We start from the raw sequence: 144,179 nt of genomic DNA, 5'->3' as shown, positions 1-144,179 counted from the left end.
TCCGCCCGACCATGTAATTCCCAAAATGGAATCACCCCACCGTGCTAGGAGATAGCTGAGGACCCTCAAGCAAGCAAAAGCATGACATGGTTGACAAAACAATATGACTCCATGATAGCACAAAGAGACTCCACAATAATCCAGGTGACTCAACATCACAAATACACAAATGACTCGATATCACAAAACACAAGTGAACTGACATCACACACACAAGTGAACCTAAAGAGAGAGTGTCATCGCATAGCTTAAGATGGATACCATGGTACAACCTCCATAGGTCCCGACTCACTGTCTTGGTAACCTCTCTCGAACCTCCGGTTCCAACTAAGTCTCATGCGGACCCTACCAGCCTTTCGTGAAGACAAGGTGATCGATTTGCCATTCCAGGGCTTCTCGCTACATTGTGAGCCTCAATACAAGCGCTCGCCTATGCGCAAGGTACAATATCTTTATTAATATTTGAGAACTACCCACCTAATCAATTAATTAGATTGTCAGTTATTATCTGACTTTCAATGGGTTATCCTGCCATCCACTTAGGGCGCGGCCCCCACTCGAAAGCCACTCTCTCAAAGGACACTTAACAAACATGGTCACTCCCCGAGGACCCTATGGCGAAATAGACAACCATAACACCATTATCAGAAACAAAGTGGTCAAACAAGGACATACTGACTCTTGGCTAACCATAAGGCAAAGACACTACATGGTTAAGACAACAAAGCCAACATATATCACTTGGTCAAAGGTACCAAATACGCCACCACAGGACGACTGAACCACAGACCAAACATAACACAATATAACTCTTGCAAGGAAAACTAATTTCACTAATTCCATACTCAAACAATCTTTGAGAAAATCAACATCATAAGCACTTGCAACATCATTGATTGAAATCCTTGCTCAATCAGGACCGAAGCTATACAAGGCAACGTGGTACTTTTAATCATTATTTCTAATGACCTTTCCGCCTTTTTTGATGTAGGGATTGCTTGAAGATAATGAGCTTTTAAATAGGTGTCTTATCATTATTATTTGGCACGGATTCTGGGTGCTCTTACATAATAACCACATAAACCAGAGGAGAAGTTATCAAAACGAGAGTGTTGGTGTAAATAAATATTCATTTTGGATATTATTACACTTACTTAAGTTAACTTAGGATAATGCATCTCTTTGTAGTTTGGATTTGAGACACTTAGGGAAGTGTGCACATAGGGATAGAGCTTGTAGGAGAAATTCCACCTTTTTTGGTCTTATTTTGCTGTTACACTCCACATTCGGTGGGTCATCCACCTCTTGTGGAATATTATATTATTTCTCCTACCTACCCTTAGTATTTCTTACCTACCCTTGTTTCTCATTGAGCCACATGTCATATTTGTGTGCTCATACATCCATATGCCCTTGCCTATATATGCAAGCCTCTATTCATTGTATTGGTTAATTCAGTTGATCATTTTGCATATTGATGAGAATACAGTTTGTTCTTGTCATTCTAGCTTAGCCTCTCTACCTCCTCCACCTTCCTCCATTGTGGATAGTGATGTTAGTGATTAAGATGATGAGACTCCCTCAACTCCGACTCGTAGGGTTACACCTCTGTAGGGTCCACTTGTAGTTGAGGAGCCTCGTTCTCCACCTCCACCTAGACCTCGTTGGGCTCGACAAACACTTGAGTCCGCGGGTTCTCTTGTTGGGGATCCTTCAGATACACGGAGAACTCGCTCACAACATCAGGATCTTCCACATGCATTCATTGCTACCGCTTCCGATCCACAGACATTTAGGGAAGCATCAGGGGTTCCTAAGTGGGACCAAGCTATGGAGGAAGAGTATAGTTCCTTGATGAGGAACAACACATGGGATTTAGTCCATCTTCCTAAGGGGAGAAAGATGGTTCGATGTAAGTGGATCTATCGGACCAAGTTTGCAGCAGATGGTAGTGTGGATAAGTATAAGGCTCGACTTGTTGCAAAAGGTTTTTCTCAGGTTGCAGGTGTTGACTATACTGAGACCTTTGCACCCGTAGCCAAGATGAACTCCATTCGTTTGACACTTGCTATTGCTGCAACTCATGGTTGGGCTATACATCAGATGGATGTGAAGAGTGCTTTTCTTCATGGTGATCTTGATGAGGAGATTTATATGGAGCAGCCACAGGGTTTCATCCAGGATACTTCCTTGGTTTGCAGACTAAGGAAATCTCTCTATGGCCTTAAGCAGGCCCCCAGGGCTTGGTATGCCAAGATGGATTCCTTTCTTCTCTCCGCAGGGTTCACCAGGTATCATTCTGATCCGAATGTCTACATTTTGAGACAGGATGACTCTCACTTGATACTTGTGCTCTATGTTGATGACTTGATCATTACAGGGAGTACTTCATCCATCATTAGCAGGGTCAAATCTGCTTTGCATGACAGATTTGCTATGACTGACTTGGGTCTTTTGCACTACTTTCTCGGGATAGAGATTTCAGAGTCCCCTTCCAGGATTACACTATCATAGCCCAAGTATGCTCTTGATCTACTTGCACGCTTTCATATGGCTGATTGTAAGCCTGCTCCGACTCCCTTTCTTTCAGGAGTCAAGCTTGAGGCTCAGTGTTCTTCTCCACTAGTTGATGCCACTTTGTATCGTCAGCTTGTGGGTAGTCTCATCTACTTGACTCATACACGCCCTGATATTTCATTTGCAGTTGGCATGGTTTCCCGCTTCATGCAGGAACCACATGAGCTTCATTAGAAAGCCACCAAATGCATCCTTCATTACATCCAAGGTACACATCACTATGGGATTCACTATGCAGCAGGCACAGGACTTCGCTTGGTTGGTTACATAGACTCCGATTGCGCTGGCGATCTAGTTGATCGTAAGTCTACTTCTGGTTACAGTTTTCACCTTGGTTCGGGCCCCATTTGTTGGCAGAGCAAGAAGCAACATGCTATTGCTCTCTCTTCGACTGAGCCTGAGTATCAAGGCGCTGTTAACATAGCAACTGAGACCATTTGGCTCCAGCAGATTCTCACAGAGTTTGGATTCACCACTCCACGGCCGACAGTTCTACATTGCGACAATCAGAGTGCTATTGCAATCTCGAAGAACCCGGTCCAGCACCAGCGGACCAAACACATCGAGATTCATATGCACTATATCTGAGAGCTCATCCAGGAGCAGGTCATTGATTTGCAGTATTGTCCTACAGCAGAGTAGGTTGCTGACATATTCACCAAACCTTTCACCGAGAGTAACTTCCAGCAGATGCGAGCTCTCTTGGGGGTGCGGGATGTGTCATTAGGGGGGGTCAGCTGACTTCTCCTTCCTCTCTTATGGGGGGGACATTTTCCTCCTTGAGGTTTTGTCATTCTTCTTTGAGAGTCTTTTGTACATTCATCTCTCTTTTGGGGGGGAGTTTTTTCCCACTGGGTTTTCTCCCTTTCTCCATTTGTGAGAGATTGCATTGCATAGTTTTGCTTGCATTTGCATATTGTACATGGGTACCTATCATGGCCTAGTAGCCGGGACCCATCTTGCATTGTTGACTTGAGTCTTCATTCCCCTAAGTTGCACTTAAGGGGGGGTGTTGGTGTAAATAAATATTCATTTTGGATATTATTACACTTACTTAAGTTAACTTAGGATAATGCATCTCTTCGTAGTTTGGATTTGAGACACTTAGGGAAGTGTGCACATAGGCATAGAGCTTGTAGGAGAAATTCCACCTTTTTTGGTCTTATTTTGCTGTTACACTCCACATTCGGTGGGTCATCCACCTCTTGTGGAATATTATATTATTTCTCCTACCTACCCTTAGTATTTCTTACCTACCCTTGTTTCTCATTGAGCCACATGTCATATTTGTGTGCTCATACATCCATATGGCCTTGCCTATATATGCAGGCCTCTATTCATTGTATTAGTTAATCCAGTTGATCATTTTGCATATTGATGAGAATACAATTTGTTCTTGTCATTCTATTGTCTCTTTTATGCTTTTCATTGTGCCCTTGATCTTGGCAAAATCCTACAGAGAGAAGGCATTGCAAGGAAGGTGTTGGAAAAATGGGGGGTAGCAAGAAAAGATTTGAACCCACTTCTTGCTCTGACTGGAGAAAGAATGAAGAAGTTTGGGATATCCTTCAACAGGGGGGTCTGAATGTTTTCATGAAATGACTAAGTGGGAAAGACCCCACAATCACTAGCTATTTCATCAAGAACTGGAAAAATGGAAAAATTCTTATTGGATCACAGATGATGAATGTCGACGAAGAGGTTATCACTGAGGCCACGGGGATGACTACCGAGGGTATGAAATTTTACAGGGACAAAGGAATATCAAATAAGCAGCAGACAAGTTTCCTGTTACGGATGGAGAGAGGAGAAAGATGATCAAAATTGACAACTCCTACCACCCCCCAAAGAGAATTTGCAGGCCATGGAGGTTTGTTCTATTCACTTCTATTAAATACATTACCTTAGATGGTAGGTTTACCAGAGCCTACGAGCATCACTTCATCCTACTCAACCACTTTCGTCATGGTGAAAGGGTTAGCCTTCCCTATTACCTCGCCTGTTCTATGGATCATACTATTAAGGAGATCCAGAAGGATCCTAAAGGTGATCATGCCCTCCACCAAGGGCTTATGGTCCTGGTTTATAAAATGCTAAAGGGGAAGTGCATTGAAAAGCCTAATAAAGGAAAAAATGCAAGAGATGAGACTACGGAAAGTAAGGATAGTGGTTTTAACTTTGATTCGGAGACTGAGGGAGAGTCGAAAGAAACTAGCAAAAAAGGGAGGAATAGGGCCAAGAAGAGGAGGATTATTGTGGAATCTAAAATGTCGGATTCTGAAACTGAATCCCTTGAGGAAAAATTTGTTAAAAAGAGGAAAGGGAAAGCCACTGGAAAGAAGGCTCAGAAAAAGAATACTAAAAAGGGTAGCAATTCTGATTTCAATTATGTTCTGGTTGAATCTGAGGAGGAGGCTGAAGAAAACAAGAGGGTCGATAGTCAGGACAAAGAAGGGGAGGGTAACCCGGTTAAGGACAATTTGGAGGCCATGAATACCACAAGTCTGCATAAGGAGGAAAAAGGGGATAAAAGTGACAATGGTGACAAAGATATTGTTAAGGCCTTCTGTGAGACCATCGCTACTATGGTGAAGGATATTAATAGTTTGAAAACCGATACACAGGTCATTGCAAGAATTACAGTTGGTGACAAGCCCTTGGCGGATCATGTTAAAGAGTTAGTGGCCATTTTGCATAATGCGGAAGCTATTGAATGTATGGTTGGAAAAATCATAGCAACAGAAGAAAGGTCAATGAGATGGGAGATAGAAAGGAAATGGAAAACAAAATGAAAGATTTTGGTAGCAAAATTGACAGGCTGGAGCTCAACATCAAGAAGATTGCTGATCAAAATTTCCAAATCCTTAAATCTTCGGTGGACAACATGAACATCCTTATCAACAGGTCCGAGAATAATGCAAAGAAGGATGGTGATAAAGAGCAGTTGAACAAGAAGGGTCATGAAAGGAGGACCAGAGCTAACACAAAGAATATGGGCGACATCAAAGGTCGTGAGCTGGAGGATCTGAAGACCTTAGCGAACAACATGAAACAAATGGTTGTTCACGCTGAGGAAATTATGAATAGTATTTAGTTTCAGTTGTTGTCCTTGGTTTTGTCTCTTTGTTGTCTTTGTGCTTTCCTTTTGCTGTTTGTTCCGAGTTTTAATGTAATGTTGTGTTAAGTTGATCCCTTTCGGTGGGTTCATTTTGTCTTTTTGAAGTGATCAGGCACTTTTTTGGCAGTTCTGTTTTCCTGGCTTGTAAAAGGTTCGGGTACCTTTCAAATACCTACTTTTACTTAATCAAAACATCATTGATTGAAAATTAAATAAAACACCCTTTTACCATTCAATTTCCAAATCAATATTCCATCGAGGATAAAATTCACATCAAATACTCAACCGAATAAAAACATGAATTCTCAACAGGCATTTAATTTATTTCTAGAATATATCCAAATTAACCAATTTGAATTCCTAATTCATGCCTTGATTTCCATAGATAAATTTATTAAACCACATAATAAAAATCACATGAAAAATCACCATTTTCATTTAACACTAAAACCACTTTAAAATATATTTCATTTATAAAATTTAAGTTCATAGCATAAACCGGTTTGTACCGATAAGGGTACAAGGTCAAGCAGTGGCCAAGGCCAACCCGTAGTAGTGCTGCTGCCGAGGCAACAGACACTACCTGCTGGTAGTACTGCTACCGCTGGTAGTAGGCCTACCAACCGATAGTGCTACTAACGCCGATAGCAGCCGCTACTGACCTGTAGCACTGCTACCAACCGGTAGCGGTACTGCCGACCGACAGTACTACTACCACTGGTAGCAGCCGCTACCGACCAGTAGCACTGCTACCAACTGGTAGTATTGCTACCTACGGGTAGCAGACACTACCAACCCGCGTGGTGGGACTAGCCCGCCACGAGGTAAGGTAAGGTCAACGATAAGCAAATAAAATACATGCCATCCAAAGCATTAAAAATCCATACGCCCAAAATTGTTTAAACATGAAAACGATTCATTCTCAGATCATTTCACGGGCACACACATACACAATGCCAAATCCAAATTTTAAATGGATATTTACCAATAAGGCAAATGGTGAAATAAAACCCCACAAGAACTCCAAATCTTGGGCGACTAGATACTAGAAATCACACAACAAGCTAAATCTAGTTCATTCTTTCCAAATAGAAGAGGTATTTCCAGAAGTTGATTTTCAAGAACACAACATACAACAAATAGAGAAATGAACCATTTCTTTCCTAAAAGCAAACATAGGATATAAGATTCACAAAATCAACATCCACAGGCATTCCTTCTTCCATTCCAATCATTCCACAAGAATTTACAAGGAAATTTGCATATTTTCAACACACAGGAAGCAACTGAAAAATTCAAAATCAAATATAAAACAAGAATAGATTATCCAACCTGGAAGCAAACTAGCAAGCACAATGAAGGAAGAATCCCAATCCTTGCAAACCAATTTGAATTCCAACTCCTCCTTCCATAATAGTTTTCCAAATTTCTCTCCAGAAACTCTCCCCTTCTTCCCATGAATCTCCAGACATATATGGAAAAATAATTTTTAACCTAAACTTTCTAGGTTGAAAGTTTTTCCATCCAATCAGATTTAAATATTTTTTTAAAAATTAAAAAGGCAATCAGATTTACTTTTTTCCAAAAACAATTATTTTTCAACAAATAAAAAGCAAGGGTCAAATGGAAAAGTAAAAAGACAAGCTTTTATTAATTTCTATTTCCAAAAATACTTTCTTTCAACATAAGCCTTTAACATTAAAATGGCTAGGCAATTATTTATTTCCACAAAATATATCAATGCCACTCTACACAATAAAATAAGCCATTTAACCATTTAATCTAGCAAATCATTAATTAATAAATCAATAATCACAGCATAATAATTAACCAATTACGCCAACATAAGATAGCATCATCCATTTAATTAAATAACCATTTAAATAAATGGAAATACGCAAAACAAAGAATGATCAAATGACGACTCTCAGATGACCAAACCAAAGCACCATGACTCGCATACCAGCCAGACGGGAAAGACAACCGACTAGCAACACTCACACGGGTGTAACTGCGGTCAAGCTAGGGTACAACAACTATCTCCTCCACTCCCATCGGACATATAAGGCATGCTCAGACCTGTGAAACCGAGTGGAGTCGATATCCCGTACCTACCGGTACTAGTACCTGCAATGTCCTACACCAAAAGAATCCATACATGCATATAGACAATATATATATATATATATATATATATATATATATATATATATATATATATATATATATATATATATATATATATATATATATATATATATATATATACAGACACGACATGCACACCAATGAAGGAGAATCGTGATGTTCCTTGTCTCACTGGAGTGATTGAAGGAAAATCATCTCATCGCATCCCATACACATGCAAACACACAACACCTAAATACACATCACACATATAAGGTAAGAGTGTCAGTCCATGATAATGATCCATAAAATAACATTAATCATAAGCACTAAGATACTGCACAAAATCATACACCATAAATCTAGATAAAGCATGAAATGACATCACATAACATATGAGTCAATATACAATAATGTTCCACCGAAGTCAATCAAAACATACAAAAATAGTCTGATCGAGGAGGGGTACTATATAGATCATCTGTATCAATATATACATCCATATACATATATGCAGAATTCTGAGTATACATCCAATTCAGAGAAAACTTGCAGTTAAACTCGAGATGGAGGAACAAAAATACTAAGAATTTAAACAAACTAACCAAAACAACTAAGTGTCAGAGATAATTTATCATAAACAACCCATCAATCTACATTGCCTTCAACAGAACTTAAAGCAGAACCTGACATTTGGTGTCAAACTAGCCCTAGTAGAGCCAAAAGAGACGATATAGTTTAGAGTATATCAAAAGAGAATCAAAATCTACCCTGAAGATAGAAAGCAAGGCCTAGGATTCAGGAGAAACCAAATTCCTTTTCATTCGAGCCTTGCTTATCGGCAGTCCTGGATTACCAGAGGATTCTCCTGGGCTAGGTGCAGAAGCAAGGGGGAGCTCTACGTCATCAAGAACTACTTTAATGCCTTCCGCCTCCAAATAGTTAGTTAGCCATCTTTTACAAGTCGATTTTTTAACATGCAAGAGCCATGTAAGAAAGTAGAAATTATGCTACCTTATCGGATTATAGGCCGCAAAGACTAACTCATCTTCGATTTCCAAAATTGGAAATCTTGGCACAGGTTTGTTCTTCCACATGAACCTGTCATAGTGTTTAGGCTTAGGGACAGTTAAATCATCAACCACATTAATGACAACCCTATCCAATTCACCCAACAAGTCAATCCATAAATATTTATGTGTATACATTTAAGGTAAAGGGACAACTTAACCAATCCCTACATTTTCTTCCCAAACACCATCAACACCTTGGTTTGCTAAGGAATTCACAACCATATCTCCTTTCCTGTAAATATGATTGATTGTAGTGTTTTTGAAGTATTTGAGCAACTCTGTGGCTCTAGACACCAGATTGTTTAATTTCCAGTTTGGAGTTTTGCTTGAACTAATTGCATTAATGGTGATAGTTGAATCTCCTTCTATCTCCAATCTTCTAATGTTTAAATCCTTGCATAAGAGGAGGCCTGAGATAAGAGATTATAGTTCTACCTCATTATTTGTAGCCAAGCATATGGGTTTGGAAAATTGTGCCACTATTGATCCATCCCAGAGGTAGATCACTCCTCCTATTCCTGCAATGTCAGGATTGCCTCTAGAGGCACCATCAAAATTTAATTTAAACCAACCTTTACTTGGCCTGGACCATTTACATTCTTTCCTTAAACTCGAGGATCTAGCTCACCCAGGGCCATAGAAGAGGGGAATTGTAAGTCCATTCCAAGACTTTCTAAGTTGTTCATCCCTTGTTGTAAAAGGAAGGTTATTGAAATGACCATTTTTTAACTTGTTGTTAGCTAATTCTATGATAGATGCTTCTATTTTATTCCATAGTCGATCTTGGGATAGGGCCTTGTCTTTAAAGATCCTTCTATTCCTTTCCTTCCATATTTCCCATAAGAGGATCGATGGGGAAATAATCCAGAGTAGTCCACAAAGACTAGATTTTAGATGGGATGGCCAGCATAGCAAAAGATCCAACAAATGGTTGGGGAGGGTAGTAACCCAATTTAATTTATTAATTAACGGCCTCCAACATATATTAGAATAATGGCATCTAAGGAGCAGATGATCCACATATTCTTCATTGCTGAGACATAAGGGACATCTACTAGGCCCTGCATAACCTAGCTTCTTAAACTAGTCTGATGTCAATATCCTCTTTTGTATTGTTGTCCATAAGAAAAGACCTGCTTTTGGGAGACACTATTTGTCCCAACAAAGTGTAATAGGTAGTTATGTTTTAGAGGGGTAAAGCTTATTGCAGAGGGAATTATACCCCTCCTTGACTCTATATTTTCCAGTAGGAGATTTGGACCATATAAGACAATCATCTTTATTGGTAATTTTTAACTTTCTTTATGCCAAAATCTCTGCAAGCATTTTACCCTCCTCAAGAGATAAGCCCAAGTCCTTAGATGATTTTCATCTCCATCCTAGGGTTGGGTCGATTGGATGGCTAACAATATAATCAGCCACAGTATTACCAATTCTATCTACCAACCTATTTTTAAAAATTTGATCATTAAGGATTGCATGAATTGGTGGATATCCCCCCATGAATCTTCCCAAAATAGTGCTTTGTTCCCAGAACTTATATTCCATGATAGATCATGAGTGAGAACATCCCTATAGTTAAGCAGAAAATTCTATATTCTAGAACCATGTGGGGGGTTGATTGTTCTAAAGATGCTAGTGGGGTTAGAAGAGTCTAAATATTTGCTAGCTAGAAATTTCACCCATCTTTTGAATGGTTCCTGGTAAATTTTTAATACTAGCTTGGCCCCTAGAGCCTTATTTTGTAGCTTGTGGTCTCTTAGTCCTATTCCACCCCGATCCTTGGGTCTGCAGAGTTTCTCCCAAGCTATAAGTGCAAATTTTTTCTTTTCTACTATTCCTTGCCAAAGAAAGGTTCTAAGCTTTTGGTCCAGGTTCTTTTTCACTCCTTTTGGCAAAGGAAAATAGGTCATTTGATATTGAGGAAGAGCAGAGAGAACAAAACGAAGCATTATTACTCTACCAGTTGCTAACAACCATTTACCTTTCCAACTTTGGAGTTTTTGGTCAAGCTTGGTCAGAATATGCCCCCACAGATTGGATGACCTAAGCCCTTTGTCCATGGATAGGCCTAGATATTTACAAGGGAGCATACAGATCTGGAAGCCTAAAATACTGACAATATCTTTGGATAGTTTCTCCTTCGTAATGAAGAAGTGTAGGTTTGACTTATCTTTGTTTGCCTTTTGACCTAAGGCTCTGGAAAACCAATCTAGGATAATGTTAAAGTTTCTAGCTTCTACCAGGATACTCTTCCCAAAGATAAGGCCATCATCAACAAATTGTTGATGAGTGATGGGAGGAATACTATAGGATATTTTGATTCTATTAATACTGCTCAATTCTTAAAATTTCTGAATGGTCCTACCTAAAGCTTCAGCCATTATAATGTAGAGGAAAGGTGATAACGGATCTCCTTGTCTCAACCCTCTTGACATATCAAAGAAGCCTTTTGGTTGTCCATTGACCAGGACTAAGATCTTGGGTGTTGAGATGCATTCAAAGATTAAGTTGATCCACACATTGCTAAAACCAAAAGCTTCTAGGCATTTACAAAGAAACCTCCAATTTACCATATTGTATGCTTTCTTAATGTCTAATTTGATGAACATACTAGCTTGATGGTTATTTTGAACATAGTGCATTTCCTCTTGTGCAACGATGACTCCATAAAAAATAGACCTAGCACAAAACCTGTTTGTTCTTTAGAGATGATGCTTAAAAGTATCGTTTTTAGTCGGTTGGCTAAAACTTTCGAAAATATTTTATAAATGGTGTTGTTGGTCCTCACAACTGGAATTGCAACTAGGTAATAAAAACACAATTTAGGGATTGGACATCCTTACTAAACAACTAGATTTCTTGTAGCAAAGCCTCATTTACTTTATCAACCAAGGATGTAAACTTGAAACAGGCTAGCACTGTATGTGCACTAAGTTCATATCACAACTATTCTATCATATTGCAAGAAAGGAAATTCTCTGAAATAAATGTGCAAAAACATAATGAACTAATACTTAATCAGAATTCACAATTGAAAATAATTTAAGCAACTTCTACCAAATGATAATGTTCTGGCAAGCGGGTAGAAACTACTTTGTTGCTGTGGCTGCAAGAATAGACACAGGAACTGTTTCCAGTGGTTGCAGGAACAGTCAAATGTTGAAACAACAACTATTGTAAGATAGAAATTAATTGAAAAACACAAAGGACTACTCACCAAGTGGCCCCCCTTGAGTGAGTATATCAATAACTTCTTAGATTTGAACTATTAAGCTCAAAATAACATTGATTTCTTTATTCCAAATTGACTGTGAAAATACATAAGTCTAAAAGCTGTGTATTACAAATTCTATGGTTGTTCTCCTCCTAGCGAGAGGAGATAGAGACCTTTTATTTAAATGGAAACTTATAACAGATTCCTAACTGATCAAGCCACATTCCAACGGAATAGGCGAACAGGTTTTATTATACTAAAGAAGAAGTCAGCATAGGAAAACAGAACAACATCTGTCCTGCAGTTGAGAAGATATAGCATGACTTGCTTCCTAGATCTAAGCTCCACTAAGAACAGTTATAAATGTCTCATAAACCATTATGTTGAAGAAACGGTCAAGTGGCTTCGATCTTCTTCAATGTTGCTTTTCTTTGATTGGGTCTGCATCATGGCGGCATGCTTGGTGTTCCTCTAAACTGCCAGCTTAGTCGTTCCTTCTTATTAGCTGACCCTGCATCATGATGTTAACATGCACAACAAGCATGTGTATATACTAATGTTAACATGACATAAATTAAACCATACTTAAGAAGATTGATTTAGATATTTTGCATAGATAAACCATTTAGAAACCATTATATGACAACCTTAAGTATCAGACAAATCAGTTCCAGAAACACTTAAAAGGCATTATCTAAGAGAGTATCCTGATCCAAATATCATCTAAACACAAGACCTAGGTAGGAATACTATGATAAAAATCTATCAAAACAGAGCCATTATTTAGGCTCAACATCTCCCCCTATCCTAACTTCTTGTTGATCCTCCAACAAAAGAAAAATTCCAAATTCTGGCATTGATTCTAAAATTACCAAGGGTAACCTGCCCAGAACCTCCTGCAGACAAACTCCAGTAGAATCCTTTCATCTTTTCCAATCGCATCCACCTGGTGCATTCTACTGCTTCACTATATGATGGATCACTATCTTTGCATGCCATTAGTGGCCATAGGAGGATTGGAGGCTAAAAACTGAGAGGCAACGAATGTCTTCCTTTCGTTCTTCCCAAGTGTATATATTTGGGTGCTCTCTTCAGTTTTGCATGATAGTTTTGTAAGGAATGTGGCTCAGATTGCTTCAACTCATCTAGCAGGCTATTCTAACGTTGGACCAAATGTCTTATTGCTACCCATCCTTCTCTTGTAGCCATTTGCTCATATTACTTATATACTTCCTCTCTTAAGGGTATAATGTCTTTCCCAAAATCTGGCTGATATACAATATTTTGCCAGTCAAAATAAAGCCTTCTTGGCTCTCTTGATTCAACCCTTAATGGCAATGAAAGGTCAAGTTCTTCCTTTCTATGTATCTGGAACTGCTCTCCTCTTGCAATTTCGGTTTGCACCCATGACATGAGAGCTCTTAGCTGGATGTCTCCAATGTAGAGGAGAGGGTTCCAATCAACATCATCAGGAACAGCGTAATTATGTAAAAAAAATTCATAGAGCAGATTCTTGATGGCTGTAGGAGATGTTTGATAAACATGATAGAATTCCTCGGGTGTCTGCAATGAGGGACTTAGATCCCTGACAATTCTCATCATCTGGAAACAAATATGTTGTTCCTTTAAATACAAAGAGTAAACCCGAGGAGGTGCTCGACATTGCATTAGCTGCGGTACCATAGTGGCTACCGTTTCCACCTTAGTTTTAAGCTGAGCAATCTCCTCATCTTTTTGTTCAATGATCTTCTTCTGCTGGTTAATTATCCTTTGTATTTTTGCTTTTTCCAATTCCCATTCCTGGTAAAGGGTAAGTGCCACTGCATGACTGGTTCCTACTTCAATAACCTGCTCTGTGGCGGATGCTAAACTATCAAGCCCATCAAAACCTACTTCTTCCTGCAACTGCTCATGAAGGTTTTGCAGCTCTTCTTCTTCATCTTTTTCTTCTTCCCTTTGGAGTTCCTTAGGTGGAGAAGAAGGAACATCACTCTGGGGTGGACTGTGTGATTCTTGTTCTGGAGAATCAACCAGAACGGTGACATTTGGCTCCACTAATTGTTCCCGATCTTTAAGCTTTTTCCGGAGCCTACCACTGCTTCTCCAAGACTTTCCTTTAGTGGCTGCAGGACTGCTTCCCGTAGCTAATTCCTCAGCTACTTTAGTGGTTACAGGAGAAACCATTTTTGTGACTTTCCTTTTCTTGGAAACAGGAGAGCGTAAATCCCCACTTTTACTTTTCTCCTCCTTCTTTTCTATGTCAATTTGTTTCCCTTTGCCTTTTTCCCTTTGTGTAGCAGCCCTAGTTTTCATTAGGATTTGAGAAGGAACCCCTGCTAAAGCTTCTTCTTGTAAGGGTTCCTCTACTTCAGGATTATTTTGCTCTGGCGATATCCTGGAGGATGAGGGTTCAATGGGAGAACCAAGTTTTTCAAGATTTTCAAAATTTTCCCGCTCTTGAGATGGAAGTGGTTCCACTGGACCCACATTATCTACCCTAAATCTTCTAATTTCAACAAATTCATTCCAAGACATCAGAGAGACATCTCTTAAAGATATTTCAACCAACAACTTAATCAAACACTGATGAGAAACAGAGTGAGGCCTACCTTTCTGGGTTTCTGTTACGCTTGTGGAAAGAGGATTGTACAATATGTTTGGAACATTCATCCTTCTCCCGTGGCGTAGATGACTCAGAAGCTTGAAATGATGGGAATGTAAACATGAGAATCTTCCTTCACGTGTTAAATACTTCAAGACATACAATGCTACTTCTCTCCATTCGGGTAGAAGAGATTCTCGTTTAACTCCCTGTCTATCTATTACCAAAGGTGGGTCTCCCTGTCGTGTAAACTCTTCTCTCGCACTACGTGCATCCTTAGATTCGGGGTATTTTTCTCCATCTGTTGGCAACCTAGTTACTTCCATAATTCGTTCCTCTATCACCACAACTCTCAAACCTTTTACTTGGGATTCTCCATCTAAAAACGTGTGGGTAAATTTTCTTGCAATTTCCTCATTAATCTCAATCAGCTTCAAAAAATAATCTAGCCACCCACTATTGCAAAACACTAGCTCACAATCTTGGTCTTGAAGAAGAATTTCACGAACTGTCGGTTCATGATGAATAGGTGGACCACCCATTGCAACAATAATACTCTCAACTCACCAATGGCGTAAATTTGCCCAATTTTGTAACTAAAATATACTCAATATGCTCTTATTTAGTCGAAACCCAATTGCAATTCTAAAATAACTCAAGGCAGACAAAATGACAGAGTACAAAATATCACCTCAAACCAAAAATTTGAAAAATTTAAACTCAATATGTGATGACATAAGAATTATCTGTTAGAATAATTCACATCGTACTTCCCCTCCCAACCTAAGGTTTAACAGGTGTCCACACATGCGGAGGAGGACTAAAAAGGACACTATGCAAATATCATAATGATAGGTAATATGGTTTAATTATATACATGTAACAAAAATAAATACACACGAGCATACCTGACACTGTGCGATAATGACTACAACTGAAGAAATTTATTATATAGGACATTGAGCCACCATGCACGAAAAGTAAGATGGAAATGAATGAAGGAAGTGGAAGGAAATGAGTGAATGTGGAAATGGAATATTTATTGCGCAGAAATATACTTCCACCAGATATGGAAGTATTTATTATGAGCATGCAACAAAGATTTAGGATGAAGAAGTATCGACAAAGTCGTCGCTTGTTGCTGTAGGAATCTCAAGATTTTTTGGTGTGGAGAACTATTGTAGGAATTCATCCTTGTTAAGAGGCTTGTGGTAGAGGTGCAGACGATGACCATTTACTAACAATTTGAATTTGAGAGGATCAATTGTGGATAATCGTACGACACCATTAGATAATGTTTCAGTTATCTCCTAAGGCCCTAACCAACGCGTTTGCAATTTTCCCAAGTTGTCTTTATACATTGAAACATAGAGAAGGGCCCAATCTCTTGGCTTGAATGTTTTGTCTTTTATATAACAATCATGCCACTTCATGCATTGATTTTGAATCGTTTCTATGTGCTGCAGGGCTGACTTTCCGATTTCATCTAAAGTATTAAGCTACAGGAGCCTTTCCTGTTGTGTTGCAGAAAGAGTCATATCCAAGGCAATGGTTGTTCTCAAGGTTTTATGCTCAAATTCTACAGGCATCATAGCTTTTGTCCCATACACCATTTCAAAGGGTGTAAACCCTGTTGTGGTTTTCCAAGTGGTTCAATAAGCCCGTACTGCTTCAAATAACCCGCTAGACCAATCCTTACAGTTAAGAGCTACTATCTTGGTCAATATAGAATCAAATTCCCTATTAGTTATTTCTGTTTGACCATTCGCTTGAGGATGGTAGGGAGTGGACTTTCTATGCCTTATATTATATTCATTAACCAGGGCGATGATCAAAGTGGAAGTGAATTGTGCCCCTTGATCTGTCACAATCTCTCTGGGAACTTCATACCGAGTAAAGATCTCTTCATATAAAAATTATGCTACCTTATTATCCCTGGCATGCTTGAATGCTTTGACCTCAACCCACTTTGTGACATAGTCGGTACATACAATAATGTATGATCGACCATTTGATGATGGATCAATTGGCCCAACAAAGTCTAAGCCCCATTTGTTAAATGGTGTAACAACCACTTGTGGATGTAAAGGCATTCATTAGACTGAGTTGGTCTTCCCATTCACTAACATCTGTCACATTTCCTAGTATATTTGACTGCATCCTTATGCAAAGTTGGCCAATAATACCCCGTGGTCAGTATCTTGAGAGCTGTTCTCGTGGAAGCAAAGTGACCTCCACAAGGCTCATCACGATAGGCATGAAGGATATCATAAGTTTCATCTTTTCTAACACATCGCCTCATAACTTGATCTAGCCTTGTATAGAATAAACAATATGTTATTCATGAAAAGTCGAAACTCTTTTCTACTAGCAATCTTCTTTCTTTTGGCGAGAAATGAGGAGGAATCTTGTTAGCTGCTAAGTAGTTAGCTATGTCAGCATACCATGGAATGTTCACATTAATTGAAAACAAATGCTCATCTAGAAAAGAATTATCAATGGCTTCAGGACTATCCGGTATTTGAATTTTGGATAGAAAATCTGCCACTACATTTGCTTTACCTGGCTTGTCCGTGCTAGTGATGTCAAATTCCTGCATTAACAACAACTATCTTGCCAACCTACCTGTAATGAAACTTTTATTCATAAGGTACTTGATGGCTCCATGATCAGTATGCACAAAAATTTGATAACCAGTGATATAGTGTCTGAACTTATTGAGGGCATAGATAATAGCTAACATTTCCTTTTCAATGATAGTATAATTTAGCTCTGGTCCTTGCAAATTTTTGTTGATATAGTAAATTGCATTCTCCAAAACTTCTTGCTTTTGCCCCAAAACTACTCCTATTGCAGAATCTGATGCATTAGTATGAATGTGAAAAGGACAAGACCAATCAGGTCCTTTAAGCATAGGGGCTTGGGTTAAGGCTCCTTTAAGTTTAGAAAATGCTTCTTCACATGTTGTTGTCCATTCAAACTCAACATCTTTTGTTAAGAGAGAATGCATAGGTCTTGCCATCTTACTGAAGTCCTTGATAAATCTCCTATAGTACCCTGCATGGCCTAAATTTTTTTTTACATCCTTCTGTTTTGCGGGGGCAGGAAGATCAAGTATTACCTCAATTTTGGCTGGATCAACTTGAATACCTGATTGAGAAATATGATGCCCTAACACTATTCCTTCCTGCATCATCATGAAGCATTTTTCACTGTTTAGGGACAAATTACGATCCTCACACTGCTGCAACACTTTGGCAAGATTTTGCATTGCTTCCTTAAAGGTGGCTCCATAAGCAGTAAAATCATCCATGTAAATTTCCATACAATCATAAGATATATCTAAGAATATGCAGAGGACAACCCTTTGAAAGGTTGCAGGAGCATTGCATAGACCAAAAGGGAGAACTAAATAGGCATATCTTCCCCAAGGGCAAGTGAAGGTGGTTTTTTCCTGGTCTTCAGGAACTATTATGATTTGATTATAACCACTAAACCCATCCAAAAATGAAAAGTATTGCTTACCTGCTAGAGAATCTAATACTTGATCTATGAATGGAAGTGGAAAGTGATCCCTTTTGGTAGCAGTGTTGAGCTCCCTATAGTCCACACAAACTCTCCATTTTCTTCCTTTCTTTGGAACTATAACCAGTGGAGAAACCCATTGACTGTCTAAAATCGGGTAAATGAATCTTGCATTAAGCAACTTTTTTAGTTCCTCCTTAACTATTTCCCTTAGTGCAAGATTAATCCGTCGCTGAGGTTGTTTGGTTTACAATCCTCTCTGATATAAATTCTATGGGTACACAATGTAGGATTTAATCCCTTCATGTCATGATAATCCCATGCGAAGGCTTGTTTTTGGGCTTTGAGTAATCTTATTAATGACAACCTTTGGTCTATTGTAAGTTGACTATTAACATTCAGATTCCTTCCTTAAGCAACCTCTACTTGAGTGACTAACTCAACATTATATATTTTAGATAAACAAGAGGTTTGGATTTCCTGCGGTAATAAGGTATGAAATATGTCTGTGGCTGCAGGAAATCCTAAAGAAACTGCAGACGAAAGAAGAATATGCAAAGGACTTGCTGGTATACTAGATGACTATTGAGCTGCTCCATAATGATTTCCTATGATGTTAGAGAGTACTGTATCATCTTCTTGAAGTTCTATGAATGGTTCCCTGGTTAACATCATTAGTTGCTGAACAAAATTAATTTCCTCTGCTTATTCTCCTATATATGGCCATACTACTTGCTCTTTATCAAGTTGCGGTTGTGCTGGAGAATAAAGTGCAAGAGTTTTAGTAGTGATACCATCTGAAATGGTCATGCCCCCTGATCTGCAACCTATGTATGCATCAAATGTAGCAAGCCAAGGTCTTCCCAAAATGATTGGATATCCACCCAATGTTGCCTTAGGAGAGAGTATTATAAAATCAACTGGATATTCCCAAGAATCTAGTGTGACAATAATATCCTCAACCATTCCTTCAAGTTGGCCAATAGAGCTATCAGCAAGCTGTAGGACCGTTGGGGTAGATCTAAGACTAGTAATACTAAGTTATTGCATGATATCCTTGGTCATCACATTTATGGCTGCTCCTACGTCTATCAAGGCATTTTTAATTTGAGTTCCATTAATAACTACCTTCACAATCGAACTACCTAGGTCAGAATATTCAGGGACAACAACTTTTCCTAACATAATATCAACCAATTGCCCTACTACATGTACTGTTTTGGGGTCCTTTTTCTTGCATATAGGTTTTTTTAGACATGCCTCTTTAATAGCTTTTCCATATATGGGAATATCCTTAATAGCTCAAAACATTGGAATCTTTACACATATATGTTTTAATTGATCAATAAGATCAAAAGCTATGTCATCTTGCTGCCTAGACACTTCTACCTGTAATCTTTAAGGAAATGGGGGACTTCTAACAGGTGTGCCTGGAGTCTCAGATTGATGTACCTACTCAGGGTTTCCAGGTTGATCAGGTGTGGTATCTTGAGCAACCTCCTCAGATGGTAATTGTTATAACTAGAGGAGATGGGGTAGGCAGAGTTGTTCCTGACCGTAAGTGGATATCACTTATATCAAGAGAATATGCAAGATACTAATTAGGATCAGTTGAAAAAACTTGTTGTTGTTGCTGAGGTTTGTTATTTGGATTTGGCAGAGGTTGTGTTGGCAGTTGAGTTGGCTTGGGTGGAGTAGCATTAGAAGTTGGCAGCACTAAAGCCAGTTGTTGGGACTGTTGTTGTGGCTACAGGAAACTTGATGATCGGTTTGCCCATTGCTAACCTCCCCTCCATTACGGTGACTGTTGCCAATTACCTTGAGGTGGTGACCAATTCCCTTGTGGTTGCTGCCATTGAGAGGAAGGACTCTGATAATTGGGCTAAGGGTTTTGAGAGTTATTCCAAGACTGAGGAGTATAATTTCCAAAATTTTGGGGGTATGGAGGTTGCCACTGATTATATTATGCATTGAAGTTCATATAAGGATTAGGAAAAGATAATGGATCTTGTGGCATACCTTGTCTTGGAGGCCAAGGCCTTCATTGTGCAACATAAAAGAGTTGTTCATCATCTCCATAGACTAGCTTGAAATCTGGGGAAGCCTGCTAGCTGTCAATTTTAGCTAGGAGTTTACATTTGCAGTCCCTCTTCTTTTACCGACAGTGAGGACAAAACTCAGCAAGCATGGCCTTTGCTTCCTCATCCTTCTTTCTTTCTTGAAGTGTATCCAACTGAGTATCCATATTGTTAATAATATCCTCTTTAAAGTCTTTTAACAAATGAGTTATCTCCATCCTTTAAACTGTTGTAGATGTCTTTGCAATTGAAGAACCATGCTTATAGTGTCTTCCCTTCTTGGTTGAGGCTCTGAAATATTTTTGACAGATTTCTTGATGTCATCCCATTGAACTTGAGCAATGTCTCCTCCTCCCATGAGGTCTAATGAGTCAACACAATCTTCATCAATTCCCCTTACAAAAATCAACTTCATGGATTCTTCACTCAAGGTGCTATGCTTGGAATTTCTGACACTAAACAAAAACCTCTCCAGATAATCTTCCAGACTCTCATCTTCTTTTTATGCCATCTAGAAGATATCATCACCATGTCGGTCCATTCCCCTACAATAATATTTGTACTTATCCAAGAAGTTTGTCTTCATTTCATCCCAGGTAGTGATTACATCTCTACCTAGACTCATAAACCATTTCAGAGCAACTTCTTTCAAAGTAGCAGGGAATAACTTGAGTTTATGGGCGTCAGTGGTATAGTCATAACTTCTATAGAGGATGTCAAATTCAAACAGAAAGGTATCTGGATCTTCTGTCACCAAGCCATGAAATTTTGGAAGAGAAGAGGCTGGTATATTCTTTAAATTTGCATTATCATGCTAGTAAGGAATAGGAAACTCAAATGTTGGGTTTGCAGGCAGAGGTGGAGGATTTGTTGCCATTGTTCCCTGATAAAGAACCAAAAGTCAGATGTTTTGCTCAGGGGGTTCGTTTAAGAAGTCTAGGTCTCCTTCCGACAAATAAAAAACACCTCTATTTCGCACAAAAGTTTCTGCAAAAGGGTTTACTTCTGGTGCTTGATTTGATCTTATGTCTCGAGTGGAATGCGAGGGAAAAAATCTTCCTAATGCATCTCTTCTCCTTCTATGCATACAGATTTAATGAAGAAATTCAAATAACTAACTAAGAAAACTTAAAACTAATGGTTACAACAGGTTCTTAGTTTGGCACCATCCCCGACGACAATGCCAAAAATGTTGGTCCTCACAACTGGAATGGCAACTAGGTAATAAAAACATAATTCAGGGATTGGACATCCTTACTGAACAACTAGCTTTCCTGTAGCAAAGACATTTACTTTATCAACCAGGGATGTAAACTTGAAACGGGCCAACATTGTATGTGCACTAAGTTCATATTGCAACCATTCTATCCTACTGCAGGAAAGGGAATTTTCTGAAATAAATGCGCAAAAACATAATGAACTAATACTTAATCAGAACTCACAACTGAAAATAACTTAAGCAACTTCTACCAAATGATAATGTTCTAGCAAGCGGGTAGAAACTACTCTGCCGCTATGGCTGTAGGAACTATTTCCAGTGGTTGGAGGAACAGTCAAATGCCAAAACAACAACTATTGCAAGATGAAAATTAACTGAAAAACACAAAGGACTACTCACCAAGTGGGCCCCCTTGAGTGAGTATATCCAAAACTTCTTAGATTGCAACTGTTAAGTTTAAAATAACATTGATTTTTTTAATTCCAAATTGACTGTGAAAATACATAAGTCTAAAAGTTGTGTATTGCAAATTCTATGGTCGTTCTCCTCTTGGTGAGAGGAGATAAAGACCTTTTATTTATATGGAAACTTATAACAGATTCCTAACTAATCAAGCCACGAATAGGCGAACATGTTTTATTATACTAAAGAAGAAGTCAACGCAGGAAAACAAAACAACATCTGCCCTGTAACTAAGAAGATATATCATGACTTGCTTCCTAGATCTAAGCTCCACTAATAACAATTATAAATGTCTCATAAACCATTTTGCTGAAGAAATGGTCAAGTGGCTTCGATCTTCTTCAACGCTGCTTTTCTTTGACTGGGTTTGCATCGTGGCGGGATGCTTGGTGTTCCTCTAAACTGCCAGCTTAGTCTTTCCTTCTTATCCGACCATGCATCATGATGTTAACATGCACAATAAGCATGTGTATACACTAATGTTAACTTGACATAAATTAAACCATACTTAAGATTGATTTAGATATTTTGCATAGATGAACCATTTAGAAACCAGTATATGACAACCTTAAGTATCAGACAAATCAGTTCCAGAAACACTTAAAAGGCATTATCTAGGAGAGTATCCTGATCCAAATATCATCTAAACACAAGACCTAGGAAGGAATACTATGACAAAAATCTATCAAAACAGAGCCATTATTTAGGCTCATCAGGTGTTACAGAGTGAAATAGGTCTAAAATTGCCCATACTATCCACTGTCTCCTTTTTGGGGATAAGAGCTAAGAAAGTGTGGTTTATCTCTTTAAGAATTCTACCAATCCACCTTGCACCTTCCAAAGCTTCCATTGATTCATCACCTATAATATGCCAACACTTTTGGAAGAAACAAGCCAAGAAACTGTCTGGGCCAGGCGCCTTGTCAAGGTGGAATTGGAACAGGGCCTCTTCTATCTCTAACTTGGTAAACTCTCGGTTAAGAAGTAAGTTTTGATTATCATTGATGATTTTGGGAATATTGTTGATCAGACTGGTCTAAGTTGTCAAATCTGAGATAAGTTCCTTGCTTAGTAAGTTCTGAAAAAAGGAGACCGCCTCAAATGCTATACTTTAAGGGTCATCTAATAAAACCCCACCCTCACTTCTAATATTGGTTAATTTATTAACTTTGTTCATACTTTTTGCGGTAGCATGAAAAAACTTGGTATTTTGATCTCCTTCCAAAATCCAAGTCACCCTAGACTTTTGTCTCCAATAACATTCTTCCTTTGACAAAATTTCTTCCTGTCTGCGAAGAAGTTCTTTTTCAAGCAAAAAATTATTTTGATCCATGCCTTCCCTAATAACTTTGTTAAGTTGTGCTAAAGTTGTTTCTGTATCCCTTTTAATGACAAAGATATCTCCAAACTTGTCCTTATTCCAATTAATAAGTTTGCTCTTAACGTATTTAATTTTGGTAACAAAACAGTATAATTTCGATCCCAATACTTCTACTTCTTTCCACCAAGTTCCAATGTTTTCCATAAAAGACTCATCCTTTATCCATATTTTTTCAAATTTGAAAGGACACCTCTTAGGCTTAACATTTTCCTCAATGGTTAATTGAACTGGGAAGTGATCAGAGCCCGAGATGGGTAGAATTAAGGCCTTAAAGATATAATTGAAGGTTAAAATATCACCTCTGAATAGAAACCTATCTAATCGTTCTGCTATGTTACTAAAACCTTGCCTTCTATTATTCCAAGTAAATATGCCATTATCTATTTTTATGTCTAGCATATTGTGATTATTGATCCAACGTCTGAAATCTACTAAAATTTGGTGTTCTCTTCTTATACCAACTTTTTTTTGGAGATATCAGAGATAGCATTAAAATATCCTCCTAAAAAGCAATTCTACTCCAGATGAGAAGTTAGTACTGATCCAATTTCATTCCACAATATTGCTTTCTCAAGTGTCAAAACAAGCCCGTATACATTAAAAATAATAAAGCTTAAATTGCAGCTCAAAAGTCTGATAGCGACAACCATCCAATTCTTGTTACTGGCTATCAAATTGTTTATGATCTGCCTAGGATCCCATATAATTCCCAAGCCCCCAGAGGCTCCCAACGCAGGTATTGCATCCAATTCTAGAAGACCCAATTTCTTCCTGAAGATTCCGATTTTCAATTGACTAAGTTTCATTTCCTAGATTAAGGCTATATCTATTTTTGAAGAAAAAATGCAACGCTTTAGAATGCATTGCTTGTTAGGGGCATTTAGGCCCCTAAAATTCCATGTTAGGACCTTCATGTCTGTGTGGGAAGGAACTTCCCCTTCCCTGCATTCATGATTGATGTTATTTTTGCTTTCCTGAAGGCTTCCCCTGCCATATTTTTGAGTTCAACTATGGATTTCCTTCCTTTTTTCTTTGGAATTAAACCACAATCAGATTTAGTTTTATTTCCCAAACAAGGACCTAACCCTAACTTGACCTCACTTAAGGCGTTGCCCTCAACTCCAGGGGACTGGCATCCAAGGGGAGTAGCCTCATCTTCATTTATGTTAGTGAATTGGTTGAAAGGACAACCCATCCCAAATGTAGGGTCCAGATCATTCATCACCTGGTCATTATCCATACTCTTACTAAATTCCATTTGTTGATCAAGTAAGTTCAACTGCTCTTGCACATCCACTTTGAATTCTTCTGCACCTATTAACAAACTTTGAAGTTTTGCTTTACTATTGAGGTGGTTAATCTTAACGTCATCATTCCTATTAAGGCTTTGAGCTTCTTCACCTGAGAATCCTAAAGGAATATCTTGATTGATGCCTTCACCCAGATTTTGTGCTTGAGCCTCAGAAATGTCCAACCCTAGTTGAGGAGAAGGCAAGGGATTAACTCCTTCCCACTTAGGTTTGTCCAATTCTTGACTCATTTCCAACCCCAACAAAACTGTTTCATTTAAAGGATTTTCCTTGAATACCCTGTTGTCGAACTGGGGAAGATGACTCTTTCCTGATTTCTGAGATAAGGATACTACGGGCACCGAAAGGATATCATCATGGGATTCCAGATAGAAACCACCTTTGTTTTCCATGAAATTAACGATGATTCCAGGGAATATTTGTGGTTCCGTTTTGACCTGATTGGACTCTTCAATCCCAGATTCTTTAATTATAATATCTGATATATCAATGGCCCCATTATAAAGCGATGGATTAATAGTCCAAGATCCTCGACTTGATAAAATGTTTGCCAGATCAAAAGATTTAACATTTGATTTTAATTCTATAAGCAATTTTATATGTTTGAATTGGTCTTCCCTATCAAGACCTTCACATCCAATGTAGGTGCCCAATTTTTTCCCTATAATTTCTAAAATTTGGGGGAAATGATATTCTACAAGGAGAGGGCCCAAATCCACCCATCTCCGGATCTTACTAGGCCTAAAAGCATTCAGATCAAAATTCGGATACCATTCCATAAAAGAAAAGCAATGCCCCTGAAATAATCTAACTTTGCTCGAAAGAATATCTTTTTAGTGTTTGAATTCTTACACAAAATGATTAAAACATCATTGTCAAGATGAGAAATACTTACCTCTTGGGGGAACCACGAATACCACCAATCAATTGCCTCCCGGGCCTAGAAATCCTTACCGTTCCATTTAACCAGAAGCCCTAGCTTGTAATATAGATTCCCCATTGGATTAAGCATTCTTGAGGGTAATTTGACTGTATTATTGGCTTTTGGTTGAGAAACTGGTTCCTTGTTATTAGCAATTTTGGAAGGAAAAACCCTTTTTTTCCCCAGATGGACTACATTCGAGCTTGAAACCGGAGGATACCCCAGATTCTAGCCTTTGTTTGGCCCAGTTTTCTTATTAATTTTACTAGCTTTGTTGTTAAAGGGTTTAACGACCTCAACATTGGATTTTAGGTGGTTAATCAGATGAGACGAGGCACATTTATCCACCCAAACCCCATTTTCAAACACCTATTGAGGGCGATGAATGATATTAGGGCTAGATTTTGGGAGATTCACAGTTGAGGATATTTTGAACTTGCTTCGTTATGTTACTGAATCATACCATGAATTTCTAGGGTAGACAAAATGCCCTTTAATTGAGAAATTTCGACAGGGATCGAAATGACCTTGTAGAGCCTAGATGTTATTCCTTCTTTTCTGTTTCTTGCTAACCACAGTCGACCAATCCCCACAGGTGTCGCTCCAGGAGGGAGCTGCTTTGTGAAAATGGTATTGCGTTATTCGCACATTTTCGCATCGAATTAGGTTATGTGGTTTTTTTATTTCATCAATGATTCAATTGTGTATCTTAGAAACAAAAATCATAATATTTATTAACACTTAATAAATTTGACAAAATAAATATTTTACACTCTCTTAAATAAATTGAAAATAGATTGTGTAGACTCCATAACAACACACAATATCCCTTAATCTCAAAAACACGTGAATACAAATAGATTATTGGCCAATATTAAAAATGTGGGAGAACATGATAACTATTATAAAAAAATACTCTCCTATATAATTAACTATATGTATAATACAATATGAGACCAGCTAAATGTAAAAAAAAAATAAATTTTGAATTTTTTTAAATAGCCCCTCAATGGATCATAGATTTGCTAAATTACAAACTTTGTGGTTGACATCATTACTTTGACATCTTAACAAAAGTTCAAGTTTGCAAAATATTAAAGAAATTAAAATAATATTACTATATTTGTTAAAGTAAAATTAATATTAAAACCAAAGCATAAAATGTCTCCACATGCACAGCGAGGGCGGCCCGTGAGGGCATCGGCTTGGTGGGGCCCAAACACATTACACTAAAAATATGCCGTTCAATTAAAACATACAAATGCTATTCTGGATGTATACTCAATGTATATCCATCCATCACGTATAAATGAATTTGTTAGCACCCCATGTGAGTTTGCCTTCTTTTGCTCGGCGTGGTTAAGGAAAACCCTTATTTTATACATACAAGAGCGACGACTTGTTGCAGGGAGCAACAGAGTGAGGGGATACTTGTGTATATATATTTACTCAGAGATATACTGTGTGTATATCACCGACCTATGTGTTTGGCTTTTATGAAGCATTAATAAGCGCTTGAAAAGTGTCTGGGAAAAGGTCTTCAGGCTCTGAAATATGTGTGCAGGAATTCCAAGGGTTTGGGAGTGAATATATAAAAATTTATCGTCTGTGGACGGAAAAAAGGTACGTGCTATATTAGATTTTTGAATTTATCTTTTTGTCTTTTGGTTTTTGAACTTATGTAATCTGGACTTTTGTATGGGATTTGAACTAGAAGTCATAAATTCATAACAGTTGATGTTTTCCCTAGGGTTCCAGTATGTATTGTACTGTTAGAACTAAAAAATAATTCTGTAAAAATGATGTCCTTCGAGCCTAAATTGACATACGGAATTTTCACTTTGATTCATATTTTTCCCTCAAATTTCACACAATTATGGGGAGTAGTGAGGACAAAAGGTTTATAATGTTTTAGCCAGGGATAGAGCGTGCACTTTACTGCGAACAAGAAAGCAAATCCGTTAGTTATTGAAAGAATTTGCCTTCCGAGATTAATATTAAAAGTGTTTCAAGAATCTGTTAGTTGTGGAAAGAATTGGTCTTTCAAAAAAGTGTTAGTTGTGGAAAGAAATGGTCTTTCAGAAACACGTAAAGTTGTAGAAAGAATTGGCCTTACAAGAATCTGTCAGCATTGAAAGGAATTAGGCTTTTGAAATTAAGTTGACCACGGTGCTGTAGGTATTCTTTTTATTCGAAGTTATTTCAAGAATCTCGTTGTTGTGGAAAAAATTGGCACTTTCTAAATCTGTTAGTCGTGGTAAGAAATTGCCTTTTGAGATTAATCTGACTTTCAACGTTATGTGGAAATAATTGGTATTTTGAGATTGATTTAACCTTCGTGTTGTATTTCAAAAGCTTCTGTTTACTTTTTGTGATGATGTCCACTGTTAACTGCATAGAAATTAAAGGATGTCATGTGGAATTATAAGTAAATTTTTTTAACTAGGGTTTCAGTGTGCACTGTACGTGAAAGAAGAGAACTTTTTTAACTATTGTAGAACAAATTGACCTTTTATGTGTCAACTTGACTGATTTTAATTTTTTTTGAGGTTCTTTCCTTCTGTTGTAAACTGAACAGAACTCAAGGGTGTAATGATATTCTATATAATTTAAGTAGGGTTTCAATCTGCATTGTTCTTGGAACAAGAGAAAAATTGTGAGTTATGGATCAAAGTGGTATGTTGAATTTAATTTGATTTTGTGTCGAATATAAATATTGCAGTTCAATTTTTTTGGTGTTTTTTATTTTTTCCTTATGTTGTAAAGTTTATAGAATTAAATGGGTGTAAATATAATTATATGTTTTGAAAAAGGTTTTAGTCTGCAGCGTGCACAATGTGGGGAACGAGAAAAATTAGTGTTTAGTCTGGGAGAAAATGCCTTGTTGATTTCAAATTTGTAAATTACAGTTCATTGTTTTGGCTGTGTCTTTGGTAAGTTGTTGTAAACTATATACAAAATTCAAGAATAGTGATAAATTAATTATTAGATGTTTTACCTAGGGATTCTGTCTGCACTGTATTTGAGATGTTAAAAATCTTTTTGATGCCGAAAAATTGGCCTGATGAGTTTAATTTGACCTTTTTTCTGTAATTTATATGTTGTAGCTCAATATTTTTTTTTTCAAGGTTTTATACTATACAGAAGTGAATTGGAATTGTGATAAATTGTAATGTTATGTGTTTTAGCTAGGGTTTCAATCTGCAATTTACTTGGTATGAGGAGAAAATATGTCAGTGCTGGGAAAAATGGCTTTTTTGAGTTGAATTTGATGTCCCTGTTGTATAATGATACAGTTCAATTTGTTTGTTAGTTTTATGTTTTGTTAAACTGTACAAAACCCAACAGGCATAATTATAGAATCTAACATTAGGTTTTCACCTTGTGCTTTTGATGGGATTTTACTGTGGACCAGAAAAAACCTGATAGTGTTGAAAAAATGACTTTTTTGATTTTAATTTTGGAAGATCCCCATTCAATTTTTCCTGAATATTTTTTACTCAATATTAAATCTTACTAATTGTGCTTAAATTCTGTACTGCTGTCAGTAGGGTTTCAGTTTGTAGGTTTATCATAGTTTGCTGTTTGTGTTTGTCATATAATTTGCATATGCATAGGTACAACAGAAATAGAGCAGAAGTTTGGCACATATTAGACACAGTAAAAGCATACAAGAAACTCACTCTAATGGAGAATGTTATACAATATGGAGATGCCAAAACTTTATCATCCTAATCCACGCCAAGCAAGAAGGCATTCACACTTACATAAAACAAGAAGCAGCCAGCACTTTGTTCATTATTTCCACACTCCAGCAACTCATAAATGGAGTCAAACTGTTACTTGCAGATATTCTGTAGCTGATTGCAGGGTATGGCAGCATTAGCACTCTTCCAACTCATCATTCCAGAAAGTCACCTTCTCAGCTATTGCAACAAATGTATAATCATCCAAACTCACCCAGCACTGATATAATGCCAAATGATCAACTGCTGCAGGACTGGTAAACGGATCTTAGCATTGACAAGTCTGAGTATGAACTGTTCAGTCCCAAACAAAATGTGTGGCTCTTGGTATTAGCCTCTAATCATGGAATAAACTTCACCACTTAACTCATAATAGTGAAGAATTGACTCAGAAGTCTTCAAACAGTGTTAAAGAGCCAAAGAATGGACTGGAACAGGTCTGTAATAGAGCACTGGTTACACAGAAGCAGCAAAGGTATAAGCCAAGACCTCCAAATGCTCTCTCAGAAGTAATTATTGTTCCCTCACGCCACAAATAAGACTATCAACGATAACCAATGATGTTCCATGAGTATTATGCCAGAGAGAGTAGGTGCGGCAAAACAATAAAATGACCTCCACGCATCAATTATTCTATATTACTTGACTTCAAACCTTTCATGCTGCTACAGGAAGTCTGCGCTCAACTTCATGGCAAGCTCACATAAAACCATGCACAGCACAGAGCGGGAATAGCCACAGTTGGAATCAAATCGTCCAGCAAAGACCAAGCGATGCAAGAAATACTAAGCATCAACCCTTTGAAAGCTAGCCCTCAATTCAACCACATTGCTTGAAGAACAACTCACACCTCCAACAAATGACCTTGTTCAGTCGTCATATGCTATCTTTCCCCATAGGTGACCCAATGTAAGGGCAGAATGCATTAAAACAACCTCCTTGCAGGCCACGAACTCACTCAGGGAATTCATGCAGAGCTGAAGAGGGACGTCCATGACATACATCTAACACATAATCCCCATGCTTCAGAAATATGGAATCTCAAATCAACTTTGACTTCCCAAAGACTTGGGCGGCATCCCATAAATCCCACAAATTATTCAATAAATCTTTTGGTGTATTCAATAAATTCATTCCATGCCAAAAAGTAAATACTTGAGCCAAGAAATAATTTCCGCCATTTAAGCCTATAAGCTGAAAGCTCATAATGGATCGACCAACATTATTGTTTCTTCTAATATTGTTCCCTTTAAACAATTTTTCTTTTAATTACTATTGCCAAATAAAGATTGAAGCGGGTAAACTCCTCTCTAAATGCCTATCTTAAAAGAATCACCAAACTCCATAAAGGCGTCCCAAAGCAAAAAGAGATAATATTTGTTCTGAAAATCAAACCTCTTTTACCATACTTCTCTGAGAAATAAATCTTTATTTTTGAAGTACCTTAATACTGAAGATGTGCTCAATATTTTTGAAATTTGTCTTCGAAGAAGACTTAACCAATTTTGCTGTTGAAGTTCAAGTGTGAATCCTGGAATAAATCCACCCAAAAGATGGAATTAGGTTTTCGTCCAATCCATGAAAACCCAAGGGTTTCCGTTCTAGGGCTTATTGAACTAAAATCTAAAGCTCTCCAGCTCTCCAAGAGAAATTAATAAAACCAAGGATAGCAAATGACTTACTCAATTCTCCTTTTTTAACCTTCCCCGGAACTTTCCAGAAAGAATATAATTTTAATTTTTAATCCATTTTAATAATAAAACGACCTTTAGTAAATATCTATAATATAAATTCACTTAATAAAATAGTTGAGAAGTATTTAATTAATTTAATGATTCTTTTAAATAATTAAAATTAGTCGTCTTATAATTTATTAATTATTCAACGACTTAATTTTAAGTATTTAATTATTTTCGAAGGTCAACAGAAGGGGACAATCCAAATTTGACCCGTGTCATTTTCATACAGTTTATCTGGGAAATTTCTACGTTGGGAAGAACTGGGTTTGAGTCATCAATCATTTTGAATGGAATGATTCATAGATTTGGGAGAACCATTCAGTGACACACAATATCCTTTGGTTGGCAGAAATGTTGTTAGATTGTATTAGATGTTTGAGCTAAACTTTGATTCTTCACTGCACAAGGAACATGATACAAGTTTCAGTTGTGGAAAAGCTGGTCTTTCGAGTTTAATTTTACATTTCTTCTCATCTTTATATATTGTAGATCAAAATTTTGCGAGCTTTTCCTTATATAGTGAGTTATGATATAATATATTATATATTTGATGCTTTAGCTACGATTTTATGCTGCATTGTACTGTGAACAAGAGAGAAACCTGTTAATAGTGGATAATTGAAATTTTAGAAGATGAACTTTTGAGTTTTTAATATGGTTTTCCTTTTGCATTTGTGTGATGCAGTTTAATATTTATTGCTGTTTTTTCACTTTAGGTTGTAAACTGTATAGAATTCAAGGGGAGTAAGGTTATAGTTATTAGTGTTACATGTATTACCAAGGGGTTTCAGTCTGCACTTTACTGGAACTAAAATTATGGAAAGAATGATTGTTTAATTTATTTACTCTTAATGTTGTATGCATGTGTTGCATTTTATCGTTTTTTGCGGGTTTTCTTTGAGTTGTAAACTGTACAGAGATGAAGGGGAGTAATGACAATCTAATGTTAGGGAGGGTTTCAGTCTGGTTTGAAACTCTGAAAAACATCTGTCAGTTGTTGAAAAAATGTTCATTTTAATATTTGTTGCAGTTATTTTTTTTGCACTCATTTTCTTTTAGGTTGTAAAATTTAATAACAGAATTCAAGTGGAGAGGTACAAAATAATAACATCAGATGTTTTAGCTATGTTTCAGTGTATACTGTACTGTGAATGAGAAAGAAATCTAGTTGTAGAAAAGACAGGTCCTCCTCTGTGTTCTATTGTTTTGTGGCTTCTAATGTTGCTAGCTGTACAGAATTCAAAGGTAGTAAAGATAATGTGTAGTGTCAGATGTTTTAGCTAGCGTTTGTCTTTGCTGTACTGTGAATGAGAGAGTAACCTGTCTGTTTTAGGAAAACTGGTAGTTTAAGTCCGATTTGACTTCTGTCTCATATTTACAGTATATACCTTCTAAATCAGTATTTCATTGTTTTGTGGTGGCCGTGTTATTTTTATTTTATAAACTATACAGGATTCAAGGGGAGTAATGGTTAATTATAATAGTAAAATTTTAGAAGGGTTTCTGTCTGCACTGTACATTGAATGAGAACAATATCTCAGCTGTGAAAAAAATGGTCCTTCTAGTTTATTATCCTTTATATCATATTTATACATTTTAACTTAGTTTTGTTTAATTTTGTTTCTTAGTTTGGAAATTTTTTATAAATTTATATTTTTTCTTCAGTTATATTCATGGGGTTCCATTAAGAGGCCCCCAGCCCAACTACAACTTAACACTGTACATATAACAGTATCAATAGCTTAACATCACGACAGAAATGTCACCATCAAGCAATTGCTCTGCAAACTTGACATACACTACCTTACACTTACATAAGCCATATACTGAAACCAAAACATAGACATCTAGAACAGGGCAGAGAATAACACTACAATTAAACACACAAACTTCCATTTACAAGGGCCTATATAACTAGCAGTAACAGAGAATACCCTACCTAGCACATAACAAGAAGAACCTATTGACCATGGCTGCCTGGAGGTTCTGTCTTCCATCACTGAGCAACTCACCCATAAACTCCATTCCCTGACATAGGCCCCACCTCTAACAAGGGTTCAAAAGCTCCTGTTGATGGGATTGCACCATGCACTTTATACCATTTATCACTGACATTCTGTGTGCGGCTTGCCAACAGATCATTTTCCAACAAGGGCATGGTAAAGCTACTTGTCAACTCCAGTGTTCCATTATGAAATGCGATAACCATATGCTGCATTGCCACATCGAGGTCTTGATAGAATTTTTCCAAAATTTTACCATCCACCCTTAATTCATGCACTTCTTCATGCAGCTCAGAATGGATGCTTTGAGTTTTATGCCCTTGGATTGATGCTGCCTTTTGCCTGTTACATGGTATCAGAGCCTTGGGTCACGGGTTCGAGTCTACCTTCAGTGGGTGCTGAAGGCTCAATTGGTGCTGAGGGGGAGATTGTTAACTTGGTGGTCACCACCTCCTTGGAGACCGTGACAAGGCTTAACCGCTTAACGTGGATCGGGTTAAATCTGGTATTTGTATCGAGCATTGATAGTTTGAGTTTTTAGCGCAATGGAAAATGATTCCAACATTACATACCTTGGCTCATCTAAGAATGGGTCATCTTCCACTTTGCCTTCTTCCTTCTTAACCCTAACCAGAAGAGCCATGAGAGAATGACTAATATTTGGATCCACTACTGCTTTTGCTAACATTTGTTTGAATTCTTCCGAAATTATTACATGGGAATAAAAACACCCTGTAGCCGCTAATCCTTCCTTGCCTAAAATAGCCTTTACCAGCTGTATATTGGTTTCATCTTCATGATGAATAATCCTCTTTAAATGCTGATCTGAAACTGGCCCATGCCTGAGCAGGTCCTTAGACTTCTCCCTGTTTGCCATATAGCAGAAATATATCTATCTTCCTTGCAATTGCAAGGTCAACATTGCACAGATCACACAGGAAACACTAGCTACACAATCCACAGATAAGTGACCAGAAACACCATTATACTAATATGAAACCTCCCACTACTAAAACCAAGTGCTTTACACGACGTCTTCCCATACCGAAGCATGTGAGATGCCTGTCCTCATAATATTCCACCTCAAGCCTTGCAACATCTTAACTAATCATAATGACTGTAAGTCACTATATTATATCCTTTTTCTTTAAGAAGGCTAAGAGAGTGCAATCTTTAACATCCCTAATATCTAATAAGGAGAAGTCTTGAAGTAAAGTCCCTTGATTAACTAAGAAGTCGGCCACCTGATTTGAATTCTGCGACAATGAAAGATCTTGAAAAAGGAAAATTTCAAATTCCAATCTCTGAATTTTTCAAAATCGGCTTTAATTTCCAATTCGTGTTGTGTGCTTTTAACACTGCATTGAGCATGACCTGTGAGTCCACTTCAACTTCCATGCTACAATAGACAGCCACATAAATATCCTTGAGGCCCATTAGCAAATCTATCAATTCCACATAGTTGTTCATTCGCTTCCCTATATAAATGGAGGCACCTATCACAAAGCCTCATGCGTTATCTCGCAGCACAGACAAAACTACCAAAATTCAACTTCACCTTTTCACGAGGACCCTGCTATTTCACTTCCTTTCTACACTTGACTTTGACTTTACTCCCTTGAATGGGATATGGTGATAAAACTAAGGGGTAGATTTTGGAAAGAGTTTAAAGTCAATTTATGGTCAGTGGACATCATGAATTATTCATGGCACTGCAATGTGGAGGCCCTAAATTTTTAGATGTCATGTGTTACTCAAATATACTGTAAGAAGGACTAAATGTGTAGATTTTTTTTATCTCCTGCTGGAAAAGCTGTTGGACTAGATACCCTCAAACTGTGACTACCTCATATTTGACCTGCTCTTTAATTTGACTTGGCTCTGAACAATGTACAGGTGTTAGACAATTCGGAGGACTTGATTTCTTGTAGTGAGGTTTTACTTGAATTTACTGTATAAAATTAGAAAATATGTATTAAGGCAAAATTTGTGATGAGTTGGTGTTTTGGTAAGGTCTTATTTTCTTGAAACATACTATACATGGCAGGAAATTCATTCAGTGTTTTGGGCATAATTGGACTAAACGCAAACAAATTATTTTGCAGATAAGAACAAATTGGTTTTCTTTTGCATGTGCTAAGGTTCAGTCAAATGCATGAATGTGGGCAGGTTTGGCAATAGGATTATGAGATTATCCATGTTTTGTGGTGAGCAGCCATGAATTGGAGGGTAGCTCCAGGTTGAATAGAGCCTGGATTTCAGTGTGGCATATATAAAGTGTGGGCATGGCAGAACTGGGTGGACTTTCTGGTTGTATTTCAGTTTCTCAACGTGCTACATTAGAAGAGTACTGGCTCACAAAGATCAAAATTTGAAGTTGCTCCTTTTTGGCAAATGGCTTTAGCTTTTGGCTGCTGGTTTAATGTACTACCATAACTACTGGGTTTTGATGCTTCAAATTTATTTAAGCGGAATTCCTCTATTGTATATTTAACTACTGTGATCCTGTGAGATACTGAGTAATTATCTGATTTTCCAGCAGATAGATCCATCAGATATAGTTGAATGTATTTCGTATCACCCTGGGGTGCGAATACATGCATCCGTATGCTTCTTTTTCTGTTGATGAGTACTCTTGGCAGACAGAAATGTGCAACTGAGAATTTTAAGAGAGACTATTGTCAACGAATTGTCTCATGTGGTTTCTTGCAATGAATACTCTTGATGATTCTTGTAGTATTCTACAGCTCAGAACCAGGTTAAAGCATTGCTTGAAACCGATTGTAATATGTTGGTAATGTAGATATTGAGCAAAGGGTTCTTCTGTTCAATGTGTTTATGAAGGATTGCTTTTAAATATGAGTACTGAGATGGTCGGCACGTCACAAATGGAAGGTGTTCCACGGAGAATTTATCCTTATCTAGGATCAGCATTTTTAATTTCAATGGGGTATATTGATCCTGCAAAGTGGGCAACAGTGATTGAAGGAGGGTCACGTTTTGGGTTTGAGCTTGTTTGGTTGCTGATTCTCTCCAATGTAGTTTCAATTTTATGCCAATCCCTTGCAGCTCGAATTGGGCTGGTAACTGGGAAACATCTTGCTCAGGTATAAATTTCATGCTCTTGGCCATAATCTTCTTTTGAGTTTTATATTATTATTTCATGAGACTGATGTTCATTTTTTCTAGTATTAAGCTGACACTAAGAAACCTGAAATATTCATCTTAAAAATGTTGTGTGATAATGAAATGTGTTTCTCCCTCTTTTTACTATTGTGTTATCACACATATTTTAAGATACAGAACTTTATTGCTTAATGGCCACATCTTCTGTTAAAAGATGAACCTGGAAAATATTTAGAAATCTTGTTTTCATAATTTGATGTGTATTTGTTGTCTTTTTGTAAGACACACTTGTTTTGAATCATTGTTAAGGTGCATACCATTATGACCAAAACAATGTGCATAAAATGACTAAATTTTATTTTGTATTTTATTCCAGCAAAGTTTTGACAGGTTCTTTACCTCTTTACAGAGGCATTCTCTTTTCACATTATTGCATGTGTGTTCCCTAGCTTACACAGTTGTGTTGTGAGTACATTACCGTAAGGCATATGCCTTATCCCTTTTGCATTTTGATGTCATTCCATAATCTGGATATTTAAGTGTACTTTAATTTGTAATGCAACCCGTGAATATTTGAGTCTGACAGGATCTGCAAAGGGTCAACCATTGTTTTTTTGGTCTGGAACACATTTGTTTTTTGATGAATTCATTGAGTAGATACCTTCTATTAAAAACAGAGTGATGCTGCAAAGTTCTTAGTTTTAATGAGTGTTCTCTGCTCACTGACTCACTTCTTGTGTTATCCCACACTAATCTGGCTTCTTAATTACAATTCTGCCAAATTGAAGCTATTCTGCTTTTACTAGAACAAAGACAGGTAAACATTTTCTCTGCCACAAAAAATGTAGCAAAGAAATAGAAAAGCCTAAATACTAAATAGTAAGTTTTCCTTGCTACATGCAAGTTCTGTTTTACCAGGTACCCAATCAAATTTTATCTTTGGTCTTTGTGATCAATCTAGCAAATCCCATCCGAGAGTTAAATATTAATCTTACGAAACTGTTATTGATTATTTTTCAAGTACCATCAAAATTAAGTTGTAGCCTTGTTGGATTTTAACATGAACTGCAAGCTGCAACATGGGTTTTGTATAAATGTTACAATGGCTACAAAGCTGTGAAACATAAGACCTGTGGATAAACTCTTGTATACAAAGAGAATTTAATGCTAATATGTTGGCATCCATGGCTAATCTGTTTAGCCAAGGAGAAATAGGCCATCTGGCAGTCAATTATAATCATTTCAGTTTGAATAAATATTTAAAGATAATATAGATATTGGTAATAAGTGTGCTTCTCAGGAATATTGAGGAATATATTTAATAAGCAAGTTGACAGTTTGGAAATTATTCTATTGATGAGCCAATTTGAGGTTGGACCAGTTTTATTCTATGTTACACCTACATTTTAGGGTGGAAATGGCAGGGGATGTATTTCTGGGACAGATTTTTTCGGGGGCCATTTTTTAGAAGATAGTAAGGGCCGGCTATTTAAAAAAAGGGTAAAATAAAAAAGTATAGGGAATTTAAAATATTCATATGATAATACTGATAATGCTTTCATCATATACATCATAGAAAATTTAATTGCTGACAAATTAACAATATAAAATTACTTTCATTGTCAATGTGCATATATATTATACGGAAATTAAAACAAAATGCTCTAAATCTGCAAGTTTCATCTAAAAAGTGATAAAAACATAGAAATTCTGTGTGCCCTTAACAACATTGCATCAAAATAGAACTTTGAATTTGAGTCAGTATACAAGTGGCTGCTTCATCTAGTGGAACGCAACCTATCCCTCTTGTGCCTCAGCTACTTATGTGGCATCTTTGGAATCAACAAGTCAACTTGTAGATACTCAAGAGTTCGTCAGTTGCAAGGCACTATGCATGGCCACTAACTTCTTGCTTGTTGAGAGGTAATCCTATTGCGCTTGATTGATTGGATAAAGCTAAATGTGGATCACTTCCTCTTTACAACAAAGGAACTAACAACCTATGAATGTAAGCAACTGGCAAGTATCTTCAACTTTGGTGCATTCTTGCCGTGCCACATTCACCATCCAATAGGGTTAGTTTGAGATAATGTAGCTCTATTTGCTAAATGTTGGATTGGAGAGATTGAAAAAGTTTTGCCATTGTTTTCATAGTGAATTAGACTCCTCTTTAGTATATATCTTTTGAAGAGCTTTCATGAGCCCTTTTTCACATCTTCATTATAAGATGAAGATGCTCTCCCAATCCTTGTTACATACCATTTGGGTTTTAGAACCTAGGCTGCCATATGAAGCACAATTGCATCACAATGGGCCTAATATGATCCTTATAAAATCTTAAATGAAGATCCTTGTTATGAATGGTATGCTTCATTTGCCTAAGCATGCTATCAAATGTATTGTATATCTCTTGAAGGCTAGGAGAGTTTGTATCAATATATCTTAGAACTTGCATAACAGGTGACATGAAGGAGCAAACATATGTAGAAATTGTTTCCAAAAATTAAAATTTCCAAAAAGATTAAAAATTAAATGACACAGTGAATGCTTTTACAAAGAATGAAAATAATTTACAATTTAGAAACTTCAATAAATTAACAATTAATAATAATATTAGCAATTTCTTACTTCATTGTGGACCACCAATTATTGTCAAGGATCTCTTGTTTCACATTTTTTCCTTTAGTTGTGCTTGCCTTTGGCCATCTACTCCACTCTAGATTAGCCACTATAAGGGCTCTTGCACCTTAAGCATCCTCTCTATCAAAATAATGTAGCTAGGATATCTAGTATCTCTGAGAGCTTGAGGAATTCCTTTGAAGAACTTCTGAAAAGAGGGAGGTGTGATGGTTGCAAATGAACATTTATATGTTTTGAACTTGTCATTATTGCCTTCATTTAATCTATCTTTCTAGTGTGTTCAATGTGTGAACACAACATGGGGTGTAGAAAATGTGCTTGTAATCACCCTCCACAATAAAGCCAACTAACTTATGTACACGAGCTGAATTGGTTACCACTTTTATAGCATCCACCCGCTTCATACATTAGAGGGTCCAACTTTTTCTATGACATCCTTTAACAAGTGTTATGCTAACGCATGGGCATAAGGGCACTAATCACACATGGGTAGACTCTCTAGGCCAAGAGGTGCAACTTTTATATACAAGTTTCCTCGAGAAACAGTCAAAAGACCAAACCAAACAACAAAATGATGAACTTAGTGCTGTAGTCCTTCATAGGATTGTAGTCCTGATTCTAGTGCTAGTGCTTAGGTGTCCAAGTTTGGTGTTGTAGTCCTTTATAGCATTCTAGTCCTGGTTCTAGCGCTAGTGTGCTAACTGACAGGCACAACCCTCATAGACTACAAGGAAGGAGCCTTGATGAAAAACAAACTTCGAAACGAAGGAAACAAACTAGGAAATGAGAAGGTCCTAGACACCAATCTCATCTCACACTAGCCCATGAAGCAGATCACTCCCAATAATTGGGGATATTACAAGAGGCTTCAATACAAGGCCAACATAACCAAGGGTGAAGGGTAAATGTGTCCAACATCTCCTGACCCTATGAAGGCCACTCGAAGAATCCTAAATGACTCCTTAAGGAGGTGGTTCTCAGCGACACATTTCACACACAAAGAGAGCTAAAGGCTCCAAAACAACATGCTTAATATCTTAGGCTTCATTTTATATCTCAAATTGAAGCGTTTTCTACATTCATCTTTAACTAACATTGCAATGAATTTAAAGGGCATAAAAGATTGTTGAAGTATTGACTTCACTTTAGGACCACAAACAACAATATAACCTTCACACGAAGGGAATAAATTATTTCAGCAAAAATGTAACTGAAATTGAGATGAATAACAATGTACATAAGCCTTGCATAAATAGGGAAGACCGAAGACGAGAGCACCAATGAGATGTGAGGGTAAGTACAACCACCCGACACAATTACTAAATGCAGGTAAAAATAAAATAATAATAAAGTTTACCTACTGCCTAGAATTATGATATGCCTAAGTTATAACTTAAGCTACAAGTAAATTATATTTATTCCAACATCCCACCTTAATGCAACTTGGGGAGAAGATTATTGTGCAATATGAAAGCAAGATGCAATATGGGTCCCGACAACTTGGCCATTTTAGGTACCCATGTACAATGCAAATGCAAAGAAAAGAAATCTCTCACAAATAGAGAAAAAGAGAAAACCTCATGGGACAAAACTCTCTCCAAAAGAGAGAAACAAACAAGATGCATGGATGGAGGACACAATCACACCCCCCAAGGACTACATACATCATGCATATACAAGCAATGATCCCCTCATAGGAAGGAAAGGAGACTACATAGCCCCTCCATAATGGATATTGCCCTACAAAAATGGTTAGTGCTTGACGACAAAGCATAGTTTAATACCTACAAACAACATTTCTCCCCTTGGGAAGAAGATAAACCAAGTACAAATGCTTCCCATTTTGGATAGTAATTGGTAGGAAATAGAATCCAAATATAGGATGATGACGTCTCAAAAATCTACTCATGTGTTGCCAAGTCCCTGGATGATGAAGATGCCACAATCCAGTCAAGTACATACCCAATCACAATAGAAGCTGACAAACAAGGAAGCACTAGATATTGAATGGGAACAAGCTCCAAAGACAAAGAAGATGGTACAATAGTTGTACCACAACTATCATTGAATAGGAGACTCCAAATTTGAAAGACAATGATAATCCTATTGATCAGGGATGATGGAAGTCTCAAATGACTTTGGATAAGGAGTTAGTGAAAGTGAAGGCTGATCAACTATCTCTGACGAAGAATCAGGAACCTCTGAAGCAATTGCAACCTCATCTAAAGTTTCAAAAGCCTTCAAAGGATCACAAACATGGTTTATCTTCTCTGAACATTGAAGAGGCACATTAAAATCGGATTTAGGATCATCAAGGAATGGCTGAGTATCATGATCACCATATACCTCTCAAATGTGAGTCAAAAGAGCATGAGGACACTCAAAATGAATAAGTGACTCCAAAATGCCATCATCTATATGATTAAAAATAACTCTAAAGACTTTAGTGCTATTGCCTTTCCAAATAAGATTCTCATAAGGTGTGCCAGGAAAAGGAACAAGATTATACAAATATGGCAATAAATGAAGCTCACTAAGATGAGTGATTATGAAATCGCTTCATTACCTATAGTTCCCCCGCAAAGAAAAACCCATTTTCAACTACAGTGTCAACCCGCTAGGAAAGAAATATGATCTGCAATTAATTCGGGGCAATGAAGAATGCCTCAACTGCAAATCGATTTTCTTGGAATCTGATCTCAAATTGACTGATGAAGATTCTCAGATGTTGTGGAAGGAGACGTTGAATGGAGGATTTGATACCATGTTGAAGTATTGACTTCACTCCAGGGCCACAAACAACAATGTAACCTTCACACGAAGAGAATAAAATATTTCACTAGAAATGTAACTTGTATTGAGATGAATAACAATGTACATAAAGCTTTGCATAAATAGACAATGGTGGAAATGAGAGACCCAATGAGATGCAAGGATTGGTACAACCACCCAACATAAATTACTAAATTCAGTTAAACATAAAATAATAATAAAGTTTACCTACTACCTAGAAATATGATATGCATAAGTTAAACTTAAGCTACGGGTAAATAATATTTACTCCAACAAAGATAATGAGCATGTTTGGATTTCAACGTCAAAACACAGAAAGGCATCCAAACCACCAAATCATTTTATCCACTTAAGGAGGTTCAATTAACATATTACAATTACATCCTCAAATGTCCTTAAAATTACATCTTTACAACATTGCAATAATTAAATAAATTAAAGAAAAAATCTTTACCAACTTGATCACGATCTAGGAATTCTTCCCAAGATCCTCAAACCCCAACAATGGCTTCCATACCACCCAACCTCGCGGAACCCTTAGGTCCACTCTTGTCGTGCTAGGAGATAGTCGCATGGGCCATAAACATACACATGCCAAAAACATTGGGAGATGGCTTACACACATGCTATATGTGGAGTAAACTATCAAAGTAATATTGTTATATTTAGCTTATAATGGTCATTTAAGTTGTTTAGTTAGTTTTTAGTAACTTTCTTTGATTCTTTTAGTGTAGGTTGCTTTGCTGAGTTGTTGATTGTTTTCATTATAGAAACATTGTTTGTAATCTCTTATTTAAGTAGCCTTTTGCTTCGTTGTAAAATATATCGATTATTGTTTCATGTCATTAGAGCAAAGGTTTCTCTAAAGGTATTTTGGCAAATTTTTTTAATAAAATTTCGTGGCTCATGAAATTTTTAGAAGTTTTTTGAACAATTTTTTTTATAAAAATTGTGGGATTTATATATGCTAAAAATTGCAGATTTTTACAAAGCAAAATTGTGGATTTTTACACAGCAAAATAGCGGATTTTTACAAAGCAAATTTGTTTTGAAAATCTCTTGGGTGCCTTTCTGCTAAATCGTGGCTCCATTTCTCTCGAAAATTGCACATTTTTTCAATAAAAAAATCGCGGTGGTATTGTTCTTCACTTTGGATGATTTTTAAAAATAATTGTGACGATTTTGTGCGTTTTTTTGCCTGCGCTTGGTGTTTTCTTTTGCCTATGACGCTGTGAGTAGGGTTTGTTTCGTAGGGTGTAGGTCTTTTTTTTTTGCCTCGTGATAGGTTTTTTTGCAAGGATGTGCGAGGGTTTTTTGGCCAACGTGATGTGGGCATTTCTTTCTTGCTTGCCTAGGATTTTGTTTGTTTCTACTCAGATAAGGTTTCTTCAAGCCATGTTAAGCTTTCTGCAAAGTTTTCTTGATGAGGGTTTTTTGTTCATCTAGGGTGTCTAAAGTTTATGCAGATTTTTTTTTTACAATTTTTGGATAAAATCGAGGTTTCATTATATAAATTTTTGACGAGTGTTTGGGTTTTCAAATTTTTTTCCTAAAATTTTTCATTAAAGCTGCAATTTACCTCATTTTCCGTGACTTTAGATAGCGGGAGGGATGGCTTCATTGACCAACATCATGTTGGAAGGGAGTCAAAGGTTCAACATAAAAAAATATTACACTTGGAAACAGTGGATGCTCACAATTTTCGAGTATTAGTGCTGTGACCAGATTTTCCTTTGTACATACACGTCCAACAGCTGTAGGTAAAGACTAGACAAGTTTGATGAGCATAATTGTGAACCTATTATGCTCCTCAAGTTATCTGTCACAAATGAGATGCTTCCCAAAGTGTCGTTTGGCAAGACTTTTGTAGAAATAAGGACTCATTTGAAATCTCTGCACAAAACATCAGATAAAGACAAAGCCTTCTTCCTTAAAAATATGTTGTTTTCAATAATGCTGGATGAGAAAATGTCTTTGTAGGATCATTTGATAAAAATCGAAGACATTTGCGATCAATTGGAGGCTATTGGACATAAGATTGAAGAAGATATGGTAATCATAACGCTAAAAAGCCTACCATGGTCATATGAGCATTTCATAGAAACTCTGAACATCACCTCTACAAATGTTGACTTGAAGTTCGAATAGTTGTGCATCAAACTCTTGCAACAAGACATATGGAAGAAATAGTTTGATAGAAGCAGTTATTCATCAAGTATAGAATGGGATTTTACTGCAAAGGACAAAGGCAAAGGTAACTCCTCTTAGTAGAAAGGACAAGGCAAATTTGATGATACTTCCAAGAATTTGAAGAATATCACATGTCATTATTGTGGTAAACTTGGTCATATGAAGAAGCCTGCAGAAATTGGTTGGCTGATGAAAAATTCAACTAGGGAGGGTCTCAATAGAAGGCTCATGGTGTAGAGCCTTTAGAGAAGGAGTCTACCTTCTATGCTTTCATGGCCAAATGAATAATAGATCATGCAAAGTCTTTTGCATGGTATATTGATTCTAGAGCATCTCGACATTTTACACACAAGAGATTGGTTCATGGAGTATAAGGCTTGCTTAGATTCTGTTATCTTCGGTGGTGGTGAAAGGTACATAGTTGTTGGCAAAGGCAATGTTCAGATTACTTATTTTGGAAGAAATCTCATTTTTCTCAATGTATACTATGTTTCGGGCATGGAGCTCAATTTGCTCTTAGGGATTATGTGCGATTGTCCCGAGTTGGATGTACTCTTCAGTGCACATAAGTGTCATATTGTTGACAAGGAGTCTAAGAAAACGATTGCAGTTGGTATCGAAGATCATGGCTTGTATTGATTGGTTGATACTAGAGAGTCTCAAGGACATGCAATGGCTGCAAAGAGTTCATCTATTAGTACTCTTTGGCATCAACGTTATGGGGATTTCAACCTATCTTATCTCTCTTAGTAGAAGGCTTACTTGAGATTCAATACCAGATACACGGTGTGTGCAAAGCTTGCCAAGCAAGGAAGCAACATCGAACTCCATTTTCAGAAGGACAAGCTTGGTGAGCTTTGAAAGTCCTTCAACTGGTTCATGCAGATGTTTGTGGATGAATGAATACTGTATCAGTCACTGGTGCTAGGTATTTTCTCATGTTTGTTGTTGATTTCAGTAGGAAAATGTGGGTGTTTTTCCTCAAAGCAAAATCTGATGTGTTTAATGAATTTAGAAGTTTAAAGCCTTAGTTGAAAAAGAGTCAGGATGTCCAATCATCACTCCTAAGTTAGATAATGGGGGTGAGTTCTGTTCCAACGAATTCATTGACTTTTGTTCTAAACACGATATCAAACGATAGCCTGCTACACTCTATACCCCTCAATGGAATGGTGTAGTAAAGAGGAGGAGCCGTACAATTACAAAAATCGGTCGATGCATGTTGGAGAACAAGAATGTTTCAAAGAAGTATTGGGTTGAAATAGTTTACACTACAATATACCTTGTTAACAGGTCTCCCACATAGGGTGTCAAGAAGATGACGTCAAGAAGCTGTGTCTGGGGGTAAATCACATCTTAAGGTTTTTGGTTCCATTGCATACGTTTGGATTCCAGATGCTAAGAGAACCAAACTAGATTCCAAAAGTCTAATGACAATCACAAGGCCTATCGGCTGATTGATGTGGACACTAATTGTTTACAATTCAGCAGGGATGTTGTATTTGATGAAGGTGGGCCTTTTCAACTCTCTTCTAACATTAAGAGTCCTAAAGATCAGCCTTTGTAGGCTACAAACTTGGGTGTTCGACTTCCCTTAGCTCCACCTCAAGGGGGGGATTATGATGATTCCAAACTTGTGGAATCTCCCAGGCAAGTACCCACACCAAAATATTTTCTTTTGGACAGCTTGGATCAGCATCCAAATGCTTTTATTCAAGGCAACTTAAGTCATGATGGTCATACTAATTTGGAAGAAGATGCATCTACCCTATGGCCTAAGTGGTGGGAAAAACTCATTGGTGATGTTTGGGATAATGAATTGGCTGAGCGTAGATCATCCAAAGGCAAGAGCAAGTAGAGTCTAGTGAACTTTTCTCTTATGGCCGACACTCGAAATGTTTATGAGCCCTAGGATTAATAGAGGCGAAAGGTAAACCTGATTGGAAAGGCTATGGATTTTCAACATCATAGTCTTTTGAAGAACAATAGTTGGGTTCTTTCAGATCTTTTGCTGGGGAAGAAACCCATTGGTTTGAAATGGGTGTACAAAGTCAAGTACAAAGCTGATGCAACCCTTGACGAGTACAAAGTACAATTGGTAGCTAAAGGATTTTTACATAGAGAAGGCATAGACTATGAGGAGAGTGCCTTCCTTAATGGAGATTTGGAGTAAGTATACACGACACAGCCTAAAGGTTTTCAGGTTATAGAAAAAGAGCATAAGGTATGTAGATTGGTGAAGACTCTTTATGGCCTAAAGCAGCCCCTCAGGGCATGGTACATAAATATTGACTAGTATTTCGATGCACATGGCTTTTAGTGAAGTCCTTCAAATACCAATTTATATGTCAAAAGCACTGGTAGTGATATCATTCCTCTTGTCATTTATATGAATAATATTATCACTATTGGTAGTGGGGCACATTTGCTTGAGCAAATCAAATTGAATTTGTGTCAGGCTTTTGATATGACAGATATAGGCCTTTTGCATTATTAGATAGGTGTTGAAGTTTGGCAGACAGGTGGTGATATTTTCATTTCTCAGTCTAAATATGCTAAGAGTTTGCTAGACAAGTTTAGAATGACAAATTGCAAAATCTCATCTACACTTATAGAGAAAGGGCTGAAACTTTCAGCCAAATCAGACTCACCAGTGGTCAATGAGTTAGCTTTTAGGTAACTACTAGGCAGCCTCATCTATCTTGTAGCCACTAGACGTGATTTAAGTTATGTTGTGAGTTGCATTTTTTTGTTTCATGATAGCCCCTAAGACAGGAGATTGGTTGCAGCGAAGCAAGTATTGAGATATGTGAAAGGGACATCTGACTTTGGCATTCTGTATAGCATAAGGAAAGATCCTCGGCTGATTGGTTGTGCAAATTCAGATTGGGCAAGTTCAGGTGATGGTAGGATGTCTACTTCTAGATATGTTTTTAGTCTTTGTATAGGTGCAGTCACATGGATCAGTAAGAAGTAGTAGGCAGTAGCTCTTTGCTCGACGGAAGCAGAGTATCAAGAAATTGTCAAAGCAGCATGTGAGACAGTATGACTTTGACGGATGCTTTTTGACAAGCGGGGCCTTAACTCTTGTTTTGTGATACCCAAGGGGTGCTAAAGTTTGCCAAAAATCCAATCTTCCTTGAGCGTACAAAACATGTAGAGCTTCATTGTTACTTCACATGACAACTTGTTGAGGATGGATCAATGATGTTGTAGTATGTTCTAACCGAGGATCAGATTGTAGACATTCTTACCAAGTCCTTGAGTTTGGACAATTTTGTAAAATTTAGGGGCAAACTTGGTGTAGTTAGTAGAATGACCATTAAGGGAGGGTATCAAAGTAATATTGTTATATTTAGCTTTAAATGGTCATTTAAGTCGTTTAGTTAGTTTTTAGTAACTTTCTTTATTTCTTTTAGTTTAGTTTGCTTTGCTGAGTTGTTGATAGTTTCTGTTATGAAAACATCGTTTGTAATCTCTTATTTAAGGAGTCTTTCGCTCCTTTGTAATATATTGATTATCATTTCATAAACATGTAGCATACACAAAATGCAAAATCACTCAATCGCCATCACAAGTTGGGTCCAAGAATACAACACTCATTGGACACAAACACCAATGGTAGAAATAGAATATACTCATTGGACATAAACACCAATGCGATAAGCAAGACACTCATTGGGCACAAACATAAACACCAATGCGATAAGCAAGACACTCATTGGGCACAATCACCAATGGCACAAGCAATACACACCCATTGGGCACACACGCCAAGGGCACAAGAATAAGATGCTAGAGAGGAGGTATGGAGTGTCATCACAAAGTTCGAAGGGATGGCTAAGTGGAGTCAAGTATGAATCCAACTGCCTTGTGAGGAACCCAACCTACAAGTCCTAGTGCTCCCAAAGTGCACATGCCTTCTATGCTAATATTGAGCTTGTATGAGTGCTCTGACAATCCCATTGGAATCATTATCTTGGTTACTTTTATCTTCGAATCCTTATCATTGTCATTAGTTTTCACTTATTAAGGAAACTTCACCCGTCATATCCTTAGGCCCCTTTGTGCCTTGGCTAATGTCAAGAGCCACTCTACTACAACTCTCTAGTACCTTTATCTTAGGTTTAAACTCATCACAATTGAGCGTGGCATGGAAAACAAGTTACAAAAATTTGGCTCACAAATTTAAATAGGATCTCAAAATGATCCTTATGAGAATCCATGGAGGATTCATCTTTTTCCCCATTCTAAAACAGCCAAAAAAATATTTTAAATTAAAAAATTTCCAAATAATTTTACATGCAAAAACGAACAATTTTTCTCGAACTCCATTTGTTGAAACCTTAAATTTTCATTTTTTTCAATTACAAAAAAGTACTGTTTTGCTCTAAAAATGCACAACAATCACATTAGGAAATAAATTTTATTATTTCCAAGCATTTTGAAAATATTGGGTATTATAAGGGCTCAAAATGGAAAATTTAAAATTTCACATTTAAATTCATTTCTACTCAACTTGCTCAAATTGGTAACTATTGGGGAAGTCTTATGCTCCCTTAAGGGTGAGCATGACATCCAATTGAAGAAACATCAACAAATGTCAAAAAGAGAAGAAATGAGAGATTTACTAGCATACCAAAGTAATGAAAACTTGTAATTTTACCAATTTGGAGATGAGAAGATCACGCACATGCCATCACAATCCTTTTCCTTTCCAATCCATCCATCTTCCAAGACATTCCAATTCTAATTAACACAGTTTTCCCCATTATTAAATTTTCCCATTAAGGGTTTTAGAACATTTTTCTTTGGAAAAAATGAATAATGCAAAGATGGGTAACTTATTTTCCTTTTGTTCTATTTTTTCTATTTTTTAACTTTCTTTATTTTCTTTTCTTCTCAAAATTGCTGTTTAACAAAAATAAAACATTTAACTACGTAACCCGGGGACGCGTCCCCGGCCTGAAATCCCCTGTCCTGGTCACGGGGACTTGGGGACGGCTAGGGGACGTCCCCCCCGTCCCCAAATATAGGGGTATTTGCAAGGGACGTCTCGGAAATGGGGGGACAGCTTGCCCAATCATGGGGGACGCCCGTACGTCCCAAGGACAGCTGGTCATCCCCTTTGACCAAGCTAATTCAAAACATTAAAATGTCATTTAAAATTTTTTTTTTGTTCTGAAATAATTAAAAATTAAATTAAAAGTATCATCTTCGACCTAAATGGTTCGAAGTCTTAAAAAATAAAAAGAAAACGATTTTAATATTATTATATGAATATTTTTAGTACTTCAAACTATTATATATTATTAAATTTAAATAATTAGAATTTCATATTAAATTTAAATTTTAATAGTTAAAACAGTGTAGCCTTTGGGTATTTTACTATTTTGTATGTTATTTCTTTAATATCTATTATGATATGCATATTGACAATGTGAATGAATTGAAATTCTGAATTATGAATGCATATTGAGTATTGACAATGTTGTATGTTCAAAATTTACATTCTAAAACGTTTTCATAGTATCATACACATGCTATATCCATGTTTTCATATGAATATAATGTATATATGCATGCTTTATTCATGTTTTCATTTGAACATTTAGAATTTTCCTATATATTTTAAATTATCCCCATATTTTATAAAGCGCCCCCCCCCCCCTCCCCAAATTTGGCAAAAAAAATGGCCGTCCCGGAAACTCGTCCCGCTGTCCCCTGCTGTCCCCGTCCCGGAAACTCGGGGTAATGTAGACATTTAATAATCTTCTAATAAAGTCAATTAAATCATATATAAACAGCCAACCCTATGAATTTTTTTTACGAAAACACTTTTTTTTTCGCTAGACGATATAAGCAATTATTTCATTCCTAATTTTTAATTGACAGAAAATGAGGAAATTAAATCAAACAATTATTGGTAACTTGCAACATGAACAGTCGTTGAAATCGTTACTGATTTGGATCTGGGTTAGCATAGGGTAAAAAATGACACATATCGTACTCGATTCAAGTACAATCGGGGAATAACAAAAAGGGAGGCCTAGTGTGATATCTCTAAAGTAACCACTTTTGGAGATAAACTTAGACCTGTATAGCCAGGTGGAGAAATAGTGCTATACTTGTAACCACTCAATGCACATGTCAAAATGTACAAATAATAACCAAAGCATAGCATAATCACCCAATGGGGTACTTAATATAAATGTAAATCAATGCATATAAATGGCATTTCATTTGAAACACAAAATCTATTATGCATATCCATGAAGTAAAGCTGCAAAGCATAATGGTAACCCAAGCATACAAGCATCACACATGCATCTCCGTGCAAATAACACCAACAATCAACATGTTGAGGAACCTCATCTCAAAACACGTGACTGGTCCATACACACCATACAAAGCTAGAATAGAAACCACAATGAAAATGGTGAAGCTGAATTATCAATAAACACCCAAAACAACAAACACAAGCACAACCACCTATGCATCTCTAATATATGTTAGTTTTCACATAGGTTAGAATAATAATTATTGTTATGTTACAATATAAGTGAGTTATACTAACAACTCACATTGCTATTCTAGGTATGAGAAGAATTGGTTGGGATTGTATTTAGGATAAATTAATATTATATTATAGTGTGTGAGCATAAAAATGTAAGTGAGTTGTTAACACAATTCACGTAGATTTTCAGGATTGAAAATAGGAGGGAGAGAAGAGAATAAAGGTGTTTGAACAACCCACCTAGATTTAGTGTGAGAGTTTGGTGGAGTTGTTATAGGAGGTAGAAAGAATTTCATATATATGTAATTCATATCATTGACTAAAAGGTATGGAATAGAAGAATAATCTTATTATGTGTGAAAATTTTTATTCAACAATTTCTGCCCATTTGTCTCATAGATGCATAGTCAGAAAGATGGCAAAATACCAACATCTCAAGGCTGCAAATGGGAAGGGCATTACACCTTTTGACTTTATGGTTGATAGACTGTTGAATATCATTAGAGTCTAGCCACATGTTGGAATGTTGATCCTAAAAGTGCCACCCTAAAAGTGCCACAGATTTTCGTTGAGATAGAGGGATTGGTTGGGGTAACACTGGATGAGGTAATCTCTCATATTGGGAGTGATTCACACTTGGACTTTGATCTTGATGGAATGTTATAGCACGTGAAGATTAGGTGCATTGGCAAATTTTCTCATCTTTTTTTTAGTTGTAACTTGCAACTTGTAGGGCTCTTGATTTGAAATGAAACCATATGAGGAGCATATTAGGCCCATTGTGATGTATAGGTAGAATGCTATGAACACCTTGCATCATATGGCAGTCTATGCTCTAAATTTGAAATGGTATGGACCGAGGACTAGGAGAGTGCTTCCTTTTGAAGACGAAGAGGTGAGAAAAGGGTTTATGAAGGCCCTTCAAAAGATGTACAACATTGTAATGCCCCCTCTTTGACCCGCAAACACTAAGCTGTTGATAGCTGACATGGATTGGGGTTGACCGGATCTTGTTAGCTGTAAAATTTTGTTAGTCTTTTAGTTAGCTTGATTGTTCTACTTGTGTCAATTAAATAAGGGACACTGCTGTTATACCATTAGTAATCTTCAATTAAATGAGGAATCAACTTCAGTTAAGGATTTAGATAGTTAGTTATCTCCCAAAAGTCTTGGGGAATGTTTGTTACTTAGCTAGTATTGAATGTGGAATTAGTTGCTATGATTTGTGGATCACTTGAGTTGAAGATTATATAGGTAGCATTGGGAAGAGGAAAGGCTCTTAAGAGGATGGAAACTCTTTGAGATATTTTGTAGTGTAGGACAGCATCAAGGTTATTTATTAGTTTAATGCAACAGTGAGGTCATTCTGAGGTCTTTATCAAGTACCATGTGGTAGCAATTAGTGTCAGTTAGTAGTATAAGTTTGTTGTATTCTTTCCTGAGGATATGCATTTAAAATATACAAAATAAAATATATACATCTGCTGTTAGAAACTTTTCTGGGTTTACTTTATGTGTATTTAAACTAGTTATTACAAACTTTTCTGGGTTTACTTTCTATGTATTTAGATTGTGTTACTACAAATATTGAGGAATCATCCAAATTTTGATGGTAGCGGGTTAATTTTGATGGTAGTGGGTTATTTTTGTGAATCTTTGTGGTGTGGTGTTCAACAAACTAGAGGCTAGGATAGATAGGGCTACATTAGCTCAAAATGACCCTGTGAGAAATAACAATACTTATTTGCTTCAACAGACAACAATGCACTAGTTTCTGGTTCTGAAGATTGCAGATCAAATTGCAACATAAATTTTTTCAAAGACGGGCTCTAATGGCTAAACATGTATTGAAGACATTTAAACTTTGCCTTTCTTCTAAGATAGAACTAGATGGTACAAATGACTAATTTTTATTAAGGCAAGTTCTAGTTTAATTTCATAATATAAGTTCAGTTACCTTTGACAACAAGAATCAGGTAATTGTCAGTGACATGCTTAAGTATTTTCTTTACAGTTGTAATCGTGGTTACCAGGAGATGCGTCTCAGAGACTGGGATGTGTATCCAGTATTGGAGACGTCCCCGAAATGTCCCAACGCACAAGGTTCTCCTGGCCACCGTCTCCAAAGTCTCCCAACGAGAAATTCACGTCTCCCACCAAAAAACTTAGGGTGTAAGGTGTTATAAAAAACTCTAATTCTTACCTTCTATTATCACCCTTGCAAAATCATTATTACTTATCTGTTATTAATGATAATGATAGCCACTATAGTCTTCTGATCAATCTGCTCAGTTGCCTCTCTAGAAAGACTCATCAATGATGTACAATTATTCACTTTTCTTGTAGTGTCTTGATTTACTAACCACTGTTCTTCAGAGGTCAACAGAATGGTAATATGTGATCTTTGCATAACATCAATTCAACTGTTGGAAATAATTGAAGTCAATGAATATTTCCAGCCTTCCCAAATATCTTATAGGGACACATCCATACAAATCTTCTCCATTCTCAGAAGAACAGTACAAAATTTCTCATAACTAGGCATCTCATGTCCTTTGGCATGTGTATCAGCACCAGAATATCAATATTTTTGAATTTCAATATGTATAATGAGCTTTGAACTCTTTGATTCTTTGACACAATGAGATTTAACATTTTCTTATTTAAACTTTAAAGTTAATGTCAAACTTTACTACTGTTCTTGTTTTTAAAGTTCTATGTCATGATAATTTCTGGAAATTAATAAATTATATTAAAAAAATGGCGTCTCCAAGTACCCCTGCCTCTCCTATCTTTGAAAATTAGCTGTACTGGTACTGGTTCCAGTCTTTGGAGTCTCCAAGTACCCCCACCTCCTGGTAACCTTGGTTGTAATATTGCTGATGATTTTTATCTGGATTAAAATGTATTAAATTATTTAAAAAAATCAATGTTTTGTATCATTTCTTGATCCCTCATCAGAAGTATGATTGAAATGTTGATTTTTAGAATCAATTTAACACAGTTTAATCCAGAATATTGTTGATAGAAGAAATTAACAATTCAGCTCTGAAAAATAAATTGAATGAATGATTCAATAATCGGATGATTACATTGAACGATACACACACGTATATATAGAGGTTACAAGATGATGTTCTATAATTAGAACATAACGTTAAAGTAAAAGATTAAAGAGCTAAAAGCTAAATTAAGCTTAAAAGCTAAATGACCATTAAACAAGGAACTAAATATAGGTGACTAAAATATAATTAAATATTCTAATACCCTCCCTTAATGGTCATTCTATCTACTAACTACCCTACAGAAGACACTGCAGGTCTTTTGATCACAAATGAAAAGAACACTTTGCTGTGGTGGAGACCCTCCCTGGATCTGAAAAGTGTTAATGACCAAGGATACCAAAAGCCATCCAAGCTAATGTAGCCTTCACATGCGAATTAGAGATCTGGCACACACGAATTACTGAAGCCTGAAACAATGATTTTGAGGAAAAAATCAGCAAACCCTTTTGCAGAAGAGTACCAACTCCAAAACTGACTGCAAGATACCACGGTTGCAGATGTTTGCCTTGGCAGGGGCGAACCAAACTGACTACAACAAAGCACGATTTTTGAGAAAAAACCGTCAAACCTTGAAATGGGAACCCTTGAAAAGAGAATTTACGATTTTGAGGAGAAAATCGAAAAACCAAGAAATCTGAGGTTACAAATCATCGTTTTTGTGGAAAAAAAAAGGGTAAAACCCAGATAACTAAAATTTTACGCAAATATCGCGGATTACAGATGAGATAATTTTTAAGGGAAAATTATAAACCCCGTGAACAATTTTTGAGGAAAAAAAATCATGAAAACCCTCCCATGATTTTTTGTGGAAAAAATCCGAAAACCTACAGACAATTTTTCAGGAAAAAATCGTGAAAACCTTGGGACCTGTAAGACGAGGTCTGGCCTAAATCAATTTGATCAAGGCAACGATATTCAGATATCGTGAACATGCACTGTTTCCAGGTGTTGTGGCAGTTGAACTTTTGTCTGTGTTCCAACATGATGTTGGTCAAAGATGCCATCACAAAAATGGAGGTTGAACAAGGTCAACCTAATGAAAGCATGAGACAGAAGAATCTGATTCAAAAATCAGAATAGAAGCAGCTGCACAAAAAATCTGAAACCCTGGAGGAGAATTCTAGCACAAATTCCAAGGTGCAAATTTCAAGGTTTGGAAAAAACCGAGAAATTAAAATTTTCTGCACACTTAAAACAGCATAAATGGTGCCCAAAAAACAGCAAAAATCCCAACGTCCACAGAAATAGCAGAAATTGTGAACTGTTTTTAAATTCCAAGGCAAATTTGCTGGCACAAAAATTGAGGCACGGAAAACGAGGCACCCGGAAAAATCTGAGACCAACCCAGAAAAGCTCTCGAAAAACCCACCAAGAATCTGAAAACAGATTGCAGATCCGACGGCTCAAAAATTGAGGCACGGAAAACGATGCACCCAGAAAAATCTGACGACGACCCAATTGAGGTCTTGAAAAACCCACCAAGAATCTGCAAGCAAAATAAAATTTCGACTTGAACTGAAGGGTCAAAACCCTAGTTGAAAATTGCAGAAACCTTAGGAAAATTTTCAATCTGCAAAAAAAACTCCAGGTTGCAGGTCCGAAAATCTCCAGAACGCTAAAAAAAACATGAACTGCTGCGCAGCACAAAGAAATTCGCCCACGAACCAGAAACTCTCAAAAAGCCTTCTAAAAAGCAAAATAATTTTTTATAAAAAAACAATTAAAAAAAATCTGGGAAATATTCTAGAAAGAAGGGCATGAATTTTTTTAAAAAAATTCACCAAACTTTAAAGAATCCCATTGACCCGCTCTGATACCATGAAAAATAAATTGAATGAATGATTCAATAATCGGATGATTACATTGAACGATATACACACGTATATATAGAGGTTACAAGACGATGTTCTATAATTAGAACATAACGTTAAAGTAAAAGATTAAAGAGCTAAAAGCTAAATTAAGCTTAAAAGCTAATTAACTAAAAAGCTAAATGACCATTAAACAAGGAACTAAATATAGGTTACTAAAATATAATTAAATATTCTAATAAGCTCTGCTTAGAAACTATAGTTATTGTAGTCTAAATTGGAAAGCGTTCATTCTACTAATGTTAGTGTTGCATATAGAGCAAAATACTATGACCTATTGAAACAAAACAAAGTAACAATAATCTGTTTGAAATGTTAGATCATACTTTATTAAACCTTACATGGAAAACATTAATTTGAAATTGTACTCTCTAAAAGTTTACAACATAAGCATCAACATGATATTGGAGCAAACACAAAAATATGTGGCATTGAAATTAATTGTCTTCTACATTTGTTAACCAACTCAAGTTTTAAGTATCTCAAGATGGATTTTTTTATACAACATTAAGTAAAATCCACCAAAATAAAAGTCTTGATGTGTTAATGGTGCAGCAATAGCTCACAACTTTGTCAAGTTCATTCATCGAAGGTAGTGTTGGTGTACGTTTTATCATATACCAAACATTAAGATAAAATATCCAAGGATACTCTATCCCCTCCTGAACAAAATCACTACTTGTGCCAAGATTGTGAGAAAGACCACAAGGCGACTCCAAGGTCTATATGTGTGAATGAGCGACTTTATGTGGATAGCTTCTTGGGTAGTGTGTGTTGAAATACAAGGGGGACTTATGCTTGCCAACTAGTATCATTCACAAGCTGGACTTTAGGCGAATTTATCAATAAATGCTCTTTGTTTTGGGATTTTCTGATTTGGGATTTCAAAAAAAAGATAAAAAGGATAAGGGTTTAAGAATTTTAACTACTACTAAGAACTCAAGAGACGGTGTAGACTGGGTGAAACCAATAAACAACACTTTGTTTCGCCACTCTCGGACAACTACGCAAAGCATGTGCAATCTTCTAAGGTTGTGCTCAAGATTTTCACACTTATGAATAATACCAACAATTGAACAATATTACTCAAAGTAGAAGTTAAGCATCCACATGAAAAGCTCAGGCTAACTTTACACATTGAATGAAAATCATCCACCCAAAAAACGTATGAGCAAAAGTTTTACCAATCTAAATTATCAATCCGTCATTCATCTAATAACTTCAAAGCAAATTACTTGAAGCAATCTATTCTAAGTGTTGAAGAAAATATGCAACCATACAACCACTTGATAACAATAAGACTTCAAAACAATACTGATAATGAACTTTTTATTATCCAAGCAGCTCTACGCAACAATTTCATAAATCTCTCCACACTGGATGAAATGAGAGAATGAGTTTATATAGAGTTTCTGAAAACAAATGAAAGGCCGAGATCAATCTAAGATCAATGGTTGAGATTAAGACAACCTAACCCTAATTAGGGTTTCCCAAAATAAATATCCGGTGCATGTAAGACAAATGGCACAAGGTGCTATTTTTTAGGATTGCACCCCCTTCTACTGTTGAGAGGTAGAAAGTTCAATGAACTTGGTCACAATTTGATCAACCTCTTCCATCTTGAAATGTGGCATCACACTGACTCTGAATTCTAATCCTTTCAAATCATCTGCACATACTGCAAAAGTAATTTCCCAATCTAATTCCTATTTTTGGAAAGCATTTCTAATGGATAGGAGGTTTGATGCCTTAGATAGATTCTGCTTTAGCACTGGTCTAGTGGTGAAGATCTCCTATGTCTTGGTCTTTAGATTTTCCAACTTCATATCCTTCTCTCGTATTGTTTCCTTCTCAAGTACCTCTGCAGCTACAAGGTAAACCTTGTCTTGAATTTCTTTTATCTGCTCCTTAGCTCGGGTTCTGACCATTTGATAGGAGAAAGAGGTGCATGCTCATCAAAGCTAGGCTGAGTATATTCTGCATTATCTTCTAGCTGATCTGGCACAAGGAAAGGTTCAGTCGTTCTGATCAAGCTTACTGGCAATCTGGATCATAGTCTTTTCTTGATGTCAAATTCATTTGTAGCATTTGCCCAAAAATCCTCTATGTCCACTCTATGTCTGAACTTTTCTCCATTCATTGATCCAATATTGCTGTAAGGATTGTAATTAGCTTTGGATTGGTAGAATGTGAAAGGTTACCATTGCATCTCTAGCCTAGCACTTTCAGTTGCTTGTGCTGTCGGACAAGAATCCTCCATATTTCCAATAAAGAATGGAAAGGATATAGCTGCCTTTTGCCTTATTCTTTTGAAACTCTGATATGTTTCTAGTTGTCCGAGAACTTCAAGTAGGACCATCGTGTTGGTTGGATAGATCGGAAGTCGGTAAGGACAATCGTCAAAACCTTGAACTCTTATGTATGTAAATTTCGGAAACTGGATAAACAAGGATCCATGCTTGTTGATTAAACTTTTGGCTACAGGAGATAATCTTTGGTGAGTTCCTCCTTGTAATGTACATCAAGAATGCATCATTGACTCGCTTGAAATGGCTCTTCTCCTTAAGTTGTAGCTGAGGATAACAATCATAAGACTTGAATTCATTTTCTCCATTGCTTCTGCAGATCAGTCTGGAATATCTAAAATTTCTTGCCGATGAGTAGATAATGTAGGAGCTCATGTAGAATGACTCTGTCTTCTCCAAATTTATCAACTGTTCATTAAGATTGTTGCTGATTTTGCGGGACCAATTGAATATCTCGACTCCCGAGGTAATTTCATCAATGAAATAGTACATCCATGTCTTGAATGGTGTTCCCTGAGGGCTGCCCATTACCCTATTTAGCAGTAGGATGATATCACCATATTCCTCTTTGCAGAATGGGCGCAACAGATTCTTCGACACTTTCCCATGTGGTCTTTTCTTTTCCAACCATGACTTGTTAATATTTGCCGCACAGAGTTCAGACTGGTTATCATAGATCCTCTTGGTATCTTCTTTGGTCTTGTAGGACGTTCTATTGTAGTTTGGGATTCTAAACGTCTCTTGAATGGCTAACTCTGAAAGATTAGCTAAAACCCTTCCATCAGGTGCAATGATCTCTCTTGATTGTGCATTGTAGTGTATAGCACACTCAACTATCAGCTCAGCACATTCCTTAGCTGGAGGAAATCCAATTGCTTGGATGATGCCATTTCTCATCATCCGGCAAGCAATGGGTGTCGACAGGTATCCATCATGCCCATACATTCACTTTTTGAATTCTTCTAAGTCCACATGTCCAAGGTTAGTGTCTATGACATTCTTCCATATAGATTTGATCTTTGATTCTGGCTGTACTCCTTTATTGGCAAGCTTCATTGATGCTTTTTTGGAAGTTGCTCCTTTAGTGGTCATTAACCTGCATAACACATGAAAAATCAAAATAATTTTCAAGACAACTTGCTGATTTTAATTCTAATTTTCAGACCCTTTTACTTGGAAATTTCACTTTCAGCTTGTCAAAAAGCTAAATTTCTGCGAAAAAGCAGACTGAAAGTGAAGAACTTGGTCTAGAAATTGATGAATTGAGAGAAATAGGACAGAATAATAGAAGAATTTAGTCAAATTCAGATTTTGGATCATTGAAATTGCTCTTTGTGACTGAAATTCACTTTTAATTTTGAAAATTCTGTCTTAAAATCAGAAAAAACACTTTTTTCTTGTGTTTCAACACTTAAAACATTTTACTCCTTCAAAATTCCTCTTCAAAAATCATTTTTCACAAAAAATTGAGATAGAAAACTTCTTCTCAATTGCTCTCCAAATTTCCAACATGAATAGTGAATTCTGAGAGTGACTGGTTGAAAATATATAGAGTTTAAGGATTTTAAACTAAGAAGCTTAATCTTTGTGTTTTTTTTTTTTTTTTTTTCTAATTTTTTTTTTTTTTTTTTTTGTGGTGTTTTAATGTTTTAAATCTTTCCAAAATGAAAAGTTTTATTTCTCTATCAAAATTCCATCCTTAGCTAAGGAATCTTCTAGAACTTTTTGACAAATTCAAAATTCTTGAATTTTCGAAAATCTTTCAGAGTGTTGAAATGGTTTTCGAAAATTTTTCGAAGTGTTGAAATTAAGTGTTGGAAAATATTAAAAATATTTGATGTGCCAAGTTTATTTTCCAACCTGTCCGTTGATTGATTCGTGATTCCATGTGCTTATTTTGTCGAATTTACATTTCCTTTAGCCAATTTTGCTATGTTACCCCAAGTTTTCGGGACGGGGACGACAGGGGATGTGGGTATGCGTTTCCAGGACGGTAATATTTTTTGTCAATTTTGGGGACGACCAGGGGACGACAAAGGGGACGGCTATATATAAATAAGGAAAATTAAAATGCATAGGGAAATTTAAAATATTCATACGAAAACATGGATAAAACATGCACATATACATAATAGAACCTTAACATATAAGAACCAGTAGAATTCTTATGGCAAATTTGTGTTAAATTGAGAGTCAAAGTCAAATTGCTTATAGAATTCATTGTCAAAATTCACTGTCTATATGCAGATTTTATGGGGATGTCCCCTAGGAGTCCCTTGTCCTCGGGACGAGGACGCTTGAAAAAAATACTGGGGACGTGTCCCCGGGTAACGTAGCAATTTTGTCTTTCACCATGGCAAGTTGATCTTCATGTTTGATCTTCAAATCTTGGGCGAATTTTCATGTCCGGCTCAGGCATCTTCACATATTCCATTTATGCCTGGGTAAATTTGGAATGTCTAAGTCTTGCCATCCTGTGTTTGAGTGAACTTCCAAGGTGTTTGGACAATTTATTTTGGCAAAACTTTATTTTATTCTTAATCATATCCAAGCCCTTTGCCCCTTTTTTTTCTTTCAACCTTGTCCTTGTGAACTTTGTCTCATCATGGGCGGAGTCTAAGGGTGTTAGGCATTCTTTTCAAGTCTTGATTGTGGGCATGTCTTGTGTTTGGCTTTCTTTCATATGCCAAGGTCGAATTTTGCATTGTGTTTGGCTATATGCCATGGTTGGACTTGAATGTTCATTTGTCAACATCTTCTCAACCTTGTCTTGACAAACTTTGTTTTGATCTTTATCCCCTTGGGTGGAGTTTGCGTTGCCTTGCTTCCAAGTTGATCGAGCCATCTTTGTTTAGGAAGGCGGAGTTCAAGTGTTTGATGTGCCATGTTGCTTTATACCATGCTTTTTAAAGTGCCTTGGTGGACTTAGAAAACTATTGGACAAGTCTCTTATGCATGCTTGTCTTGCTTTTGAAGGGCGGACTTGGATGTGCTTTGGCATTCTTTCTCAAGGCTTGGCGGACTTTGGGCTTGTTTAGCCATGTCTTGCTTTACTTGGCGAACTTATGCCAAGGCGGACTTGAGGTTTACTTCGCCGTCTTTGCTTTATATTTTATCTCCTTGGGACTTATCTTTCTTTTTGCCAACTTGTGCGTATCATCCTTTCATGCCATGACTTGAGGTTTACTTCGCCGTCTTTGCTTTATATTTTATCTCCTTGGGACTTTTCTTTCTTTTTGCCAACTTGTGCTTATCATCCTTTCATGCCATGTCCTTATGCTTTTCTTTGCTAGGCAGACTTCACATGTGTTTGGACGTGTTGCTTCGGAGTTTGAGGCTTCTTGGACATCATCCTTCATGCCTAGCAGACTTCATACCACTTCATGTTATCTTCTTCCTAGGCGGACTTTGAGGTGCATTTGACATGTAACCTTTCAACTTGGCGGAGTTAACATTTCCTTTGCCTTGCCAAATTCCAAACATGTTGGGCGGAGATGGAAGCATGTTGGATATTCTTTATGTTGCTGACTTAACCTTAGGTAGGAGTTTAATTAACTCTTGCCATGGGTTTCTTAATTGGAGGTAGGAGTTTGCCAATTGTTTGCCAACTTCTTTCCTTGGCTAGGTGGACTTGTCCGATGCTTTGCCATTCTTCTCTTGGTTTGGGCGGGGTTCATGCTTCTTGTGCCATGTTCAATCTTGTGCCTTAGCAGACTTGGCACTTCATTGGCCATGTCTTTGCCTCAAGCGAATTTTCATTTGGACAACCATGTGCCTTTAGACTTATTCAAATTGTCATGTCCATCTCCGACTTGCCATGTTTATACGTGGATTATCTGGAACAAAACCCTAATTAGGGTTTCCACCTTGCTTTTTGCCCTTGGAGACATAATTTTTCAATTCTGAGGACATGGGTACTGACCATATGGTCTGAGGAATGATCTTTTGGAACAAAACCCTAATTAGGGTTTCCACTTGCTTTTACACTTAGAGGCAAAATCCTTCAATTCTAACAACATGGGCAGTAATTATATGGCTTGAGGATCAAAACCCTAATTCCACAAAAAAACAGAAAAAACATAACCTTGCTTTTTGTACCTAGAGGCAAAATTTTTCGAATATGAAGACATGGGCACTGACCAAATGACCTGAGGAACAAAACCCAGGTTCTACTTTCGAAAAAGCAGAAAAAACAACAAACGGAAAAAAAGCAAAAAGCAAGCCCCAAAAATTTGCCTCTCGGATTGCGCCCAAAGTGCCAAAAACAAAACTTTTTAAATTTAGAAAAAAAGCAAAAAAAAAAAATTCTTAAAAATAGAAAGTTGTCAGAAATGACCCAAAGCAATTGCGATCCTTGTCCTTCAAACCTTCTAAGCACTTTGAGAACGTGTAAACATGATTCTGAGCATGATTCCTCTTTTTCGCTCGGGATGACTTCAAAACTTTAACTCAAAACTCTCAGAGAAAACTGATTTATGAAATTGTAGAGCTAGGACGAAACCCTAAAAAGCAAAAATAGGGGGTCTCCGTCTATGATGGGCCGATGTGTGAAATAGGTCACTACAGGTAGTAGGTAAACTAAGCTAATGTTATATCCATACACAAGTTTTTTGTAAAGGTGTTGCTTTCTAGTTCGATGTAAGTTGTTTTTACTCTTAAGGGTCATTATTAAATTGTTTCCCATGTTCTTGGATGTTGTGCTTATAGGTTTTAATTAGTATCATTGCATACTCAATGAAAGGTACATTTCAACACATCAAACGAAAGATAAAGTGGAAGTTTGGACACAAGATATTCAAAATTTGTCAAGGCATGGAAAAGTGGCAAAAGACCACGAAAAGTGCTCTTTTGCCAAGTTAAGTGGCAGAAGCAGACCAACAGTGCTCTTTTGATTGTTGAGTGGCAAAGGTAGTCAAAATATGCTCCTTAGGGCTCTTTTGTTAGGTTAATTACCATAGTTGACAAAAATATGCTGCTCAGGTGTATTTAATTAGGTTAAGTGGTAGAGGTGACTGAAATGCGTTCCTGAACTATATTTTGTCAAATTAAGTGGCAAAGGCAATAAAACTGTGTTTGCCAAGGCTCTTTTGCTGGGACAAATGGTAGATACATCTCAAAAGCGTTCCTATCCTGTTTTGGACATAAAACAGTAATAAAACATTAAAGGCAGTAGTGCCATTTTGTGTGCAGCTACTCGTATCAGTTTGTCATCTGTCTTGAACAAGCTTTTTGCCCATTTCTTGTAGATCTTAGGGTTTCATGTGCTATGGTAGTTTTTTTGTGCTTGGTGAAGTTATGAGTTGTTGGGGGTTAGATTTTCAAGATTCTTCAGAAGGTTCAGTGTCTTTCAAAATGAAACTTCTATTTTTAGAAATTGCCATTTTTAGCAATAGCCGTTTTCATAGAATTGGAGAGGAGCAACATATCAAATTTTGCTGTTTTTAGCAGTTACTTTTTCAGGTTGAGATCCTATTTTTAGAGCATATTTTTAGGTTGCTTTTATGTAGCTTTTTTTCACTATTGTTTAAAGTAGTCATATGCTTTAAAGTCTTTCTTTCTTGCTTTTTAGCGGCTTTAAGCATTTCACTTTAAAGATGATGATTTTTGGGATAGATTAATTGTTATCTTGAATCACTAAAAATATGTTTTGTTGCTTTGTTTTTTGGGGCATTTGCCTCTCCATTCTCCAAATTAGTTTTCAATTTTCAACAAATGATAAGGAAATTATGACTAATTGTTTAGAGTGCTATGTCTTTTAGGCATAACTTGGAAGGATTCTAGGCATGTTCATGTGAACTAGCAGAGTTTATACATTGCATTGGTTTTTGCTAAGTTGCTGGTTTGGGTATGGAAATTGGAACCTAGTACGACAATTTTTTTTTCCATATATATATGTTCAAAATTATAATTTATAAGAACAATGACACTCATAAATCCATAATTGCCAGTAAATAGAATATTTAAATACCTCATTCATAATTTGCAAAAGTGACAATACTCAAGTCTCAAAATGTCATTACACAATGAATATTCAAATTGCAATCAATATTTAATATTCATATTCTTTTTCATCAGAAGCATCGAGGTGAACTTTTGGCTCAATTTCGTTTGAACCACATCAATTGGATTTCCACTCCCACTAGCTGTCCCAAGTGCAGAAGCTGCCTAATCTATAGAGAGCTTGACAAGTTGCGCATTTGTAGCATCTAAATCGGCATACGTTTAGATCCTTTGTCATACCCTCATTGTATTCAGGTTTCTTATGTGACAAGAGATGAAGGTTGGAGTGTATGTAGACCAAATCCTCTGCTTTTTTTGCACCTGAATGGTTGCACTTGATCAAGTGAATGGAGTATGTACTTAATTCTGCTCAGCTGAAGAAGAACTTCCAACTTGTTGAGTTTGAATACAACATTAAGTATTTAATATTATAATTAAAGAAACAAAATTTAATAGTTAAAACATAAATTATAAAATTATATTATTACAAAATATAATATAGAGCATGATAGCATCAAATGAAAAACGAGAAAAATAAAAAAGAAAAGGGTATATAGTTGGGAGAGAATTTTAATTGCAAGAGGCTGCAAGAAAATGGAGCCTTGACCGTGTATGTAGATACCACCACTCATCAATACTTTTTCTATATTTGTTTAGAAGAGAGGAAACATCATTAGTTTTTGAAGCTATGAATGAGGAAGATTCTTTAGTAAAATTGAAGTTGTTGGGATTAAGATGTCTCAACCTTAGAGTCCAAACATGCTAATTTGGTTATTTAATTATTTGTTTTATTTTTCACCCACTTTGGAAGTACTGAAATTTTGGGAACTAGTGTCATATGTTGCTATGTTGAGATTATGTCAAATTTCTATTATGACCATGGCGGTTTCTAGTTCGGTGAAAGAGTCACGGAGAGTTATATTTTTGCAGATAACATTTTTTATTTGAGTTCACTTTTGACAAGTTGTGTGAGGTAAGGAAGGCACCTATTTGGTCATGGTAACTTCTATGTCGTACTTACATTGCATTTGGCAAGATGACTGTTATGGAAGAGATAGGTGTTGTTGCTTCGGAAGTTGCTATGTGCAACATTTCATTGGATTAGCAAGATGTTGCTTGTGGCACAACTTACCTCTTGGGCTTTGAAGTTGGTTTTGGAAACCATGGGCACATACCACTTTGTGTTGAGCTCTATTAATATGTTGATGCCTTAGTTGTTTTTGAGAGAGAGACAGGTTGAAGGCGTTGTTATGCTGCCGGAATTGTTTTTGAAATCTCTGTTGTAGCTACTCCTGAAGAGCATTGGCTCTGTACATTGTATTGTAACTGTTGTTGTTGCTGAATAATACAATCGAGTCTGGCTTTTGGAGTATGGGTTTTTTCCCGAAAGTGTAAATTTGGTGTTATGGTTTTATTTGTTAAATCTGATTTTACATGTGTTTATCTAATTTGCAATTGTTTAAAAGTTTGTAAGAAATTTCTGCATCACCTCTCCTATTAGATTTAGCATTTGGAAGCATTATTCCGCACTTAGGCTTCCTTTCAGAAATAGGATGAGTTAAATTGGAAACAGTAATGGAGTGGGTATTGGCTTGGCCAAGAAGTCCTTGAAATGAGAGTTCCCAACAATACATCCAGCCATTATGATTTGGAATACATGGCTAGAAAGAAACTCTAGAATATTTAGGCAGAAGAAAGATATGGTGCAAAGGGCATGGTGAAGATAGAGATTTGAATGTCAACACTGGTCTGCATGTAGATGCTCAATTCAAATAAGTTCTTTGAAAAAGAATTGGAAATTCTAAAAGAATAAAAGTTGATCAAGGTACTTGGTAATTGGTTTGACAAGAATAGGCTTTAAAAGCCTAAAGATACGTGGAAGAAAACTTATAAAGATTAGATGGAAGAAGGATCTTGAGATATGTCATTGAACAATTATTGATAATGTTTCTAGTTTGCTTGGTACTTGATACAAAAAATCAGGTAGAGGCAATGGCTCTTTTAGAAAGATTAGGATTGTCTAAGGAAAATAGATTGCAAACACTTTAGTTGGAAGGGTGATTCTATGCTAATTGTTGTAGCAACCAAAAAGAGCTCTCACAATGGCTAGAAAATAATATTAGTGTTAAAGAAATTAAGATGGACACTCAGAATTTTGAGATTTCCTACCCATAGTTTGCAAAATCTCAAAAATGCTTGGTGACTTGCTGTGTACTCATGACTTTTTTTCATGACCAAGTTTTTGTGGGGTTAACTTGAGACTTGCCGAAATGTGGGGAAGTGGGTAAAAAGCATCCCAAAACACTGCAAAAACTTGTATTTTCTCTGTTCCAGTTGTGTACTCTGATTTGTTGTGTGTTAAAAAATGTGGCCACTGAAAAAATCGCCCTCAAATGCAAAAATGTGCTTAAAAATGCCTGTATACTAAAACGTGTCCTAATATGTGGCTCTAGACAGAAAAAGTCAATTTTTGCCTTGTTTATTTTAAAAAAAAGTTGGTGAGGTTATCTCTGGTTTTCAACTAGTTCTTAAATTTAGGATCTACCTAGTTAAAGTTGAGTCCAAGTTTGCAAACTATGACCTACCAACACATTCAAGAGGATTGGCAATTTGGTGGCATATCTAGTGACTTATTGGGGGTGGAAAATATGTGCAAGATGGTTTGATGTCCATGAATTGAAGTGTGTGGCAAAGTAGAAGAGCTAGTTCTTCATAGAAGTTTTAAAGCTTGAGATCAAAAAGAAGACTTTTGTTAAGTAAAAATTGTCATTATGTGCACAGTACTCAATATTGCCTTATCATTTATAAATAAGACAGAGGAGGATGATAAAAGAAGAACTCTTCCCATTGGATTAGTGATGTTCTAACTTCTAATGTCTTATTTCTTATAAATTTTGAGTGAGGGCCATAGAGCAAATGGGAAGGGGGATGCAATAGAAACATCTCCAAGGGTTTCCTTTTGATAGGATAGCATGGGGAGATCCCCATTGTGTGTATCAATTCATTACATATTAGTATATTAAATTTGGCTATCAAAGATGTGAACATTATAATTATTGTGGCAATACTTGATTTGGTGTTTTGTTAAATTTATTCAGACTTTTCATGTATATGATTATATCACAGTTGCCTAATTCATTGGCTAATTAGTCTTCTGTCAAAAGGCCTGCTTAATATCATTATTTATTGTGGGCCTGTGGCAATTTAATGGATTGGGATTATGTTTAACAGACAGAGTGGGAATGAAATATGTTGATTTTAAAAGAGTGAATGCTGGTAGTGGAAGTTTGAATAAATAAACTCATCAGTATCACCTTTTTCTCATCTCTTGTTTGGGCAGACTAAATCTAAGTGTCATCTATTATACAAACTTTTTTTTTTTAGTTAAGTGCTATCTGTTGTGGGGATAGCGCCCTATATTGATTATAAGCAGTATTACATATGCACTGGACCTTCAAAAAGGATATGGTCCATACAATAAAAACAACAAAAAAACATTATCCAAACACAGCTATTCCACTACATTAGCCTCAGAATAGTTGCAATGCGATCACCCAAACTTGCCACCTTTTCAATATTGTTTTCTGACAGCCAGCCCAGATCTTTGTTCATCATCCTTCGAAATGGACCCAGATCACCAGTGGAGACCCCTGCACGAAATACGTCCCAAGCGTTACCCATGAAGTTTTCCTTCTTTGACCGCAATTCTTTGGCAGCAACCTGAAGCTCATCTTCAGAGTCTGAGACTTCCATGTCCGAGAGCAAGCACGCTGGGTTGAAGAAAGGACCCAGAATACTCGCCCACTCTTCTTCCAGCTCCATGACTGCATTACCTACAGCATTGGCATCGACTGCCCTGATGAACCCGTCCATTTTCTCAATGCAAGCTTCCTTGGAAGGTAGAACAACCACTAACAAACAAAGAATGGTTTCGTAGATAAAACCATCACACCAATGTCTCTCTCTGCTGAGCGCTTCCTCAACGATCGCGACAATAGCTGCCTGCCCATCGACATCGATGTCAAACAGTCGGTCGCATTGTTCTGCTAACAGCTCCCCGCGACACATGCAACTCAGCCCGAAGTGGTGAACCATGATTCTGTGACAACAGGAGAGGAAGCTTCCTCAAGAACCAGATCCGGTCTTTGCAGATTACTAACCCGAGAACTGCCCTGCAAATCATCCTTGTTTTTAAAATAGCCGGTTGGGAGACTATATCGAGGTTTCTGTCTGAACCAAATCAAAGCAAATCTGCCTCCTCTGTTTAAGAAAAGAAAGGAAGGCGCTGTAATATGTGCGTGTCATCACCTACACCATTTGATGAATCCCTCGGGCTCAGCTATTATACAAACTTGCCTCTGGCATGCTTTCCTATTAAATGTGGATAAAATATTTTTATTTTGGGTAGTATGTTTTTCTAAGTAAATTTTATTTTGAAAAATATCATTCCCTAAGCATTTAGAATAAATAAACTCATCAGTATCACCTTTTTCTCATCTCTTGTTTGGGCAGACTAAATCTAAGTGTCATCTATTATACAAACTTGCCTCTGGCATGCTTTCCTATTAAATGTGGATAAAATAATTTTATTTTGGGTAGTATGTTTTTCTAAGTAAATTTTATTTTGAAAAATATCATTCCCTAAGCATTTAGAATATTCTGTGGAGTAGGTCGAGATCTAGAGATTTGCTTTCCTCTTATATTGTCACAGATGCATTTATTTAACAAATGTAGATTTTAAGCCCATGTGCTTATGTGAATATCTATAGCAAAGCTTATCTGTTGTGAACTTCTGAGCCATTATTACTTTGATGTAAATTTACTCAGGCACAAGAAACTGGCTTTTAATTTTGCTGTTCTGTTCTAAATAACTCAAGTATCAGTATTGTTTTGGGTTGTTTCAATTTCGAATAATTTTTGTTTAAATATCCCAGTGTTTTTCCTGGTTATGAAAATTTTATTTTCGCTTCAAGATGTCTTACAATTGATGCATTTCTTTTTGCATATTCACATGGAAAAGATCTGTGCTGAAGAATATCCTCGACCTGTGTGTCTATTACTGTGGCTACAATGTGAGGCATCTGTCTTGGTTTTGAATTTGACAATGGTATGATCCTATCTGCTCTTAAACATTGTCCGAGTCGATGGCATTGTATTTTTACAAGCTGTAAACAGCTATTTTAGAATGTTTCTAATGCTTATAACTGCTTATCATGATGAAGATAGGTTGTAAATGGGTGAGGAAATGATAAATGGTCTTTTTTACCAAGCTGCTACCAAATTGAATTCTCTAATATATGACATTTCTTTCCTAAATGTGGCAGATTCTGGGAACTGCTACTGGATTCAATCTCCTACTGGATATGGATATGCGTGTGTGTGTAATATTGAGCACGGTTGATGTATTTCTTTTTCCGATACTTTTTCCACACTTGGTATGCTATTCAAAGCCGATCATTTCTTTTAGCTGCATGATGGGGGCATAAAAGAGTTTGTATATGACTGTATTTAATCTGACAATAGTTTCTCGATGGATGGTGATTTTGCAGGGCAAGCGCCGCGCGGAAGTTTTAGCTGTAATAATAGCAGGATTGATGCTTATCTTCTCTGTACTTGACAGTATATCTACTGAGCAGAATGTTGCCTTTATCATGAATGGACTACTCCCTACAGTGAGGCGTGAAAGTCTGTATATGGCCGTTGGCCTTCTTGGTGCAAACATCATGCCTCACAATTTTTATCTTCACTCTTCTGTTGTTCAAGTACGATTCAATTTCCTGATTGTGAGATTGATGGATACTTGAGCATTGATTTACTCAGAAAAAAGTTTTTTGTGATTTCCTGATCATATTATTAAATTCTAGGGTTTGTGGATACTTAAGTCTCTGTGTGTGACATATTTGGTGTTTACATGTTTTGGGTTCAACCATATTGTTAGAATTTTTTGTTAGTTAGAAGCAACCATCTTCAAGGGCATTAAGAGCTTCGTCACAACCATTTGGGGCATTGCAAGAGAATCTGTGAAAGTGGACTGAATACCCCTGTTCTGCACAATCATGTACCCCACCTCGTGGCAAGCATTTTACTGTTAGCTGCTTACAAAGTTACAAGCACTACTAACAACACGACATTGCTGTTATTGAGGATTTTTTGTATAATGACCCTGTAAAGTGAAGACAAGCCAAATTGATTCAAGGGATAGGGTACGCCTTGCCCCTACCAAAGTGGCAAAATACTGATTTTTATGCTGTCAATCTAATGTCCCAACATGGCAAAAGGGGTCTTCTCCAGATCCATTGTCCTCAACCTGTTCACCTGGCCTCTGAATGGACTAGCAGATCCAAGAAAGAACTTTGCAAAGTGTCCAGCAGTTGATCTGGAGACTTCAGGCCTCAAAGTGTTGAATAACAAGTTCCATTTCTTGTTGCATTTTCAGGCTTCAGCTACACTGATATCTACTTAATTGTTTGAGAATCATGATTCTATCTAGCTAGGTGTTATGCTGTTATTTTACAGATATGTTTCTGCTAAAAGAAGTCACTTTAGCTTCGGTGACAAGATTCCTCATGTCATGATTTTTTTTTTTATGTGACAGAGAACCCTTTCCTTTAATCTCATTTCTACTTTTATATATTTGAAGCTATTAATATAAAATAGGATATTGTTTTTGTGTTTTTAGTTTGTAACGTCTTGTTTCATGTAGATTTTAAAGTTCATTTTTGACTTACCTTCTATTGTTATGGGCAGAGTAGCTGGAAACTCTTTTATCCTTTCCTGGGCGTGCGTATCCCTGTATCCGAAATGGAGACATATCCGATATAGCCCGGATACACTTCCAATATTGTACCCACATGTGCCCAAAAAACTTTGATTTTCTAACCATGCCGGATGCCATGTGATTTGATTTTTTAAAAAATTGACATAAATATTCCTAAATTTAATTTAAAAAAACTACATTCATGCATTTAAAAAAAATGGTATAAACACGACCTACACCAAATGAGAAAGACAAATGAAATGTTTTTCTATTTCAGTGACCCATTCTTTGTGTTATCTTCCAATGGAACTCTACTATTTTTGCATATTGTAAATTTTTAAATCAACTTATAATAATTTATGTAGCAATTATGTGTCTATATTGCTTCTGAAGTAATGAAAATCTCCTCTAACAACTTAGAAAATAGTGTTAAATATATGTGTATGTGTTTTTTATGAATGACGTATCCAGCCGTATCCATATTGGGGGTCTTAAAAATGGCTGTATCCGTGTCCATGCAACTTTGGTTATGGGTTGTTCTTTCAAGTTCCATTGACCAACTTTGGTATTCATGGACATAAATACTCTCTCTCTCTCTCTCTCTCTCTCTCTCTTTCTCGTTGATGTGTGTAGTACGCGGTTTCCCTTTATCTTACTAGGCAAGCTAAGTACATTACATTGATCTACTGATACTCATAGTCTGTTGATATCAGATCAACTAATTGCTCTATCTGTATGTGTACCGTTACATTTTTAAAATTGAAGTGCCTTTTAAGCTTCCACAAATCTATAGCAGGTTTATTCATGGGGTCACAGTTCTAGAGATAAATATGTCTGCTGACAAAGAAAGTTAAAGTAAATTGAATTAGGAATTTAATAGAAATGTTTTTTTTGTCTTGATTCTGATATAAGTGAATTTGATTTTATTTGGAAATAATGTCAGTGTAGATTGATAAAATTTAATATTACCCTTTCAATTCCTCACTGGTTTGGCACTGTTGTATTTTGCAGGAGCAAAAGTTGGAAACTATACCAATTGGGACCTTGTGTCACTACAATTTGTTGGAGATTGGAATTGCATTGAGTGGGATTTTGTTAGTCAATCTTGCATTGTTGAGCTCTGCAGCAACAACATTTCATAACGCAGGACTTGAAGTTTTAACTTATCAGGATGCACAACCACTAATTGAACAGGTTTGTTTAGCCTTAGGCATTGTTGAATTTAGCTGGGAGGCTTATATATGTTATTTTAAGCATGAGCTGCTCAATGTCTGTTTCATTGCTTGTAGTTTGTACGTCCCAATCCCACTAGCAAAATTCAAATCTTTGTGTGGTTAGGTGTATTAGTTCTATGTGCAATGTGATACTGTGACTACCAATGTTTTTCAATCACTTGTCCCTTTGACATAGTTTTTTTCTTTATTGTTTCTGTGCGTTGAAGCTGACTGTGTGATAGCCAAAAATTGTTTCCAAGTGATTTTAGCTTTTTAGTTATTTGCAGTTGAGCTTGAGTACATAAGTTTGTTAATGTGAATCCAAAACCTGTTTAATGAATTCTTTGAATATGCAAAATTCCTTGTTTGCTTTTGAAGGTTCCAGTAGTGTTGGCTAATGGCCCCTTTTGATGTGGTTTTTAGCTCTGCTTGTAAATATTTCATCAGCTTTGACTCGCCTCTCAAGCCTGTTCACTGTTTAAAAAGCTTATGCTCCTTAGAAGATAAGTCAAAGAAAATGTATCGCAAAATTTACTTAATCTGGTGCCAGGTTGGCTTGTTTACAGGTACACACTTGTTCCAGGTCTTTAACAGTTCCAAGTATGGTTAGTGTAAGAACGTGCCCCAAATAAGCTGCAAGAAACAGATCCTGCCTTGGTATGGCCCAGGTTTGTCTTAGACTAACACAGGGCATTCCCAAGCAGGATCACCCATGCCCAGGGTTTTTAGAAACATGTAAAACTGTGCAAAAGAGGAGATTTGAGAGTCTGTGCACTGCCTTTCCTATCTAAGGTTTCTTTTATACTTAATTGTCTTATCCTCACTAGCTGACTGACAGTGTAACTGTCCTCTGTGCTGCACATGTTTTACACTATCCACTTCCTCTGCGTTTGCTTCCATTTTGTTGCCACTTCCACACTGGCTTGCCATCCTCAAAAAAGACTAGGGGAAAGTTAAACATGTTGTATGCTTAATAATTGACCTTGGAATGTGTAAATTTGAGTCATGATTAGAATAAGGTGTACATAGAAAAAAAGTGGTTAATTAAAATTATCGCCTTTTTATTTTTTAACATTTTAAAATTTTTTTGTATGGGTGTATCCAAGCCTTAATGAACTTGAGTAAAAAGAAATTTGGCAAAACTGCTATAACCAAGCCTTGAGACACAAACCTGAACCTGAATCTACAGCAGCAACTTAACATTTAATTATAATAGCTCACAGATACTACGTTAAAGTTTATTAATTTCATCATATAGTTTTTGCGATTTGGACTTTAATGTTGCAAAAATATTCTTCTTTTTCAGTCTAGTCATTATATAGAGATGGGTAGCATGCTTTAGTTTGGAGTCAAATATGATTCTCCAAATGGCAAAGTTGCTTTTATGAAAATTTGTTGACATACAAAGGTTGTCAGCCATTTTTTATTTTACTTCTAATTTATTCTAATAAACTGTACAAGTATGTCAATGCGAGATCTTCACAGATGTTCCAATGTTTCACACATTTAAGTCTGATTGATAGCTTTGTTTAGCCTTAAAGTTAAATGAACACAACTATCAGGAAAATGAGGGAAAGTCTATCTTGATGAAACTTAATCAGCCTATTGTTAAATAACAGATAATATTTTGAAGGTTTGTCTTCAATTGGTAGCATACCTTCTTCAATGAGGAGAATAGGATAAGGTCTGTTGCTTTGAATTTTGATGGTACTGATGATAAATTATTTTGGATTTGGTTTAATTTATTCCAAGTTTATGATGATTGAAAAATTGGAACAGCTGTGATGATCTCTTGATGGTATAATTGAACAGTTTAAAATCAATTTAGAAAAACCAATTCACTACATTTAGAACAAAAAAAGATTCAAAGACAATTCTTTTTTGGCCTCATAAGTGTAACATCAACTCCAAGCATCATAAGGACTCAATCTAATAATGTCATATTTTTCTTGAGTCCCACTTCATTTGTTGTTTTGAGCTTATTTACCCATTTCTGCTAACTGATTTGAGAAATCTCCAATTGGGTCCCGTGTAAAATGTTTTCCAAGGGTAATCAATCAATGTGTTTTGTTGAAAATCCTAGTAAAGTTGTTTGGGGATGTTTTTTGTGGTCAATGTCTTTTAATAGGGCCCGCCCTTAGGTGAAGGCCTTTTTGGGATTTTTACGGACATTGGAACCTGTCTGTGGTTCCTTGGTTCCTGAATCCTTGTAGAGGTGTAAACATGTTTGAATTTGGGTTTAATGTTTTTTTTGGGGTCAGATTATGAGTTTGTAGTTGAAATTATTTGTTATGGAGGTGTGGTTGCATGAGAAAATTTAAGTTATGTTTGTGTTGTGTTTGGGGAGTTTGTTCTATTTTTTGTCGGATTCTAGCGTTTTGGGGCTAGTTGGCACTTTTGCACCTAGTGTTGAAGTCTTGGGTCTCCCTGAAACCTTTATTCCTGGCCCTTGTGGTTCCTTCCTTATGTTGTGAGAGAGTCTTGGACTTCCCTAGATCCTTAAATCCCTTTTTGCCTCGTGCTCTGCATTCCTTGGTCCCTCGTAGACCCACTCGTTCTTTTCCCTCTCCTTGTACTCTTTCTTCTCAAACATCAGAGTTTTGGGGGTTCTGCAAGCCTTTACACTTTATGTATTGGTTTCAGGCCAGCTTGAAACCCTAAAACCTAATACCTCAAAGTGCCGACTCGATGTTCCATGTTTGCTTTCGGGTCTTGATCCCCAATGTCCCCTCACTCCTTCAAACCTCAGGACTTTTTGGGGATTTCGACACCTTACTTTATGCCTTGTTCCTTGCTGCTCCTGACCTCTCATATCTTGAACTAGTCTCTTAATTAAAAAGTGGCAATTTTGTTTTAGTCAAACCTAGAAATCAATAATTAGATCAATAGGCTTGATGGAGAGAAAAAGGTAGCTTAGGTATTAACAAGAACGCGACGAAGTTTCATATCCTATACGAAAATAACATCCATTATGGGAAACTAAAACTAATGGTAAGTCATTTAAACATACTTGTTTTAATTCTAGAGTTAGTACTTTAGGTAGAAATAATGCATTTATAGATGTAAGAGATCAACTTGTGAGATTCAAATGATAATAGCATAATAAAAAACATAGGAAAACCCACAGGTATGATTATGATGTAGAAAATGGTATTACTGTTGGTAGATGTGAATGGGATGAATACTATGATGGATGATACTAGTTTTCCACTTCTCCCAGTGTGTAATAAAGATTGGAAATTGAACATGAGCTGAGAAAGTAGATACAACAAGAAATAGCAATAGTTGAAATGAAGGAGGCTCAACTAGAAACAAACTGTATGCTTCTTAATAGGATAAATGGATAAATGGGCATAGTTCCTATGATGTGCAAAACTTTAGCTTGAGGCATCAGGATATGTGGAAACACATGTTGCTGCTCAGTATCTCAATTTTATCAATTTGTCATATAGAGAAGAATTTGAACAAGAAGAAGAGTGGTTGTATCATCTTGAGCAAGAACTTCAACAACTTTTGTAGAGTTGGAATTGTAGAGAGCTTAGCTTGCCACACCCTCGCGAGTTCAATGCTGTCTCAGTGAGTAGAGAGGAAGATCCTTCCTACAAGGAAGATATTAGTTTTGAGTATTATGGTGATAAGGATGATCAGTACATTGCATTAAGTTACAACTCGATGATAGGAGAAGGAGAGTATAGTGATTATGATGCAGTTGATCAAGAGTTTCAAGATGAATATTTATTAATTTAGACAACAGAACAATATGAGTTTTTTTGCTTCCAAGGAAATTGTTTTAGCTATCTTGTCAATCCAAGCTGCCATGTGAAGACATGATAGCCCATGCAGATGCAACAGTAGTGTAGGCTAGAAATGGATATCAGTTGAGCTATGTTACCCTGAGTTTCCGGGATGGGGATGAGTTTCTGGGACAGCAAATTTTTTTGCCAATTTTGGGGACAGCGGGGGGACGGCTATATAAAATAGAGGGAAATTTTAAATGTTCATATGAAAAATAGATAAAACATATATATATATATATATATATTCATATGAAAACATGGAAAAATGGAAAAAGCAGGTATATGTACATTTTAGAACGTTAACATACCACATTTGTGTTCGAAATTCATTGTCAATACTCATGCATTCATAATTCATAATTCATTGTCAATACTCAATATGCATTCATAATTGAAAATACATTGTCGATATGCCAACACTTGTTTGCATGTAGTTCATTGTTTCTTTCTTGTTGTAGGATATTTTGATAGTCTTCCATTTCTATTATGACCTACAACCGCTTCTTTATGCACTACAAAGTTTTGGGTGTTTGTGAAATTCTATACCGAGCTGTTATTCATATTTCTGAGTGCTTTTGGCTATGATTCAGACCTGTTTACCTTTCAAAATTGTGAAAAGTCCAATATTGAAGACTTGCAACCACTTTTTTACACACCACTGAATTCTAAGTGTTTGCAAAATTTATTACCCGCTGCTGCTCATTATTTCCAAGTGCTTTTGGAAGGGATTCAGACATGTTTACCCATCATATTAGCGAAAATCCAGTTTTACAGACCTATAATAAAATTAAAAAATTATTTTTTTGAGCATTTGAGTCTTTTTTTTAAAATGTGCTGGGAAAAGGGGGATGGCTGGCTGTCCCCGGGATGGTCAAAGGATGGGGGGATGTCCCCCTACCATATTGGGGACGGGTTGACGTCCCCTTTGAGAATCACTGCCATCCCCAAGTTTCTGGGATGTTTCCCCCAAAACAAAGTATTTTGGGGACGACGGGGGGACGTCCCCTAGCCGTCCCCAAAATACTTTGTTTCGGATGGAGAAGAATCTGGCCTGTGGTCATGCCATGTAACTTTGTTGAGGGGTATTGTGATAGTGCACACTACCTCAAGAGCCTAGCCAAAGAACTGGTGAAGTTGCTGATTCATGGTACTAGGGCTTAGCAGTGCTTTTGTAAGTTCTGGTCCCGCCTTGTACATTTTGTGTTGTGTCTTTGTGCAGTTATGATCCCTGTTTGATGATAATGAAGTATGATTGTTTTGTATTAATATAATTAATATTTTAAAATTAATGTATTTATTTTTAAATGTATTTAATTTAGATATTTATGTATAATATTTAAAATTTAAGTCATTTACAACATTTAGTCTCTAGATTAAAATTGAAATTTTAAATGTATTTAGAACTTAAAATTTTAATTTATGTAGAGGGGGTTCTATAAGGGCTTCCTGCCTATGCGATACAAAAGATTGATCACAACAAAGAAACATATCTAAGCTCCTATATACAGAGTATAAAAACAAAACAATAAAGCTCTAGAGCATGAGAAGATGAACACCAACAAGAGCACAAGAAAAATTCTCCAAGCCTGGAGCCAGCAAAACCATCCTATAAACCACACCTAAACTATGGCAAATGCAAAATACTCCATTAAAAATATTTTATTAAAATTTAATATTTTGAAAATATGTAATTTAGATTTTAAATTTCAAATATATTGGGTTCAGTAGGGCCCCCCACCCATGGAATACAAAAGATTGATTACAAAATAGGAACATACATAGGCTGCTATAGATAAAGGGTAAAAACATCAAAGTTCCAGTGCACAAGAAGGCAAACACTAGCTAAAACATCACAAACCATCCTAGTAACCACAACTAAACTATGACAAATGTGAAATTCCCCAGCCACCCCACACTACAACCAAGCCACCAACCCCAACATACCTAGGAGCAAGACGAGATCAATCCTTAGCTCCAACCAGATTTGATCTTGGGACCACCACTATCTCTCCATTGCAAATTTGCTAGAGCTGAAAGTTGACTCCATGTATAACCTCTTCATGCCATGCAACTTGAACCAACACATGATCATCCAAGGAGGGGAGTGTATAGGCACTTATCATCTCCAAAACACCTTGATCGTGTGTAGCTAAAAGATGCTAAACACCCACGCAAAGATCTAGTTAGAAAGATTGGATATTTTCTAATCCTATTGATTGTCAACAACTCCTTGTTTGATACATGAAAGTCAACCATAATTGCAGAATAACCCAAATCCCTAGCACCCAACTCCACCCTAACCTCCCTTGAGCTTGAAGTCAAAGCTTGAGGAGAATGAAGCAACCCTAACAACATTCATTGCCTCATTGCTTGAGATAGAACTGCAATTTTCAACTTTGCCATGAAGTAAGATAGAATGGACTCACGTGACTTTTACTGCATATTATCTTCAAAGCCCTCAAGACCTAAGATACTCTTTTGCTAAGTTCAATGAAACAACATGAAGGCAATAGAAAATCTTACAAAGCCTGTGATCATACACTTTGCCTTGTAGGAGAGGATCTGTGCCCTTCATTGAGATATGCCACCAGCCATAAAGCTTCCTACAAACAACCATCATAGAGCAAAAACCCAATACACGTCCATCACAGAGACAACAAGCTTCCGATGAGAGCCACAATACCAGCCAAAGAAGGGTAGAACTAATATAATGACAAATGACACCTCAATGTTAGATGATAATAATACCACCCCTCAATCACATGATTGAAGGATTGTCCAATGCAAGGAGAGAAGTAATGGGAGGGGCTGCAAATAAATCTGAACACAGCAGAAAGAAATACAATGAAATTAAGAAAGAAGAGGTGTGTACACCTAAAAATCCCCATGAAAGATCACTCTTAAGCAAAGAAACAATAATCTGGAATACATTATGATGCGATTAATTGCAGACTGTGGGTTAAAGAAATTGAGGTCAATCATGCTTAATTGCAGTTAAATTTTATTTAAATCTCTAAATTGCATTTGAATTGTAGGGTAAATATTTTTGACCAATTTTCAACATATTTTCAGATTTTAATGCAACCCAAGATTTTTAATTTTTAGATTTTTATCACGTCTCATTCATTTGACAGGATTTTACTTCATTTTCTTTGCATTTAGAAGTGGCCCTAATATTTTATGTACAAACTGTGATTGTGCCATTAGGCTGTGACATCAACTGTTGCGGCTCATTTGTGTTTTTTACATACAGTCATGATTTGCATGAGCTATTTCAAAATGGAAATCTGCCACCTGGGTTCCATTCAAGTTCATGTAGTAGTGTGAGTGCATTATCCTTGTTATTTCTTCATTTACAAATTTTCTTTTTTGTTCATTTCGTGCACTTGTTTTTTTCTTGTTCATTTTTTTGATAAGTTGTCACTTTGAACAATTAAACAAAAAGTAAAAATTGAATAAAATAGTACATTTTGTGCAGAGTGAATTGCTCAGGGATAGAGACATGCTAGTCCTCTTTATAAAAGCCTAAACTGTTTTTTTTTAAATAAAGCATAAATATTTTTTATTAAAAATTATAGTAAAAAATATATATTACAAAGTTGGTACATATCAAAACATATATTTAAATAGAACTTTGCAGTGATGTAAAAATAAATAGAGCTATATTATTTTTATAGAAAATATAATAAAAAACATATTATACAAATGCTACATAGTAAAACAAATATTTAATATTATTTAAATAAATTGTACAATGATTCATTACAGCAACTTTTTAGATCACATTAGATGATTAAATCCGAGGATTTCAGTCTCCTGATAATGTACAAGATGTATGGAAAAATTTGTTATGTCCACAGACAAGTGAGGGAGATGTAGTGGAGATTAAAAAGGAAGAAGTCTTAAAAAGTAAAAAGCATATGAAAAATAAAGGTACTGTTGAGGAAGATCAGCCAACTGACCCCGATGAGATTGATACTGATTTTGAGTGGATTGCAAATGATGACGTCCCTCTTGATCCTAATGATTCTAATATCCTAATGGAGGTCAACATTGATAATGATGTGGCTGATCAGCTTATGACTGGCTTTGACCTAGGAGATCCATCATCAGGGGCTGCAGCCCTCTACTTTAGCTCTCTTCATACCAGCAAGGGTCATTGGCAATGTTTGATTTATTTGAACTTTGTACTTAGTTTGTAGGTTTAATTTGTTCAAGTAGATTGTAATTGAATATTTGAGAACTATTAGTATCTGGTTATCATTAATGCACCGTGCAGATTGCATAGTGCAATGCAATGTAATCAGTGATACGAACATAAATGAAAAAATTGTATATTATTTAATTCATGGACTAAACTCTCATTTTCATTTGCTCTCTTTATATCTTTTTGCTATTAAAATTCTTTTAAATTAAAAAACAGCAGTTTTTTCTGTGTTTTTTTTGACGTTTTCTACATTTTTTGAAAATCTGATCTTTTCCCCATTTCAAAAGAAAATCTTAATCTTTTGGTGTGTTGCCTTTTGCTGCTATGTTCTTGAGAACCTAAGAGAATCATGATGAAAGCTTAAGGTGGTTGCGAATCAGAAAGAACTTTCTTCAAGTTTGATCATGAGTTCAGATGGTCACTAGTAATTGCCAAGGAAGGCATCTTTTCAACACTTGCATTAACTAAGAGATCGGCTGCCTAATTAGATTCTCGAAAGCAATGATTGAAGATGATATCTTCAAAATTATCACAAACCCAATGAGCACCTTTCAAAAGCTTGTAGGTCTTCCAGATTTGACAAGACGTTTGTCTCAAATCTTGGTTCAGAACTATTGAATCACCTTCAATGATCATTTTTTTACAATCTAAAGAAGACATCACGGAGAGTCCTTGCACACATTTTCTACTTCCCTCATTTTTTGTTTTAGATCCCAGGAAGAATGATCCATCCTTAACAAGTCTACCACAAGAATTGTGAATGACCACCCCAGTTCCAGCAGAACATGGATTGCCTCTAGAGGCACCATCTAAGTTCAATCTGTGAAACTCACATGCAGGAGGCGTCCATTTAGGTTCCTTACAAACACTCTGATTACCAATTACCCCATTAATGGGGGTAAATTTAAATTTATTTCTTAATACAATATATTAAGCAGCAAATGGACTCGTAGGTTTGATGGTCATGATCATAATTTATTTTGATTAAAGTAAAATTTTTGTCATAGAGAATTCTTCCATAGTCAATTCTTTAATTACATGGAAAATGATACAAAATGTATGCAGTTTATGCTAAAATCACATATCATAGCTGAAATTCTATCCCACATTAAATTTATTAGAACAGAGCTTTATCATGTTTGATATTTTAAATTTCATATCATAGCTGATCTCAACGTGAATGTCCTCAGAGGGTATGTTTTGAAATACACTTGATAGAATTTGAAAGTTTCCAGCATGAAAGGGCAAGTGGCTTAGTTGTGGAAAATCTCACTAGCCACAAGCAGGTTCTAATTTTGAATGTCATCCTATCCAATGGTCTCATTAATGTACCTATAATTTGTTGTAAAAACAAATACAATCCTTAACAAAGTAGGAGAAAAATAATGAACATCAAAATCTATTTAAAAATGCCTAAAATGGCTCATATAAATCTTGTAAATGGTGGTCTATAATATATATACACTCCAAGCTCTTGGGAATGATTCTACACCTTTACACTATTCAGTAATTTTAGCTCCTTTAGTGAATGCAAGTTTATTCAATGTTTAGGAAAGAAATGGACTTCATTAATTACCACTTTTTGTTAGAGATGAAGTGTAAATTTGCTATTGACTATTAAAGTCAAGTGTAGAGAGATGGAAAAACTTGTGCACAAAACCTCTCTATGGTATTCTATATAATTTATATCATGATTGGTATAGTAACATAAAATGGCTAAATAAAAGAATATATCCCCCCAAAATATTAGTATCTTGGGGAAGTCCTATGCTCCCTTAAGGGTAAGCATGACATCCAATTGAAGAAACATCAGCAAAATTCAAAAAGAGAAGAAATGAGAGATTTACCTGCATACCAAAGTAATGAAAACTTGAAATTTTACCAATTTGGAGAGAAGATCACACACATGCCATTACAATATCTCCACAAATATGCAAGAGAAAATTCTAAAAGTTTATTTGCAAATAGATAACCCTTCAACAAACTCAGATCTATGATCAGAATGTTTTTGGATTTTTCTATGATTTTATAGGAAGTTCTGAATATTTCTGAAAATAAAAAAGTTATAGAAAACACACTAAAACTGCCCAGAAATTTCATAAACGGCTTATATTATTTTTCTTATATTTTCTGAGATGAATGTAACCAGTAGTATACAATTTTATGCTCAAATACCTCAAAAAATGCCTTAAAAACCCTAGCCGCCCTTGCCAAAACCCTTAGAAAATCAATGCTGGGTCTCACAATGTGACGTCACACTTGTCCTTGCTGACGTTAGCATCAAGGATGCTCAGGAACGTGCAAGAATATTGCTGTAGGTTGTCCAAATCTTATTCTGATCCCTCTGAATCACTCCTCCAAAATGGTCTCCAAAACCTGATAAGAATAAACAGCTCTATAAATGATGTGCTAGGGCAGCAAAGACCAAATCCCTTCCATCGAAACACTCTACTGACTAGGGGGAGCTTGTATGTCTCTTAAACCAGGGTTACTCAAGGGTTTCAAACCTCAAGCTAAGAAATTGCAGCAGCAATAGAGAAAAGTATCATCACATAATAAGTTCCAAGAGAACCCTAACATGATATGTAATGACTCCCAAAGGAATGATCTAATCTCAGCCATAGATTCATTACAAGCTCAATCCAATGCTCAAAATAAAACTCCAAAAAATGAGCCAATACGCTCTTTATTTTCCAACGCCCCTTTTTGTACCCTTTTGCACATGTTTAATGAAAAACACTTAAAGTACATGTCTCTTAAGTCATTTTATTGAAAAGGGGAAATGATAAGTCTTCAGGCTAAGAGTCACTTAAGCTGCATAAAAAGGCATGTCCACAACTTGAGAATAGAATAGAGAGCAAGCCAAAGATTCTAACACTTACCCAATGATCCTCTTAAGTCCTCTTCCTCTTGGTAATCCAAGGAAAGGACAGCCAATGTATAGTTAAGCCTCATGGCTTGAGTTGGGGACATTACAAATGAAAGATATCTCAGATAGAATATTGGACTGTCGTCCATCTTGACCTTTCAGTCCAACACAACGAAGAGGACCAATTTCCTAAGTTGCTGGTATGGGTATGAGAATTGGGTATGCCAATACAGGCAATTTTATTTGCCCTTGGGTATGGTACGTTTGGGTATATATATATGTATGTATAGACAAAAAAATAAAAATAAAGAAATATACAGAATTGTAAAACAAATTGCATTTGATAGTATGATACTTGATCATTGATCAATGCCAAATGCCAAAGTGGTAGTTATAAAGATAAATATTAAATACCAATTGATAGTTAAATATTTAATATTTATCTTTATCAGTTGTCATTTAATAGTGATAGTTTTAGCTGTCTAAGTTGTTCATTCTGGTCTCCACTCCCAAACCCCCTCATTGTAATCAAATTTCTTAATGACGAGATCACACTAACTAGTGGGGGTTTGGAAGTGGAGACTCTAATGGGTTCGAGGGGCAGCAATGATAAGCTGCACAAGGTGGTGTAAATTTTTTTTTAAGAGAAAATGAGAAAAGAGAGAGTGAAGAGAGCAAAATAATCTTTGAATTGGGCAAAATGATACTTTTAGGGGCATTTTAGGGGTGTTTGGATGCAAAAAAAAAAGGTCAAAAAATGTCTTTTTTTTGATACTTTTTGGTGCTCAGTGCCTTTGGGTACTTCTAGGTATGCTCGGGTACGTACCCGAGGCATACCCTTAGGTGAACCCGGTGTAGGTGTGGAGGACCAAATGCACGTACCTTGCAACTTAGCCAATTTAATACACACACAATCCTAGAAAAATGGAATAATCAACAAAAATAAGCAATGTTGTAGTTGGCATAAAATGCTTATTGTTATGTTTAATAATGTTGGTTATCCGACAATGTATTAATTGTCCAAATTAAGTTTGTTGTCTCACGGGTAGTTAATGTGTCCGTGTTCCTCTTGGCAATTGTCGGGTCCTTTAAATATGTTGTTTACTGTCAAGGAAGGTAGTAGGATAGAGTCAGATCAATTATAATCCTTGGCTGACCATCTCTGGTCTTCTTCTTTGAAATAGTTTCATGTGCGAACAAAGATATATTTTACTCCTGTATCTGGTATGCAGTCATTTGATTATTATTTTATTAGATACAACTAATAAACATTTGGTGTTGTTGCCTTAAAAGAAATCGGGCCAGCCTTGAGTGATTCATGCCCTTTGACCCCAATAAAGGTGAGAAAAGGCCATAGAGTGGTCAAGACCAAGTGATTAGGCGATCTTTAAGGATTGTAGAACAAAGAGAACAAAGAAGAAGATTGCGAGAAAAATTCGAGGAAAATCCAATTGGACGATTAGACCATCCGTTTGTACAATAAACGTTAGATGAGGAGTACGAAGAGGGAAATCTTGAACTCATAGACATATTTTGTCGTCTATCCATCTCAAGGGAATAAAGATCTGGAGGATTCAAATCGTTGGCCCTCGACTAGAGGGAGCAAATGGATGAGTCAGAGCTTGGAAGTATCCAGAGTGTTGGGGACGCTGGAGTGGACATACAGAGGACGTGCATGTGGCTGAGAGTGCAAGGAAAGCATCAGGATATAGTGGTTGGAATAGTCCACCCAGGTCCAACACACAAGGGAGTAAGTAGGCGAGAAAGATGGTGACTCGTTTGACAAGTCCGAATGTGGATTGACAGAAACTGCTGAAGTTCACGGGGAATGGGTTAGAGGATTCTACGTGGCAGTGTAAGACATGCAAAACCATTTGGTTGGCAAGTGGTCAGTTAGATAAAGACTACTAGTTGAGAGTGTTTCCTGCAACGTTACTGGGAATAGCCATCGACTAGTTTTCGGAACTAGAAGAGAAACACAGAATCGTGGGATAGCCTAAAGAAGGCATTCTAGGAGGAATTTAAACTTTTGAGGGATGACAATGAAATTGTTGCTGAAATCTACAATATCAAACAAGGTGAGCACGAGAACATACATGCATACAATCGTAGGCTCAAGGAGTTGTTGGGTAAGATGGAGAAATAGTTAGCCAATGGGTTGAAGAAGAGGTGGTTCATCGAGGGATTTATCCCTTCGTTACGCAAGAAGAGGAGAGTAGTGCCTCCGTCCTTGTATGTCGATGCTTACAATCTGGTGATGGGCATTGAAAGCGAAAACAAAACATCCTCCTGAGGGAAGAGTAAGACTGACGATGATGAGAGCACCGAAGGTAGTAGTGACGAAGAATCCAAAATGGTTCAGGCCCTGCAACATGATATGATGAGAATGATGAAAGAATTGAAGGTAGAGAAAAGAACCAATAAAGAAAGTAATGAACTATGGTTATATCCTTGTAATTTCTCTAGTATATAATGATTGAATCAATAATCTATATTGTTATATGAGCTCAATCTCTCTTTTATACTTTCGATTTAGAAAGAAAATCACATGTTATCTATGTGTATTTTTCCCATTCAGTCTGAAAGTAACCGCAGGGTTGATGTGGCTGCCTGAAATATTCATTGATAAGGCTACCACTATGAAGAGAGCCAATTGTGTGGCACATCACCACCACCATCAGCCCTGCCTGGTACAATGCAGCATCCGACCTGAGCTTATCTGCATCCAATTAAATTCCAGTTTTCCAACAAGGTGCAGATTCATTCTAGAAGTTTGGTGTGCATTTGACAGAGTTTGACAGGAAATTTGAGTCACTTAGTCAATCCGGCTGGGAATATCGGATCTAATAGTATAGCAGCTGGAAGATTTAGTAGTAGAGTGATATTATAATAGTTGGAATGTGTAAGTTAAGAAAATGCTTCACAATTTGACTTTGGACCACCTGTGAGGATATTTTTAATAACTTTATACCAAGCTTTGCTTAAAGAAAGGAAAATATGTTTAATAACCATTTTTGAGCACACACACAATCCTTAAAGAATGGAATAATTAACAAAAGAAAAGCCATATGCTATCTCCTTGTAATTTCTTTATTGTATAATGATTGAATGAATAGTCTATATGCTTATTTGATCTCTCTTTCTCCTGCTTTTTGAATTAGTAAAAGAATCATATGTTATCTACTTGTAATTTTCTCATTGGTTCTCCATCATTTATGACTATTTAAATACAACTATTTTAGAAAATGTAATAAATGTAAGATCAAGATCTTTTCCATATATCACAAATATGGATATATTGCAACATGACAAGGTTCCATGTCGTGTATTTATTGGACATTGTATGGTCAAGATTTGTTTGATAGCAGTCCTTTTAATCTCTACCATCCATGAATTTGTTTTTATCTATTGTTCCTCACAAAGGGAACTCTTATCAGTGTGCAGAAAAAATTCTAATTTTATTATTCAAATTTAATCACAAATTTTACCACTTGATGTACTTGTTCTGAATTTCATCTTCATTGAACTTGAACATGAACGTGAATCTTGTGACCTAGGTTTTAAATGTAATTGTGTTTTTGTACTAGCCATGGACCACAGCTTATTTATTTAACACATCTATTTCATTAAGGCATTGAAGCAGTTAACTGTACTGTATATTTTGGTTATAACAGGATCAGGAATAGTTTTCCAGTATTATATATATTTGCTGCTTCTAACATATGTATGCAAAGACTGAATTCTTGTTGGATTTGCCATTTGAATTTATAACTCAGAACTTCATAACTATAACTTATAGAAATTTAGCCACATCTGTGTCACTATATAAATACCAGATCTACCATCTATTAAAATGCTGGCTAATGTTATGTTTAGGATACCAACAATTATCTCTGAAAACGCTTTTAGATACATTTTCAAGATATCCCTAGAGAGATGGGACTTGTCAACAACAATCAACACAGAGTGCTTTACGGGTTTAAAATTTGGAGTCGGAGACAGTATTGAAAGGGGCAAGATGGCTGTTCCTCAATGCATTTTCTAAGCTGGGTTTTCTGTACAGTCTCTTTGTTTTGAGAGAATCTTCAAGCTCATATATCATAGACTTAAATTCATGGCTAATCAGCTTTGGGCTGAGGGAGTTATGTATATTTAGCTTGTTGTGATCTACGGAGATGGCTGCTTCCTTAACTGCAAATGCTAGGGATGATGTGGTACTCCAAGACTTGTATGCTTTTTCATTCGATTGGCTTTCCTGAACTGGCTTCATCTCCTCAGGTATTAGTTGAATGCTCTTTTCTATCTCATTCAGAAATAGAGTGATCAAGAAAGTCGTTAGAAAGGGCGTGTATCTGCAAATACCGAGGTCACTTTAATTCATCCCCAGCAACCACTTAGCCCTGAGATGATGTGTATGGAGTGTTTGGTTGGTATTTATATTGACAAAACCATTATCTATGCTGAACAATTTTACTGAATTGGATCAAGAAACCAGCATTTCTGGGCATGAATTGCACTGAAATCGGGCATGCCGTATGAGTTTGAAATGTTTGCGGATTCAGGTAAGGTTCGGATTTGAGCTTCCAGAACTGGATGGAAACATTTTAGTGCATGCCTTGGTGATTCAGTCATTGATGTGGCAGTTCCAAGATGTTTCTAAATCATCTCCAATGTTGAGCAAAAGTTTTGAAACAGTTTTATGACTTTTTTACTTGTAAAACCTCAGATTCCATACCCAAAAATCAGGATTGCTATATTAGCAGTTTCATTTGTATGCTTGTCACAACAAAACAAAACCAGCATTAATTTCGAGTCACAGCATGAATGAAAATTGCCCATTTCATCTGTTGTAATTACAGTGTAACCTGAAAACAACCAGGGAAAGGAGTGCTCAGTGCAGCCGTATAGCCAGAAATTGCAGACAATTGACAATTACCTGGTATTTTCTGCTCATGTTTTGAATGGTTTAGGTATTTTTTGGCTCATATTTTGACTGGACAACAGCCACAACACAAATCACCAAATTTGAAATGATAAAATGTCTCTTTTTACAGTTTAAGTTTTATTATTTATAATTTTAACATTATTAATTGTTAATGCAAATCTTTATAATCTATATTATAATACATCTAAAATCTTTAAACATTGTAAGGTATTTAAACAGAAACCTGTATATATTAATAGATTTATAACAATGCATATTACATTTTTAAACAGAAATCTATATATATTAATAGATTATAACAATGCATATGACCATGTTAAACAGAAACCTATAATATAAAATTGTAAACATTGCAAGAGATTTATTATAATGCAAACTTAAGTATTATAATTTTTAAAATGTCTATTTTGTGATGTCAATTAAATAAATTTTTATTTATTTAATAATAATGTAAATTTGATATAAATAGTACATGATAATTTTAAATTTTACAAAACATTAATTAATAAAAATAGTATAAATTTATGATTTTAAATTTTAAATGTAGATGTTTAATATACGGTTTTCAATTTTATATACATTTTAAATTATAAATATACAATTGTAATCTTTTGATCCTATATATTTTATATAATATTTCACAATAATTGTACACGTTAAATTGATATTGGATTAGTATATCGGCTCTTGTTACCTTTTGAATTTCATTGATGTATGTATGTATGTAATGTAAGGCTATTGTCACTGGTTACCTTTTGAACCCCATTGATCGACTTTGGTCATTTGTGGACATTAATTTAATTTTCTTTGTTCCTTCAAAATTATCTGTAGGAACAATTATGGTACTACAATACATACATACATACATAGGTTTGTACTGATTTATTTGGCCACTCATGTACATTAATTATTGATATATTTTCTTTCACCAGTCTTCATAGTAGGAACAATGTTTGTACCATGCTATTATGCAATCTTTCCTTGTGAAGAATTTGCCTGTTTAAACATTTATCTCTTCTTTACCTGATTACAGTCGATACAATGTGCTGTAAGACTTTTTAATACTATTCGCGTAAAAGGTTTGTGACAATACCAAACCCACCTTGCTTTTTAGGTGTTTTTGGTTCCAGTTCAAACTTTCTTGTTTTGTTGTGCTTCTTTCTGCAGCTTATGCCATTTATTGTCATTATTCATGTAAAGATGTGTCACTTATATTTGTACATAGAAAGATGGCTCCACAGTGATGTTATACAAAATTTTGTTTGGCCTTATGCTCTGGCTGTGACATGGTCATCTATAAAGGTGTAAAAGGTTTGCACTTGGATAAAAGACCCTCGAAAATTTCTGAATTCCTTGCTGTATCATGAATTAAAGAAAATATTCTGATTAACCATTCATGCAGATCTTAGTTATTAGGCTCTTAGTTTTTTTCCCCTGTTAATTTCATAGTGGTTATTTTATGTAACTTTGTAACTATATTCTATTACACCAAAGTAATGATGCGTTCGGCCTTCAGTGTGTATCACTAATGTTTTGAACACAAACGATGATATATATTTTCTTGTATATTGATTAGCTTCTAAACTGTATTTTAGCAACCCATGACCTGTCTTCTTGTAATGTAGCAGGTATTCAAAAGTCCAATTCCTCTTGTAGCATTTTTTATAGGCATATATTGTGCCAGCCAGTTGTCCACACTAACTGGAACTGTTGGGGCACAAGTTGCTTTGGAAGGTTTTCTTGGTGTTCATCCACGTATTTGGGTTCACCGCACTTTAATCAAAGTAGGTGCTGTTGTGCTGGCCATGCTTTGCATATGGAATACAGAGGCAGCAGGTATTTATTGGCTGCTGATATTCTCTCAGGTCATGTTAGCTATGCAGCTTCCATCGGCTGTCATACCTCTTTTTAGAGTGGCATCATCAAGTTCAATAATGGGCAACCATAAAGTGTCTTTTGCAGTAGAAGTTATGGCCTGGTTATCATTCTTTTTTATGCTTATCCTTAATCTATCTCTTGTCTTAGAGATGTGTTTTTGGGATAGTGATTGGATGTGCTCTTTGAGATGGAATATTGGAACTGGCAGAGCAGTTCCTTTCACTCTAGTTCTCATGGTTGCTGGTATGTCGTTTGGGCTTATGTTATGGCTTATAACAATGCCACTAAAGTCTGCAAATGAAAAACCAGAGATCCAACCACCAAATGATGAACCAATAACTTTGCACAAACACTCTGAGCATCTTATTTTAAAACATACAGACACAGAGGGTACAAAATCTGAAGATGTCTCACTTGCACTTGAGTTGTCAGTGAATAAGGAAGTCATAAGCGACAAGCCTTTGGCTGAGACAAATTTTAGGATCTGTTCTGAGGAAAATGTGGTCCCAATAGCTTCTTCAGTCCAAGAGGGTAGAAGTTCTTCTTCAGAGCATGTTCCAAATACAGATTTACTCCAACCAGTTGATGCAAAAAGTGACACAGAACTCTCTCCTGATTCTTCAGCATCCTCAAATTCTGTTGGAATTGAATCATCTTCCATGAAGATGCCTGGAACCACCTCAGACAGTCTTTCAACTAACATTTTGTCAAATGTCGTCAAATCTTCGACAGAGGCTTCAGAGATGTCCACCTTCAAAGAAGTTGAGATGGAAGCTGACATAGAGTTGGAAAAGGATGATGATGACGACGTGTGGGAACATGAAGATGTCCTTATGGATATATCTGAAAGTGTATCATCAGTGACTTATGAAGAACCTGGGTCAGGTAGAAGTGTTGGTGGCAGGAGTGATGATGGGGGCAGTGGAAATGGTAGCCTTTCAAGATTATCTGGGCTGGGTCGTGCAGCAAGGCGACAGTTTGCATCTATTCTGGATGAGTTCTGGGGAAAGTTATTTGACTTCCATGGAAAGCCGACGAAGCAGGCAATATTGAAGAGGTTGGATTTGGCCTTGGGTATGAAGGCTATCCAGCCTAGGGAAAATGTTATTGCAAGAGAACCCAATTATTTCCGTGAACAACAAAGGATGCTTTGGCAAAAAGGCAACACGAGTGAGTGCTCGAGTCATGCAGAGTCCTGCATGCAAACAGGTGAGCACTTGAGTGGTTTGCATTCATCTATGGGAACTAATATGCATGGGGTTTCATCAGCATCTTGGCTTTCTTCTACACTTTCACAAGATCCTTATACAAGCCAAGCCATCCCGTCTTTCAGTTTAAGTGAGCGACGCTACTCAAGTTTGCATCTTCCAGCTCATCGTGAAGAATTTGATTACCAACCAGCTACCATACATGGCTATCAAATGGCATCCTATATGGGTCGAAGTGGAACTCTAATGGAAGGTGATAATACAATAGGTTCTCGTATTGAATCCCAGGCTCATGCTGGATCTCGTTATCCAACATGCATTGATAATTCTATGAATAATGTGGCAGTTGGATCTGGAATTGATGAATTATGGGGATCAGGTTTTCAAAACACTGGATATAAATCTCATGCTTTACAGGGAGGACAGTCTTCTTATGACAAGTCCATCTCTAGCAGATCTTTGCTAAGGTCACATGAAAATTCTCCACAGACAGGCCAAACAAAAAAGTACCATAGTCTGCCAGACATATATGGTTGTGGCATATCTCAATGCAATCCTCTAATAGGCCAAAAAACAGATCAATGGAATCCTTTAGTAAAAAGGGTCACAGGGGAATTGGATATGAGATATGGTTTAGGATGTCCATCTCCAAGGAGGGGCTTCATGCAGACACCAGTTTCTCGTACTGCAACATTTAATGATAGAAAAGATTCCTGGGATAGACAAACTCCTTTGGCCTTTGACGAGCTTTCCCCATCCCAGCTTCACAAAGATGCTTTCTCACTTCAGTCAAATTCAAATGCAGAAAATTCTCTGTGGTCAAGACAACCTTTTGAACAGCTATTTGGTATGCCAGGGACTGGAAGTAAAGGGCTCCATTATTCTGATAGGAGTGGAAATACCAGGAATATTTCAAGCAGAACTATACCTTGTGTGGATTCTGAGGTTGAGATGCTTCAAAGTCTTCGCTTCTGTATTGCAAAACTTCTTAGGTTGGATGGATCAGAATGGTTATTTGGATTCCGTCAGAATGGTGGATTAGATGAGGAGCTCATTGGTTTAGTTGCTTTTAGGGAACAATTCCTTCATGATGCTGATGCCTCTGAATCTTACAGGTTGTACAACAATGATGCTCAGAATCAGCGTCAGAACCATAAATATGGTTCCACTAGTGGTAGTGAATCCTCTGTTCCTAATTGTGGTGAGGGTTGCATATGGGAATCAGGCCTAGTTGTTAGTTTTGGTGTTTGGTGTATTCACAGGATCTTGGAGTTGTCTCTCATGGAGAGTAGGCCAGAGCTGTGGGGAAAGTACACATATGTTTTGAATCGTCTACAGGTTTGTCTATATGCATATCTGTGATTTTCCATGTAAGATATCATTTACAGAGTTTCTTTATTGCCTTTGAGTGGTTAACTATTTGATTATAATCACATTGTGGTATTGCTTTGTTTCACTCATCTAAAATGTCTTGGTAATATATGGATAAACGAGGCTGCATATGAATATCTGGTGCCAAAAGTATGTCAAATGAAATATTTTTGTTAGTGGAAAGACATGCAAACCTTTTAGACTGCTGTTTTTATAAATTGCTTATGTTTATGTTTCTTATAATTTGTTAGTGTTCAACAGGGATTCATCAGTCCCCTCCCCCTAAAATTATGGTGTTTCATAGGCAAGGATGTCCCCAAGACCTGGGGACGGGAACAAATATCACTATATGTAGGGTGGGACATCCCCAAGTCTTACCTGCAGATCAGGGGACATTACCCTTGTAGGGGACAATGTGGAGACTCCCAGCCATCCCTGGGAAGGCCAGAGGATTCCTGGGCTCTAGTCGATTGTCCCAGGGATGGTTGGAAGTCCTCTCACCCCAACAGGCCACTTAATTATTAAAAAAAAAAATACATAAAAATCATTTTTTGGGTGATTTTTGCTCAACAATTGAGCAGATGTCTATATCTTTCTTATATGTTACATGGTTCTTTCCCTTTTTTGAGGTATTATCACTTCCTTGACACCTGAAACTTTTGTTGCAAACAAGGATTTAAACTGATCTTATTCTTTGATGTTGGGTTCATCAATAATGACATGCATTCAGCACTATGTGCTCTTTAACTGCCATGGAGAGAAGTATGACAAATTTACAATAATTATAACAGCACAAATCAAACAACTTTAAACACAAATAGCAGCAATAGGCAGCAACAGATGATGATTCAATAATGGGTGTGACTTTTGACGAGATCTTTGTAAAATAATATATAATAATCAACTTAATTAAAATATGTACAGCATGTAAATGAACCTCAATTTAGCTGGTGCATGACTATAAGCTAAGAATACCTAAGTACGTTCTAAGCTGAATACACATGATGTCAATGGATATTGTTAAGTACTATAGGATATCTCAATTGATATATTATATTATATTTTGATTGCAGTTTCTTCTACATTTTTTCATGACTAATGTTTCAAGTACTATATTATATTTGCACTGCCATTCCCTGTCCCCAAATTTTGGTCCATATTCATCCTGACCCTCTTTTTTTAGTTTCAATGGAACATAGTCATTTGTTGAAGGAAACTATTGAAGCCTATTGAAACGAGGACATAATTATACAAGATTCAGAGGAAAACATTTATTTGAGTTTTAGCTGCAATTCATTTCTTTGTGTGGTATTTAGCCACAATCCTTTCAAAGAATTATTATTTACTTTAGGTAATTTTCATTTTGCTATACGATAAAATGTAGATACAATGCAATTTGGAAATGGTATGATTTTAACTTTCAGTACATTCCAAATTGTCTCAGATGGATTCTTGTGACCTATTTAATGAGCCATTGCACTAAAGGTGTCATGGAACATGGGAAAATATATAGTGATCAATCTTCGTAGTAACATGCTTGTTATACAACTTTTTCCTGTTTTCATGTCTAGAGGTGTTTATAACTTATTTTGGCCATTTAATAATTTTTGCAGGGTATTTTAGACATAGCATTTTTCAAGCCTCGACATGTGCTTCCTCTATGTTTTTGCCTCGATATACCATCACCTGCAGATATATCTGGAAGAAAGATGGGTTCAGTTGGTTTGTTCTCAAATGGGGTATCTGCAACTACATGTCAGAGCATCTCTCAAATGCGATCTGGTAATGTCAAGGGGAAGGGTGCAAGTGCAAGTGTATTTTTAGAAATTATTAAGGATGTGGAATCGGCAGTGGCTTCGCGCAAGGGGCGTACAGGGACTGCCGCTGGAGATGTTGCTTTTCCTAAAGGAAAAGAAAATTTGGCTTCGGTTTTGAAGCGTTATAAACGTCGTCTTGCAAATAAGCAAGGAATGCTTGAAAATAATAGTGGAAGTCGGAAAGCGTTTTGATAGCTACAACAGCAGTGGTTTTGCAGTGATTGTAATGTTTTGTTGTTTAATCAAAGGAAGATTCAATTTTTTTTGGAGCTTCTGCATGGTGCATGTGTCTGATTGTTCAAAAACCTTTGCTATGTACAGACTACAGACCTGCTCATTGCAGAATCCAGTCCACATTTGTTACTCTGAGTGATCAATCTTGGAAATAATCGGTAGCTAATATATTGTGCGTTACCTTGTAAATACTAACATATTGTTTTATGTATATACTCCAGGTTTACCCACACTCAGGTGAGGAGATGTAGAATCTAACACAAATCTTTGCATTGTGCATGGGAAGTGGGGCTATTACATAAATCATCCTATTTTTGACACGGGATGCTCTCAAGTAAATGCAGGTGTCACTGTATTGGTTAGTGCATTTTATATGACAGTAAAATATCTTAGTTAATTACAATTACAATTAACAAACTTAGACCGTTTGAAAATTGTTCATGATAATACCATGAATAGAACCTCCTTATCAGTTCTGTGAATATGTTATGAATTGACCTTTGAATTTTAATGTCAATCAAATTTGCATTAAAAGCAAGCATATTTAATGAACTTTGGTGTTAGTTACTGAAAGTTTATGTATGATAATCAGTTCCAGTGGCTGTTTTAATCTGTAGCTATACTTCAAAAGCTACCGAGAAATAAGAAATTCCACCCTGAAATGATTTGGGTTGTTGGGTGATTCATGGTTTAAATTAGTTTATTACACTTATCTTGGTGTTAAAAGGCAAAAAGATAATAGAATTTTATCTTGGGCAATGCAAATTCTTTCGTGTCTACATATTGTAGGTTTTACCACTCGTGCAATTTTCCATTTCTTTTTTCTGCCTTCAGCTGTTAATAATTCTGGAAGTTTTATAAGCTGGCCATAATGTGAATTTTGTCAAGTCTGCTCACCTCAGCTATCTATTAAGAAGTATTAATGTACACTGAATTTTATCAGAGAGATTTAATGTGCAAAACAACTGCTGAATTTTATCATAGAGATTATATGTACAAAACAACTGCTGATGCAAAAGGGAGCCCTTATGATCACATATGGGGAAATGTTACTTGGCAGTTAGTGGTGCATCCTTGAGTGACTTTGTTTTGGGCTGTGTTGTCTCTGATGAATTATAGTTTGAACTTGAAAGTAATATCTTCAAGCAAATATTTGTCATTATGGCTTTTTTCATTATTGCACTCCTTGGTGTGTTTCCCATTGCTCTTATTTTTAATTGTCTCTTGTAATAATCTCTCATCTTGGAATCACTTATTATCTGGAATCCTTGGAAAGTTTGGAGATTTGAAAATGACCGTTGGAATTTTCAGCATTGCATAGTTTTAAGTGCTTGTAGGCAAGAAGTCAAATGCAGAAGGAATAATGGCTTGAAGGATTTGCAATCTGGCTACCTTTGGAAACTGGGTCACCTTGCAAATCCAAGACACAACTACAGGGAGGCCTACAAGATATATGGTTGCATCATATTTCATGGAGTCTCATCTTGTGATTTTGGAGGACCTCTTTTATAAGATATCACCAAAATTTTCAAGATATCAAATTCTTAGCGTGTTGGAACAAGCTCCTCGGGAGCAAGTCTGCCTATTTGCACACCGTCATCAGATCTAACATTCTAATGTGTACATGAGCCCCGTATTCAATCTTGTATACAAGGTGGCATATTACATTATGGTAATATGCAGATGGTATACTACTGATGGTTTATTTTGTGTGTATTAAGTAAATGCCTAGCACCATTGGTGGCATGTATTGCAAAGTAGCTTTCTAGTTACCTTGTGAGATGGTGAAGGCAGCATTTTGATTGCTTTCTGATTTACGCACATGCCTAATATCAAATATTTATAATGAATCGATCAGTCATGGTGGTCCACGAGCAACCATCTACATAATTTTTGCCACGACTGTAGTATATTGTTATTATACAACTTTTTTCTGCTAAGCAATATAAACAAGATAGGAAAGACGACTGACTAGATATATAGAGTCTAATGCATTAAGTGAACAAAATCCGTGGATGGTACTCAGTTCAAAACGCACACATTAGTTATGATTTACAGCAGAACCGAAGCTATTAACTGTTTCATCTGGATAATTTTTTTAACATTCATTCTGCTTTCCTGGCTGGTTTCTCTTAATATTAGTAACTTTATATTAACTTTATATATTATGCTTGAGACATTTATAAACAAATGGAGAACAAGCATTGGATTAATTTTCTCAACATTCTTTCTGCTTTCCTGGCTGGTTTCTATTAATATTAGTAAATTTATATTAAATTTTTACATTATGCTTGAGCATTTATAAATAAATGGAGAACAAGGAACACATCGGTTTTGCGAACAAAGACAATCTCTCATTTTGTTACTCCTGAAAATTCTACTGGGCCTCACATGGAGCTTCATCTTCTTTGGTATCTCATGAAAAACAAATTAATGGTCTCTGTGGGCTAACATTATCTACTAAGTTGGATGTTTCTTCATTACTGCTTGGTAACAGGTTACAGTATGTTGCTTCTCATTGACTTGAGTTGGTATGGTGTTGAATCTCTCTAGAATTTCAGATACCCAATATTTGACCTTTCTTTTCTCTTCTTTATGATTGTTCATTTTTTCAACCTACAATTTCAGTTGACGGTGCAAGTGCTAGATGATATTTCAAGTTACCTTTGCTTTGTGGTGATCTTGTTTACATTTTAGATCTTTGGAAGAACTGACAAAAATGACGGCTAGATGGGCATCCGAAGAATGGTTTCTTTAGATCTTAATCTAGAGCAATGCACATTTAAATCAATCTTCATAAATCCTGAAATGACTGAATAACATATGGGTCAAACCTTCCTTTTTCTTAATTAGAAATGCCCATAAGATATGTAATTAATGCAATATAACACTGGTTAGAATTATGAGAGAAGCGTGGCTTTTAGGTACATGATTTATATGCTTTGTTAATACGAAAAAATGCTAAAGGGTGAAAATGACAAAATTATTTAATGTTTTATTTTTCTTAAGAGATGCTAGCGTGTTAAGTGGAACCTTGATTATATTGGGTATTAAATAGACATGGGTTAATGTTGCAAATCAAATCATGAAACGATGCATTCACGATAATCAAAATGGTATATTTTTTAACCTAAATAATAGATGTTCTCGATAGATTTAGAATGAGATAGTGTATTGTATGGATCATTTTTTGAAAACAAAAAAAGGAAAGGGAATTTTCAGTGTCTTAAAACTTTTTACAATGCTTACATAGGTATAAAATAAACCCTCAAAACCAAATGAAGGAACGCAACATAGATCAAATAGCCTATTAACTTCCAACAACATCAACAAAAGATTAAAAATGACTATAATTCAAAGAAAACAAGAAATCCACCATGTCAGGGCCGCTTGAAACCAAATCTCTCCATAGAGCTTTTAATTGATTTCCTAAGAACTATGTTCTCTTTTTTGAATAGTGGTCTTGACTAACAAGAATTCTTAGAACCCTCTTTCATGGGCTTCTTTCTTTCATGCATGCAAATGGAGAGATGAATCAATAAATGGAGAGTATTAGTGGAGTCCTTGTTAACCAAATAGTGCTCTTGACTAGTTGTCTTCGAACCCCTCTCAATAAAGTCAAGATGTACCAAGACAGGGGCACCATTGATAAAACCATCTGAAGGATTTTCTTTAGCGCCATTCACCAATGGCAAAGCCTCGAAAGGTTGAGCAAAAGAAGCCATTTTTTCTCTTCTCCACCAGTTGTATGGCTTCCTCCTATTGTTCAAACGGCTGTCAACACGATAGGTAAATAAAACCAATGAATCTTCCGAGGCAATTTGTTGCTTCCACTCCCCAAATTGAGAAGACAACGCTATAGAAGAATGGATTACATATCTACATAAACCTTTACACAGTTTGGTAAATAGGACGTCTTTCCTAAATATGGTAATTGGATCAATGTCAATGAATTGATCAATAGAGCTAGCAATGCCTAAAGATTCCTCCTCCCAATATTCTGTGGCAAGCACACAAGCTTTACTTATACTGGTTTTAAATTTGTGTCATGCTAGTTGTTCAAACTACATCACACATTGCCTATATAAGAAATGCATCTCATTGTAATATTTCATATTCAATCAAAATTACATTCTATGTAAGACAGCCATTTTTTTTCTTGTAAAGATTATACTTAGGAGAGATAAAAATTGTTGAACTCAACTATTTTAAAATTAGCACAAGTATAAGCATTGGTTTTGGTGTTGTTTGTTATTGTTTCAATGGTTTTTTGGGTTCCCTCTTAGATGTTAGATAAAGTTTAATTGCAAAATGATGAAGTGTTCAAATATTTGATGGATCTCCAATTCATACTATGATATTTGGTGCATGCATTAACTATACATTCATGCACCCAACACATACATAATGTGATTTAACCCAAATGTCATGTGTTCACATAGAGATCCATTGACCAAGGGAAGTGGTTGAGACCTTATTGCAAACATCTTCTCATATAATTGGTTGACTAATACATACACCCTATGTACATCCCAACAAGAGAGAGGAAGGCTAATACATCTCTTACAACACCATGGCTTCCAACCTCTTTCTCCTTCTACCACCGTCTATGACAATAAGAAAGTAGCCAATACTACTAGTATTTATTACTAAACAAGGGCATTAATACAGTAACCTACACAACACATGAAATTATTATTTACACGAGTATATAGTTATTGACTCAGATATATAGAGTAAAGTGGATGTGAGCTATTGCATTCATCTTCCCATTACTTGGTTCACTAACTAACACTTAACCCTTTAAGTACATCCAAAATAATAAACGAAATGCTAGTGCACCCCTTACTACACCTTGGGTCTTCTTATTTTTTCTAGTTCTTTGCACCAACTATGATAATGAGCAACCATCCCATACTATTTGTGATCATCATCAAATAAGGTTCAAGTGTAATAACATTTTAATATCCTATTGAAGTTTTTGAAAGTTGATGGATCATGAGTCCAATCATTTGTTTAGTGGTGAATCTATCAATTAGTGAAAATGGTTTATATCTGTAGATTCAAATTTCAGGAATAAAATGCAACTGCCAATGAACCAAATTACCTCAATTTTATGAATTATTGATCAAATGCATTTTAATTCATCATCAATTTGTTTTATGAGGCATGCACGATTAATATTTTTGTAATTATAAAATACATGTTTCTAATGATGTAATTAATATTTTCACCTAGAATTTTAGATGAATGTATTAATTCACCCATGTATACGTCAATACCATAGAAAAATTCATTGTGTATGAGGATCCATTTTGCCAATACCATTAAAAATTCATTACCTATGAGGATCCATTTCACCAATAACATTATAACTCCATGCTAATCTTAGGTCCATAACCACCTTGAAAATTACAACATATGTGTTTTGTCAAGGTTTGATTCTCCCAATATTTACATGTACCATTTTATAATCAAGTGAGATTCACAAAATATTCACTATGCCATTTAAAAATCCTACAAAATTCACAATGGATTGATATAGATACAAATGAAACTCTAATGCATTCTTACACATTTTTTTTTTCCCCAATTTTGAGCTCTCAATTACGATCTTAGGCAAGTTACAACTATAGGCATTGCCACTATTTGTGTGAAAGGGGTATTCACCTAGCATGTTCATTACCTAAGTCGTAATCACACATGTTACTTAAATTTACTTAGGGTACACACATAGGTTCTAAGACTTTTTCTAGAAGTCTTCATTGTCATGTGACCTTATCTTATCACATTTACTTCTTATTTCTCAAGTTATCATGTTAGTTGTCTCAAATAATAAGATTAAGACACATGTCATAATCTTATGTTTACCTTGGCCTATATAACCAAGGGATCCCCTTTGTAATCTCATATCATGTAATTTAATTTATTGTCATCTATCATTTGCACCATTTGATAAAATAACATTATTATTTCATAACCGATATGCCTTGTGCTTTCATGAAGTGCCCAGATCTTGGGTGGCTATACAATCTCAACTAATCTTGCATGGGATAGAGCATTCTATACCAATTCTTACATGGTATCAGATCTTGTGGGATTACTTCTTGTTAGTCTTTTTTGAGAGATTGAGATTTCAAATCTTGGTAGATCTTGAAAAGTTGAGTATGCTCTTCTCTTGCATCAAATGATGATCTGGAGAATAAACAAAACTTGATTGAAATATCAAATTTGGGCGTTTCCTCTTTGTGGATTTGTATTAGAAGTTAAAATTGAAGATGGTTGATGTAAATACGAGCACTCTGTTGAGTTCAAAGGGTCCAAGAAATTCATTTTTGTTTTTTGTATCATTTAAATCGAACATCTTCTTAAATCAAAGCAAGTTGCCTTCAACAATGTCAGGGGATTCATCTTCTTCATCATCAAAGTTAGAAATATATAAGGGGCAGCTGCGATTCTAATTTAGATAGGTGGGTACTTGATTTCAGAGGCTCTCATCATATGGCCTCATCATGGGGTATGTTCTCTTCATTTGAGTCTTGTTCATCACCACACATCCCGATGACCAAAAATAGATATATGCATGTTTGTGGTAAGAGATCTATTTGACATGGATAATGAAACAGTCAATGAGGTTATTTGTGTGCCTTCATTGCCAACCAATACCCTTTCTATCTATCAGGCCACATATGGTGGAGAAAGAAAGAGTTTTCAGTTCACACTAGATTCTATCAGAATTTAGGATACTCATAGTAGAGATATTGTCATAGTTGGGGAGGCTGATTACAAATATCAAGTCTACACTTCATGTTTTGTTCCTAATTTTATTTTGACTAATGTACATAGTATGACATTTAGTGTGGATATATTTGAGGAGATCCAATATAGTCATTTGGATTTTAAATTCTTTCATCTTTTGAGTTTCTAGTAACATATGTTGATATTTTATCTCCTTCATATTCTCTTGCTTCTGATGATGCTTGTGTTGCCACAAATTTGGCTTCTTGTGAATTAGTGCAATAGGACTCACATTGTATTCCAAAGATTGCTACATGGGATAATCAGTTGACAAACATTATAGGTTTTTTTGTGGAGACCTACATTTCTTTTTTGGGAGACCCCATTGACTGCATTCATCTTCTCTTTGAAGGAGATGATCCTTCTTCAATTTTTTGTGAGGGAATACTCTAACCCTCTTGTTTATTCCTTGTATTACCATTCTTCACATTTTGACATGAGTGTGGATAATTTTGATTTTTTTGGAGGGGGTCTATTTGTCTTCATAGGAGGTATCACTCTAAATGGGCACCAACAACTAATGAACACAAGGAGAACCAAATCTACAAGCATCCTACATAAAGCAACACATTAGCCAAACATATCTTCAAGAATCAATTTTTTAAAACTTTGGGAACAATCTAAGGTTAATTGATCCCAATCACCAACATTCCAATTTCCCTTCTACTTGAGACCCCTTTAGCCAAGCAGTTAACCACCCCATTTTACTCAATATATGAATAAAAGAAATAGAATATAGAGAGATGCTCAATTGAAGAATCTAGGTTTTTTCTTTTTAGGATTTTAATAAAATAAAATAATGTGTGGCAAATAATAGATCAAAATACAAAAAATAATATATCTTGAGTAACTTAACCTAGATGAAGAATAGTTATGGAAATAAGTCTAATATAGGTCATCAATTTAACCCATTTGCCTATTGATGTTGTTTAGCTAATCATTGGTTTGAATAAGGTGTTTTACCTAACTAGTTCACTAGTAGGTCCTAGGAATGATTCTTAAAGTCTTGAGTGTCATGTGATATTATCTTATATTGGCATTTGCTTCTTGTTTTCTAGGTCATTTAATATTTATCATGTTTGTTGTCTCATGTTATACGATTGAGACACATGTCATGATCTTGTCTATTACTACCTATCAACCTTACCTATATAAGCAATACATCATATGCATATTTTGTGAGGTTCTATCCATTCTGCCCATGATCAAGCATTGTTTTACTTTTGTTTCTCTCTTGTGGAAACAATTTTTTGGTTTTGCATGTGATTCTAGAGTATTGAGTCCATTGGTGACTCTAACATGGTACTAAAGCTTCAGATTTGCAAGCCCCATCTCAAATATGAGAGGTAATAAAGCTTGAGTTTTTTTTGGGGTATACTTTGTTGTTAATTGGACCTTACTATTGAATTTAGGGAATTTGAGTTAGTCAATTTTGGCTCCAAATCTAACATTCAAAGCTAGATTTATGATGGTTTTAATTTGGGTAATGGTTGTTAAATCTAGTAGGTAGCTAAAATTTTGGAGCACTTTGGGCCGAAACAACCCTACCATCATGTCTAGAATGCCCAAAAGACCTTAAGATCAACTGTCAAATCGTCAAAAGTGAAGATTAATACCTTAAGCTCTTAGATGAATTTTTTCCATTGTCGTCATTTTTGTTTGTACACCTGTACGGATCCATATAGGTTGTATGATCTTTATGCTTGTATTAGTTGGTAGGTAGTAGTATGCAATCGAATCAACATCTTTAGCTAAATATTCTATCATCAGCACACTGTTTGAATCACTTATCCATACTTTATAAGTTATAAGCATTTTACAGGGAATATTCCCTTAAAAGAAATCTGGGTAGAGTGAAAATAGAAACTTGAAAATTTTATACAAAAATAATATTTTGCTTCTATATCTCATTCGTTCAATACAGTTTGCATATTTAAAGGATTTTCATATCCTATATTGTAGGACATTCTAAAACAAACACCTAATATATTGAGTTATTTCAACAACTCAAATAAACAAAGAAACTCAATTATTATACTAACAACTACGAGAAGGTTGTAATATTCCCAACACTCCCCATATTGCATCATTCTCCAAATGGGGATAATTGTACCAACAATACTTGATGAGCATGTTTAGTAGTTCATCATAAGATATGAGTAGGGACATACACACGTACTCGTGACAAGCAATAGTGAAACTAGCCTCACTAAACTTATTGTAATTTCATCCAACGATGGGGACAAACACATCTACCCAAGGAACCAAGGACAATGACTAACACTTGTATCTAAGGTCTTACAACAAGTTTGGATAGGGGCAAACACATTTATCCAACATTGAAGTTATGAATAGGGACACACTCATTTTCTCACAATAATTATGATTGAGGAAAATACATCCTATCATAATCACCAACTCCTGTTACTGTGGACAAACACTTCCAATCACATACAACATCTTGTTAATGAGGACAAACACATCAAACACTGTGAGAAATGGCTACAAGAGTAAAAAATAAAGCTCAATGTTAGTATGTTAGCTCAAACATGAAACCAAGAACAAAGAACTAAAAACCATTTCCAAAACATATTCAAAGAAGATTTAAAAGCAAAAAATGAAGAAAACACAAAGAAAGAAAGAAAGAAAGAAAGACGAGTTCTTCCTGAGATGCCTCCATGGTGCTTTGATGATTGTTTTTCCCTTGTTTCTCTCCTCTCCAAGTCCCAAATGAATGAAGCTCTCAACTTTTAGCACAAGCCATGGATGCCATATGGAGATTCAAGATTGTTTGAAAATGCTTAAATAAGATGCTATGCAAAACAAGATGATGATGCTATGAAAAAGCTCTAAATGTCTGTCCTAATATCATTATAGTAACAATGCTCTAATGCTTCCTCCTTTGCTTGAGGGTGAGAGCTCCTTTTAGAGGGAAAAATGTTGATTGAATGGCTAAGTTTGAGTGAGCTTTTGAAGGGCTAGGATTGATGGGTTTGTGATCCATTTGATGGTTTTCAATCCAATCCCATGATGACAAGTGTTAACATGTAATGGCTTGAGAGGAGAGGAAGGGAGCATTAAATGCCTGAGGGGACATGAGGGTAACCTCATGTGGTTGTGGTTATTGGATAAAGCTTTTATCCAAGGGTAAGGTTATTATCCAATGGGTGAACTCTTGTGCAAAGTTTACCCCTAGTTAATCCTTGACCAAAGGGTCAAGACCCATGTGGGTTGGAGTGTTGAAAGAGGAAATGCATTCAAGACTATGTACGAGTCTTAAATGACTTTTGAAGACTTTTGGGAGGGATTTTTGGATTAGGATTGTGCAAATGTCTAGAAGAGGGATTAGGCTAAATTAGAAGAGGTTAAAAGAGTCTAGAAGGGGTTTAGAGAAATATAGAAGAGTCTAGAAAGAGGTGGGTGTGGGTCAATAGGTTTTTATTAGAATAAAAATCTATTTAAATGTGCAACTTGCATTTGTAGGAGAATGCAAGTGGATGGGTTATTTTTAAATTAGTATATCTGTATTTAAAAAATATAGGCAAATTATGTCGAGAGATATCTTATAATAGAAGAGAATATGAGGATTGATTGTTCCCTTTTAAATATTATTGCACTCTTCCACTATCATTTGCATGTAACGATTTCATATAGTTGGAGACAAGTGGCGAGAGTTCTATTTTATATGGAGTAATAAAATAACACCTGCACAAAAACCAAAAGATGACACATTTCATGCATTTACCCGTCATTTGCATGTCAAATTGTTTCAAAATTGAATTTTTGTTTACGGATATTTTGATGTTATTGTAGATGCCTCTCGACATAATAATCATTGATTTATTTTAAAAAAAGGGATTTGATTTGGGAATTTGATTAAATAAATGTTAAATTTATTTAAAATAGGAAGAAAGGGAGTGAATTAAATAAATTAGATTTATTTAAATACCTTGGACTATAGTTATTAATTAAATAAATTGATTAAATTTATTTAACCAGAATAGGTTAAGGTGAATTAATTAAATGTCAATTTAATTAATAGAGGAATATTTAGTCATTAAATAAATATTTAATGTTCATTTAATTAATAGACAAATTTATGTGTATACAACATCCATTCACAAACAATTAAGAGTTATGATTGGGGACATACACATCCAACCACATCATTAAAATATTGAGAACCAAGTTCTTGTTTTCACGTGCCACCATTATATATCATTGCTACTCTAATCACAAATGATATGAAATGGTGGCCACTACCACTTGGAAATCAATCTTGGCTTTAGTCATTTTGACAAAAATAGTTTTGTCACTAATGTAATTTCACGATCTCATTGCTAGTGATTGACAAGAGGTTGTTGAATGTCCTCCAATCACTCATGCCTTCATCCTCTAGTAGGTTTTCTACTTAGTTATAAAATTTTTCTTTTAAGGCTCCTTTCATCAATTTTGAAATAAAACATTTATTCCCCTGTTGATGTGAACATTTTACACAGAGTATCGAGCATAGAGTATCGAGTACCAATTGTTTACTCCCTACAGTGAGTTGTTCAAGTTCACGGAATAAACAATAAATGTATACAAAACATATAACCATCAACTACAATTATACTCAGAACATTAATTAAAAGTAATGATCACAACAATATGACAAAAAGATGTTCTCTTTTATTGCATTCCAAAGCCAGTACATCAACAACAACATTTTTATGATTCCCTTACATTGTACTTATATAAGACACCCAACGGTTGATGGAGATGCCAACCGTCACAACTGTCGACTCACCCCCACGTGAACCAACGACTGTCTTATTACACAAAACATAACTTAGCAAAATATAAGTATTAGCCTAATTACCACCTAACATCAACCCCCCCCCCAAAAAAAAAAAAAGAAAAAGAAAAAAGTAATCGTCTTCGAGATGACGAAGACAAAATGGGAGCTGGATATCTGGAAACTAAGACTGAGAGGGATGAGAAGACATCCTTGGAGTGGTGGAAGCTGAAGTCTGTTGCAGTTGCTTTGTGCGGAACTAGAAGTTCCTCTCGGCAACTAGCTGGCATTCATGAGATTTCTTCACCATGAGCGTTGCCTCAATCAAATCCTTATCTTTCTGCTCCACCTCACATGTCAAGATTGAGACCCTCTCCTCCGATGCCTTCATCTAAACACTCTGTTCCGCCATATGGGTTTTCTGTAGTGCAACCGCCTTCTCTTGCTCAGTTCAAATCTGTTTCTCCATGGTAGCAAGTTCCAACTCCTGCTAAAGTACGACGATCTCTTCCTTAGCAGCTTGTTGTTCAACCTGGGCTTGCTGCATCTAAAAATATAGCTCCGTGTAGGATTTATCCTTGCCTTGCAAGGTGGGGACAAGGGCCCCCTTGTCGTGCATGATGCGTGTACCTCGCCCGGCTGCCACCATCTCAAGACTCTTGGTTGCTAGCCACCCATGGTGGACAAACTGTTGCGTGAACTCCTCTTGGCATCTGGTGGTCATAAATGACAAAAACCTCTCTGCTTCTAGTAGGGCTCCTATATCTACGCGTAAGGCCAGGTCGACGATGCCACGTGCTACCTTTGTAAAGCCCTGCAACTCCGTCATAAACCACTGAATAGAGTCGATGGGGTCCTGTATGTCTGGCTGTGAGATGTGAAGGCCCTTCATCTGTATGGACTCCGCCATCTCCACTTTGATCTACTCTTTCGGCCACAGTCACCTGTACATCTCCACCTGATGGTACTATCATCCATACACCCCCACCCGAGGGTGCTGCCATCTGTTCGAGTGTGTCATTCATACAGTGAGTTGTTAAAGGTGCATGTATGGCTGCAGGTGTATCATCCATACAATGAATTACTGGAGATGTGCGTGCGACTACCTTAGCTGATTGTATCGCCCCAACCATAGGTGTTTGTACGAATTTCCCTCTTGGTTGCATTATTCCCCCGATAGCCAGCCCAATTTGGGGCAAGGACACTCGAAGTGGGCCCCGTGGGGATCCTTCGGGAACTTTTTTGAAAAACACGCTGACTGGGGTGACGTCTCCTACTGGCGTAGCCACTGTCAATGCCTGTGGGGGTACCAAGTGAGCCGACGAGGGTAGCTTAGGGGCTGCAAAATTTACTCATGTCATAATATTTCTTGTGCTGCGGGTCGCTCTACTTCTTCCCCTCCTTCTGGTTGCACTTCCACCCTTCTACTTCTTCAACTTCGTCTGAGTCTACATTGTGCGGTGCCATCTGGAACCCCTCTTCACCGCTTTGACTCTCCAAATCTTATGTTTCTTCCTCTTCCCCTTTGGTGTCATCACTGGAACTTTCCTCTTCCACCTCCTGTCTCCTCTTCTTCCTGGATGGTTGGGTGGCATCACTACTGCCGAGCATGTCCAAATGCACCCAATAGTACATAGCAAGCTTGTTCGGTTCTACTCTTCCCTACGATTGAAGCCTTCCCCACTTCTCCAAGGGTACCTGCGTACAAACAACTTTCAGGAACAAGCTGATGGCGTGGTGGCACATGTAGAACATTTTGTGTTGTAGGGCAAGGAAGTCATTAATCCTATCGGAGAGCAGCTGTGCCCAATTATACACGTGACCCAATTTGAGTCCATTCATGAGGCTTATCATCCAAATGGCTATGTTTGAAGCCTTGCTTGCCCCTATCAACCTTCTTTTCACCAAATCCATCAACATTCGCTAGTCACTAGTGGCAATGGAGGAACGTTTCAATCCACGACTGTTGCTGCTTGCCCACAAACTTTTCCATTCTGTAGGAGTCAAATCGCTTCAACATAACAACTTCAACAATCAATCCTTCTATTCCTTGGTCATTTTGGCTATTGGTTTTTCCGCAGACTCCCCCCTGTCTGGTATTCCAAATACCCTCCGAAATTCGCTAGGTTTGAAGGAAACTGTGATAGTGCAGTTTTGGTACTCAATTATAGATTTTTGCCTTCGAGAATCATAACCTGCCACCATGGTTCGGAGAACTAGCTCAAAATATTTTATGTTGAAGGTTGGCATTTGGATGGCATGGTCTACCTCGACTTTTCTGAGGGAATTCTTCATTGCATGGTCTGGAGAGGTTTCATCCCACTAGCTGCGACATTCACTTCCCGTGACACTTTCGAAGGCCAAGGTTTCTATCATCACTTTTTCCTGCTGGTCTCGCTGAATTCTCGGCTGCACTTTGGGCTTCTTGGCACTACTGCTGCTTGGTTCTCCTGTCGTAGTCATGATTGTGTGCTTCAAATTCTGTGGTTTTACCTTCTCCTTTTCTTGCCCTCGATCATTATTATAATGGTCTGAATTTTTTGTTCAGCTGGGGTCACCCCAACTTGTCTTTACCATACTCGCGTCACCAAATCCTCCTTCACCGTACGAACTGCCAACCACTCCTTCACCGTACGGACTCCTTCCTCTGGTATGGGATGTATGATTGCCAATAAATTCTTTAGCCAATGCGGTACAAACTTCTTCCAACTCTGCACAAATACTCGTAATTTTTTTCTGATGCCTTCCCGCTTTGTATAGTGTCCCGCTATTCCCATAAGGTCTTCTTCTGGTCGCCCTTCGAGCTGGATGTCATGTACGGAGTCGTATGACCGATACACAACCCTGCCACACTGAATACCTCATACAAAATCTTACAAATCTAAGTCCACACTATCGTATGATATTGCTTTATAAATTCCTTTTAATTGCACGATGCCATACAATCTTTTGGCTACATGTACGTATTCGTTCGTTCCACTTGATGATTCTCGTACAATCAAATCCTTTCCCCCTGCTCTGCTTCCTATGACCCTATACGACAAGTGCTTCTGTGCTGGTATGTGTTGCACTACCTCGTACGGTTGTGTTGTACGACCCTTCCCCCATCGAGATTGCTCTTCATACACCATCCTTACAATATAGTACGACTCTTCTTCTTGGAAGGATGTGATGTCGTACGGTGGTTTGCTTCTGTCTTCCACTTCTTCGCTCTTATTTCCTTTGCTTAATTGATTGCATGATAGATTTCCACCAGATGGCAGGGGTGATTTATACACTTTTCTGGCCTTTAGGGTTAGGGTTCTTAAAACATTAATATTTTTTTATAAAATAATATTTTTTTCACCACATTTAATTTCTTTGCCACTAACTTTATAATATCTACCCTTTGTTTTAATTTTTTTATTTTTTCTAACCCAAGCTCTTTAATTCTTAAGACTTGCCCCGCTTTTCCAATTTTTAATAATCTCCTTTTAAAATACCCTTTTAATTTTTTAAGTTGGCAAATATTTTTAAATTTTAACCCTCGTACCTTTAAGTGACTATTGAACCGAACTGCTTGCCTCCACCGAATACTTGTTTTATTGCTTGGTTGTACCTTGGCAGGTACCACCTTTGCTCTTTGCACATTGACTGTCTTCTTTTGCTTACCCAACTTTGCTTTTGTGCCACCAATCTCAGTCTTCTTCCCGACTTTGCTTTATTGCTAATTTCCTTCTTCAATTTTTCGCTTGGTCCTTTAGCATCACTTTCATTCTCTGAATCCTCCATTTTTTGCTTTAGCCCAGTTGGATCTTCCTGAAGTCGGACTCTAACCTCCAAGTCGTGAAGCCATGCACACATGTGTGGTAGTCTCCTGTAACATTCCTAGGGACAACACTTGCCCACATATTCCAAGTCCCATATTTTATCTACCAATGGTGTTGGCCCTACCCTTTTATAACTTTCGTCTACGTACTGACCTGCATACTGTTGGTACCATGTCACTTTCTCGTCATCCACTTGTGGTGGGCCTGCGGGTTTAGGGATTACCCGGTAAAGTGCATTAGGGACGGCTTCCTGCTCAAGGTTGTAGCACTATCATAAATAAATCTTTAGCTTTCAATACCATTTTTAGACATGGTCCCAAGGTTGCACGATACTCCTCCAAGTCTACCTTCTCCTCCAGGTCGATTGGCTTCTCTTCCTTCTCAGCAAGTTCTACCTTCTATTGAGCCTCCACTTCTTCAGCAATATCGTACACAATATAGCCTTCGCGGAGTCCTTCATATGGGGATCTCTTCCTCTAGTGCCCTGTGATCCTTATCCATACCGCCAAATCACCTAAGTAGGCATTTGTAAGGTGCTTGTGAATTTTGGGTACCACAACGCCTTCAACTTGTTTGGGCACAAGTCTTTCCTCTATGAATGTGAGTGGCTTAGCCCAGTCTTCATCATGCCTATAGGGTTCTGCAACCACCATAGGGTCTTCCTCTACTTCTTTACTTCTTCCAATGGTCTAGTCTCCCTTTGTTGTATATCCCAACATGTTGATTGATAGGAATGGTTTATCACGTTCCTGATACAATTTCAACTTCGAACCATTGACAGGGTTGTGAATTGGATTATCATCCAAGGTAGATAGTTTCACTGCTCCATTCTTCCCCACTTCCTTGATTTTATAGGGCCCCAACCAATGAACTTTGAACTTCCCAGGACAAAGTTCGTTGCGGCCGTTATACTCGAGGACCAATTGTCTGGGATGAAAGTTTGTCCATCGAAGATGTTTGTCGTGCCAGTATTTCCTCCAACGTTGGGCCACTTCTGTCACCCATTGTGCCATCATCCGATGTTCATCTAGCTTGGTGAGGTTCATAAGTCGAGCATGCAAACTCTCCTCATCTCCCAATCGATTATCAACAACAATCCGTAGGCTTGGTACGGTGCACTCTGTCGGTACCACCACCTCTTGGCCATACATGAGCTGGAACGATGTATGGCCTGTGGTCACCTTGTACATGGTACGATACGCCCATAGTACCATTGGGAGACATTCCTCCCAATCTTCCCATTCCACTCCACAAGATTTATAGATGATAGACACCATCACTTTATTTGTGGCTTCCGCTTAGCCATTCGCTCGGGGGTAGTACGGGCTTGAAAGGTTGTGAAAGATTTTAAACTTGGTCGTCATTGTCCGGATGAACTGGTTAACAAAGTGAACCCCTCTATCACTTGTGATCTGAATTGGGATTGTGAACATGGTCACAATCTGTTCGTACGGGAACCTCATTGTACTGATGGCAGTGTTGTTCGATAGAGATTGAGCCTCGACCTACTTTGTTAGGTACTCTATGGCTACCACAATGTATCGACATCTATGCATATTGCTTACCTTGAGAGGCCCTACAAAATCCAATCCCCATCTTTCAAACAGTTCCTGTAGCTGGGAGGGGAATAGGGGCAGGAAGTTCCATTTAAGAGGCTTCCCGGTATGCTAGCATGTGTCACATCCGACCACCCATTCACACGCATTGGTGTGCAAGGTCGACCACCACAGTCCTGCCAACAATACCTTACGTGTGGTAGCATTAGGCCCCATGTGGCCCCCGACCAATCCGTCATGAGCTTCCTTCAGTACACTTGGAATTTCTTCCTGCATCACACATCTTCGCAGGATTTGGTTTGGTCCCATCTTGTATAGTAGGCCATTGATCAGTTGAAATGTTTTAAGTTTTAATGCTAGCTTGCGCCATTCCCATGATGGCATGTCCCGTGGAAACATCGAGGTAGATAGGTACTCGCTAATGCTCTCATACCATGGAGGTAGTATGACTATTTGGAACAAGTGGGCATTGGGAAAATCCTCATTTACTCCTTCCCCAAGCTCTTCGGATTTGATTCTTGATAGTTGGTCCACTCTGACATGACTCTTCTCAGGGCATATGATGGTTGTAAAGGTGAATTCTTGGAGCAGTAGCAATCATCGACTTACCCGTCCCTGAATTATTGGTTTGTTCACCAGGTACATTAGGGCTTGATGGTCTACATAAAAGGTGAATGGTGTCACCAAGAGGTAGTGGCGAAACTTTTGCACTGAGTACACCATCCCAAGTGCCTCCCTCTCTGTCGTACTATAGTTTTGTTCAGCCTTGGAGAGTAGACGGCTAGCAAAAAAAATAGGGTGGTCCAGCCCTTGTATGCCTACTTGTGCCAAAGTGACACCAATGGCGAAGTTGGAGGCGTCAAGGTGGACATGGAACTCCTTGTCCCAATCAGGGTACGCCAAGATTGGTACACTCACCAATCGGGATTTTAATTCCTTGAATGCTTCCTCTTGTTCTACTCCCCATGTGAATGGTTAACCTTTTCTTGTCAACTTATCTAGAGGGCATGACACTTGCACAAAACTTTTGATAAATATCCTATAATGGCCGACATGTCCCAGGAAAGATTTTACCCCTGTGACGTTCGTGGGACTCTCCATGTTTACAACTACCCCTACCTTGTCGGGGTCCGTTTTCAACCCTTCCTTGCACACAATGTGCAACAACAACTTACCTTATCGTACCATGAATCGACACTTCTTGGGATTCACGGCCAATCGGGATTGCCTACACCTCTCCATGCATTCCCTGAGTGCATTCAAATGAGTTTCCTACTTGCTATAAATAGACCAATCATCCAAAAATGCCTTGAGGCTTCCAACCGACATCCCATCAAAGATGTGCAATATAATCCGTTGGAAGGTGGTCGAAGCATTACACAGTCCGAATGATATGCGATTGTATGCATATACTCCATCCTCCAGTAGAAATGTTGTTTTCAGTTTATCTTCTTCGGCAATGCTGATTTGGTTGTATCCAGAAAATCCGTCCAAGAACGAGTAAATCTTGTGGCTTGCGACCTCCTCCAAAATGCTGTCAGTGAATAGAATCGGGAACAGATCGTTGATAGTCACTGCATTCAAGCATCGAAATTCAACACATATCCTTATCTGGTTTGCTTCCTTTTTTAGAGAGATTATAATTGGCAATACCCATTCGTTGGTTTCTACCTTAAAGATTATTTCGACCTCCAACATCTTTTCAATTTCTTCATTCACCTTTGCTGCATAGTTCTTATTCATTCTGTATGACATCCTTCATATGGGTTGAGTATCGGGTATGAGAGGTATTCTATGTATGCATAGTTCTAGGGGTATCCCTTTCAGGTCCTTGTACGTCCATGCGAACACATCCTTGTACTCCAGGAAAATTTTAAATGCCGCTGCTTTCAGCATGGGGTTCCAATTGTCCCCGACCAGGATTACCTTCGAATCAACATCATTTCCTAGATTCACTTTCTTCACGTTGGACTCCTTGTACTTGATGTTTGTGCCGTTCGAACCAGTGCGCAAGTGTATCATCCACCCGTGCTACCCCCTCACAGTACTCCTCATACTCTGGGGGAAAAGATGCATCTTTCGTACTTGCACTTGATTCCCCGATCTCGCATATCTGCAACATGTAGAAATCGGGGTGAAATACTTCATAGTCTTCCATTTGCCAATGGAAGAGCCTGACGAGGGAACTTGTTTCATCCTCTGAGCATCCCTCTAGTTCCAAAACCCCCTCATCATTAGGTTCCATCATTCCTGCCGTTTAGTGAGCCCCATTCCCAATTGTGCAAGTCATCTAAGTCAGAATTAAACGATGCCAATTCTTTACTTATGGCTTGATTCCTCAGGTCGATCATTTACTTTCAACCTTCACTCTCGATGGAGAGTGTGTTTTTCTTCCAACTCTGGTTCGTCTTTGCCATAATCAGCCAACCCCTCCCTAAAGGGCGTCATAAGCCTTTTTCTCCAATGGTATGACCATGAAGTCAAGGAAAAAGTGCTGGGTATTGACAACAACTTTTTGTGCCATGAGTATCCTAAGGGGCTTGATTCCATGCTAGTTAGCACCAACCAGGTGGAATGTTGGTGGCCAGAGAGTTGGCTTGCCCAGACCCCTCCATGTCTCCTCCGATAACATGTTCACTTTGGAGCCGTCATTAACAATGGTGTTTGTCAATTTCTGTCCCATTATCTCCATCTCAATCACGACCGGCTTTCGACCAATGCTTACGGTGAGCAGCATGGGCTCCATGGCAGACGTACCAGGTAATTTTGTTACCGCCACGTGGTCTGTTCCAGATGGTTTTGCTGCTGTCTGACGATGTTCCTGGTTGGCAATGTTGTCACCGACTATGTTTGTAAGAGCCATCTTCAATTGTGGCATTGTTTGCAGAAGGTCAGACACACGTATGGGTACAGTGGTTTGCAACATTTGTTTGACGATAGTTTTCTCGAACTCTGACCAGAGTGGGGTACTGGCAGTATTGTGTGAGGCCCTACATTCTTCCGCCATCGCCCATTCCACATCAACCTTAGCTTCCTGAAGTCTCTCCTTCTCCATACGGGGATCGGGGTACATCACCTTCTTACTCTACAATCTTGTGATTTCCAGTACTCCCTCGTTTGGCTCCTTCACATCCAACATATTTACTCCCTTCTGTTTTAGGCAGTCAGTGTCTTGATGGTTTCCAGGACCACACCATTTGTATAACAAACCTCCACCATTGTTTCCGTTCTGACATTCCTGAGCAAAGTGGCCCCACTCATTACATTTTCAACATTGGATCATGGGCCACCCTTTTGCATCATACTGAGTTTTTCTTCTTTGCGTGCTATTATTGGAATGGTTGTTCCTGCATCGGTTATTGCGGTATCCTCTTGGTGAAGCCTCCAAGTTTGTTCATTGTTTAGGTGGTGTGGCTAGTGGCCTAGCTTGTTCACCTTGAGTGTAGAGCACTTGTGTTCTTCGTGTTTTTAAATTGTATGGGCATTCCTTGGTGGAATGGCCTAGTACCTGACATATGTCACAAACAACTTTCTTCGAACATGTTCCCTTTGTATGCCCTTCTGCCTTGTAGTCGGTGCACCAAAGTTCCTTGTCGTCTCTGCCACTTTCTTTATCAGCCTTCAACTCCTTCATTATTCGCAACATGTCCTTCCGAAGAGCTTGTACGGTTTTGGATTCACCATCGCTACTTCCATCCGTACTATCATCATTACTTGCCCTCTGTTTCCCCTTGGATGTTTTACTCTCGCTTTCAATATCCATCGCTCGATTATAAGCTTCATCATATGAGGGCGGAGGGACCACCTTCATCTTGCACCTGAGGGACGGTACCAACCCCTTGACAAACCATCTTTTCTTCAACCCATCTGCTGGTTGGTTCTCCATCTTATTCAGAACTTCCTTCAACCTTAGGTTATAAGCCCAGACACTTTCACTGTTTCCCTGTTTGGTATTGTAAATCTCCACCACAATTTCATAGTCATCACGTAGGAATTTGAATTCCTCCTGGAAGGCCTTCTTCAAATTGTTCCATGATGTTTTATGCTAGGCATCAAGGTCCATGTACCAGTCAATTGCTATCCCACGAAGGGTGGTCAATAATGCTTTCAACCAGTAATCCTGGTCGTCTTGGTCATTTGCCTCCCAGATGGTTATGCATGTCTTGCATGTCGCACGAGGTCCTCCAACCCGTCTCCCATGAATCTTGGAATCTTTTGTTTCTCTGGGGTGTGTGCCATTATCTTCATCCAGAGGGTTTTATGTGGCGCCTAGAAGGTATTATATGCTTGGAAGGTACCGTACGCGTTTGATCGAACCAGACCATATTGCTTCATCCACGAGATTTCTACGCTTCCACCCGCATCCTCCGTGCTTTGGTCACCCTCACTCCTATACTCCCTCCTCCTCAGGGTTTTTGGGTCTGACCCTCCTATTTTTGAGTGTTCCCCAAGTGACAAATTTCCAATACGGTACAAGTTATTCTCAAAGAGTTTGGCGACCTCACCCTGCAGGTCCCGTACAACCCCTTCATCACAGTCAAAGTGCTCTAACGGATTACTCTCTGACTCAGTTTCAGACTCTTCACTCGACGTCGAGTGAGCGGCCTGGTTGGCGAGATCGTCCTCCACTACGTCCGACAGTGGTAGGTTGCTTGCAACCTCTACCAACTGGTTCCACGTACGTGGTTTCTGCCTCTCTTGACTGCAGCTCTGACTCTTGCTCTGCCTTTCTAGACTCTCCAAGCCTTCAACAATCTCCCTCAGCCGATGTCTCTGCTCGTTTTGTTCTCTGATACGTAGGGATCTTTGTATCGACCCCTCGCCTACTCCTCCATTGGTGCCACATCGTCAGTCTTTGTTGGGATGTAGGGGCATTAATTGCCAAGGGTAAGACATTTGCTCGTATCCCTCTCTTCTTCTTCCCTATGACTCCTTTCTTCGTACTGCTACATGATTTGTTGTTGATGATGTTCCCAACTGATTTCTTCCCTTTGTTCTTGTCGCTCAATAAGGTTTCATGCCAACAGTCTAAGAAGGCTTTCGACAAGAATTTACTGTGAGTTCCTCATGTACCATGCCCTCAGGGACCTCTCTCTCCCGAGCTTCCCTTTGCACGTACTGAGTGATGGAAACGTCCCACAGTTGCACCAAATCCTCTGTCAGTTGATCCTCTCTAACTTTCGCCTGCGTTGGCTCTTCGTGTGTATCACTTTTAGTGACTATTAACTGTTGTTGAAATGGTCGGCCCATTAGTGATTACTGCTTGCCGCCATATTAATCTCCAGAATTCGAATCGACAACGGCGCCAAAATGTTTACTCCCTATGATGAGTTGTTCAAGTTCACAGAATAAACACTAAATGTATACATAACATATAACCAACAACTACGATTGTACTCAGAACATTAATTAAAAGTAATGATCACAACAATATGTTAGAAAGATGTTCTCTTTTATTGCATTCCAAAGCTAGTACATCAACAACAACATTTTTATGATTCTCTTACATTGTACTTATATAAGACACCCAATGGTTGGAGGAGATGCCAACCGTCACAATTGCTGACTCACCCCTATGGGAACTAACGACTATCTTATTACACAAAATATAACTTAGCAAAATATAAGTATTAGCCTAATTACCGCTTGACACCAATGATCATGCTCTCTAATTACAATTGAGACAATTTTTATTTTTAAAGGCTATAAATTCTCTTTAATTGATTTTATAAAACCAATAAATACATCTAGCTATATCTAAAAAAGTAATATTAAAATTTTAAAAAAAATCTAAATAAATCCCCACCAAATATTTAGGGGGCAAGAATTGTAGATTATGACCTCAATAAAGACAAAATATTAAATCATATATCTAGAAAATAATATTAATATTTTAAAAAATAAGAAATTTCTAAATAAATCACCACCAAATATTTAGAGACGAGAGTTGTTGATTATAAATTCAGAGAATAAAAGATATCAAGTCTTCTACAAAATAAAGCATATGAATGAATGAATATTTTTAATAATGCTCATGCGACTAAATAGTCTATGAGAACCACAACTAGCCAGTAAAAGATATCATAATGTTGCTTTGCTTGGGCCCCTTGTTGTCGAGCTCTTATGCATTGGGATCATATTGTAATCACATTCTTCACATGTTGGCCATTTCTCATTATCTGGGCATGGGGAAGACAATGTCTAATGAGGTCTATTTCAATGTGATAGTATAGCCAATATAGAATAGTTTTGAATCATCATGGGTATTTCTCTCAATTGCATGGTTAGTAAGAATCTCACACACATGCATTGAATTGGCAATTCGATTCTCATCCTTCTATCTTCTCAATGTTATCCAAGTGTACATGTAGCTACTTATGCCAAGAGGAAAATGCTCACTATCTCCAAACATCTTAAGTTGCTTAAGAGAACACATGTAGGTGTTTGCTCATGCTAAGGAGGTGAAGATAGAACAACTTTGCAAGGCAATGAGCAAAGAGAAGTTCAATGTGAGCACTCCAAAAAAACACTAGTTGAGGGCTCATCACACTTCGTCTTGCTTCCATAAATTTGAGCCTTGTGCGACATCATTGGAAATATTAGTCAAAACGGACTCTCAATTTTCTTACTTCTTCTAAAACAATGAGACCCATGTCTGCCTATAAAGAGCACTATCTCCAAATTATAAGATAGAGAGGACTTACAATGCCACGCAACAACGTTTCCAATTTAGATTCTTACAAATAGAAAGTCGCAACAATTTTATGAAAATTTTGGATTGTGTCCATGGTAAAATGAATGAAGATATTTTATTGGCGTTCACGAGATGTAGTACTCTAATGGATCAAAAGCCTCAAAACTAACATATATTCAAATTTCTATATTGAATCTTCTATTATGAATGAGGAAGATGAACCTCCTCTACACAACTATGAGCTCCACCCAACTATATCCACATGCAGGGTGTGAGGCACCCTACTATTCTTATAAGGGAGAGATCAAGTGGGGGAATGCAATGTTTTAATGATGGGATGAGCCACTTCTTGTCCTTCGATTCACAGGCTTGAAAAGGGGGTAACCTTGACCAAGAAGCTTGCTAACTTGTGAAGCCTTTATTCCTTAAAAATCTCATCTAGACTGTCCACCTTCAAAGTATTTTCAAACTACTTACAAATATCCTCAAATGCTACACATTCGATGATGAAGTGCCACTAAATTTCAACTACGTTTTGTTACGAAAGATAAAAGACTTAAGAGTGATACTCTTCTTTGCATGGATAACATTATAGGTGTTGATGTTGATGCGACTTACAAAGAGGCAACATATGAAGAATGGACATGTTTCCCTTTCTCTTCTTTAGGTGATATCAACCTTACATTTTTTGCTTCTATCTTCCACGTTTTTCTTCAAGCTTCCTTCTTCAGGAACCTTAAACAAAAAGTTGTTATTGCAAAGATGTTAAACCACTAATCTTATGTTCTAATGTTGGTTTGCTGCAGTTTTAAAAAAAATTCTAGATCTGTGTAAACCTGATCATAGGTATTCAATTTGTTTTACAAAAATACAAGATAAACATACTACTGATTACTACTCTAATAGGATCTCATAGCTTGGGGAAAGAAAGGGATTGTAGAATGGTTCTTTCATAGATTAACAAATCATTACTCTAATTGTTTTTTGATATCATAAAGAAATTTGGATATTTGGACAAAGTCGAAATAGAAGCTTGAAGATTTTATACATAAATAAAATCTTTCTTCTATATCTCATTTGCTCAATACAAATTACATATTTATAAGATTTCCACATTCTATAATATAGGAACCATCCTAAAACAACTCCTTAATATATTGGGTTGTTTCAACAACTTAAACAAACAAACAAACTCAACTATTGTACTAACAACTATGAGAATGATGTAATATTCTCAACATCCCTAAATGCAGCAATGAGATTTTTTCTGTCAATTGCATCCCTAGTCCTATTGATAACCAACCGCTAATGATCCTATTGGCTTAAATTTGGATCTTGACGCCTAAAATAGGGCCTTTTTTGTGTTGCCATTACTTTATACTCAATACTCCATTTTTTGGAAATGAGATATTAATGGAAAGATGATTCTGAGAACTTTACAATGGTGTATGACATTTATTTATTTATTTTACTACATGTGCAATTAATTGTTGTTTAAAGTCAAATATCATTTTTAGGCTCTTTAGCTTATAAAGTGACCCTATGAGCTTAAATTTGGACCTCGACGCCTAAAATAGGGCATTTTTTATTGTGTTGCCATAACTTTCTACTCAAGACTCAATTTTTTGAAAAAGAGATATCAATGGAAAGTTGGTTTTGAGAACTTTAGAGTGGTGTAGGACATTTTTCATTTATTTTCCTACATGTGCAATTAGTTGTTGTTTAAAGTCAAATATCTTTTTTTTGGCTCTTCACCTTATAACTTTTTATCATGATCTTTGATTTTTGTGATTCTTACAATGTTGGAAAGGTATTGAGGAGCTCAATCAAGCCATCAATGCACTTTTTTCAAATTTAACACAAGGTATATTTTATTTAATTTTTTCATATTTCTATTTTGGAGGATTACTTGGACATGCGAACACTTTGGAAGGTTTTTTTAAAATCAAATCACTTCATTTCAACCATATATATTATGTTTTAATCTTTGATTTTATTATTTGAGGAGTGTATCATTGCTATAAACATGGGTTATGCAACTCATCCCTCTTTAATCATTATAACTATGGACAATTATGAATCTTGGCAAAAAAGCATCCTGACCCATTTTAGGTAATTCAATCTTTTGCCTCATCTTTATGGAATCATCCCTAAAATAGGGATAAAATGGAAGAAATCATTTTATGATAATAAAAATGATCATATTGTAGGATTGATTGGTACAAGCATAAGCACAAGCACTTTCTAAAATACCTATACTCGTATCTAATGAATCAGATGCCCACACACAAATTGGACCAAGATTTGGGAGATCTATAGAGATCCACAAAATTCTCAATTCTCAAATGATCATATATCATATCATCTCATTCTACTTGATAATGTTGATAATCTACCATTTGATGATGATACATTATAGATCTCAAATACGATGCACTTACTTGAGCATCTTGAAGATCAAGAGACCTCTTCTGCAACTCCCACTTATCCAATTGAGATCATACATCCTTATTATGTTGCTTCATCATATTCTAGATATTCTTCATTGAGATCTTCCATTGATTCTTTGCAATAGGTAAATCAAAGTCTTTCAGATGTATCCTTGTATAGTTGTTTCAAACTTGTTTGTGGAGTCTCACATTTCATACTTAGACCAATTTGAGGGGTTTTCTCTCCTATTTGATGAAAGTGATGGCACAAATGTTGTCACATCATATTTGTATTTAGATCTAGTACAACATCAGTTAGCATTTGATTTTGGTTTGTCACTTTCATCATTGATTTGGCATGTACTTGATTTGCTTGTGGCATCATCATCATCTTCCAAGGACTTGGAGACGCATGAGAAGATTTCAAAGACACAATATTTATACATTTGAATTATTTTTCCTTCTAATTCCTATAAGAATGAAAAACATATTTTCATTTGTACTTGGTCTATCTTCTTCCCAATGGGAGAAATATTGTTTGTAGGCATTGGATCATGTTTCGTCTTCAAGCATTCATTATTTTTGTAAGAGATTACATATTGTGGGAGGATTAATTAGTCTCTTTATTTCCATCCTATGGAGGGACATTTGATTGTATAATTGTGATTTTTTTCATCCATGGTGAGTCTAGTATTCTCCATCAATCACATGTTCATGTTTATTTGCATCTTTTCTCTCTTTTGGAGGTTTTCTTCTTTTCTTTGTTTTTGAGAGATTGCATGTAAATGGATACCTAACACGGTCTCATATCCAAGACCCATAATCATATTCAATAATGCATCATTTACATATGTTTCATTCTCCTTAAGTTACATTTAAGGGGGATGTTGTTGTGAATAAGGTGTTTTACCTAACTCATTCACTAGTAGGTCCTATTCATATGCTAAGCTTACTTAGGTCCTAAGAATATTTATAGAAGTCTTAGGTGTCAAGTGATCTTATGCTATCTTATCTTGACATTTACTTATTATTTCTTAGGTAATTTAATATTTATCAAGTTTATTGTCTCATGTTATATGATTAAAACTCATGCCATGATCTTGTCTAATCATACCTATCAACCTTTCCTATATAAGCAAGACATCATATGTATATTTATAAGGTATCATCCAATTAATTCTAATCCACTATACTCATAATAAAGCATTTTGTTTCTCTTGCTACTCATGTGTGGAAGACATTTTTTTTGATTTTGGAGGTGATCCTAGAGGATTGAGTTCATTGGTGACTCTAACGATTATTATCTTTGTTGTCTATGTTCAAATATGGAGTATGTAGAATAGAAAAGGGCTTAGGAAGGATCTCCTTTTGAAATCCTAGGCCTATATTATCCTTGGGCTTTAATTCCGGCAGCAGTGGTTCATGTCTTTCTTGTTTGCAAGGTCCCAAAGCACTCTGACCATCATAACCCATTCTTTGCATAATGAGGAGGCCTTTGCCATACTGATCTGTGGGAAGCTTAGCTTGTAGCATATCGGTGGTGATGGGGTCTTTATAGATCCATTCTGCTAAGTCCTCATCTTTGGTCTCTTCTTCTTGACTCTTTCCTAGGATGAAAGGCGTCAAAGTACATGCTAGTGTGATTAGTGGTTTTTGAAGTAACCGTTGAGGTTTTCCATGTGTTCTAGGAGAAGTGGGCATTTGTCCCACACAAAAGAGTTGACTCAAATTGTATTCTCCCGGGCCTTCCTTTGCTACTTTCATCTTGAGCTTTTCTTGCTTGGGTATAGTGGTGTTTGAACTGGCAAGAGAGGCTGGACTTACATATGAGGTGGAGGAGATGGCTTCTCTATTGTTGGGAACGATAATCTCTGGTTGATGACTTATATTATGACAATATGCAAAGGGGTTTGCATCGCCCAGGATTGTGATCTCTACACCATTATGTGGGAACTTGATACACTGATGGTAGGTGGATGGAACGGCTTGCATGGCATGTATCCAAGGTCTTCCTAACAACAGATTGTATGGCAGAGGAAGGTCCAGAACTTGACAGATGATGTGCTTCACCACAGGGCCCACTCGGATGGGTAGTACCACAACTCCTTTGGATGAACGCTCTGCATCGTCATAGGCTTTGATTGTGATCTTCTTACGGGGATCCACTGATTCTATTGCATATCCCAAAGCTGTGACCAATATCGATCAAGACTTGCTTGATCCTATACTGGTTGATAAATCCTTCAATGTGTAGTGAGGTGTTATGAGGTTGCTGGAAGGAAGAGTTGTCACTTTCAAAAAAAAGTGAGACAAGGTGATGACTTTAGATTTCCAACCATGGCTTGGAATTGATCTGTATTTAAATTTGCAGGGACTGACGCCTCTTGGAGAGCTTGATCCAAGATTGTTTTATGGAATGGAGATAGGCGTAATAGCTCTAAGATAGATATCAGTGCGGGCATTTTGTCTAACTGTTCCACAAGATTATACTGCTTTGAAATAGATGGGGTGCCTTGTGGAGCTACTTTTATAGTAATCTTGGTGCGACTTGTATCAACATTACAAGTGGAGCTGGGATTTTTGATGTTTATAGTTGCAATTTGTTCACTGGCATCGTATAGGTGATTCACAATATAATTGTACACGGCTTGCCTATAATTGGTGGTATCTGTGTTTCTCCCTGATATAGAAGAACCCCTTTGATCTGGTGATGGAAGTGGATTTTTAAACATAAGATGATCATTGTTTGTTGTCTTTGGGTCATGTCCTTTGATTTTGATTTCACCTCGGTCAATAAGATCCTGAATGAGATCTTTCAATCTGTGACAATTACTTGTCTCATGTCCTCTCCCTTGATGGAAATCACAATGCTCAGTATCCCTCCACCATGTAGGTTTGACTTGAGGTTCATAATTTGATGTTTTGGGTAGGGTTACTAGATTTTGAGAAACCAGTTGTCATAATACTGTTTCGATGGGTTCCCCTAAGGGAGTGTATGTTTGCTTTTGTTTTTGTTGACGAGGGCTGGGTTCATCGTGAGATGTAATGTGGCCTTGATTTGGAGGAGCAACTGTGTTAGTCTGAGGTGGGGGATTCTGTCCTGCAGATCGAACTACAGGTTGTGCACTTTTGATAGTTCTTGCATCCACAACCCCGTTGTTGACAACATATATATATATATTTTTCCAGAAGCTTGGTTTGTCACTATTGAAGCGTGGGTGAGGACCATCCTTTGGCTCATTATAGATTTTGATAAGTCCTTTCTTGATGAGAGCCCATTCACATTTTAAACCTTTTGTGATCATGTCATTGAAAGAGTCCATGTCTTTGATATCCAGGTGAAATTCCATTTCTTCGTTTAAGTTGGAAATAAATATTTCCACACTAGTTCTTGTTCAGGTAATTGAAGAGAACGTCTGCTAGACATTTGACACCATCATTGCAGGAATACTGAGAATAGTTCACCTGGTTTTTGTTTAGTGTTACATAGATCAACCATGGTGATATCACGTTCAATATTATGAGAGTAATGTGCCAAGAACTTCTGAACTAGCTCTTTAAAGGTCCTAATGCCACCTAGTAGTCGGGAAAACCATGATGTGGTTGTTCCTCCCAAGCTTTGGGGAAAAAGGCGCATTAGGTATGTATCTTCGTATGCCACTTTGAGGCAAGCTGAGTGGAATTCTCTGACATGATTGCGAGGATCTCCGTTTCCTCGATACTTTTTGAACTTGGGTGTTTCGAATCCTCGTGGAAAAGGTGGCATATAAAGATTCCTATCAAAGGGATAGGGACTAATGTCATTGAGTGAAAATTGATTAGTCTTTACGCCACTACGAAGTTGTTGGGCGAGATTTTCAACTTGTTGCCGCAACATCTCTATGTCATTTGAAGGAGGAGGAGGTGGGTTACCTTGAGGAATGTTATATTTGATGGGATCTCTACCTCTTTCTTCTTCATGGTGACTTTGTCGTTCTGATGCTTGTCTTAATTGTGCAAGATCAAAGTCAGAGGGGAGTTTGGCTCCTTCTTGAGCAAGCTTTAAAAAGTGAGCATTCGCATTGCTCCTGAGTATTTCATCAAAAATTCTGTTAAAGAGAGGGTTGTGTTGAGCCCTTTCTATTGTTGCAGGAGTAGGAGTACTTGGGTTTTCGTCATTCGCGTTTCCTCCAAGTGCTTCTTGAAATTCATTGATATTTTCCTCCTCTTCTTCTTCAATTTCTATTTCTTGTTGCCTTGACTGCGATCGGGTATGAGCCATTTTGTTTATGAGTTTTTGTTGAAGTTGGGTGAAAATGATGAGTTGTTGATGAAATGAAAGATTGATGGTTGGTGTGTTGTTTTGCATGTAGATCTCTAGCACTTAAAGGTGGATGTTACCAAAGTTCTTTCTTTGAATTGCTTGCTGTGTTTGATAAGGTTTGATGTGATAAGGTGTAGAGAAATCTGAGATGTATTACAGACGTAACTACCTAGTAATGAGAGAATTCACTCATAAACTAGTTTTAACCTGCGTAGATATGTCTCTTAGGATGAGCTTATCCTAGATGTAGAAACAATCTAAAAGTGATGTTTTGTGTTTGATTCAAGCAATATCCAAAAGAGAACTTAGGACAAGAACCTCTTTAATGTTTTGAGAGTTGAAAATCAATGAGATGATGTGTGAATGAGATAATGGATGTAATGTTTTAACTTCAATAAAATCTTTGTGTCACAAATGGAACAAATTCTACCTCTTCCCTTTCGGGCGTTGGTGGCATTTCTTGAGCTACGTTGTATGTGATACAAATGTTTGGGAAGAAGTTGGGATTGATCTTGCCTCCTTGGTTTTTGTGATAACTCAAAGCTTTATATTGCATAAAAGTTTTGCGGGTTAATGACTCTGAATCAAATTCGTTTGATTTGCCTTGAAGGTATAGACGCATGTGACGTAGAAAATCTCTATGAGAGACAAAGATTTGTCTATTTATGTAGAAGAATTTCCTCCTTTTGATCAAAGCCTTTGAGCTCAATGGTCTTCTTTTCAAGTTGATGTGTTGATGAAGATTCTTCTTTCTCAAGATGTGAAGAATGGTCATAAAGTTTGATACTTTTTTCTTTGTTTTTTGATCTTTTGGTTGGATTTGAAAAATGTTTGGTTGGATGAATACTTGTTTTGATTTTTTTGATTTTTATGATGTTTCTTTGACAAGAAAACAAAGCAAGCAAACAAACACAAGAATGTTGCCTCAAAGGCACAAATGAGTATGGGTCTAGATCAACCCAATCCTTGGAATTCTTATGACCCTTTTTCTTTAAGTGTATTTTAGGTGTTTTTCTTTCAAAAGCCTGAAGTCAGCTCAATTTGTATTTTGGTCTTGACTAAAACGATAACACTTCAAACACTTTGTATCCCTAAGGTCAAATGGCCAGTTGTGATAAATTCAGCCCACATCTTGATATTTCTTCAACTTTGGTACTGTATACCTTATGAATCCCACCATGGTAGGTAAGGATGCGATATACTAAGTCTTGCATGAGCATAAAAAATTGATGATCCCTATGATGGGGGAGTCACCACTTTCATCAAGCCACAAGTGAATTTTCAAAAAGCTATGTTTCTACTCAAGGAAATATGTATGGTGAGTATCTTGGGAGCAAAACCATCTATGCTCTTGCACTGAATTATATCACAAATATCCTCAATCAATAGAACGGGTGGGCTACTACTTAAAGGTGTTTAGTAATTTTTGATGTCTTTGGACATAAGTTCATTCTGCAGTGACTCACTTAAGAGCCTTGTAACTTGTGGTGAGGCCCATTTATCCTTTTGGCAAGTTACACTGTAGGAACAACTATACCCAAGGCTACAACTTTCGCTCTCACCTGATTTCTATAACGGCTTGAAAGATTTACCATGCGAGGTCGTTCCCAAGAGTGATGTGTTTCTTGGCAGGCCTCTCTTAAAAAGATAAAAATTTGAGTGTTACTAACACTTTTCTCTTGCACCTAGGACCACGAAAGCCAAGGGAGAGGATAGTGTGTGTTAGAAGTAGGACCGCTCGACCAACTTTTTTTGCACAAGTGTGCCAATCACGAAAAACACTTGTTCTTTTTAACTTGTCATTGCAATGATTTTCTATCTAATTGGAGATGCTGCTCCAACAACCATGATGTTCTTTTTAACTTCAAAGGCAATATGTTTAAGTAAACTAGAACTTTGAAATCCTGATCAACTTAATGAAAAACACGTATGCATGAAGTAAAATCGCTTTGCAAAAAGAATGAGACAAGTTGATTGTGAATTTTATTTGCACCAAAATGGAAGTGTGGAATGTGAGTTTTTGCTTAAGTTTGATGCAAGAAATAAATTTGTTTTGTTGATTTTAAGCACCAAATGAACAATTAAGCCTAACTTGCAAGAAACAAAGTTTGTCTTTGTTCGATTTTAAAGCACCAAAAACAAATGATCCTAACTTGCAAGGAAAAGAAAGTTTGTTTTTGTTCAATTTTAAAGCACCAAAAACAAATTTTTGATTTTTAATGAAGTTAGTTTTTAGACCTGCACAAAAGTGAATAGTTAGTAAAATCCACGCATAGGGAGGGCTTCCACAAGCCTAAAAAAATCATTTTTTTCGGTTACAAGGTCTTCCTTACAATGTTCTGTTACAATAGCGCTAGTCTGTGTGAAAACATAAGCACTAATTAACCAAAAACACGTTATTACAGAGATAAAAGCGCTGAAAGAAAAACTTGACAGTAAATGCAAAAGCGCCATAACAAGCGCAAAAGCACTAAATGAAGGTCAATAGCGCCAAACTTGAGACAATAGCGCTATTATAAAAACAATAGCGCTAGAATAACAAGTTTCAATAGCGCTACAACGCGATCAAAAGCGCTAAAGCGCGACCTGTGTGTCAAGTTCAACATTCAAACATGTTAGTTGGTTTAAAAAAAAATTGTTTTGGGCGCTTGGATTCACGTCGGGTTCACCAAATGATGCTCTGCAAAACTGACAAGTTAGATTAAAACCTGTGGTATTATAACACACAAAAACAACAAGAAATAAGATTAATGTTAGTGTTATTCAACCAAAGATTAACCTAAGCAGGCATATCAAAAGAGATACTAAGATCATGCTAATATATTTAACAAATGAAACAAATATAAGAAGACATCTCCAAATGCCTCTTAACATGTTCTTAGCTCTTTCTCCTTTGTTCCTCTCCTCTCCAAGTTCCAAATTAGTGTAGCTCTCAGTAGCTTTTTGCACTATGGATGCTTATGGAGGTTCAAGATTGTAGATGATTACTCTAAATGCTATGCAAATGTAGATAAAAGCTAATATTAGATGCTATAATGCTAAAATGATTTATTTTAGGCCAAAATAACAATTATATGAGTTGATTATGCTAATTGCTCTCTAGAATTCACTATAGCTTAAATGCATACTAGTTTTCAGGATTAAGACTATGAATGCTAAATGCTTGAGGATTTGAAAATGAGGAATGTGAGCTCTATTTATAGGTAAAATGGAGAAATGGATGGTTGAGATTGAGTAATCTCAACAAGGGTCAGGATTGAATGATTTGAGATCCATGTGAGGGCTTTCAACCCAATCCCTGGTTGACAAGTGTCAATGTGAGATAGGTTGAGAGGAGAGGGAATAAGCATTAAATGCTTGACATGACCTGAGAGTTAACTTGGGAGTTAAGGTCAAGGTTAGTTGAATGAATAAATTCTTTATTCAAAGAATAAAGCTTTTATCCAATGGATAAACTCTTGTGCAAGGGCAAAAGGGATAACCATGGTCAAAGCAATAAATGCTTGAGGAGACACATGAGTGCAAGTTTGAAATAACCATAAATGGTTATGTAAGAGCCATAAATGGTCATGTAAGAGCCATTAGTGGTTTTGGAAGACTTTGGAAGTTAAATTGTTGAACACACAAAACATTAAATGCTTTTCAAAGACTTTGAAGTCTTTGAGAAGTGACTCCAAGTTGCTTAGGAATGTGACAATAATCAGGGGATGGATTAGGCTAATTAGGAAGGGTTTAGAAGAATCTAGAAGGGGGCTAGGATTGGAAGTGGATTTGGTGGGTGAGGAAAAATAAGATTTTTATTTAAAATAAATTAATTTATTTCAATAAATGTGTGCAAGGTGCATTTGTAGGAAAATGCAAGTGGGGGGGATTTATGATTTAAATAAATGTTTTATTTAATTTATTTAAAAGAGGAATAGGGGATTTAAATGAAATAAATATGATTTATTCATTTAATTGATTGTGAATTTGGTATAATGAATGAATTAAAATAAATTGAATAATTTATTTAATTAATAGGAGAATGTTTGAAGATGAATTAATTAAATGTTAATTTAATTAACTGATGGCTAGTGGATTTTTAATCAAATAAATAGGAAATATTCATTTAATTAAATTGGACAGATTTATGTGACTACAATAACCTTTTGTATTAGAACCTATACATTTAGCGACATTTGGTATCAAAGCTTAAAGTGAATTTGGTTCTGGGTATTCCTCTATTTTTTATTTCTTAGCTTGGCAAGCTTATGAGAATCTATTAGAAGGAATCAAAGCTTGTTGAAGTCTTATTCAACTGCAATGAATGTTCTATGAGTTTTTTATTTTATTTTTGCATATCTATGAGACTGGAAGCCATGTATATTGTTCATGTGATCTACGTGGGGCATTAGAAGTTCCTGATTGTGGATCTTTATAGAGTGAGTTATGTTTTGGTAATTTGGAGTTTTTGTTTGATAATATGTATGTATCCTCTTGTTTGGTGGCTTTATTCCTTTACCTTGTGTTCATGTGCAGTGAGAAAGTGTTCATGTTGGATGGGTTGACATCTTGGTCACATGGAGAAACATCGACTATCTGGACTACGAATTGGATTTCTTATGTTGGGTCTATGGTTTTATCCCATGGTTACATGAAAGCACTAGAAGATAAGCCATTGATCTATTTTGTAAAATTATGAAGTTGATATGTTTTATAATTTTTAAGCTCTTGGAGAACTTGGTTTTCCTATTGGGTTTGCAATCTCTTAGTTTTAGTTGGTTTGTAGATCTATGCTTATTCCATTGTTTATATGACATGTATGTTGTGAATGTCTACATGTTTAAGTGGATTTCAGATTTAAAGATATGGATTTGTAGGTTTTAGATGTTAATCAAAACCTGTGGTGGATAGATTTGTGATACAAGGTATTTTAGATGAAAACAATTATAGGTTTTGCTTGACTATTTGGAGGGTTCTTTTTGATCTATGGAACTAGTCACATGTGGGTTTGTTTAGCAAATTAGGTCTTAACATTGATCTTGATGTTTGAGTCTTGGCTATCCACATATTATGTTTTATTATCTATGTTTTGCATGATCCCAATGTGGGGTTGAGTCTTTTAATTATTTGACATTGGAGCAATGTCTATGTATTTCTTCTTTGAGATGTTGCATATGTCTAGATCTTATCATTTTTTTAATGTAGCTTCCATTTGGTGGGCCTTAGTGTTGGTCACCATTATTACATTGGTACATTGATTGCAATGAGAAAATGATTTTTCAGACTGACACTTGATATAATATTCCATTTGAATCTTATCAATATATTATGGTGCAAAAGAAGATCAATTCACTTTCAGTGGAGTTTTGGTAATTATATTAGTTGTGATGCCATGTGTAACTCAATATCACTTTTAGTGGGAAATTTAGGCAATTATATAATGTATGCTATCTTCTTTTCTTTAATGAATGGTGAACCTTCTAAGCTCTTTGGGGCTTCCAGGGGCCTTCGCCAAGGAGAACCTCTTTCCCCCTATTTGTTTATTATTATGGTTGAGGGTTTGGGCAGATTTCTTAAGGCTCAGGGTTCCTAGGGAATGATTCAAATTTGGAGTTGGGGCAACAGATTGCCAAGACTCTCTCATCTTCAGTCTGTTGATGATACCGCTCTTATGGGGATTGCTTATCTTCAGGAAGTTGAATATTTTAGACGGGCATTGGATACTTATCTTGCTACTTTAGTCCAAAAAGTCAATGAGCATAAGTCTTCTATCTTCTTTTTTAATACTCCTGAAGCTATTCAAAGGAGTAATGCCCATATTTTGTGGTTTTAGATTGGATCTCTTCCCTTTATCTATTTGGATATTCCTCTTACTGTTGGTAAGCAACTCGGAGCTTCTTGGTAGTACTTGCTTGACAAGCTGCATTGAAAGGTTACTCATTGGACTCATCGTTGGTTATCCACTACTGCTAGAGTGAGTATTCTTCAATAGATCATTCAAGCTCTTCCAATTTACAGGTGTTTTGTTCAGGTGACTCTTATGTATTTCCTTAGGGAATTTGATACTCTCTCGCAACAGTTTCTTTGGAGTGGGATTCCCTATGTAGGCCTAGGGAGGAGGGGGGCCTTGGTCTTCATTCTTCTTTTTTGAATGGGCAAGTTATATCTACCAAGTTATATTGGCACTGGTGTACTAGTCAACATCAGATTTTGGCATGTATTCTCACTGACAAGTATCTTAAAGGTGTTAATTTTCTGGATATTCCTTGATATCCTTTGGAGGGAAGGGGCTCTATGATCTCACATACTCTAAAGATGGGGGCTTAGTTGGTTAATAATTGTATTTTTTGGATCTATAATTCAAGTTTTGAGGCCTTTTTTGGTTGCATTCCAAGGATGGTAATCCTCCTATCCTAACTATGTATCCGCACCTCCAACCCCTTTGTGTTATTTTTACTGATTCCTTTTGGGATAATGTTGTGCATTATAAGGTGACTCGTAATTTAGGATAGACTACTGGCTTTAGATGAAAGAACTCTATTGAATGGCCGCTAGGTGGATCAGAGGAAGACATAAAAGAGTTGGCTCAGATTATTGCTTCTCGTAAATGCAATGCCTTGGTTGGGCATGATGTTTTAGCTTGGGGCAGTGATTCGTCTGGTAAGTACTTATTTTCCATGGGGTATGTGGAGCGTGATGGACAGATGTTAGGAGGCATGGAGGCTCTTTGGTGGAAACACGTGTGGAACAAATTCTCTTGGTCTAAATGCAACTTTTTCATGTGGTTGGTGGTTCAAAATCAATGTCTTACTTGGGATAATTTGTGCAAGCATGAATTCCAAGGTCCCTCAATGTGTGTTTTGTGTTGTACTAGTAAGGAGAGCGTCTCTCATCTCTTCTTCCATTGTTCCTTCTCTAGGGAGATCTAACACTTCTAATGCGGTGTTTGGAATTAGGCTTGCTGGCATGTCTCCTCTTTGGCTGAGTTTTTTTGCTTGCTGGAGCAAGGCCCCAATTAACAGTTCTTTTCTTCAAGTTGTTTGGGCTCTTGGACCTACCTTCATTAACTAGCATATTTGGTTGGAGAAAAATTGCAGGATTTTTCAAGATGTCAAGATGGTTGTCCAACATTTGTGGTGCAAAATTCTTCATTCTCTTGGTGAAACTGTCTTGGCAAAGTGTGATTTGGCTAAACATGTGGATTTGGGAGATATTTTTTTTTGCAATCACCTCAATCTTCCTCTTCAGGAAAATGTTTTGAGAGTTGTCAGATAGGTCATGTGAAATAGATGCTGACATCCTCTTCGAAAGATAAATGAGGAGCGTTGGTGCCCTCCTCCTTAGGGAGTTCTGAAAATCAACATTGCTCATGGAAATCCTGGTCATGCTAGTATTGATGGAGTTGGGATAGATAGCTCTGGTATTGTTCAATTTATCTTTTTTGTCTAAAAAGGCCTACATTCTAACAATTTGATGGAGGCTCTTTCCATTTTATATGCTATGGACTATAGTTGTGATCTTGGGTGGAGAAAGATCATCTGTGAATTTGATTCTTAGGTGGTATTGACTTTGTTGAATAGAATGTTTTCTTGCATCCAACTTTGATTATTAAACATATTCTTCTTTTGTGTGTTTCCTTGGAATTTGTGACTTTCTATCATATCTTGAGAGAATGGAATGGAGTTGCGGATTATTTGGCCAAATGACCCCCGAAACTATCTCAAAAGTTGAATCACCTAGTCGAGTTTGACAAGGTTGTTTAATGCCCGTGCTTTGTATTTCTTTTGTGTTTGAATTATTTTTTCCCCTTTTAAGTGTCAATGTTTTGAGTCTAAGTAGTTGTAGTTGTGTGTGGGAAATGAGGGTGACATAAATGTGAAAGTCAAGTTTCAAAGTGTCCACACACCAATGAGACTCTTGGTGCAAGTTATAGGAGCTATATTGAATAGCTCAACTTCCCAAGGGGTGTCCTCAGCGATATGCCACCTGATTGCTTCGTAGGACAAATTTGCATGGTAAAAGACTTCACTCACAGATAGAAGACAAATAAAACATCTCATTCCTTCCTTGCTTCTCTAGTCGTAAGACATCCTTGAGTCACTTAGGGGATATGATAAGAAAAAATTAACAACCATAAGTAAGCATGCATGCTATTGGAAATGTATTCTTGTCAAGTAAAACATCTTGCAAATAGATCTTTTGTTTAGTTGAAACCAGTTCAAGTTCGTGATGTCTAGCCTTCTTGCATTGTCGTTTGTTATTTGTGGGTTGTTCTGATCCTTGTTGTCTTGCTACATGTTTGGTCTGATGTTGAAAACCCTAAAGGCGAAATGCCCCCAGCGAGGTCAAGATTTTGCCCCTTGTTGTTGATACTACTTCGATATGGATATGTACAATATGATCTGTGAAACATGTACTACCATCAATTGATAAAGATAAGGCTAATTTAGAACAAAATCCAGCAGTCATACTGATCTTTGTCATTGTTTTAATTTGTTCGATGATTGATAAGAATGTCTGGTTTCAAAGATTGAGTACCCTGTATAAGATCGATCTGTCTGGTTTCGAGTGTACCTATCCTTGTATAAGACATGCTGATGTTGATGTTGATTGATGGATTGATTATCAAGACTCGATGATTGATAGGAATGTCTGGTTTCAAAGAGTGAGTACCCCGTATAAGACTGATCTGTCTGGTTTTGAGTGTACCTATCCCTGTATAAGACAAGTTGATGTTGATAGATTTCGAGTGATGAGCTGATTAACAAGACATGTGATTAGTTCGATTTTAGACTTTGAGAGTTTTCCTATTGTTGATCTGATTTGATGGATGGTCCATGCTTTCATGTTTTTGATTTTCAATTTTGATTTGATTTTGTTGATTTTTAGTTTTTGTATATTTTGATTTTTTTGGATTAGAAGAAAGATGTATTTGGTTGCCCCAATGTATAGCAAGACAAGGAACATGATGAATGGATGACTGAATCATTGAGGTGGAAATGGTTTTTTTGTCCATAGTTTTGATCAAGATCAAGGATGGAAAAGGGGATATGGATACATATAGGATATGGATAGCACTGGATGATGGAAGCAATGAATAGATAGGATAAGGGATATGGATAAAGTGAAGCAAGATTGTAGATAACACTGGATGATAGAAGCAATGAATAGATAGGATAAGGGATATGGATTAGAGAATATGGATAAGGTGAGGCAAGATCATAGATAGCAATGGATGATGGATTAGAGGATATGGATGAGGCGAAGCAATATCGTAGATAGCATTGGATGATGGAAGCTATGAATAGATAAGATAAGGGATATGGATTAGAGGATATGGATGAGGTGAAGCAAGATCGTAGATAACATTGGATGATGGAAGCTATGAATAGATAAGATAAGGGATATGGATTAGAGGATATGGATAAGGTGAAGAAAGATCATAGATAGCATTGGATGATGGAAGCTATGAATAGATAAGATAAGGGATATGGATTAGAGGATATGGATGAGGTGAAACAAGATTGTAAATAACACTGGATGATGGAAGCTATGAATAGATAAGATAAATGATATGGATAAGGTGAAGAAAGATCATAGATAGCACTAGATGATGGAAGCTACAAATATATAAGATAAGGGATATGTATTAGAGGATATGGATGAGGTGAAGCAAGATCGTAGATAGCACTGGATGATGGAAGCTATGAATAGATAAGATAAGGGATATGGATTAGAGGATATGGATAAGGTGAAGAAAGATCATAGATAGCACTGGATGATGGAAGCTATGAATAGATAAGATAAGGGATATGGATTAGAGGATATGGATGAGGTGAAGAAAGATCATAGATAGCACTAGATGATGGAAGCTATGAATAGATAAGATAAGGGATATGGATGAGGTGAAGCAAGATCGTAGATAGCACTGGATATTGAAGGAAGGATAATGGGAGATATGGTAGGAAGAATAGAGTGGATGAAATTTGCCCCCAAGCATAGAGGTTTCTATTGCAAAAAGACAATATGTAAGATTGTCACAACATCTAGCACCACTTGAATAAGTGTTCCTGAACTTTTCAAAGATAGAGACCCAACCCATACTTAGAACCTCCGGAAAAATTCAACCGAACATATCTAGTGACTAGGAAGCATACTCAAAAGGGAAGAAGAATCCCAAACTGGATCAAGGTACTTAGTCTTTGATTACCCATGTGTGTGCAAGTGGGTTCATTCTGGCTCATATGATCATTGTAATCTTCAGAATCTAGCATGGCTAGCTACAGGAGTTACCTTGACTTAAAAAGCATCCCGGATAGAGCATCGCTGCCAGTGAGTGTTCATAGCCCCAATGAGGTTATTGCTGTAATCTCACAAATATTGCTCCATCGCCAGCCAGACGTCCATAGCTCCAATGGAGTTATTCACATGTACCCATAGCCAAGCATTTTGATTTTTTTTTTTCTTGCTATTTCTTTTATTGCTCGTGCTTTTGATCTTTTGATATTGTCTTTTTTCTCATTATTTTTCTTGCATTGGCTTGTAAGTGATGAAACTTACATTGGTCTGATAATTACAGTGGCGCTGAAGCAAGATTTTAGATTTTTCACTAGCCATGTCTTCAACTAAGAGATCACAATGATTTAGAGCAATTGATTAAGTGTATGAGATATAGTAATCAAAAGATGTCGGGACCAAGATACGATAAGTGATTCTTTTCTAGATTGAGTGTGTATCCCAACCGAAAGAAAATGTTAAAGAGGAACAACCTTGGATTCTGAAGCATTTCATGAATAGATATCTAGGAAAAGGGTTGAACATGAGATTCGAGCATGTGCAAGTATGTGACAAAATGACACAAACACTTATCTCACAGATGAGGAATTTATGCAAATGATTGAATGATAGGGATTGAAGGATAGAAAAAAGGTGTTGGATAATAGATAGAATGTTTGAAGATTTGTGTGAGGATAGATAGAAATGTATTCAAGATGAAGAGATAGAGGAAAATCGAATTTTGGGATAGAGGAAATGATGGAAGAATAGTTTTGGAAAGATGTTTAGATAGATTGTTGAAAGAAGTTCAAAGATGTGTTCCTTTGTTGATCTTTCTTATGGATATTTGAGGTGATGGATTGGTGGATGGAGGGAGGTAATGACCCAAGATGGATGGAAGGGATGAAGAGTTTGACTTTGGAATGAAAGGACCTAAGATAGATTTGGAGGATGAAGAGTTTGACATTGGAATGAAAGGACCTAGAATGGATTGGAGGATGAAAGGATTACTTGATCTTGATCTTGACTTGGAGTAGGATCATTTGAGTTTGTGCTTTCCTCTTGATTTAGAATTAGATTAGTGGAGGAGATGGAAGGGATATCATGCTCTTGCTTAGGAGGTGGATGTTAAATGGGACTCTGCTCTTGAGATAAAAAGGGATCATCGTGGATGGAATACCAAAATATTAGGGAATCATCATAAGGTTCTTGATAGGTGGGATCTTGATTGAAGATGGGATCAGATTGGGAAGTCATGATATTGAGATCTTGATTTATGTTAGGACTCATTTCCTTTGATTGAGTTTCCTTTTTCTCGGTTTGATGATGAATGGTCATACAAATGATCAAAGTTGATGTTTTTGATAGGTTGATGTAGAGAAATTTACTCCTTTTGATAAGGTCCCTAGGACTAGGTTGTCTCTTCTTTAACTTAGTCTTTTAATTAAGACTTCTTCTTCTCAAAATGTGGGCAGTGGTCATACACAAATGATCAATGTTGATGTTGATGTTGGATTTGGATACTTTGTTTGAATACTCAAGTTTACTTTATCAAGTAGAGGTTTAGTTCGATTTGCCTCCACGACAAAGTGTGTCAAATGATATGGATAAAGTCTCCCGATATGAAAACTTGATTTGACAACTTGAGGACCTAACTAAGTATTATTTTGATAGGATCTGGTGGATGGTGAAACTTTGATCACTGTTTTGATACTCTTTAATTTTGTTGGATGAAGTCTGATCTCAAGCTAGTTGATGATTTGAAAACTCGTTCTAAGAATACTTTGTTGGATTTGGGAATTTTCTCACTAATGATCTTTTTCGAAGTTTTGTTGCTGGATTTGCTAAAGGACCCGAAAGGGTATTTGAAACTGTTGATAAAAATTTCCCAAAGTGACTGGTTTGCTCTATGTTTTTCACTAATGTTGACCATGCGCTAAAACAGAGACCTTATGCGCTAAGGATAGTTCCCGAAGTGCTGCAGAATGTTCCCTATGCGCTATGCTGCCTTTCCTACGCACTACTTCAGACTGTTTGAAAATGACTGGGCTGGATAGGTTATGCGCTAATATGTCATGATTACGTGCTAATGTTTGATCTGAAAGCGCTATAATATACCTTGAATGCGCTAGGCTAATGTTTTAATGCGCTACAATGATGTTGATAAGCACTACCTAAATTTTTACCAATATCATACTGATTGTGCACTAAGTTGAGTGATGAAAGCGCTACTGAATGGTTGAAATGCGCTAGGATGTTGCTCCTACGCGCTAATTGTCCCGATTTCTTTGTTTTGATACTATTGCTGTGTTGAAAAATAACTTTTATGACATGATGGATACTTCATTTTGGATACTCAAGCTTACTAAGTCGAATAGAGAGTTTGTTCGATAAGCCCCTATGACAAAGCACATCAAATGATATGGATAAAGTCTCCCGATATGGAAACTTGATTTGACTAACTTGAATACCTAGCTAGGTATTGTTGTCATTGAGATAGTTGGATGATAAACTCTTGATCACTTGGTTTGATATTCCCCTAATCTTGTTAGATGAAAGTCTTTCCTAAAGATAGTTGAAATGTTGATAACCACTTCAAAAGATGCTTTGTTGGATTTGAAAATCTTCTCCACTTTATGATTTTTCTTAGTTTGAACTGACTTTTGAGTTTGATTGTTGGATACTTTGCAAGATATTTTAAAATTTGTAACAATAATACATAGCACGCATGAAGACAATGGTCATCCTAATGCTAAACATTGAGTGTATGTTCTTTTGAGGATGTATTCAAATCCCCGATGTTATCACTGGTTTGATTTACAACAAAAAACACATCAGATAGACTCTTTATTCAAAGGTCATTGATAATATCATAGCCCACTAGTTTGGATACTCCGTCAACTCAAATAGTCTTGTCACCCCCTAGGGGGTGCCCATTTTTTTGCCTTTTGTCAGAAATTAACTCAAAGTGAATTGTTTCACAATTGAGTAGTTATCTTGGGAGATATATGGTGAGTGATATTGGGGGCGGATTCTTCCCCACCCTTGCAGTATGATATTGCCAATGTTTGACAACTGACTCGGCTCAAAGTTTCTAATGCTAAGGTTCATAATCAGGCTTCCGTTCGGTCTTCAGTGATAAACTCCTTCGGGAGGCTTCCCAACCTTTAGAACAAAGGCTTTACATATCTTAAAGATACCGAGGGAAGACTAATCACTGAGAAAAACCATTGAAGGGGACTTTCGTCAGCCTCTACATTTGATTATAGTGGGTTGGAACACTTGGCGATAAAGCCGTTTCCCACTTAGGTCATTCCCCTCTCACAAGCCATTAATGACGCTCTAAGAGCAACTCGGGAGGGCAGGCATGCTAAGGGATTTAAATGCTTGAAATAAAGAAAGCATAAGAGTGGTTTGGTTTTTTGGTCACACAGTTAAGGGGAGAGCATATACCTTCCACTTTTGAGACAAAGCAAACAAGATTTTTTTAGCTTTCAAAGCAATGATTTGCTAACTTCTACTTAGAGATTTTGCTTCAAAAAGCATGGTGTTCTTTTTAACTCTTCATAGCAATGATTTTCTATCTAAGAATGAAACCCTGGTCAATAAAAGAAATTGCGATATTGGTCAACAAAAGGAAAGTCGATAAGTGAAAATTTCCCTTTTGCCTTGCACAAAAATAAAGATGAGGTTCTTTTTATCCTTTGCAAAGAAAATCGAAAATGAATCCTTTTATGCACCAAAGGAAGGTGAAGTTCTTTATACCTTTGCAAACTGAAAATTAAATTTGTTTTGTTATTTTTAAACCCAAATTGAAGTGTTTTGTCCAACTTGCCAAAATGAAAAGGTTTGCTTTGTTGTTCTATTTATCCAACAATGGAGTTCTTTTTAAAACCCAAAGGAAGATGTGGTAGATTTTTAAACCCAAAAGAAAAATGAGATTCTTTCCCAATTTAAAGAAAAGTGAATTCTTTTTATCTAACTAAAAAAAGTTAGAAAATATTAAAATTTCTATTTTAACTTAATCTAAACCTGCAAGAAAATGGTTAGTTACCTGCAAGAAGAAAGTTAGTGAAAACTAGAATCGAAGGTGGACTTACACAAGTTTTCTTCCCTTGGTTACAATTTTTTTTTTGCTTTTTTCCTGTCAGAGTCATGTGCTAGACTGCTGCACAGATGCGCTACAAGAAGTTACTGATGTGCTAATGAAAGGTCCTTAAGCGCTACACTGGTTACCGAATGCGCTACGTTGTTTTTCCAATATATAGAATAAAAACCAAAATGATATGTGCTAACATAAAGTTTATATGCGCTAGGTGATGGGTCTGATGCGCTAAACAATATACCGAAAGTGCTAACGAAAGGTTCCAAAGCGCTAATGAAAAGTTCCAACGCGCTAAAACAACTTTTCTGCGTGCTTGCAATCTCGCCCCTGCACAAAAAATGATGTGATTAATGGGTTTGAGCCCCACAGTGGGCATCAGAAATGTGTGTGGGAAATGAGGGCGACATAAACGTGAAAGTCAAGTTTCAAAGTGTCCACACACCAATGAGACTCTTGGTGCAAGTTATAGGAGCTATATTGAATAGCTCAACTTCCCAAGGGGTGCCCCATTGTTCTCTATCTCACAGGATCCCTGAAGTCAATGTCTTTGCTCTCAAATCACTGAGCAAAGTGACTTAGAAATGACAACTCCAAGAACGAGTGATGTTTGCTTATAAGCATGAATGCATTCCTACGACATGTATAATATTGAAACTAGTATGAATATGATGCTATGATAAAGATTAGTAATCCTATCCTAACAAGATATACTAGTCTAGCATGGATATGCATATTAAAAATGCTTCTAAATGTTTAATGTGTTTTAACAAAGATAGGCTAGATGCTTAGCAAAATGACTGTAAGTTAGATGCATGAAAGATTTCTATATCTCAAAATGAGAGAATGAGAGCTCTATTTATAGGAAAAATAAGACAATGGATGGTCAAGATTGGATAATCTTAACAAGGGCCAGGATTGAAAGTTAATCAATCCATGTTCACAATTTTCACCAATGAAATGGTGACAATTGTCAACAAGAGGTTGTTTGAGAGGAGATGAAAGAAGCATTAAATGCTTGAGAAGACATGAGGTTACCTTAGGAGGTAAGGGTTAAGGTTAGACTAGGGGATAACCAATGGATACAACCTTTACCCAAGAGGTAAACTCTTGTGCAAGGGTTAAAGGGATAACCAAGGTTAAAACCATGAATGCTTGATGAGACTTTTGGGTTAGATGAGGGTCGAGTTAAAGAGAAAGTCTCAAACCATGCAAGAAGGTTGAGTTAACCATTAATGGTTAGGAAGACTTTGAGAGTTAACTTGTTGAAGACATAAAGCCTTTAATGGTTTTCAAAGACTTTTAAGGTTTTGAGAAGTGATTTCTCTTTGCTTAGGAATGTGACAATAATTAGGAGATGAATTAGGCTAAATTGGAAGTGATTAGAAGAATCTAGAAGGGGTTTAGGAGGCAAGTGGGAGAGTAAAAATGCAAGTGGGAGGATTTTTAAATAAATTTAAATTTATTTAAATGCAAAAGAGATTTTAATTAAATGTAGATTTAATTAAAATGGGAAAGGGGATAAATTGATATTTTTAGTTAAATGTGAATTTAATTAAAATGGCTAGAGGGGGAGTATTTAATTTAATTAAATGGCTTAAATAGAAGAAGAGTATATTAATTAAATCTTAATTTAATTAATAGACGATTAGAATATTATGTATATTAATTAAATTTTAATTTGGAAGAATTAAGAATAATTAAATGAATAAAATTCACTTAATTCATTGTGCAACTTTTAGGTGTCTACAGTAGTGTGTAGTGGCCCATGGATTATCTTTGATTAGAAGATGGATGGTTTTCTATAACATTTGTTGGTATCATGGATGAGCTCTTGGATATGGTTTCATCTACAATGCGAGTTCATTGACATCTTAGGTTTCATTGATATGGGATGGTTATCACAATGCCTAGAGAGCTTGGTTACACGGTTGAGTGGTAGCTTTGGTAGTGGCATGGATTCACCATTTGATGATGGATGGTTATCTTCATGTGATTGGAGATGGGACATCTTGGTTTGCCATGGAGGAACCTTGAGTCTTTGATGAGGTGTCAATTTATGATATATTCTTTGGAGCATATAATCTCCTTAGAAGAGATGTCATGTTTGTGTTTGCGCTTCTCTACTTGAAACTTTGACAATGATCTTGTGTAACTTTGGTTTTGAATATTAATCATTTAATTGGAGCTTCATGAATTATCATGGAGACTAGAGAGACTTGGGTGAAGCTAATATATCTCATGTATCTGAGATCATGTACATAAATACTGAATTCATTTGCTTACTCTTTGATGAAGATTTTAACAAAAATACTGAGGAGCCTACCCTTATTTATGGATGTGAATCCAAGATAATTGTCATTTATCATAAGCTTCTATTTCTTGGCGTTGTATGTGCAAGATGACTATTCAATAAAGATCCTTTATTATTGTTAGAACATTTTGGCATTTGAGTGTCATATATCTTCAACAGTCTGACCCAAAACTGATCAAACTTTATTCTGAATCTAAAAATAAGTCATGAACTTTTGCCGTACAGATTCTTATTTTGCCGTTGTAAAGGTTGTCTTAATCTTCCAACAAAATACTAAATTGGTAACTGCAACAACAGTAAAAATAAGTCATGACCTTCCACTGTACAAATTCTTTTTATAACATTGTAAATTCTTTTTATAACATTGTAATGGTTGTTTTAAATCTGCATCCAAAAAGACCAAATCGGTAACTCACAACTACACATTGCAAACAAGGTGATTTGACAGTTATAATAACAAGGATAGCAAAAGCTTGGCGAGTCCTTTTAATGCAGACAAATTATGCCATTCTAATCGTTGTCTTAAATCGTCGTACTAAAGAACGAATTGGTAACTCGCAGCTGCACATTTCAAGTAAGGTGGTTTGATGGTTATAATAACATGTATGACAATAGCATGGAGTCCTTAGTGTAGATGAACCTTTATTTTGTACTGATGCAATAATTGTCTAAAATCCTTCAACTGGTATTGGGTTAGAAGGATCTTATTCATGCCTCCTTTTCATCTTTTCATCAAAGTTTTTCCTTCTTTTCTTGCTGTTGGTGAAGCCAAACAAGGGGAACAAACACACTTGGAGAGTGCAGCACACCAAAAAATTGTACGCTGTGTATGGTAAGGATTAGTCGCTCCTGGATGAAGAGAATCAATTCATCTAACCATATAGGTGCAATGCTTGACTTCATGGGTGAGGTCTCTGGTTCAAGCCAAACAAGGGGAACAAACACACTTGGAGAGTGCAGTACACCAAAAATTTGTACGCTGTGTATGGTAAGGATTAGTCGCTACTGACTGAAGAGAATTGATTCTCATCGACTTCATGGGTGAGGTCTCTGGTTCAAGCCAAACAAGGGGAACAAACACACTTGGAGAGTGCATTACACCAAAAATTTGTACAGTGTGTATGGTAAGGATTAGTTGCTCCTGAATGAAGAGAATTGATTCTCATCTAACCATAGGTGCAATGCTTGACTTCATGGGTGAGGTCTCTGGTTCAAGCCCAGTATAAGAACCACCCATTATGAACTATGTAGTAGGACAGTTTTAAGAATGAACTCAAAAATTCACAGGTCACAACAATATGACGAGAGATGAGGTGGTTCACTGGTTACCCAAAGACAGAGATACTGGTTCTTGGGGAAAAAGGCTGGGTCCGGGTCCTGGTCCGTGCCCGGTCCTGGTCCGAGCCTGGTTCTCCTTGGGTCCCACAGAGAACCTGGCCACCTGGGCAGGACCCGGGTGGAACCCAGGGAGAACCCAGGCGGACCCGGGAGAACCAAGGCTCGTGGGTTCCCAAAAACGGGGCCCACCGGTCATAAAAGTAAAAAAAAAACAATTAAAAAACAACTATGTATCATTGTATAGGAAAGTTACATTGTATGTTTGAACATATATATATATATATGTATATGTATATGTATGGACGTACCCGTACCCATTTTTTTTTTTTTTTTTTCCGAATCCTCCGTACCCGAATCGGTAACTTAGCCCAAAGATAATGTTATCCCTACACCAAGACATTTCTGGGGTATAAACATCGATATTTTAGTTCTGCTGCCAAGATAAATATAGCTATTCTGTAGACGTTAGATAAGACTAGATAGGGAAGTTGTGAATGGTGCCCACAAGGATGTTATAAAAAGGGCAAAAGGATTACCCAAAGATAATGTTATCCTACACCAAGGCATTTCTGGGGTATAAACAACGATATTTTAGTTCTGTTGCGAAGATAAATAAGCTATTCAGTAGATGTTAGATAGGACTAGATAGGAAAGTTCGTGAATGGTGCCCACAAGGATGTTGATGATATGTCAACTGCTTATTCCAATTCACCAGTCTCAATGGCTAGTTTACAAATTTCTCTTTATATATGCATATAAAGCAACAAAACAAGCAATGGCTAGGAGCATAAGGTCAATGGTGAAACATTATCACTCCAAAATGAAAGAAGCCCATCTCAATTTTAATTTTATTTATAAATATTAAAATATATGCAAAATGGCCTCTACTTTACAGGTTATGGAGTTCTTTTGACATTAGTAACCAAAAATTTTGAAAATTCCCTCCTAGATATGGACTGTGTCCAAGAATTCGGAGTGTGCAATATTTTATCATTGGGTGAAAGTATTACTGGGATTAGCTATGAAATATGATCTGGGCATGAGTGGACTATATCTGAAATCTTGAGGGAAAGACTTGAGATCCAACGTTATAAATGCTGATGCAGATATATATTACAATGGTGGTTAATTATATACACTGAAAAATATCAATTTGCAAAGGGAATAACTAAGAAGTTAGATAAATATAATACCTTGGATTACTTCCACAGATCCGTTGTCAGAGACCCAATGTTATAAATGCAGATGTGAAGGTAAAGTGCATAGAGTACAGTACGCCTGTATTACATTAGTAGTTAAGTGTTTCCATTGAAGAATAATAAGATATCAATTTGCAGAAATAAAGTGCATAGTGTACAGTACGCCTGTATTACATTAGTAGTTAAGTGTTTCCATTGAAGAATAATAAGATATCAATTTGCAGAAATAAAGTGCATAGTGTACACCTGTATTACTTCATGCATCTGTTACAAACGGGTAAAGTGCATAGTGTACACCTGTATTACTTCATGCATCTGTTAAAGCGGGTAAAGTGCATAATGGAACAACCTCCACTAAGAATTTGTGTAGTCTCAGATGACGAGACAAGTAAGACATAATAAGAACAAAAGAAATCTACAAGTAAGCACAAAAGTAAAAATAAAAAAACAAAATATATCAACGTGGAATAAACATCCAGTTAGGGGAGAACACTGCAAAGCAAACAACAGAAAACAAATCAACCTGATATAGGCTTAGAAGCCTCTGGAACAAAAACAGATATATAGGAAATAGATCTCAATTTATAGAGGCCAATGCCAGGTTTTACATTTTACTAATTAATAACAAACATGATAGCATTTTATACAGTGGAAAATTCTGCCAGCTAGTCTCAAGAAAAAGAAGTTACAATATATTCT

At 36.7% G+C, this 144,179-nt stretch overlaps 3 protein-coding genes across 6 annotated transcripts in view; 1 reads left to right on the top strand and 2 right to left on the bottom strand.

The window, feature by feature from the left end:
- Nucleotides 1–26,908: 26,908 nt before the first annotated feature.
- On the top strand, nucleotides 26,909–94,150 carry LOC131051360 (ethylene-insensitive protein 2.2). Of its 4 annotated transcripts, XM_057985843.2 has the most exons (9): nucleotides 26,909–27,234; nucleotides 35,205–35,523; nucleotides 35,639–36,206; nucleotides 68,628–68,714; nucleotides 68,932–69,042; nucleotides 69,157–69,369; nucleotides 71,376–71,558; nucleotides 89,025–91,820; nucleotides 93,467–94,150. In XM_057985843.2, the coding sequence occupies exons 3-9, from the start codon at nucleotides 35,958–35,960 to the stop codon at nucleotides 93,860–93,862; spliced, it is 4,035 nt and encodes a 1,344-aa protein (XP_057841826.1). In that variant the 5' UTR covers nucleotides 26,909–27,234; nucleotides 35,205–35,523; nucleotides 35,639–35,957; the 3' UTR covers nucleotides 93,863–94,150. The 4 variants fall into 4 exon arrangements, with proteins under 4 accessions (XP_057841826.1, XP_057841825.1, XP_057841824.1 ...); XM_057985842.2 differs by having other exon boundaries at nucleotides 35,269–36,206; XM_057985841.2 differs by having other exon boundaries at nucleotides 35,205–36,206.
- A 15,827-nt stretch (nucleotides 94,151–109,977) lies between these two features.
- Nucleotides 109,978–110,478, bottom strand: LOC131051343 (uncharacterized). Its single transcript, XM_057985808.1, has one exon. It carries the CDS (start codon nucleotides 110,476–110,478, stop codon nucleotides 109,978–109,980), a length of 501 nt encoding a protein of 166 aa, XP_057841791.1.
- Nucleotides 110,479–144,042: 33,564 nt separating this feature from the next.
- LOC131051399 (uncharacterized) overlaps nucleotides 144,043–144,179 on the bottom strand; it is a 678-nt gene continuing 541 nt past the window's right edge. The window contains exon 1 of the mRNA XM_057985912.1: nucleotides 144,043–144,179. This exon is cut by the window's right edge and continues 541 nt beyond it. The gene's annotated coding sequence lies outside the window, so the exon portion shown is untranslated.

The sequence above is a fragment of the Cryptomeria japonica genome, chromosome 11 (genome assembly GCF_030272615.1).
Source record: "Cryptomeria japonica chromosome 11, Sugi_1.0, whole genome shotgun sequence".
In the NCBI taxonomy this organism is placed as follows: Eukaryota; Viridiplantae; Streptophyta; class Pinopsida; order Cupressales; family Cupressaceae; genus Cryptomeria; species Cryptomeria japonica.
The sequence above is the reverse complement of the archived record's forward strand: the minus strand, read 5'-3'. Positions and strand labels throughout refer to the sequence as shown.

Excerpts from the sequence above, each read along its gene's own strand:
- LOC131051360 (XM_057985842.2), top strand. The coding sequence starts at position 35,958 with ATGAGTACTGAGATGGTCGGCACGTCACAAATGGAAGGTGTTCCACGG. Across the intron at positions 68,715-68,931 it reads TGGTTTTGAATTTGACAATG|ATTCTGGGAACTGCTACTGG; the intron begins GTATGATCCTAT and ends TAAATGTGGCAG. Across the intron at positions 71,559-89,024 it reads CACAACCACTAATTGAACAG|GTATTCAAAAGTCCAATTCC; the intron begins GTTTGTTTAGCC and ends GTAATGTAGCAG.
- LOC131051343 (XM_057985808.1), bottom strand. The coding sequence starts at position 110,478 with ATGTACAAGGTGACCACAGGCCATACATCGTTCCAGCTCATGTATGGC.